The sequence below is a fragment of the Lonchura striata genome, chromosome 2, assembly GCF_046129695.1.
Source record: "Lonchura striata isolate bLonStr1 chromosome 2, bLonStr1.mat, whole genome shotgun sequence".
Classification (NCBI taxonomy): Eukaryota; Metazoa; Chordata; class Aves; order Passeriformes; family Estrildidae; genus Lonchura; species Lonchura striata.
Window position 1 is genome coordinate 4337322 of NC_134604.1, and position 133684 is coordinate 4471005.

The 133684-nt window shown below is 52.1% G+C and overlaps 3 protein-coding genes across 4 annotated transcripts; 2 read left to right on the forward strand and 1 right to left on the reverse strand.

The window, feature by feature from the left end:
* Positions 1-780: 780 nt before the first annotated feature.
* Positions 781-72607, reverse strand: CLPB (ClpB family mitochondrial disaggregase). The gene is made up of 16 exons (XM_021535353.3): positions 71956-72607; positions 71042-71093; positions 57272-57358; positions 45224-45327; positions 40945-41073; positions 29490-29587; positions 23537-23651; positions 16691-16768; positions 13970-14025; positions 10713-10757; positions 8617-8778; positions 6793-6949; positions 3372-3445; positions 2769-2888; positions 2234-2338; positions 781-1458 (listed from the first exon to the last, which is right to left on the reverse strand). Exons 1-16 carry the CDS (start codon positions 72605-72607, stop codon positions 1207-1209), a joined length of 2286 nt encoding a protein of 761 aa, XP_021391028.3. The 3' UTR covers positions 781-1206.
* Positions 72608-76255: 3648 nt separating this feature from the next.
* STARD10 (StAR related lipid transfer domain containing 10) lies at positions 76256-83358 on the forward strand. Of its 2 annotated transcripts, none has more exons than XM_021532464.3 (6): positions 76256-76603; positions 80385-80527; positions 80744-80847; positions 81028-81145; positions 81879-81931; positions 82006-83358. In XM_021532464.3, exons 1-6 carry the CDS (start codon positions 76347-76349, stop codon positions 82231-82233), a joined length of 903 nt encoding a protein of 300 aa, XP_021388139.1. In that variant the 5' UTR covers positions 76256-76346; the 3' UTR covers positions 82234-83358. The 2 variants fall into 2 exon arrangements, with proteins under 2 accessions (XP_021388139.1, XP_021388141.1); XM_021532466.3 differs by having other exon boundaries at positions 76256-76529; positions 80380-80527.
* A 7185-nt stretch (positions 83359-90543) lies between these two features.
* Positions 90544-120875, forward strand: ARAP1 (ArfGAP with RhoGAP domain, ankyrin repeat and PH domain 1). The gene is made up of 34 exons (XM_077790940.1): positions 90544-90659; positions 92424-93169; positions 99378-99523; positions 101013-101080; positions 101945-102048; positions 102950-103120; positions 104715-104784; positions 105063-105183; positions 105299-105504; positions 105878-105984; positions 106067-106266; positions 106352-106437; positions 107520-107702; positions 108672-108846; positions 110245-110379; positions 110601-110736; positions 111226-111328; positions 111416-111611; positions 111938-111983; positions 112191-112354; positions 112653-112865; positions 113771-113876; positions 114100-114247; positions 114459-114542; positions 114701-114769; positions 114928-115045; positions 115894-116007; positions 116399-116541; positions 118296-118378; positions 118836-118886; positions 119271-119334; positions 119511-119666; positions 120550-120587; positions 120769-120875. Exons 2-33 carry the CDS (start codon positions 92502-92504, stop codon positions 120565-120567), a joined length of 4452 nt encoding a protein of 1483 aa, XP_077647066.1. The 5' UTR covers positions 90544-90659; positions 92424-92501; the 3' UTR covers positions 120568-120587; positions 120769-120875.
* The last annotated feature ends 12809 nt before the right edge of the window (positions 120876-133684 follow it).

Here is a 133684-nt window from a genome sequence, read left to right on the forward strand (position 1 = left end):
ATGATCCCAGGCACTCTTCCTGGTGGTGGAAGCAACCACCTCAAGGGGTTGTGGAGGGCCCATGTGGCCCTGGCTCCTGCCTGTGGGGCTATGATCCACAGGGTTGGCACAGCTTGGCATGGTGGGATGTGGCAGGACGGTACATCCTCCAAGGATGGGATCCTGCACCAGCCCCTGGCATTAAGCCAGGAAAAAAGCTACTGGGATAAGAAGGCAGTTCAAGGAATCCCTCACCAACCCTTCTTGTATCCCTGGAAGACAGGAACCAGCACCAGAACCAAACCCTCCTGGGGACATCAGGGTAGGGGTAACAGTGGGATGGGGAGCCTATCTGCATCCCAGGGGATAGTGACTTGGGGCTTATTAATCCTGGGAGGGTTTGATTTCCATATGTATTTAATGTTCTGATCTTCAAAACCCCATCTGGGGTGGCCCCAGTAGTGACCATGTCTCCTATTCCACCATGAGCAGCTCCCTGAAGGAGCCCCCATGGAGGGGGCACAGCCTCTGTATCCCCATGGGGACAACATGGACAGCTCAGTTTTATTTGAGATATTAAATATTTCCTGGAAGAAGGTCATGAGAAAAAGATTCAGCAAGGAGTTTGCACCAGGATGTGGCCTGGCAGGGCTGGGCAGAGGTGACAGCGGGTCCCAGCTCCCAGTGGTGTTCCCCACTCTTGGTGACATTCCTGCCTCTTGGTGATGAGCAGGAGACCCAGGAGTGCCCTGGGGTGAGAGTGGTGGTTTCAACAGCTGCTCCTTCTGGGGACACAAAGGGTTGCACGCACGTAGCATGTTTATTGCCATAAATAGGGACAATACAGAGCAAGTGCCTGATGGCTTTTATACTCTCAGTTCCCATTCCTCACCTTGCCAGCCCAGCTGACCAAGCAAGCCCACTCCCATGGGTATGACAATTTCATCCTGGTCCACAATTTACCTTCCCCTTCCTTAAAAAACTCCAACACCCTGTGAAACCCCAGGACCATCCACTGCCCCCTCCCTGAATGGCACCAGGGCACCTTGTCACCCACAGCTGCACCCCTAGAGCCCTGCATGCCCATCCCAGGGCAGCTCCTGCCTGTACCAGTGTCCGTGCCTGTGTCCGTGCCCGGCGGTGGCAGGGCTGTGGCTCTGCCCTCGCTGACACTGCTCGCTCCAGCTCTTGGGGTGATTTATTGTCCCTGTGAGCGCCCAGTGCTGCCTACAAGAAGTAAGTGATGTTTTTGGGGTTCAGCGGTGCTTGGATCTCCAGTTTTCGGGCCTTGCGGTCCTTCTCTACAATCTCCAGCCGCAGGGTTGGCACCTTGGACTTTTCTGTGCTGGAGGAAGATCCCTCTGTGGCTTTCAGCAGCTGCCTGTCAGAGTCCTCCACAATGATCCTGAGGGTGCAGCCTTGTGGCAGCAGGTCCTGCTCGTAGGCAGCTGCCAGCTGGTTCACCACACGCCGCTCCACCTGAGGGACAGACCAGATCCTGTCAGGAAAACCCTGTGGAAAGTCTCCCATGGAGATGGCCAGCTCCTCCCCACCCTCTGATAGTGCAAAATCATGCAACCTTTTCTTCATCCCACTTATTCTCTGTCTCTGGAGTGTGGGTGTGCCACTTGCTCCACAAGACCACAGACATCTCCCCAGAGATGAGGACAGTCAGATCCACACAGTCATCACATCACAGAAGGGTTTGGGTTGAAAAGGACTTTTTAAAGTTCTTTAACATTTCATACCCCACGGCCATGGGCAAGGACACCTTCCACTGGACCAGGTTGCTCCAAGCCATGTCCAACCTGGCCTTGAACACTTCAGAGATAGGGCTGCCACAGCTTCTCTGGGCAATCTGTATCAGAGCCTCACCACCCTCACAGGGAAGAACTTCTTCCCAATATCCCATCTAACCCTGCCCTCTCACAGTGTGAAACCATTCTCCTTTCATTTATTACTCCAAGCCCTTATCTGAAGTCCCTCTCAAGCAGTCTTGGAGCCCTCATAGGCACTGTAAGGGTCTCCACAGGCTCCACAGAGCCTTCTCTTGTTCAGGATGAACATCCCTAGCTCTCCCAGCCTGTCTTCAGAGCAGAGGGGCTACAGCCCTCAGAGCATCTCCATGACATCCTCTGGATTTGCTCCAGTGACTCCATCTCTCTTTTGATGCCTTTCCAATTCTGGCTCTCTCTGGACAGTGGGGCTGGAGGTGACAACATGAACTTCACCCCAACTTCCCTCTTGTCTTCACCTCGTGTTTGATGGAGCGGGCACCATAGTGAAGGTTGTAGCCATCAGCCAGCACGTCCATGACCTCCCTGTCCCACTGCAGTGTGATGTTGTGCCTTGCCTTGGCCTGCCAAAGGGGACGGGAGGAAAAGGAAGAATTATGGATGTTCTCCAGCAAGCCTGGCACCCTTCTCCTTGAGCAGCGAGGATGCTGCACTGGGGTGCTGAGAAGGGCTGAATTCCACCAGTCCAGTTCTTCCACAACAAAGGAACCCCAAAATTTCATTTAGCCTTCAGAGAGTTCAGATGTGCAAAGACCAATTAGACAAGTGACATCTATGAAGGCAGCCTGGGGCTCATCCCTGCTGCAGTATAAGAGGAATCATCTCTGCTGCTCCCAGAGGTCCCAACTCTCCCCAGCACCCCAAGTTCAACAGCTTGTATGATGATGGTAAAGATACACAGTGATGTGTATCTTTACCCCAGGGCAGATGCTCCAGAAGCGATTTCTTCCAGAGTTATTTGAAGTCTTCTCTAAAGCCACTGAGTTTTTTTACCTTTTTGGCCCAAAAATTGAGCTCCTTGTTGACCAGCTGGATGAGCTCCGAGTGGCAAAAAGGGAGAAAATAGACAATTTCATTGATCCTCCCCAAGAATTCATCCCGTCTGAAGTGAGCCTGCAAGAACAAGGGAGGAGGTCAGCAGGGAGAGGAATGGTGACCCTGCTGGGAACAGCAGTAGTTGAGAGTGGCATTGCAGAAGGAGCTCCCCAGGGACCACCCCACCTCCCACAGCTCCCAACAGCCATCCAACCCCATGCCATGGAGCTGGATAGCATCCTGAGGTGCTTCAGAAACATCTTAAAGAAACTGAAGGTCATGGGGATATCACTGCAGTCAGGTTTTCCTGCCCTTGGGACAGCAGAGAACCCCCAAATCACACTGCAGCACTTCCTGCCCTGTGTGCCCTTCTCACCATGCACTGTAGCTCCACTCCAAGAGTAAAGAAGCTGTGATTTATTTCTTCTGGGATCTGACCTCTCCAACATTTTTAGTGGGGTTATATCCCTTCTCTCATAGCTGGTAGAGAAACACAGGGAAGGAATCTGGGACCAAAGCTCAGGACATCTGAAACCTGAGCCATGAAAACACCATCCATACCTTCAAGATGGGGCGAATAACCTTCTCCTTGAACTGCTTGGAAATGGTGATCTTGTCAGTCATCTGGACATCCTCTGGAAGAGAGGTGGATGGGGGATGTCAGTAGGGACAGTGGGACAGCGGCTTCATCTCCATCTGGATGAGCCGGAGGTGAGGGCAAGGAAAGGTCTGGGGGGTACTGCAGGATGGACCTGAGATCTCCACATGTGCCAGCAGTTTGCTTTGGCAGCGTGGTGTCCCTGCACTTGGCACTGTGAACAGCAGTTCTGGGTCCTGTGGTGTTCCAGGGGAACATCCTATGCTGATGTGGCTCCCTTGAATGGCCTAAGAGCCCTGACTCTACCTCTGCTCCCTGCTCTGTGCCCACAGGAGTTGCTCCCAGAGGTTTTGGGAGGCTGAAGTGCCCAGATGGGCTCCAGAGCAGCTGATGACCTGACACACAGAGCACACAGCCTCTCTGGGGCTGTGAGCATTGAAAGAGCCTACAGTCTCTCCAGCAACCACCAAACTCATGTTCGGGGTGCCTGCAGCACTGCTCAGGCTGCAGTCTACTTCCCTCCGCTGACTGCAGATGGAGCCAGGGTCTGGCTGCTCTTAAATCCTGGCTCCCAGCCACTCTGGATGCTCGGCTGCAGCATCACCCTCTTCCTCCCAGTGTCGTCTTCCTCTTTGTCTTCATTATCCCAGTTCTTCCCACAGCTTCCCTCATTCTGCACTCATTTGTCTCTATGTGCTGTTTGACACCAGGGTGCCACAGGGAGATAGATGCCTGTGCTCTGGATTGGATCCTGGCAGGCAGGGTGGGGCAGGGACACAGACCCATGCTGGGTGCTGGGACCCTGTCTCAGCTTTGCAGCCTTGATGAAGATTGCTGCCCCTCACCAGCAGTGGCAGAAGGGGTTCTCAGACTCCACTGGATAGGTAGTTTAGGTTGGAAAAGCCCTCTGAGACCATTAAGTCCAAGCATTACCCCAGCACTGCCAAACCCACAACTAAACCATGTTCCCAAGTTCCACATCTACGTATCTTTTCAGTCCCTCCAGGGATGGGAACTCCACCACTGCTTAGCTGCTTAGGGCAGCCTGTACCATGGCTGGACAACACTTTCGGGAAGTAAATTTTCCCAGTATCTAACCTAAACCTCTCCAGGCATAAATTGAGACTGTTTCCTCTTGTCCTGTCACTTGTTACCTGGAAGGATTCACTACATTCTCCATTGACTGAGTTAAGGCTTAGACACTGTTGCATTTCTAGACTTGGGAGGAGACTAAGGAAGACAGCTTCCCTGAAAACTATAATTTGGTAAGTAAGAAAGAATGGGGAACAGGCTGTCTGTAGCTGAGCAGGATCTTTTTTTTTTTTTTTTAAACAAAAGGTTTTAATAAAAGTCAAAAAAAACCCTCTTTACAGAGAAAAACCGAGTCAAGGCAAGAAGTTCTTACTCCTGCTAAAACACTTCACAAAAGCAACGACTTCTTTTGTTCTCTTCTTTTTCTAGTGATTTGCTTAAGTGAGACTTTTTGGTTTCTGTCCAAATAGCTATCCTTAAGTTTAAAGTGAAGTCGCTAAAGTCCTATGAAGTGTCTTTTAACCAAATTGAGGAGAGAAACTTCTAAGTTTTTTTCCTTTTTAAGGAGACAAAAGGTAACTTATTTGCTCCACCAGCAAGATGCACATTCCTACATCCTCCGTTCAGCAGTTGTAGGGAGGAGGAGGATCCCCCTAATGCCCAAAGTGGTGTGGGGTGCTCTGGAATCACCTGATCCAGTTCCAACCCCTCTCTCTCGGGCAAGGATGCCAATAAGTCCCAGTGTTTTGGCAGAGGAGAGCTGGAAAGGTAGAGGAACCAGCACTACTACCAGCATTCTCACTTCCCACATGTAATATCTGCTGCTGCCACTGGTAGATGCAGAGCCCGTTGGGGAATCTGCTCCTTCCCTTTATCTTCCCATTTATTTGCCTGCCAGGCACTTTAGAGACTTCCTGCCATGGCATGTCCACACCGAGAGCTTAGAGAACGGGCAGGAGCTCCTTGAAACCCAAATGAGGGCAGCTGCTGCACCCAAATGCCCTCCCCAGCTCCTCCCCTGCTGCAGTTGTACTGTCCCAGAAATTAAAATTCAATGCTCTCCTCATTGAGCAGGGAAACATTTGGCATTTTCAAATGTTATTCTGGAAAGTTCAGCTGACGATGTGTTTTGTCCTTTACCCAGCCTGATTGAAGTTTAAAGGTTCTGAATTAAGCCAGTGTTGACAGCCACTTCTCCAAAGTAAGAGACCAGGAGAAAGAAGCTGGAAAATAGATTTGATGCCAAAATCCAAGGTTTTTTCTTGTTCCTGTCGAGCTGATGCAGGAATATGGTGTATCTGAGAGGGCACAGGCTGCTGGAGACCTTGAGAAAGATGTGGCATCCAGACAATTAAGATCATAAAAGGATCTTAAAAACCCCAAAGTAAGTTTTTTAAAACTGATGGGAAAAGAAGGGATGCAGTCATGTCCATGACTTCCTGGTTATCCACAGGCACAGCAGCACCTGATGGAAACAGGCTTTTCCTCTGCTCAGTGTGACAAACACTGCCTAAAAGGGACAGTCCCTGGTGCTAGCATCACCATTCATCTGTATATCCTCAGAGTTGCCAGCAAAGGCACTGGACGTTGTGCATCAAGTTGCTAATTTTCAGTCTCAGAGACTGCCCTTGCTCTCCTCATTCCCCTTTTATTACCTAATTCACATTTTGGGAAATTTTTCTCCAGGAGCCTGATATCTGAGGCCAGGACTCCCATTCCATGGGGAAGTAAAATTCACTAAGCTCAGCCTTCTGAGAAGGACTGAGAGGAAACAAAACTTTTCCTCTTTCATATGAGCAGCTGAATCAGCCAGGGTCTTTTGCAGGAAGCATTTGGAAGTGTTCCAAAAGAAAGAAAAGGGTGAATTGATGAAAGAGAATAATGGAATCCCGTAAGAGTTTGGGTTGAGAGGGACCTTAAAGACTACCCAGTTTCAATCCATCTGCTCTGAAATCCTCATTATTTGACATTGTATCCTTCAGAGGAAGACTCCATCTTTAAGACTCTGTCCAATCGCTCAGGCTTTCTCATCCTGTGCTCACTTCCCTGGAAGTGTTTCAGGCGAGGTTGGATGGGGCTTGGAGCAACCAGCCTTAGTGGAAGGTGTCTCAGACCATGGCAAGGGGTTGGAATGGGATGGTCTTTAAAGTCCCCACCAACGCAAACCCTTCTGGGATTTCATGGCTTCCTGGCAGAGGAGCATTCCCAAGTCATGTGGACCAGCTGGAACCAGTGGAGAGGGGACTGAAGGGTCTGGGTGTACCCCCTGCCAAGGGATGGCTGAGCTGGTGTCAAAGTTGTATTAGGAAGAAAGGAGGTTCTTTAGGGATTTGAAGATTGAACCTCCATTACCTAAGTTTTCTGCGATCCTTTTCTTGCTCATTTCCATGGCCTCTTGCCGGAGCTGCAGTGCATGCTGTGCAATCTCCTCACTGGCCACGTTGGAGGTCATGATGAAGATGGCATCCTTGCAGTCAATGGTCTTACCCTTTCCATCTGTCAGCCTGCCCTGCAACAACAGCAAGATGAAACCAGTCATGTCAGCAGGTGCTGGAGAACATAGCCAAAACACCAAGAAAAAACCATGGGTCCTCTTTTTCCCCAGAGTGAATTTAATTTTAAAGGGATACCCAAGGATTGAGGTTGAAGGAAGCAAGGATGAGGTTGGAGAAGTACTTGTCTCTCCATGAATGGCAGGAACTTCTTCTGCACATGGTCCCAGCCTGCCTCATCCAGGAGAGAATTGACAGAAGCACTGGCAGATGCCTTGCCAGGAGGAGGGTTGGGCCAGTCCATGTCCTTGCTCAGCCTGGAGAGAAGGAGGCACTTCTCGCTCTCCACAGCTCCCTGACAGGAAATTAGCTCTGCAATGGGGATCTCGGTCTCCTCCCAGGTAACAAGGGACAGGAGAAGAACAAACGGCCTTAAGTAGCAGCAGGGAAGGTATAGGTTGGATATCAGGAAATATTTCTTCCCTGAAAAGTGTTGTCCAGCCTTGGCACAGTCTAGCCAGGGCAGTGCTGGAGACCTCATCCCTGGAGTGATTTAAAAGCCGTGTGGATGTGGCATTTAGGTTTAGTGGTGGGTTTGGCAGTGCTAAGGGAAGGGTTAGACTTGATGGTCTCAGAGGGCTTTTCCGACCTCAATGATTCCATGACTGTGTGGCTGCTCATATGTAACTCCCCAGCCTTTGACCCTCTATCTACCTCCCTGTGGTGGTTTTAGGTCTGACACAAGCCCCAGGCTCAGGTCAGCACTAATGCTAATGCTATCCCTAACCCTGCCTGTGGCTGAGGTTTGGGCTGGGCAGAGCCCACAAATGACCACGTTATGGCTGTAACAGAGTGACCTGAGTAGCAAAGCTCCTCACTTCTGTGGGACTGATCACCTTGCAAACCAGGGCTGCCCAGCACCACCACTGCTGAAGTGACAGCACCCTCAGCCCCACAAACCAATGCACGAACCTTTCCAAAGCACCAGTGCTCTTGATTAATAATATAAAAAAGAGAGGGAAATAAGAAAAAAAGCAGCATCTCCCCAGGCTGTTTCTTTCCTCAATCCATCTCCAACAGCAGAGATCCAGCACAATGACACAAATCCTTGTTGGGTGCTTGAGATTAACATTTGGGTTATTGCCCTGTCAAGTGCCTGGTACAGGAATTGATTTCACATTGAACTGCTACTGTGATGATCTATGCAAGAAAAATGGTGTTATTAATCCTTAAAACAAAAAAAAAAACCCTTCAAAACCTTCCAGCATGCTGCCCTGAAATTTGGTAGCCTCTGAGGACAGACTGGGACCTTCAAAATGAACCAGACAGCTGGAGAGTGACTTTGGACAAGGGCCTGGAGTGACAGGACAGGGGAATGGCTTCACACTGCAAGAGGGCAGGGTTAGATGGGATATTAGGATTAAATTCTTCCCTGTGAGGGTGGCAAGGCCCTGGCACAGGTTGCCCAGAGAAGCCATGGCCACCCCATCCCTGGAAGTGTTCAAGACCAGGTTGGACATAGCTTAGAGTAACCTGGTCTAGTGGAAGGTGTCCCTGCCCATGGCAGGAGGGGTGGACTAGATGTGCTTCCAACCCAAACTCTTCCATCTGTCATCCCTCTCACCCCTCATTGTCACCTTCTGCATGTCCCTTGTGCTGATTCTAACCTCCAATGTGGATTTACCTCATCAAACAGCTGCAGCATGATGGTGAGCACATCAGGGTGGGCTTTGTCCACCTCGTCAAAGAGTACCACAGCATTTGGGCACTGCCTCAGCTTTTTGGTGAGCTGTCCACCCTCCTCATGGCCCACATAGCCGGGTGGGGAGCCGATGAATTTCGCCACCTGGTAGGAAGGAACAGGAAAGTTGAAGGCTGATCCATGGACAATGGGAATGAAGCCCTTCTGGTAGCTCGTCAGGTCGCTACCACTCTTTGCTGCTGACAACAGAAATTCTATATTCTTTGTGACACCTATCCCATGCCAGGTATCTCAAAATCATCTTAATAAGCATAAATTAAGCAAAATAAAGATTAAACAATTCCCTGCCCAGAGCTCAAAACAGTAGAATCCAAGGAGCAGGTATGGCCAGGTGGGAAGGCATCAGCCCTGCTTTGCTATGCAGGGTCTGAGCAACCTGTCCGAGATGTCCAAGACCTATTTTCATCCCTTTTAGCCTTTTAAAGGCAAGAATTCAAAGGTTATATGTGGCACAGAGTTCTGGTGCAGAATCAAACCCACAAGTAGCATTTGTGGGAAGACCCATAAGTAAAATACTTCTTCTATGTCATCACTTCTTAACACGGTGTTTTTTCTAAATGTTTAGAAATTTAGAAGTTTATGTAGAGTAGTATTTCTGACAACAGGAAAGTTTTGGCAAAATGACAATTTTTGACACATAGCTTGGTGCATCTTCTATCTACCCATGTCTGAGTGTCATCCAAAGTCACAGCCTGTTATCACAGAATTGTGGAATGGTTTGGGTTGGAAGGGGTCATGTAGTGCCAGCCCTTCTGCCATACACAGGGACACATTCCACTCCACCAGGTTGCTTCAAAGCCCCATTCAATCTGGCCTCGAACACTTCCAAGGATGGGGTAGTCAAAGCTTAACTGGGCAACCTGTCCCAGTGTTTTACCACTCTCATTGCTAGGACCTTGCTACTTTTTGGGGAGACAGAGCCCTCTAAATGGTTTTAGGACCCCCTCAGGTCCAGGGGTGACTTTGGCAAGGATTGCAGAAAACTCGGCACCTTGGACCTCCTGTGGCACCAGAACTGGGCAGAAGTTGTGATGGGCGGGGTGGACTTGGCACCATTGTCCTGCGTTCTGCTGGATTCTCTCCCTTTCCTACATGGAAAGTAGGCTGAGGCCAAGATCTCACACTGGATTCAGCAGTGTTTTGGGGATAAAGGGTTTGGGGTAAGCTGTGCCTGCCTGGGCAATGTTAGGTGATGAACAGCATGTGGCCATGGGTTTCAAGATGATCCTCTGGGTTCCACCATCTCTTCTCTCTCCCCAAGGGCTGACCCCACCCCAAGGGAATTCACAGCACTGGACACATATTGTTGAAGTTTTCCTTGCTCCTTTGTCTCTTCTTAATTTGCCTCAATGTCTTGGTTCCAGCCAAGACAGAGTTAATTTTTTGAGGGGCAAGGCTTGGACCTGGAGGATATTCTATCTTACCTCATGTCATTACCAGGAGCAGAGGGAAAGGAGTCTTCTGGGGAAAATAAGTTCCTTCTGGTCAAATCAGAGCAGCAGAAGGATGTGGAATAATGTGAAGTAGCTGGTTCTGAACTGGAGGGCGTGGCTGGGGGAGCATGGCTCTGGCTGGCTTGGGTCAGTGAGCATTTTGCATGGGAATCTCTCTCTCTCTCTCTCTCTCTCTCTCTCTCTTTTACATACATCTGGTTTTAATACTGTTGCTTGTTTTCTTGTGTAATTTCTGTTTCCAGTAAATTGTTGTTGTCTCAACCCATGGCCTTTTGAGCCTCCAGTTCTCCTCTCCAGTCCGCTGCTGTGGGGAGGGACAAGGGAACGCAGGGAGTAAGTGTCTCCTGGTTTGGAGTGTCTCAATGGGAGCACTAAATTGGGGAGCACCATGCCTAAACCACAACCACTCAATTAAGGCTGCTTTCTGGCAATTTACTTGCAATTTAATGAACAACTTGGAGCAAAACTTCTGTTGTTCTGCTGTGTTCCCACCTCGACACACCAAAATGCCCATTTTTTCTAGATTAAATTTGAAGCTGCTCCCTTCAGAGCCCATTTACTGACCTCATGCCTCTCCTGGAACTCCGACATGTCCAGTCTGATGAAACCCTGCAAGAGACTTAGGATGAGATTTGATCAATCTGCTCGCTGCCAGAGCTGGAACAGTACTGACAGGGCTGAAATTTTCTAAATAAAATAGATATTTTTGTGGTTCAGCTTTTTAGAAATCGATCACAAGAAGAATACAACACCCCACCACAAAAATCCAGCAAAAATCATAAAGCTGAGGTGAACTGGGCTTGTGGGTGATCACCTAAAACAGAGAGTAGTGTTAGAGAATTTAAAGCTTCCATCCAAGTATCCATTTGCAACTGAAAAGCTGATGATTCACTGCAGGTACTGAATATTGTGATCATGGAGCTGTAATCCACATCCTAGATGGGAAAGGAAAAGAAGGGAAGGAGAAGGAAGGGGAGGGAGTAGGAATATTTTAATTGGAAAGGACCTACAGTGATCCTTTCATCCAGCTGACCAAGAAGCCAAGCCTCGACTTCCCAGCATCATCCTGGACATAGTGAACCAGACATAACCACTGTCCATGATGGAGAAGGAGACATGTCTGGGAATACATCTCATCTGGACATGTGTACATGGCACACTCATGGACACCATCACACAGGGATCCCAAAATTAGAGAACAGAATCACTGAACCATTTGGGCTGGGAAAGCCCTCTGAGACAACAGAACCAAACTGTTCCCTCAGCACTGCCAAGCCCACCACCAACCCACGTCCCCAAGTACCACATCCACACATCCACATGTTAAATCTTTCCAGGAATGGGGACTCCACCACTGCCCTGGTCAGCCTTCTCCAGAGCTGAACAGAAAAAAATTTCCCCAGTATCCAACCTAAACCTCCCTTGTTGCAACTCGAGGCAGTTTCCTCTAGTCCTGTCGTTTGTTACCTGGGAAAATAATAGAATCAGAGAATGGTTTGGGTTGGAATGGACCTTTAGGACAATCCCATTCCAACCCCCCTGCCATGGATAGGGACACCTTCCACTATACCAAGTGGCTCCAAGCCTCATTGAACCTGGTTTTGAACACTTTCAGGGATGTGACAGCCACAGGTTCTCTGGGCAAAATATTCCCATGCAAAAATTTCCCTGAAAATACTAAGATATCTACAAACTTCCCAGGGCAGAGCAAGATGGAAAAAATTGACTCTGTCTTGCAAATGAAAGGGGGGCAGTTTCAGGTTTTCCTTTTCTAATCTGTCAGTTCCTGTGAATTGCTGCCCCTCATCTGAGTCTGTGGGGGTATGACCCCCTCTCATCCCTCATTAGGGGACTAATGGCTGAGCTGGTTCATTCCTAATACATCCCAGATTCCTGATGCCATCAAATTAACACAACACTCAGTGTTTAACTGATTTCCTCATTGGATGTCTGGCCATGGAGCGGTTCCACGTGAGGGACTGGGGATGGAGATGTTTGAGATCCAGAATTTATGCCTTCTGGAAGTCATTTATAGAGGTTTGAGGAAAAGAAACCAGAACAGCTGTTTTTATAGTGTCAGTTCCAGTTTGGTCTTCTTTCTATAAGAGTTGCTGCATTGTGTGTCCATTCACTGCTGGAGGATGTGGGGAAGAGGGATTAATCTATGCACAGCTCTACTTGTCTTTCCTTCTTTTCCCTGTCTCCATGTGGGAGAGAGTTAACACCTCTTACAGGTAGGCAGGGGCCTAAACATGAAACATGGAAGAGAATGTAATGTAACAGAATGGAATGGAATGTAACAGAATTGAATGGAATGTAATAGAATGGAATAGAAAGAATGGGAGATTGTGATTGAATGGAATGGTATGGAATGGAACAGAATAGATTAGAATGGAAGATGGGTATGGAATGGAAGAGATTTGAGATTTGACTGGAATAAAATAGAATATTGGAATGGAATAAAACAGAACAAAGTAGAATACATTGCAATTGAATGGATTGAAATAATTGTAATGGAATAGAATTGACAGAATGGAATAGAATACATTGGAATAGACTGGAAAGAAACTAAATAGAAAGAACTGAACAGATTAGAAACAAATGGAATGGAATGGAATGGAATGGAATGGAATGGAATGGAATGGAATGGAATGGAATGGAATGGAACAGGATGGGACGAGATGGGACAGGAGAGAATAGAATAGAATAGAATAGAATAGAATAGAATAGAATAGAATAGAATAGAACAGAAACCCCAGACACCAGTGAAGTGTTCTCCTGCAAAACCACCACCTCCATGAAATAATTCCAATCCATCTTCTCTAAAATCTAACCACTGGCTAACAAATGAAACAATTCAAATTGCTTCTAGATACCAAACACTTCAGCACTTAAAATTTTGAGCAGGAAATCAATGTTGCATTGCTACAGTCTATACTGGCAGGACATGACAAGTGGTAGAGCTGGGGACATGGAAAACAGATTTCTGGAATTTTCTCCTTCTAAAAATTTACAGTGATATTAGTAATGCAGTCAAAAAAACATGTTTACAACATGGGGCCTCAAAATTAGAGCAAAATTCAACAGGAAGCACAAATGTTACATCCATTAAAATTTTTTCAAATTCAAATATTCTGGTAACATAGACAGAAACATAGACAGTGTCCTGGGCTGATCCCACAGTGTGGGCAGCAGGGTGAAGTGGGGATTTTGCCCCTCTGCTCTGCTCAGGTGAGGCCCCACCTGCAGAGCTGCCTCCACTCTGGGGTCCAACATCAAAGGGATGTGAGTCCAGAGGAGACCATGGAGATGCTCCAAGAGCTGGAGCCCCTCTGCTCTGGAGATAGGCTGGTAGAGCTGGGGGTGCTCAGTCTGGAGAAGAGATAGCTCCCAGATGACCTTAGAGATCTTTCCAGGGCCTAAAGGGTCTGCAAGAGAAGGGCATGGACTGACAGGACAAGGGGCAACAGCTTTCTACTGTCAGGGTATGTCTGAAGAAATTCTTCCCTGCTAGGGTGGTGAGGCCCTGGCACAGACTGCCCAGAGAAGCTGTGGCTGCCCCATGCCTGGAAGTGTTCAAGGCTGATTTGGATGTGGCTTGGAGCAACCTGGTCTAGTGGAAGGTACCCCTACATTTGACAGGATGGGTGGAACTGGATGAGCTTAAAAGGCCCTCCCAACCCAGACCTGTCTGTGACTCCATGACCTTCACAGGTCCCTCTCAGTGCAGAAGAAGCCCTTTCTCAGGGCAGCACAGAAGCCCCTGATGACCCTCCCTGCACCCTTTTTACTGCCAGCACAAAGCTGGGATGAGCCATTACCTTTTTGATGTCCTTATGGATGTACTTGGCCGTTTGCTTGGCCAGCTCTGTTTTACCTGTTTCAGAGAGGGAAAGAAAAAACTTGCATTAAACCAGGTCTGTCCATCTTCTGTCTGCTCATCAGCTCTGCTAACACCAGGACTGGAACTTCCTGGAACCAATATATGTATTTTCCCTGGGAAATGGGTATTGCTGTTTTATCTCCAGGATCACATTCACTGGGGTTACCAGTCTGGGCAGGGTGAACAGATGCATTAGAATAGAGGCATATCTGAATTGGCTCCATCAGCTTTAACTGGCTCTCACATGATGGGAACAAAGCTCTTTATTTTTTCCACAAAAAGATGTTGATGGATCAGAGTTTTGCTATATTGGATAGATCAGTTTTTTGCTATATTTACCTTCAATATTCCAAGATCTTGGTGCAATGCCTTGTAATCTCCAAATAAAGAATTTCAAGGAAATGGGGTATTTTTATTTGCTTTATATAAGATGACAGTCAAAAAATTCTGGGATTAGGAACAATCAGTAATGGAGCAAATCCACCTTGGAAGGCATTTATAGAAGCCCAAGGCACTTATTGAGGGTGAACACACCAGCTCATGCCAGGCCATATCCTGTTCTCCTGGCCTATCCATCTGGGGAAAAACCTCATTGAAGAGGCAGTTTTATTGAAGTGTGGATGCCAGAAAACTTCTCTTCCCTGCTGCTACCCTCCAGCATGACACTGCTGGCTTTGTCAGGTTGATCAGGGGAAGGATTGGGCCAATTTTGGCTCCAGGGGTGACCAGCAAAACTGAGGTGAAGCCAGTCACCCCTCTGGAAGATGGATGTTCTGGGAGTTCACACTTGTCCCTTGCACACCTGTAAGCAGTACACTGCACATGGATCCCTGCATTTACTTGCACAGTGAAAAAATAAATGAACAGGAATAGAAAGAACTATTCTGAAGGAAAAAAACACGTTTTAAAAAGGAAATTAGGTTAAAAATACATTCTTACTGGAATATTGTACATCTGCCGACAACTGTATTACAGGAACAATAGATCTGGTGGGTCAGATCAGCAAATCAACAAAAAATGGGCTACAAACATGGGAATTAATGGGGTGTGCTCTGCTCCATCTGTTAAATCTCTGCCAAAATGTTGCATTTGACTTCAGTTTGAGCTTTGCTGACTTCGGATGATGCTGGATCAGAGCTCCTGATTTGTAAGGATGCAAGAAACTGTGCTTCCTATAAAAAAGGAAGAGAGAAAAAAGAGAAAAGAGAAAAGAGAAAAGAGAGAAAAGAGAGAAAAAAGAGAAGAGAAAGAAGAGAAGAGAAGAGAAGAGAAGAGAAGAGAAGAGAAGAGAAGAGAAGAGAAGAGAAGAGAAGAGAAGAGAAGAGAAGAGAGAAGAGTGAAAAGGAAAAAGGAAAAAGGAAAAAGGAAAAAGGGAAAGGGAAAGGGAAAGGGAAAGGGAAAGGGAAAGGGAAAGGGAAGGAAAGGGAAGGAAGGAAGGGAAGGAAGGGAAAGGAAAAGGAAAGGAAAGGAAAGGAAAGGAAAGGAAAGGAAAGGAAAGGAAAGGAAAGGAAAGGAAAGGAAAGGAAAGGAAAGGAAAGGAAAGGAAAGGAAAGGAAAGGAAAGGAAAGGAAAGGAAAGGAAAGGAAAGGAAAGGAAAGGAAAGGAAAGGAAAGGAAAGGAAAGGAAAGGAAAGGAAAGGAAAGGAAAGGAAAGGAAAGGAAAGGAAAGGAAAGGAAAGGAAAGGAAAGAGAAAGGAAAGGAAAGAAAAGAAAAGAAAAAGAAAAGAAAAGAAAAGAAAAGAAAAGAAAAGAAAAGAAAAGAAAAGAAAAGAAAAGAAAAGAAAGAAAAGAAAAGAAAAGAAAAGAAAAGAAAAGAAAAGAAAAGAAAAGAAAAGAAAAGAAAAGAAAAGGAGAGAGAAAAGACCCCATGGAAGTCCATGGGAGTAGAAGAGCCAGCAATTTACATCTCTGAGGTCTTTAGATATACTCTAGCAGGGCAATGAAGTATCAAAAATATTTTACCCTGGTTTTATACAGCTTTATAGCAACTTATTTAGAGTTAATGGTTGTTCTACAGCAGGAGCATAGTCACACCTGTACCCCTTTAACCCCTGCAGCACTGGAGCATCAGCACCTTGTTGAGCCCTCTGGGAGGCAGTGGAGGTAGGAAAAGCCCTGAGGTTGCTCCAAATGTCACAGATCAGTTACTTTGAAGCTGTTTTGTTGGGGTTTTTTTTCCACAACTAAAAGTCATTTGGACCATTTCATGAACTGATCAGCTGTCATGTGGCATTTGATTGGGCTGGAGGACAAATCTTATTGGTGTCAATAAAATCCTGTCATTCCAAAGCAATCTGTGCCCATAGGAGCAAACGAGCAGAGATTCAGTTTGCAGGCAGCAAATTTCTACTATTATCCCACCATTCCCACTGGAATAGAGGGGTTTTCACCAGAAAGTTGTTAAAGAAATACTTTTACTCTGAAAACTGCCCCTTTTTGAGACTTGGAGGGGGGTTGTCCTCTGGGATAAGTCAGCACGAGGCTGGATGTGGCTGTGTGTGCTGGTGTCCAGCTGTGGTCACCCTGCTGGATGATGAGTGACCCACTGAAAGATGACAGTGTGTTTAACTGGTATTTTATTCAGACCCTGCAGCCCTGCAACAGCTTCCACCCCCTCTCCTCAGGGCTCTCCATCCCCCTCAGCACAACCCAAATGTTACCTATTCCAGATGATCCCAAGAAAAGAAACACCAGCGGGTGCTCCTCATCATACCAGCCATTTTCCTTCCTCCGAATAGCTGCATTTGAAGACAATGAAAACAAAAAAGAGGGGGGAGGCATATAAATCAATGCCACAAAGCAAGTGTAATTATCACTAAGTATACACTATGTTTTACTGCTCTCTACCCACTCCCAGTCCTCCCTGCCATTAGTGCTCTCTAATTTGATTAGCTAGCCAAGGCCCCAGAGACACCTAATAAGGTTAGCATGGATTTGGAAAGCTGCCCAGAGCAGATTTCGGATAAAGTTTTCCAGGATGCGCACTCAGCGTTGCCAGGGAGATGGCGGAGGGGGGGACAAGGATGGATGGATGGACAGAGGGATGGAGAGGCACTCTGCCTCACCAGCTCCCAAGTGCAACCTTTCTGTGAGGAAAAAACATCAGTTTTGAAGAGGTTTATAGGTTATTTCTGGCATGGAATGGGAAGAAAGAGGTGGCTGAAGGTCACAAAAGCTCTGAATTGGTGCAAGAATTAGGAAAAGTGTGGTGATTATCTCAGTGCCTCTCTGGACAGCGGCATCTAAGTGCATCCTGGGTGAGATACCAGTGGAAAATTTTACAAAAGGCAAGAGCCCTGATTCCCTCCCAAACACCCAGTCTGACCAGCACAGCCCTTTCTCAGGAGAGACATGGATCTGCTGTACAGAGTGGGTGATAGCTCCTACCCCCATGGGTGCCCACGGTTCCCCAAGGTACTCTTCAGCCCCCCAGAGCAGCCTCAGGCTCTGTGAGCGTGCTCACCAAACCAGTAACATCATTGCACTGGGCTTATTTGAAGGTATTGTTTTTGAGGCCAAAAGATCAAATCACATCCTCCGCTGGCTGGATCTGGTCTCTGGAACACAGAAGTAGTTTCCCTAGATCAGACCAACTTCTAGTTCAATGTGAGAGATTAACTGACATCCCAGCCTTTCTGCTTTATCCACAGTATTTCAATCCAGCCTGTAAATCTTGTAAGATGTTTTGTAAAAGAGAACATGCACTGCACAGTCTCAGGACCCCTCAGACTCAGCAAGGTCTCATGACTGGCACATGGCACACCCAGATGCAGCCGAACCCAAAATGTGGCACATTAGGAAGCAGTGCATGAAAATGGCATGATGCCCAAAAATTGTAACTGACAATGAATTTGAAGGTAGCAGAGGAAAACAGCGTCACTGGAGGTGGGATGAGCAGAAGGAAAACGCTGGGAGAGCTGTGGCTTAAAGCCCTTGGAATGCTGCTGCACACAGGCATGGCGAAGCTCGGCCTCTGCTGCCTTTCAGTGGTGTCCACAGCAAAAACAGGAATAAAGCCAAGAAAGAATAAACCCACTTCTCTTTGCAGCTGTCACCCTCAAAACACAACTCCCTCATCTTCTTCTGGCCACTATCCTCAGTCTCAGTCTCTGTCCTTGTCCCTCAGTCCTGTGTCTTAAATGAGGCACTGGCTGACTCTGTGAGGGGTTGTGGGTTTGTTTTCTTCCCTGAGCTGGCAGAAGAGTAAGAGAGTGGTGTTTAAGACTGCAGAATTCTTAAATTCAATCTCAAAGTCAGTGCATAAAACCCTTTTCTTGATGGGGTATGGTAAATAGAAGTCACCTAAGAAAAGGCATCCTAGGCATGGCATGCCAAGAGTTCTTCCTCCACAGGAGTACAAACTGACATGGGAAATAAACAGTGCTGTTTTGCACGTAAAAAGATTTGCATATTAAAATATTTAAACAATATTTCCATTTTGCAAATAGTAAGAAATAGAAATGTCACAGCCTACAGCCTGACATGGAAATGCTGCCTCTGCCAGCAGGGACACACTGGGAAACTGTTAAACAGCAGCAGCTCAAGTTTATAGATGCATGGAAGGGTCTCATGGGAATTTGGAGCTGCAAGACCTGCATGAAACTGAGCTCCTCAGAGTCCATGCTTGTATTCCAGGAGACCCAGATAGCATGGGAGCCAGCAGATCTGGTGAGGATTAGGAAAACAAGAGCAAAGCATCACTACAAGAACAAATCAATGAGCTGAGGTTAATGACGAGGGGTGTGAGGAGTGACCTGACCACAGTCATTAAGTATCTCCCCAAGAAGGCACTGAACTTGCTCAGCTACAGAGAAAATTAAGGTGCTCCAGGGGCTGGAGTGAGAGGATCAAACTACAAATAAAGCAGAACAGTTTTAATAATGAAGGTGATTAACCACTGCAGCCACTTAGGAAGAGTGTGGGACTGAATTCCTAATCCCTGAAAAGTCTGCAGGGAAAGCCAGAAGGCTTCCCAAAAGGCACTGGTAACTCAGGATAAAGATGAAGGTGTGCATTGCTGTCCAAACATAAAAAAAGTTCCCCAATTTAACCTTAAATCCAAGGCATGTAGAATCATGCAATTGTAGAAGAGTGTGGGTTAGAAAGGACCTTCAAGACCATCAGTTCCAACCCCCTCAGCAATGGGACGGAGTGCTGGGATTGTGCATTTAGTGGGAGCTGAACCCCAGTGCCACAAGAACTTGCCATTCTGTGCCCGGACACAGGCAGATCCATTACCTGTCCCCCTGGCCATGCTAATGAGTCCTGATTCCTGCCAAGGCTTAATTAGCTTGGGCACAAGGCCAGATGCAGCACTGGCTGGTGCCTGGCTCCATCTCACCCTGCTTGGGCATATCAGCACGACAGACCAGCTTGGCTGCAGCCAGCAATCTGGTTCTGTTCAAAATCCTGGGCAAAGACTGGTGGGAATCCCATCCTGTCCTTCAGCTGCTTCCTGGCCAGGTCATCCCTGGAAATAGCCACAACAGGAGATGGTGAGGAGAAAATGCTCTGCCACTGACAGGGAAGCACAGAGAAGGGTCTGTGCTACATCCCTCCCTGTGTCCTTCCCAGTGCTGCACATGTTCCTTCTCAACCCTTTACAGCAGTGAACAGGAGGTCAACACCTGGGGTGGGAAATTTCATAAAAACTGATGGGGAGTAACACGGCCGCCAATAATTCCTGCAGCTATCTCAGCTAAGATAATAATGGTAATAAAAGTAATAAACTTCTGCTTTGGGGCATGGAGTGACCACTCACAGGGTCAAGCATGTTCAGGGTCCAAAGACAGTGGGGTTAAGTGCTGCCTTCTTCCCCTCCCCTCTGCAGCAGGATGCCAGAGTTTATGGATAAACACTCAAAGCAACTCCAGGGATATAAAGCACCCCTTAAAAAACTATCATAAATTTAGAGGTTAGATTCAGCATGTGATCTCTGTCAGAAGATGCTGAGCATTCATATTTAGGAAGAAATTCTGCCCTATGAAGCTAGTGAGGCACTGGCACAGGTTGACAAGAGAAGTTGTGGCTGGAAGGCCAGGCTGGAACTGGGCTTAGAGCAACCTGGTCTAGTGGAAGGTGTCCCTGTCCATGTCAAGGGGTTGGAATGAGATGGGCTTTAAGGTCTTTTCTAAACCAAACCGTTCTATGGTCACTAGTCAGCAGGTTAATCAGATCAACAGAGTGATAAGGTGTAAATGCTTTTCTACAAGCAGCTTGAAAATGATGAGCTATTCCAGCACATAGCACACTTGAGGTTTGGAAAAACTTAAAAAATCTGGATGTCCCTAGGGAAGGGACACCACTCACTAGGTTCTGCCACTGGGGCTGGAGCAGGCTCTCTCTGACTGTCCAGTGCAGTGTTCAGCTTCAGCAGTAGGAACAAAAGCCCCATCCCAGGGCAGTGAAGTGTTCAGCTTCAGCAGCAGGAACAGAAGACCCATCCTGGGCCAAAGCAGAATATCAGTGCCAGATCCAAGGACAAAAATCTCAGCTAGGAAAGCCACAGAAGCACTTTTCTCCATGAAGTCTGCGCTACCAAAGCAGCTGCTGGCCATGCTGATTGCTCTTCATTGTCACCCAAGCATGAAATACATGCCCTGCCTCTGGGAAAGCTGCCCCCTTGCTTCCTCCTGGCATAAATAAATAAATAAATACCAGGAGGGAGGTCACACTGCTGTGCTGAAATCTCATTATGACATTCAGCCACAGTGTCCAAAACAAGAGCATGATGATGATGACGCTGGGGCCTTCTTCTGCGGAGCTGTTCCTGGCATTGCTGCCGTGCTCTCGCTTTATTTCGTCCATCTGTAACGGTGTGACTGCAGCCCTGTGTCTCCAAGAGGCCCTTCAGCCCGCTATTGAACTGATAAATTCACTGTATTACTTTACACAAATCAATACCCCAGCAGTTATCAGCACTTGATGTGACTGAAATTGGTTTCAGCCAATTTGTGAGTGTAATAAATGTCCATTTATCAAATCAATTCATTCTGTGGGGCTCCTCGGCCTGTCTGTGTTTGGGGTACCACAGGGTGAAGGCTCTGGGGCCAAACCCGTTGTGGGATCATTGCTTCCATCCAGGTACTGCATTGATGCTCCAGGGTCTGCAGCATTCCCAAGGAAGATCTATCCCAGCTCTGCTGCTTGTGGTTCTGGGTTATGGAACCCCAAATTAGACCAAAGCTGTGTCCTTGCAAAGTTTCACCTGATTTGCAGGCAGCAACACACATCAAAAAACAGCCCTCATAAAGGATCCTATATTGTCCAAAATAATCCCAGTTTCCTTTGGACCAGAGCAGGATCATAGTCCTCTTCATCCATTTCCCTACAGTTTTGAAACACTGACTGATTTTCAACATCATAGCTGCTCAAAATTAGGAATTATATCATTAAAACATAGATTTTTTTTTTTTTTGCACTACCCTTTCTTCAAAATCCCTGAAAAATAAACACTTTTTCTTCCTTGCTCCTTATTCAGCTTTGGAAGAGCAGGAACAGATTGCTTCAACCTTCAAGGTTTATTCTCCCTGACAAGGAGAAGCAGTAGGTTGAACCACACTACTTCTAAGTGAGTACTGACTGGAAAACATGGTATATCCACATAAAAAAGGTATTCTTTACCTGGCATAATATTTAGGATATTAGACCAAAAAAACAAATACACAAATATATATTTGGGGAAAATGCCTCCTTTAGCTTATAACCTCAGAGAGGAGATGTTGCTGATCCCTTCTGCCTCCTCATCTTCCAGTGAAAAGGCAAAGCAGCCCTAATCATATCCAGAGCTCAACCATTTATGGAAGTGCCTGGAAACACTACCCTAAGCCTTTTAGCTACTCATTTGTATGTACCAGTTAGAGAATCCCAGCAGTTCCTGAGATGGCAGCAATGACCTGCCTGTTTCTGATGGCAGGAGATAGAATATATAATGTGGATTTTGTTAAGATGAACTGAACATCTACACCCATCGAGAGGGGTGGCCAAGCTGCCTCCCACCATCACCCAGTCAGGCACTGGTAGAAACCTTGTATGCTGGGAGATGCCCAGTTACCATCCGTTAACCATCATCCACCTTCTCCCAGTCCTGTCCTGCTCCACATATCAGAAAATAGTGCTGCAAGGCTTGGATATATCCTGTGTAGGCAATGGGGAAGGATTTTCCCTCTGTGGCAGTGATGCCATGTGCTGTCAGGGCTGTGGCTGCAGTGAGCTCCCTACCAGCATTCCCAGTGCATCCCCTTGCAGGGGGTTGCTGGGATAACAGATGGACTCGATGATCTTAGAGGGTTTTCCTAAATTATTCCGTAATTCTGTGACTCCATTCTATCCCCATCACTCCAGATCTTGTGCTTCTAACCCCAGATCACACGTTCCCTTTGTATTCCTGGTTAAGCCCCTCTGGAGACTGTTTGGATCATGCACCAAGTGACGGATTAAATCCAATTATTCAATTAAGGCACCAGTTATAAATTAAACATATCAGCCAGGTTTAGTGGATCTGAAGATGTGGAGTGTGGCAGGTCTGCTCACCGGCAAATGGCAGTGGTGAGGGCAGAGTGGAGGGATGCAGGGTCCACAAAGCAGCAGGAAAACCAGCTGGGCACAAAATAAATAGCAAAGACACAGAGGAAGTGCTTGAGAGAGAAAGTCCTGTCTTAAAATTCATCCTTCTGGACAGAAAACGAAAAGAAAATGAAAAGAAAAACTGGACAAAAGGGAAGGGGGGGAGGAGGGGACAGAGAGTCTCCCACTACCTTTTGGTCCAATATCCTGAGGCTGTAGGGGTATCAAGCACATTCCCTATAATTCAATAAGAAAAACCTCCATAAAGGCAAGGACGTTAATGCGCAGAAACGCCACCTGTGTCAGGAACAGGCACTGCCCATTAATCACAGCTCCCCAATTAGCTGGGCTGCTGCCCCCAGGCACAGCCGCTCTCTGAGCACACAGGGTGGCTGTTGTTTTTGCAGGAGTGTAGATTCCTTCCCAGCTCCTTCCCGGCTCCTTCTCAGCTCCCAGCCCACACTGGGCTCCTCTTTGTTAACTAAAGGCAATGGGTTTGTGTTTCTGACAGCATGTTCCTTGTGATTCTGCCCTGGCCTCAACAGCTCTTATTTTGCTGTCCCATTTTCAGGCATTAACTGGGATGCACAGATGGGTCAGGAACTATTGACAGGATCCGGGGGCTTTGGACTGGCAAATCAAACCCAGCCCAGATTGCTGGAGCCTTGATTACATGGAATCACAGAATAATTTGTGTTGGGGGGAAGCTTCAAGCTCATCTCATTCCAACCCTCTGCCATGGCCAGGGACACCTTCCACTAGACCATGTTGCTCCAAGTTCCATCCAACCTGGCTTTAAACACTTCCATGGATGGGGTATCCACTGTGAACTCCCCAGCAACCTTGCAGACCTAATCGGAGGCAGCCTCAGATCAAAGCTTGAGGGAACAGCTTGATTTTCCTGTGGGAGGGCAGAGTTGGCAGCATGTGAAGGGTCCTACCTGCCCCCACTGTGGCTATGGCATTCTCCTGACCAATGATGTGCTCTTTCAGCCGCTGTTCCAGTGGGAATCTCCGCCGCTCCTCCACCTCCCTCCTGCGCAGCTCCTCCTGGAACTGTGGAAGGAAGAAAACACAGGGATCAGAGACTTTATGGAGCATTGGGTCAGTACATAATGTCACAGCCCTGTATGGGGATCTCTCTGACATGGAGCCAGAACATCCCCAGGGCAGATGCAGTTTGGTCTGGATGCACCAGCTCTAGCAAGAGGAAATTTCTGGATCTGTCATGGATGGAAGCTGGGGTGAGTGGGAATAGGGAGTCTGCTCTGCTGATGGGAAACCAGACACTGTGCTACCTCTATACTGGTGAAAAAGAGGAATGGCACTGCTCAACAGCTGTTAACCATTATGCGCTATCTATTTTGGGAAACAAAGCCATGACATTCTACCTAGATTTATCTTGCTACCCTCAACTGTTTCCTGTTCAAAGACTCCAAGCAGATCCTGCAGGGATGGTAGAGTATCACTGTGCCTTACATCCAAGAGATCTGGAGAGGGACTTTGGACAAGGGCATGGAGTGACAGAACAAGGGGGAATGGCTTCCCACTGAGGGTTAGATGGGATATTGGGAAGAAATTCTTCCCTGTGATGGTGGTGAGGCCCTGGCATAGATTGCCTAGAGTACCTGTGGCTGCCCCATCCCAGGCAGTGTCCAAGGCCAAGTTTGATAGGGCTTGGATCAATTTGGTCTAGTGGAAGACATCCCTGCCCACAGCAGAGTTGAAATTAGGTGAGCTATGAAGTCCTTTCCAACACAAAACCTGTGATTCTAAGATCTTTAGAAAGGCTGCTGAGCACTCTTCCTGCCACAAGCTGAACTTGGGCATTCCCAGCTGAGACCACTGCCTTGGGAAGATTCATCACCCAAAGCCAGATTCAGATGAAGACAGAACACAAAGAGCCCATGGGGTTTGCCAACTGAGTAACTGCACCCACAGAACAGTCCTTGTCATTGAACCCATCTCACTAAGGGGAAACACCCTCCAACAAAGCCAGAAGGCAGGTGCCAAAGCTGCAAGCCAGGCTGCTGACATCTCCTGGGCTAGCAGTGATTCTGACAGAAGTTAAAAAATAATAAATAGCAAACAGTCCAATTTTGACCAGTGCTATCAGTCTCATGTGTAACAGAGATGCCATCAGCTCTGATCCTCACACAGAGCAATAACTTCCCTGCAGATCCCAGTGGAGCAGCTCTGGGAGAGACATCCTGCCTGTGCTGATCCCCCCGGCACTGGGTATGATGACCTCATAAGATACTTCTGTGTCTGTAGGATCCTGACAAATCTCTTCTCTCTCCCTCCTCTCTGGCCTTTTGGAAGATGCAGGAATGTGATCAGTGATGTTAGGACACCCAATGATTCCCATGGGTTTATGGAGAGTGATAAGATGTGCAGGAAGAGAAGGAAGGGATACCCATCCTCTGCAGTGCCCTCTCCTCCCTCTTTGGGAAAGTGACATAATACAAGTCCTGTGTACAAATACCATTTTCTGCTCAGGATCTGTTCTGGAGAGCCCTGCACGCATGCCAGCTACTCAGTTGGCCAGAAGTGCTAACACAGCTCCTAACTGGGTCATGCAGCTGGCCTGGAGCATCCTGAGCATGCGCCTTAGCTTATGCTGTACAGGGGACACTGGGACAAGAATACCCACCGAGAAAAACATATTTTAGATCCATTGGTGATAGAACCTCCAAGAAAAAAAACCACTAAACCTGGAGTTTACATAAGACACAAACTTCCACTCCTCTCCCATCTGCTCCCCTCTCCATATACATCCAATTGTTCCCACCTCCTCGCTTTGTGGTGTGCAATGGTGTTGGTGGGGATCTTGTCCTCACCCTCTGGTAGCTGACCTTCCATTGTCCTGATGACTCTTGCCTGGCTCAGCATCAGCACTTAAGTGGAGCACAATGGTGCTACCTGCTTTGAGACCAATGCAGAGAGCACTGATCTGCTCTTATGTTGGAGGCAACCAGACTTCTGCACTCAACTGGGCATCAGAAATCTTAATTTTTAAAAAGAGAAGAACTCAGTCTGTGCTTTGGCAGGTCTGCCTGTCACTGGGGTGGGCATGGCAGTCATGGAGTCACAGAAGGGTGATCTTAAGAAACCTTATAGACCATCCCATTCTAACCCCTTTGCCAAGGGTAGGGATACCTTCCACTAGACCTCGTTGCTCCAAGCCCCATCCAACCTGGCCTTGAACACTTCCAGGCATGTGGCAGCCACACCTTCTCTGCACAATCTGTGTCAAGAGCCTCACCAGCTCACAGGGAAGAATTTCTTCCTAATATCCTATCTAACCTGCCCTCTGGCAGTGTGAAACCATTCCCTCTTGTCCTGTCCCCCCAGGCCCCGGTCCAAAGTCCCTCTCCAGCTCTCCTGCAGCCCCTTTAGGCCCTGGCAGGGGCTCTAAGGTCTCCCTGGAACCTTCTCTTCTCCAGGTTGAATACCCCCAGCTCTCTCAGCCTGTCTCCAGAGAAGAGGTACTCCAGCTCTCAGAGCATCTCTGTGGCCTCCTCTGGATTTTCTCCAGAAGCTCCATGTCCTTCTGATGCTGGGAGCCCCAGGGATGGAAAACAGCTCTATAGGTGGGGTCTCACCTGAGTGGAGCAGAGGGGCAAAATCCCCACCTCACCTGCTGCCCATGCTGTGGGATCAGCCCAGGACACATGGGGCTTCTGGACTGCCAGCACATGTTGTTTTAAGGAAGAAAAGTGGAAAATAAAATAACTGAACTCTTTAAGAGCAGGAGGGGTAGAATCATCTGCTAGGTAAATGCTCTCTTGAGCCCAGCGCCAATAAGGAAATCTGCCCTGAACAGTTTGAAACTTGCCTTGGTTTTTATGCTTAAGTAATAGTTGGAGGAGAGAAAGGAAATATATCTCTGGAGCTGTTCCTGAGGAAGATGATTGTACTTGTATATAAACCACCAGACTGCCAAGCCAGCCTGTGATGAATATTCAGCTGGGGGGAAACTGGTGCTCCCGGGGTTTCATCCTCCCCAGCAGCCACATTCCACCGAGAGTCTTTGAGAATTTATTGCTCATTTTAATCACTGCTAGAGAATGAATAGGCAGAACTATTATGGGATGGACATATCCCATAGATTTTATTTACATATCCTTGTGACAGAATAACAAGGAGTTTTCATATGTATTTTTAATTTATTTTGATTTCCTTTATTCTTTAAAAAAAAAAAACAAACCAGAACTCTGTGTGTGCTTTTCCTGAGCTTAGACAACACTTGCCTGGTGTTGAGGACCCTTGAGTTGGTTCCCAGTGTTAAACAGTCTGAATAAATTTAAATAAGTACTTGTGTATCTATGATTAAAAGGGAGGGAAATGCACTTGAAACTGGTGTTTTTCCTCTGTCACTGGTGGGACTGCAGCCCCTGGACTAAGCTTGGCTCTTGCAAGTTTGTCTTTGCCATTCAGTTCCTCTTTGCATCCTGTCAGGAGCATCTGGTGACCTCCCCTGTCTCCATCAGTGTCTGATGAAGGATTTTTAAGGAATATTTCAGCTAGGAAGAGCACACAGTTGCCCTTTCCCTTCTGGAAGCAGCAGTGTGAGACCTCCTGACCAGGAGTTGGTATCCACTTCATCCCAGTGAGTCACCTTTGATAGGCCTTTCCAAGAAAACAAGCCTCCAGCTGTGATTCACATGCTTCTTTTTCCATCTTGAACATTCTCAGGTTGCTCATTTATACATATTTCACGAGAAAAATGTCTCTTTTGGTTATTTAAAAGCTGGCTGTTGCTTAATCTGGGCACAACCTTCTACGTGGAGTTTGGAGCAGTGAAAGCTCATTTTAACGTTTCTTTAAACCCACAAGAATTACCTCAAGATTTGTTTGGCCCTTCCTGTGGAAGAACCCCTCTCCAGACCTCCACAAAGCTTAGCTCATGTCCCTGACATTGTCTGAGCTGATCAGTTTATGTCCTGTTTTTCTTTAGTATTTAGAATTCTTTTTCCTGTAGGTGAAAGACACTGTCACTCTTTGCAGGTTTTATTCCAAGGTTTGGTTCTGCTGGCACTGTGCTCATGAACATCTTCCCTTGGAGTGTTTTCTCCTAAATGCAGCCATTCTTGGGAGGGATGCTGGAGGGATGATGGATAATGAAGTTGATAAACATGGAGGTACTCCAAGGACTGGATCACCTCTGCTCTGGAAACAGGCTGAGAGCTAGAGGTGTACACCCAGAGAAGGGCAGGCTCCAGGGAGATTTTAGAGCCCCTGCCAGGGCCTAAAGGGCCCAAAGAGAGTTGGAAAGTGACTTTGAATAAGGTTATGGAGGGATAGGACAAGGGGAATGGCTCCGCCTGGAAGAAAAAGGACAGGATTAAATGGGATATTGTGAAGAAATTCTTCCCTGTGAGAATGGTGAGGCCATGACACAGGTTGCCTATAGAAGCTGTGGCTGCCCTATGCCTGGAAGTGTTCAAGGCCAGATTAGATGGGGCTTAGAGCAACCAAGTTTTGTGGAAGGTATTCCTGCCCATGGCAATGGAGTGGAATGAGATGTGGTTCCTTCCTTCATGATTTTATGAAAGCTTGCTTTCAGAGCTGCCAAAGTGACCGCATATTGCTACTGGCTACAAAAGCAGCCATCAGGACCACAGAGGACAGCCATGGCAGCATTTCCTTTGCCAGGAAGGAGTATGGAGAGCCCCAGAGGAAAGATCACTCTGTGACTACTAAGGACAGAGGTTTATTTAGCACTGGGGAACGTGTTTTTGAACTCCTGCCTGAGCGATGACTTTATGAGGTGAGCACAGACAGTGCAGCAGTTGACACCTGGCGGGTTTATTACATGGTAATACCTCCTAAGTGCAGTAATTGACACAGTTTTAATTACCTTCATCCTCCACTTGTGGTAAGTTCTTAGCCTCAGGTTTATAGCATGCAAGTTTAAATTCCAAACTTATAGAACAAACACTGAAGTACACAACATCAAAGGAACTTTGCAGCCAGGGACAAACCCGGTCCCCTTGTGCCTCAGCTCCTGCTCTTGTGGTCTGGTGAGGAGGGAATGCCCCTTATCTGGGAGTCCCCTTCTCTAGCTGATCTGTGCTGCTTGGAGAGATGATGCTCACAAATATCACAGAAGGGTTTGGGTTGGAAGTGAGCTTAAAGCTCACCCAGTTCCAATCCCTCCCATGGGCAGAGACACCTTCCACTAGACCAGGTTGTTCCAAACCCCATCCAATCTGGCCTTGAACACTTCCAGGGATGAGGCATCACTTGTCACTGTTGTGATGGCCTCTCCTACCCATTGACAATTCAATGAACAAGGCCTCTGCCCAGGAATTTTAAATCCCTGAGATCTAGCTGCAGATCCCTCATTGTCTAGTAGCCCACTGCTCCACAAATGTACTAATTCCTGGCATTTTTATTGGAACCATGATGGCAAATATGTTTCCTTTTCCTTCTTTAAAGCAAATGGGACACAGAGGCTGAAGGGATGAGAACCCACTACAGAAATGGGTGTCTTTTACCTTAAGATCAGTGCACATGAACACCTGGATCCCACCTGGTCCTGAGTGAGAAACAGTAACTTGGAAGAGGTGGGCACAGCCACAGATAAAATACTACAGAAGCGAGTATTTTTCCTTCTGCATCACATTTTTAGTTTTTACAGACTTCTTTTGGAAAAGGATGGAGCTGTAGGGGTGCTAAGCTGGCCTTCCATCACTTGCACCCTAAAATCATAGTCATAGAATGATTTCGGCTGGAAAAGAGCTTTCAAATCATCGAGTCCAGCTGCTCACCCAGCACTGCTGAGGCCACTACTAACCCATGTCCCCATGTGCCACATCTAGACAACATTTTTAAAATTGTTCTTGTAGTAGGAAAGGAAACCCGAACCGGCCAGAATCTCAGGCTCACCTTTGCCTCCGATGCTCTCAGAAGGTTCATGACCTCCCCTTCACGGGCGTAATCCAGGGGTGTGTGTCCCATTTCATTCTTCTGCAGGGGGTTGGCACCTGACAGCACAAGAAATGAATAAGACCAGGAGCTCAGAGTTCACTCTTGGGGCAGAAGGAGCAGGAAGCACATCCTCTCTGTGTCCCTTCCTAACCTTTGCTCTGGAGGGTGTCTGGATCAGAAAGAGAGAATGTACAACCAGCAGTTACAAGCATGGATCTCCAGGGAGGAAGAAAAGGGATTGTCACTGCTAACAGCTGGCTTGTCAGTGAAGAGCTGCTGAGGAGGGATGAGAGTACATGGTCACCAGAAGGAAATACAGTCTCGCAAAAGCACCCACTCTCAGTCCTGTGGCAGCCACATGGGACCATTACAGCTTCAACTGGATACTGCTGCCTGTGCCAGCTGGATACAGGTGCCTGTGCCAGCTGGAGCTGAAGCTGGAGATGAAGCTGAAGCTGGCTGTTGCCTGTGGACCAGCTGCTCCACTGGGCCTCTGGAGCACTTCTGTGGGAAAATCACACCCTTCCTTGCAGTATAATTAAAAAAACCCAAACCAACAAATCCCAAAGACTGAGCTGGACTGAGTTGGATGGGCATCCCACAGAAACACACACACATGGACAGAGCTTCCCTCCTAGATACACTGGATTGCAGAAGCACATTCCATGTCAAACTGGTCCAGTCACAGTAATGGGAAGCATATGGAGGGAAACTCGGTGATATCAGGAGACTGGGATAATGGGCACTAGCCAGAGGGGCAAACAAATCTCAGGATTCCTCTCTGACTCTCAGTATCTCAGGAGATGTCTCTAAGGCAGAGACTTGTCACTAACACTGGTGCACTCCATGACCCCACTGCAGCTCCTAACTGTAAGAGTTTATGAGAATGAACCTTCAAATTGGTCCCAAACTCCCCAAACTGGTGCTGAAACTGACCATCCCACCAGTTATCAAGCCTTGGAAAGCAGTCTGGTGGAGGAAGACCTCATAAGTGTACTCAGCAGTCTGGGATATCTTCTATCCCAAGCCTTCCACTGCAATTCTGTGCAATGTGCTCCTGCCTGAGCAGGGGAGTTGGTCCAGATGACTCCACTGGTGTCCCTGTCCCTTCCAGCCTGAATCATTCTGTGACCCTGCTGGAAACATGGGAGTGATACAAGTACCTTGGCAGAGGCAGACCAAGCTGCTTCTGTGCCTTGAGACAGCGCAAAGCACCAGAAGTGCTCAGAAACAGCAAGCAGCAATCAGAACAGATGAATGAAGCAAGGAGAGTCTGTGGGAGCGGAGCCGGAGAGATTAGCCATTCCTAGGCATTGACATCAAGGAACTATATTTGCTTACAGAATGAAAAATGTGCTCCATAAACATTCGACACGGACTAATTTCTATGGCAAGCCTTGTCTTCACAAATAAAAACCATGATCCAGACAGGTGAGATTACACACTGCCGGGGCTGGCTGCTCCATATATGTTAAAGAGACAGTGCTCCCATGATCCCCCCCCACCAAAAACCACCTGGGTCTGTGCAGTGACCAGTGGGGCACGTTCCTGACTTCTCCAAATGATGACATCCTTGAGGCTAGGCCTGCTCTCATTTCTGATGGACGGTTTGTTTGGCTTTGCCCTGGATCTATCAATAATGGCTCTCCAATATTGGTCTAATCCCCCTGTTAATGGCTTTGACGACTTGACTAATTGCTGCAATAATTGATAGAACCCGACTCCTATAACTGGTCGATTCGAACCTCGAGTACCGGCAGCAATAAAATATTATGCTGCCATAAATAACAGTATCACTTGGCTTGCTAATAGAAGGTAAAAGTGGCCACTGGTCTGTCGGCGCCCTGGCTGACCCCACTCCACATCCCCACCTCCTCTCCTGCCCTCTCCCACCCTGTGCCACAGGCTGCAGCAGTATCCAAGGGGACGTCAACCCTCCACGACTTAATAGAAGGCAATTTGTCACCTCCCACTCGCTGTCTGTAGCTGGAGATGGACACCTGGGCAGCACCTCAGGCTGTATGAGCCTGTGGCCTCCTCCCACCCTCCATGCTCATATTAGAAGGCCCCGGCTGATAATATTTGATAAATAGCATGGGGGTTCTCTCCCTGCACCCGCCCAGCTTTGTGGCGCTGCAGCAGCTGCAGAAGGTCACTCATTGGGGAAATATGTTTCTGTCAGTGGGATCGAAAAAAGTTTAGTGGAGTGACAGGCCTCAATTTTTCAAATTTTATTAACTCCATCCTCTTAACAATTTGTCTTGAATTCCTTCAGATTCTGGATAACTGTCAATAGAGCTGGCAACACAGCAGATACTGGTACTTAGGTCCCCCACTGCTGTCAGGATAGAGATGGGGATGGCAAGAGGAGGGAGAGATGGCAGGAGGAAAAGGAAAATGCCAAAGGGCACAGACAGAACCTGAAGGTACATCCCAGTGATGGTCCCTGTGTCTTCAGCAGCCCCAAGATCCTGCTGTTGTCACTACATCCTGTCAGGGCAGAAGATTAGCAGATCTGAGCCTGCTGCAGCCAGATCAAGGTTCACACTTCCAACAGACAGGACAGAGCACACTGCGGCATTGGAAGCTCATATGGACAACCAGAAAATGACATTGCTCTGAAGAGTGGACAGGTCACAGCTTGAGAAAGCCCTGAGTACTGGGACAAGGAAAGGACTCTTGAAGACCTTGTTTCACAGCCCAGCCAGATGGTGTGAAACCTCCTGCTCCTAGGCATACCCACAGGTAGCCTCTGGCTGAGCGTTTGGGTCCTGAGCTGTTCCCAGCAGTGGGTGTGGGGACAGAGAACTGGCATGAGACAGTCCCTGTCTGATGCCACTCAGAGATCCTGCCTGCAAATGAGCTGGGCAGCAGCAGTGGCCTGTGGTGACCTGTGTTACAGAAAGACAAGATGCCAAAATGTTCAATGTGTCCTATCTTCCTTCTTTGGTGTCAAGAAGGTACAATATAGTGGAGGTGCTCCCAAACCTTGTGAACCAGACTGAACACAAATCTTTACATACTTGGACAGACACAGCAGTCTCAGGACAAGGATGCATAAGCTGGAACAGAGGAAAAGGAGGACACTGGTCAAAGCAGCATGTAAACTAGACTGCAGGAAAGGACTGAGCCCCACTGGTAGACTGGTGAGGTCAGCTATTAAAGACTGGAAACAAAATGAAGGTAAGAAAGGCAATTGTACGAGCCAGTAACACAGGCTTAGTACAGAATGAAATGCCCTGACCAAACAGGTTAAATACAGCATAAAGGTGACTCCTCTGAGAGACTGAAGGCCACAGCAACACACAGAAAACTAGCCCAGGGACTGCAAGGGTAAAGAGCACAACACCAACAAATTGTTAAACTGGTGGAAACCAGAGAGTAAGAGTTCTGGCAGTCAGAAACCTTCCAAGACAAGATGCAAGCCTTAATTCAGTCTTGGACAAGCCAAAAGGCTTTCTCCAAACCTCAGCTCCTAAGTACCACACTGCAATGGGACACATAGTCATGCCAAACTTCCTCACCAGAAAATCCAGCAAAGAATTCATGGCCAAGGAGCTTTGTACCACAAGGGGAAAACATGGATCTTGCTAGAAAGAAAGCAGCAGCCCACCAGCAGGTAACTGTCAGAAACATGGATGTAAAGACTGAAGAAATCCATGCTATTTATTAAGAGTTAGGACCTTCTTCTAAAGGGAAAAACTACACCATCATCCTTCCAAACCCAGGGGAGATGAAAAAAATCCAATGAAGTGTTTGCTCTGGCAAATTAAATGTAAAAAACCCACACACACAAAAGGATTTAAAAGAAGCCCCCTCTTTAGGAATGAATGATAGGACCTCTGAGCCTTATTAGAAGCTGGAAGTCAGCCTGAGATGGTGAGTTTCCATAAGTGATAAAGATCAAGGCCAGGCTGGACAGCACTTGGAGCAACCTGATCTATTGAGAGATGTCCTGTCCAAGGTGAGGGTTTGTAAGAAGATGAGCCTGAAGGTCGTTTCCAATCCAAAACTGTTCTCTGATTCTACAGCAAATGGGAAAGTTGCAATAGAAGAAATAGGGAAAGAATGAATGAATGTCTTAAATGTGTGCACCTTTCACTCTTGCTTTATTGGAACCTGAGTGTAAGTTGGTCTATGCCTACTTGACAACTGCATGTGAAAACAATTCACCTGACTCCTGACTCTTGATTTTTAAGGTAAGAGAAACTACAAAACATACTCTTTCTGTATATCCATCACCCTTTCTCCATATACCCATGTGTGCAGAGCTCTTAAGATCATTCCAAACATTCTATCACTGTCAAGTTTGTCCCCAAAAACACTTCAAGACAGATCTATTTACTCCCCTGCCCTAAGGGAAAACTATTCCTAAGTGTTTCAACACTGACAGAAATGTGCTGGCACTTTGGACTCTTATTGCTCTCACCACGGTGGGATGCTGGATGCCTCAATGCTGGGATATGATTGGTTTCTAAATCCCAGTTTCATAGGATTTTAATTACTGGTCTGGCATGGTGGGGAGTGGAACTGGCTGCGGTCAGACAAAGGATCGATACGCCGGCCCAGAACATATTGAGCCTCGGCACTCGCAGATGCTATTGCACTATTTAATCATCTTTTGCAAAATTTACAGTGCAACAGAAGGAATCAATACAGAATTTAGCCCATTCCTTTGTAAATATGAGCATGGAGAGGGAGAGAGGATGTCAGGCACTCTGGCATGACAGCTGGCCTGGGCAGCAAACCTCCACAACAGACCACCCAGGACAGCTACCATGCCTGTGACTCACCAAAAAGGGTCCAGCCAACCTCTGGGACTTGCTTTCCTGGGGACAGCTGCATCCACAGTGGCTGCATTTGTATGCTCTGACCTGCTTGTAAGCTGAACCTTGTCCCAGCCACTCTAAAGGAAAAACGTGAGGAAGCCACACAGGCTGTGCAGAGCCTTACTCTGCACAGCGTGGTTTACAGAGCCTGTCATAGAATAGTTTCATGGAATTTTCTGGGTTGGAAAAGCCTTGCCAGACCACCAAGTCCAACCACTCCCTCAGCACTAACCCATGTCCCCAAGTGCCCACAAGGCTTTTAAATCCCTCCATGGATGAAGACTCCAACACTGACCTGGGCAGCCTGTACCAAGTCTGAAGAACCCTTTTGGGGAAGAAATCTTCCACATATCCAACACAACTCGAGGCAGTTTCCTCTAATCCTGTTGCTTGTTACCTGGGAGAAGAGCCTGACCTGCACCTAGCTTCACCCTCCTTTCAGGGAGTTGCAGAGAGGGAGGAGTTCAGCCCTGAGCTCTCTTTTACTGTGGTAACTGCTGACTGCAGCAAAACCTCAATGTTACTTTCTCTGGATGTGTTAAAACCAAAGCTATCTCCTCTCTGGCAGTGGCTGCTGGGGACCTGAGAGCCTACTCTCTAGGGACATCCTTTACTCTCCCTCTGGAAGAATGGACCCTTTTAATCTGGGATGCAACAGAAAACACTCCAAGACATATTATGCAGTAGTTAATAAGAAATTAATTGTGTTAGAAAAACCCAATTAATTAGAACCTGATTTTTCCAGAGAATACCATAAGCACTTTTTGCTTTCTGATGTCCAAAGCCCATCTCTTGCTGGCTACATAATCTGTTTACCCATCACTCACCCTACTCACAAGATCTGCAATTACACTGGACTGAAGAGGTGAGTGCACAACATTACGAACAAATGCACTGGGCTAAATTTACTAGCAAATCGAGTTCAGCAGACCAGGTTATTGCAGCTTCAGCTAAAATGTTTTCACAAATGTATGTTCATTTCTTCCTCTCTCTCTCTTTCACATCTAATTAGAGATGAGAGATTCCAAGATTGCTGAAGAGGACCTTTGGACAAGGGCAAGGAGTGACAGGACAAGGGGGAATGGCCTCCCATTGACAGAGGGCAGGGTTAGATTGGGTATTAGGAAGAATTTGTGCCATGTGAGGTTGGTGAGGCCCTGGCACAGGTTGCCCAGAGAAGCTGTGGCTGCCCCATTCCTGGAAATGTTCAAGGCGAGGTTGGATGGGGTTGGAGCAATCTAAATTAATGGAAGGTGTCCCTGCCCATGGCAGTGGGGTGGAATGAGAAGACCTTTAAGGTCCCTTACAACCTGAACCATTTTGTGATAACGTGATTCTCCCTACAGATGTACTGCAGGAGGCATTTCCAATGCTGTAACAGCCTGGTCAGCCTGCCTGCGGGCTCTAGGAGGAGCTGGGAGCAGAGGGGATGATTTCTGAAGATGGGAAATAGAAAGCAGGGCAGTCGGGGATGAGGAGAGCACTGAGGAGAATGGAGAACATATGGAGCCTGCTCAGGTTTGGCAGGAGGGCAGGTGTTGGTTTCTGCAGTGGGACAGAGAGAGGGGAGGTCCCATGAACTGGCATAGGTCAATCTCTGAAGGAAGGAACTGCTCTATTTTTAGGCAAGGGAAGGAAATACGAGTCCCTACCCACCTATGTGCAGCAGCAGAGTACCGCACTGTCACACAACTGTGTAGAAACAACACTTCCACATGTCAGCAGACAACAGTTCAGACAGCCCCTTGCTACATGGACACACACACACCCACCAAACACACCTTGAAAAAGCACTTGGAAATGAATTTTGAGATCCTCGAAAAATGGCAACTGAGCTGCTACACACGAGGGGAATTTTGCTCCTATGCTTCTTCCTGTGCCTAGTTTCTCAGGTGTATACATAAGCAAGTGCTCACAATATTCTGATTTTGCTCCAACCTAAGACAGTTCCAGCAGCATCTTCTTCTGTGCTCTCTCTAGTGTAACTTTAATTTACAGAAAGGTAACCACACCTATGACAAGTCTTCCCAGTCCAAGGCTGTGAAAAGGGAACAGTTTCTCATGATGGGAGAAGGGTCATTTACCTGCAGGGCAAATCCCTGAGCAGCAGCAGTGCTGTTCCTAGCTCTGAATCACACAATCACAAGATTGTTTGGGCTGAACAGACCTTAAGGCCCACCTCATTCCCCTGCCATGGGCAGGGACACCTTCCACAAAACCTGGCTGCTCCAAGACCTATCCAATCTGGCCTGGAACACTCCCAGGGATGGGGCAGCCACAGCTGTTCTGGCCAACCTGTGGCAGGGCCTAACCATCCCCAAGGGAAGAATTTCTTCCCAATATCCAATCTATTCCTGCCCTCTGACAGTGGGGAGCCCTCTGACAGTGCTCTGACTCCATGCACGTACTTATTCAGAGTCCTCTCCAGCTATCTTGGAGTTTTTTTAGGCAGCGGCAAGTGCTCTAAGGTCTTGCTGGAGCCTTCTGTTCTCCAAGGTGAACAACTCCAGCTCTCCCAGCCTGTCTCCAGAGCAGAGTGGCTCCAGCCCTTGAACAATCTCCATGACTCTGGACACATGAATCAGTACCTCCCTGCATTTCAGCAATAGATTATGGAGCAGAACCGTTTGTAGAAGGGAGGTTGATGTTGGCTATGCTCCATGGCAGGGTTACGCCATTGCCAGAAAGCTGCACCTTTAATACTGGCTATTTCAATTAAATACTGACATAATAAAATCTCCCTCTAAAACAAGTAAACTTCTGTCTCCAGCAAGCTAGTGACCTTGCCTGCCTTCCTCTGAGCCAAACACAAAAGTCCCTGGAATCAATTGTGCCTGCAGTAGCAACTGGTGCACTCTGTGGATGTGAGTGCTCACCCACCCCTTCCCCAAACACCAATATTTATGGTGTTGCCTCAGGTCAGGGGACTGTGAAATGTCACCAACAACTGCCCGAAAGGACAACAGAGCTGCCACTTCATCTCGCGGTCTGCTGGGCACACACATGCTGACCAAAGGGCTATAAGGTCCTGGAGGGGTCAAGCGAGTCACTGAATGGGCCACAAAAGGCTAGGGATGTGGGGTGAGGGGCAAGTGCAGGGGGCTTCCCTTAAAAAACAACAGGGGGGTTGGGAAGTGGTTGGAGCAGAGAGGGGCTGGACAGTTAATGGCTTTGGCCTGAGGGCAGAGCACCAGCAAGTTAGCACCAGAAGTTAGAGGGAGAGTAAATGGAGAGTTAGTAAAAAGCAGGTGTAGTGAGAGATGAAGGGGAGCCTGTTCCACGTCAGCAACCAGGAGCCACCCTGTGTGTGATGTCAATGGCAGCACAGGGGAATTACCCTCACAAAGGGCTGAACGGTGTTCGATCTTCACACGAAGACCCTTGGCCATGTATTCATCCCAGATCACACTGATGAGGAGGCAGGGATCCCTGCTTTGTTATCGCATGGAACCGGGAGGAGGGGAACGCCTTCAGTGAATGCCCCGAAGTCCTCCTACATAAGATGATCAAGAAATCCAATTCCAGCACCCAAAACTTGCTGGAAGAGCAGGGAGGGGTCTGCTGTCACCTCAGCAGCTCAGAGTCCACCTGACAGAAAGGTAAAGTTTATTGCACTTAGCAAATAATCCTCACAGATCTGTATCCTAAACCATGACTGCAAAGGGTAAGTGGGTATTGTGGACAGTGAACAGGGATTAATCTGAGGAACACTGTGAACTCAACCTTGGGAGGGTCTCCAATGGGAATTTCACACCATTGCCATCCCACTGGTGGGTTGCTCTCTCCAGGATCTGAGCACTGGGACATGCTCTACAAGACAAGGATTTCCGCTTGGAAATGAAGTCTGAGGCTCTTGAGCAGGATCCAGAAGGATTTCTGTGGGGCTGGACTAAGAACAAAACAGTGATGAGTGACCATCACATCTTCTGGCTAAGTTCTGAATTTTCACTTTGATTTCACACAATCCTTCCATTTGTACTCAAACAAACACAGTCCCACAGACTGTTAAATGCTTTTTTTTCTGAGTTCCAAGTGAGTTCTTTCAAGCTGAGACACTTTGCTACAAACAAAGAACTCTCTGTGGGCACCAGGCAGAGAAAGGGCCATTCACAGGGATGGCAGTGGCTCCATGACAGACACAGAAATATCTCTGGAACAAAAAGAAAAAAAGAACAGTTGCCTCTGTGCAGTGAGGCCTGGATTGGAAGAGTACTCAGAGATCTAAGCAGGGCACAACTGGAGAAATAAGGTGGACTTACTCCTTTACAATGATTTATTCAGGACAGAAAAATTCTTTAGTGCCAACTTCATTTATTTGCACCTATCTTTTATCTGTACTTAGGGTAACCAAGGAGCTGCCCTGGTACTTTCAATCAACTGATAATATGTGTCATGCAAGGAGGCTTTCCAAGGCAGAACTGAGAACCAGGTACTTTGTAGAAAATGCTATTCCAGGTGATTCTACCCCTCTCCCCAGGTGAGAAAGTGAGACCTCACCTGCAGTGCTGCCTCCAGCTCTGGGGTACAACAACAGAAGGATCTAAAAATGCTGGAGTCCAGAGGAGATCACAGAGGTGCTTTGAGGGCTGAGCCCCTCTGCTCCAGAGACAGGCTGGGAGAGCTGGGAGTGGTCAGTCCAAACCATTCTGTGATTCTATGATTCACACCATGACATATGTCACTCTCCAGCCTCCAGTACAGACTATCTGCACAGATCTGTTCCAAATACTGCTGAGACAAGGATTTTTCCAGCCCTTCCACCCCACTGCCACCCTCTGTAACACTCCAGAGGCCCTTGCACTCTCCTGCAATGCCCTTGTCTGTGCAACCCGCTGCTCAAGCAGGTAAAGCCTGCTCCACTCTGCTCCTCCTGTGGGCATCTCTGCCCACAACTGTGGGATCCCAGAAGTCTTGCTGGAAACCTTCTGACCATCAGTGCCCGTGGCCAAGTGACTGCTGAGCAGGTGCTGCTTGGGCCGGGCAACAGACATGCAGTAAGCCATATGCCCTGGGACTATACCAGGTTCTCTGTTCATGCAATGCCCACACATGCTGTGAACACGGAGGGGGGCTTCTATGTCAGAAAAATGGACCCCACTTGGTGGGGGGCAGTATTTTTATCTGAAGACTTCCCAGCCACCATGTTCAGGTGACCTTGGGGACATTGCAGGAGGAGAGCTGTTGAAATTTCTGGAGGAGAAAGAATGCTGGGGACAGAGGACATCACATCTGGAGGAAGGCAGAATTATGGACCAGCTTGGTGGTCTGATGCACTGTGCATGTGCAGGTACACACTAAGCAGATGCCAGCTCTGGAGAACAGCACAAGAGTCACAAATATCATCCCAGAGCGAACAGCAGGAGGGTACATATAGAAACTGTTGGCACCACATTCTTATTCTGCTGGTTAAAAGCATCTTCTCATTCTACTCCACTAGTGCTGATAAGCTTTTTCTCCATGAAGGCAGTTGAGCACTGAACAGGTTGCCCAGGTGAGTACACATGAGATGACAGTGAAGCAGGCTCCATGAGGAGAAGGGCCCTGTGATTTAACCAGGAGGACCAGTAACTGCATAAGCTAATTCTGACTAACTCTCACAAGAGCTGCATTGTCCCAGTGCCAACAGTACTCGAGTGTCCACCATTTCCTCTGGGTACCAGCATCTATCATCATCTAGCCTGTGCCTTGTCCACAGAGCAGATCTGTTCCTGGTATAGCAGGGACCCTTCCATTCCACAAAGGGACATCAGGGATATGACAGAAGGCCTGAGTAAATACTGCAGTTGGGAAATGAAAAAATACTAAGCAGAGACCAGTGGGGGCATGTGGGGCACCCAGTCCAGCTATGGAGCTCCCAGGGTGTGGAGTTGCTGGAGTGAGGTCAGAGGAGGTCACAGAAGCTCTCCAAGGGCTGAAGTCCCTCTGCTCTGGAGAGAGGCTGAGAGAGTGGGGGATGTTCAGCCTGGAAAAGGGGAGGCTCCAGGGAGACCTCAGAGCACCTACCACTGCCTAAAGAGGCTCCAAGGGAGCTGGAGAGTGCTCCAAGAGCCTGGAGTGACAGGACAAGGGGGAGTGGCTTCCCATTGACAGAGGGCAGGGTTAGGTGGGATATTGAGAAGGAATTGTTCCCTGTGGGGGTGGCAAGGCCCTGGCACAGGTTGCCCAGAGAAGCTGTGGTTGCCCCAGCCCTGGAAGTGTTCAAGACCAGGTTGGATGCAGCTTGGCACAACCAGGTCTAGTGAAAGGTGGCCCATGGCAGAGGGTTAGAACTGGATGATCTTTGAGGTTCCTTCCAACCCAAACCATTCCAAGATTCTATGATTCCCTGGCTGTTGAACTGCAGGAGGAAAGGGAAAACTTAATGACTAAGGTGAGAAGAACCACTGAAAGCACATAGAAAAAAAAACACTGGGAATGAATGGGAACACAGAAACAAAGAAGTAAAGGGAAGAAAGCAAACAGCAAATCACATTAAATTGTGACAGTGACAGAGTGTGGCCTCTGTCTGAACCTGACAGGTTTGTAGGATGGGCTAAGTCAGAAGTGCTCCTGACCCATGAGCTGGGTGGAACTACAAAACTCACCTGCATCCAGCAGCAGTTTGACTGTCAGGTAGTCATCAGCCAGAACTGCGTAGTGTAGAGCTGTGCAGCCCTTGAAGTTGGCTCGGATGTTGAGACGGTTGTTGAAGTCATCCTCCCGGGTGACAAGGACTGCAGGGGACAAAGAGTGAAAGCTCAGTTCACTGAGATAACTACAGAACTGCTCATCTGCATGTGCAGCAGTAGGACCCACCACCCCTCACCAGGCAAGAAGCTTCTTAAGGGCTTTGTGACCTTTTCTGCGACCACCAGGACCCCAGAGGGGATTTCTGGTGGCCATTGCCCCCACTCCACTGAGCAGCAGTAGAGATAAGGACAACATAGTTCCCATGTATCCCAGTGACTGCCTAGACAGTGCCCAAGCATGGGAAGAGGTGGGTGGAGAACACCTGAGCGAAGACCTCAGCCTTTTTCCAACCATTTATTGTAGGCTAACAGGATGGCTTGACTTGGAAGGGACCTTAAAGCTCATCTGGTTCTACCCCACTGCCATAGGCAGGGACACCTTCCACTAGACCAGGTTGCTCCAAGCCCTGTGCAGTCTGGTCTTGAACACTTCCAGACATGGGGCAGCCACAGCTTCTCTGGGCAACCTGTGCCAGGGCCTTGGCACCCTCACAGGGCATAATGTCTTCCCAATATCTAATCTAAATAACGATTTTAGCAAACAGAAGGGAAGCTGTGACACGAATTAATGCTGCCCCACTATGGCTTGATCTTCAAGAAAATTCCTGATTTTGGGGTCTCCAGCACATAAGTTCATGTGTCTCAGCAGGACATGGCTCTGAAGGAAGGGTCTGCAGCACCCCCGCTGTCCTGTAGCTGGTCTAAGGATCAGGCTTTAGAAAACCTGGATTTTAAACTCTTTGCTTTAGTCATCAGAAAAAAAAAAAAAAAAAAAAAGAAAAAAAAAAAAAAAGAGTGACTTTTTACAGGGGCAGATAATGACAGGACAAGTAGGAATGTCTTCAAACTGACAGTGGGCAGGGTAAGATTGAGTATTGGGAAGAAATTCTTCCCTGTGAGGGTGGTGAGACAATGGCTGGCACAGGTTGCCCAGAGGAAGCCCCACAAATAGCCTGTCCCACCATGGAGCATGAGTGATGGTGGAATTGGTGTATGCTGTCTCCATTCAAATGAACACCATCCACCTGGTGGGCCAAATTCTGCTCCTGGAGGTGTGTCCAGCTCCTTCGTGAAAGGGTGTGTCCCTAAAACTCATTAGACCCAGATCCAGTGGCAGGGAGAGCTTCCAAGTGCTCTGAGCACCTTGTATTGTGCCATGGCAAAGCAAGCAGAGCTGGAAAGCGGATGGGCTGCAGGGACTTCATGGTCCCTCCTAAGAGCCATCAAAAGATTTCTAGGAGATTCAAAAAGTTCAGAAGAGAGAAACACTGTGATGAATACCTGATGCTGTCCGAGCCCAGCATCTCCACTAATGAACCACAGTCCCTCCAGGAAGATCAATTAATGCCCTGGCTCCCTTCCTTCCCTGGGTCCTTTCTCCAAGCACACAGGGTGAGTATGTATATTTATTTGTCGTCATTTCCTACCCAGGGAGGAGCAGGATAATGAACTGCGTGCGTCAGGGAAGATGAATCTGAGATACTAGGGAGCAGCGCAGTAAAGAGATTAAAGTGTTATTATTGTTGGTTTTTTTCCCCCATGGTCCGTTGTGACAGCTCGGCCGTCATCTGTAAAAAATGTCTCTGAGAAAGATAATCATCGGAAACTCAATAAAGCGTCAGGGGAAGCCTCATCCACCATCCATCACTGGGTGCCTGGAAATTTTCAGCTCTCTGTCTCCCTTCCTGCCATCCATATAAATGTCTGTAATATATTTTGTGCAGTGGTTGTGGAGCACACCCTCTCGATTTGGATGTTTTTATGAAAAAATATTTATACACGAAATATGTAAATGTCTAAAAAAAAAGAAAAAACAAAGGCAGTTTCTCTCTCTCTTTTTAAAAACGCAACTGAATTTATTCTTTTTAATAAAACATGTCAAGCAAAGAATTAATGCAACTTCTCATAGAGTGGCCTTATCTTTTCTTCACCCCAAAATATATAACATTAGAGAGGGATGAATGCAGACAAAAACAATTAACTTTCTTGGTTGATACACTTTATCTTAAATAAAGTCTATGTACATGCATTATGTATTGGCATTCTATTGCTCATTTTTTAATGTAGTTTCATACATTTTACATTCCCTGCTATAGGGATATGATCTATGCATACTCTCTCTCCCATCAAGAAGTAGGTCTGCTGCACGGGTGGGTCACAGTGAGGGATGAGAGCAGGGAGCTTTTAAAAATACAGAATAATGCCCTGTCAAAGCTGTTGTCTCACTGTTCCATCTTCTTAACTCAACCTGTGCTTTATGAAAGGTTCAAATATTACACCTTCATTAGGCTTCCACAGAGTTTTTCTCCTGTTAGCACTGAGTCAAAAGCACAGACAGGCCCATGGATAATGTCACTGTGCTCCAGCAGCACCCATGGTGTGGCTGCATGATGAGGGAAGTGACCCTGTGCTGAGGCCACATCTGGGGTCAGCTCTGGGTCCCTCACTCCAACGACATGGAGGCACTGGAGCATGTCCAGAGAAGGGCAATAGAGCTGTGGGAATTTGGTGAGGAGTGGCTGAGGGAGCTGAGGAGGCTCAGCCTGGAGAAAAGGAGGCTCAGGGGGGACCTTCTCTCTCTCCTCAACTCCCTGACAGGAGTAGAGCCAGGTGGGGGTCAGGCTCTTCTCTCAAGGAACAAGGGACAGGACAAGAGGAAATGTCCTCAAGCTGTGCCAGCGGAGGTTCAAGACGGATATTGGGAAGAATTTCTTCATGGGAAGGATTGTTAAGCCCTGGCACCATCTGCCCATCCCTGGGCTTTAAAAGTCATGTGGATGTGGCATTTGGAGACATGATTTAGTGGTGGCCTCAGCAGTGCTGGGAAAATGGTTTGACTCTATGGTCTGGAAGGGCTTTTCCAACCAAAATAATTCCATGATTCTATTCTATGACTCTATGACTCAGGCTCTGCAAACCATGCTGTGCAGACTGATGGTCTGGACAAAGTGTGTGACTTCCTCCCATTTTCTACCCAGAGCAGCTGGAACAAGGTTTAACTTTCAAACAAGTCAGAGAACACAAAAGCAGCCACTGTGGATGCAGCTGTACCTGAGAATCCAAGTCCCAGTGGCTGGCTGAGCTTTGGCAGGGCAAGGGGGATTTCTGGGAAACATCCCATGGTCTGCCAGCTCAGAGGTGAGGTTGTAGGCCAGCACAGTGCTTGGATAGAGAAAAGGCTTCAGGAATGGGGAAGGAAAGACAGGGACATTTTAGGGGGGTTGAGTCCTACTATCATTCCTGCCAGCATGAGGAACAGAAGAATCTCTGAACATGCAGCTGGCTGCTCCAAAGAATAGCTGGGCATGTAGAATCCAAACATATCCTGATAATCATAAAACCAAGAAAATTTTACCACCATTTATTGTCATAAAAAGTGGAAACCATCTGGGAAATTTAAATAGGTCTGAATAAACAAAACAGGTGTCTGAAAAACCTCGCCTAGTGGAAGGTATCCATGCCATTGTAGGGGATTGGACTGGATGGGCTTTAAAGGTCCCTTCCCACCCAAACCAGCTCATGATTTTATGATTCTGAGTCTGCATCCAACATCCCAGTGATGAGGATAATGAAGGGGTAAGCATGGAAATGGAGATATGCCAAGAATATCTATAATGAGATGACATGACTGCAGAAAATGACCTTGGTTTTCAAGGAAAGTCATTTATGGCTGAGAGCTGATACTGATGCTTGCCCAAACCCAACTGTAAGCACTGCAACCACTTGCATCATTCAGCTTTATTTCAATTGGCCAAGTTTGTCTTCATTTCACAGCTCCTGATAAGATCTGGATTAAAGCTGCTGGTGGAATACACTGCCCTGAACCCCTTCCCCTTCCCCACGATGTAGCTGCATGTAAGTCAATGGAATGACATTCATATCTATGACTTTGTATTTAGCTCCGGCTTTATAAAACCAGTTTATCTCTGGTAAATTGAAGGATTGCTTCTATATAATATCTACATAATGTTTTTTTCCTCTTCAGACACATATTCACCCAAGTACTATCAATTACTTTGCATTTAAATGGAAGAAGATGAAACAAGCTTTAAAAAAACCCCATGAGGTCAGATCAGGAAACAAAATTTTCGGACCTGAAAAGCAAATGTCGGTAGCTGCACACAAACCATCTTACCTTCCAAGGAATGGAGGCCTTTTTCTTTGGCAATTTCATACACACTGCTGAAATCATCCCCAAGGTTTGGATCTGCATTAGCTGTGAGCAGAGCCTTTACCACACTGTCACAAAACAGAAGGAAAGTAAGGCAGAAGTAGTAGGTGAGGAATTGAAGTCCTGCAGACACTGAGAAGTGCTCAAGAAAGCCCTCTTCAAATATTCCTGGGAATGTTAATATTCCTGGGAAGTTAACCCACAACTGTAACTGAACATTTTATCACATAGAGCTCCACCAGCATATAGTAAAATGAATGAGATGGGGGAGGCACTGGAGGAAGGGGTGACACTATAGAGATATGCAATCCTTCTGAGGAGACATGCACAGAACATGCTTCTGGCACAAGGCATATTCCTAGACACAGACCTTGGCTCCAATGCCACCTCCATCCCTGCAAAAAGGAAGATTATTGTAACAGTCTGCAGATTAAGGGAAGCAAAACTACATTGGTTTTGGGAGGCAATAGTATAGCACCTGCACCCCTGATACTAAAGGTGCCATCCTACTACAAGAAGTACAAACTTCCACAGCAAGCAGTTCAGAGGAGGCTCTGAAGATAATCAGAGCGCTGGAGCACCTCTGCTTTAGAAGACAGGCTGAGATGGTTGGGGATGTTCAGCCTGGAGAAGAGAAGGCTTTGGGGAGACCTTAGAGCCCCTTAGGACCTAAAGTGGCTCCAAAAGTCCTAGAGACTTTGGACAGGGGCCTGGAGTGACAGCACAACAGGATTGGCTTCCCACTGACAGAGCACAGACTGGATATCAGGAAGAAATTCTTGTCTGTGAGGATGGTGATGCTCTGGCACAAGTTGCCCAGAGATGTCACGGTTGTTCCATCACTGAGAGTGTTCCAGGCCAGACTGAGGCTTGGAGCAAACTGATCTAGTGGCAGGTGTCTCTGCCTATGGCAGAGGGTGGAATGACATGAGCTTTAAGACCCATTCAGCCCAAACAATCCTGTGATTCTATGACTTGAACTTTACAGCCCTTTTAGACACTGGAAGAGGCCCTAAGGTGTCCCTAAAGCCTTCCCTTCTCCAGGCTGAACAATCCCAGCTCTCCCAGTCTGCCTCCAGAGCAGAGGTGCTCCAGACCTTGAAGCATTTCCTTGGTGTATCCAAACAGTTTCACTCCACTTCACCTTGTCACTCCAGCAACTTCCCATACTTCTGAGGTTGGACCCCAGAGCCAGATGCAGCTCTGCAGGTGGGGCTTCACTGGAATGGAGCAGAGGGTCAGAAGCTTCTCCCTTGCCCTGCTGCCAGTGGCACTGGGGATCAGTCCAGGACTGGATTTTGAGCTGCCAGCAAATGTTGCACATTATGAACATGCTGCAGTGGGACACAGGATGCACTGCCCAGGCCATTTTGGTGTGGAAGTTCTCACTCTCTGCTTTTGAATCCAAACAGTCATCAGGCCAGAATTAAATTTCTCACTCCCTCAGAAAGCAGCTTGAAGCCAGGTAATTCTTAATTTTTTTTTCCAGCATGCAGGCTTCCCATGACAACTAGACAGTAACTCATTTGTTAGCATTCATCGCCAGTGACACGGCTCACAGGCTGAGAGCAATGTGCACCACAGCCTGACATGTACCTGCAGGCTGTGGCTTGTCAAGTCACATCTGGAATTTAACTTAAGCTCCTCTCCCATTTACCCAATAAATGCATTATCAGAATCAAAGGTGGTTATCTTATTATTAGAGCATGGTATAGTAGAGGCCAGCTCTTTACTAGCACTGGTGCATCCCTCACCATGTATAAAGTCACCTCTAGTGAGCACAGCACCAGGACTGGGGGCAGGATACAGAATCATGGAATTGTTTAAGTTGGAAAAGCCCTCTAAGACCATTGAGTCCAACTGTTTCCCCAACACTGTCAAGCTCACTGATACCTGGAAAATATAATAGATCTTTCCAACAATGTTAAAGTGAATATAAAAGCAAAGCTTTCAGGTACACAATGTGGTGAAAACTGCATGTGGTATAGTAATTCTACAGTTTTTATAAGGTTAGTTGATTAGTGTGCTTATCATATACTGTCCAATTAAAAGGTTAGTTGGTTAGGCAATAATTCCTGGTGTCTTGCTCCACTGGAAGCAGTCCAGAGGTTTCTTCTGCCCCACTTCTGTTATGTCTGGTCCAGATTCTTACTGGAAAAGAGAATGTCCTTGTAGCTGGTTCTCCTCTTGGAATAAGACTAAACGGTACTTAGGAATGTGTTTATAAGATTAGCTTAGTGCTCCTAAATGTAGGGAGGAAAGATAGGAAAAATAGTAGACGCTACAGCTATGCTTTAGCAATCTACAAAGCTACAAATGTATAAAATAGATAAAAAGCTAAAAATCTTAGGCATCATTCCCCCCTAAACTACATCCCCATGTCAAACATCCAAATGTTTTTAAACCCTTCAGGAATGGGAACTCCACCACGCCCCAGGACAGACTGTACCAGAGCTGGACAACCCTTTTGGGGAAGAAATTTTTCCAAAATCCAACCTAAACTTCCCTTGGTGCAACCTGAGGCTGTTTCCTCTTGTCCTGTCACTGGGAGAAGAGACTGACCCCAACCTGGCTCCACTCTCCTTTCAGGCAACCCTTGTGAGCATACAGAGCTCATTTACATCTGTAATCCATTTATATCCATATTTTGACAACGTCGTCTTTCTATAATATTTAGGTTGAGAGGTTCTTCAAACAGTAATTTCCAATTATGACCTTTCCCCTTTTCAGTCATCAGAAGCATGCTGCAATGCACAGGCTCTTGAATGGATCGAGTTGCACAGCCTTGATCATGTTAGATACCTGATGGCTTAGAACAGGCACTAAGGATGGAATGCTTTGGGTTAGATAGGGACCTTAAAGCTCATCTAATTTCAACCCCTTGCCATGGGCAGAGACACCTTTCACTAGACCTGGTTGCTCCAAGCTCCATCCAATTAAGCCTGGAACACTTCCAGGAGTGGGGCAGTCTTAGCTTCTCTGGACAACCTGTGCTGGGGCCTTACCACACTCACAAGGATTAATTTCTTCCCAATATCCCATCTAACCCTGCTCTCTGTCAATGGGAAGCTACTCCCCGTCGTCCTGTCACTCCAGGCCCCTGTCCAAAGTCCCTCTCCAGGTCTCTTGGAGTCTCTTTAGACACTGGCAGGGGGTCTGAGTTCTCCCTGGAGCCTTCTCTTCTGAACAGCCCCACCTCTCTCAGCCTCTCTCTAGCCCCTGGAGCACCTCCATGGCCTCCTGTGTACTTGCTCCAACAGGTTGACATCTTTCTTGGCGGTGAATCACCTTACCTACTTTCAGACATCAGCAGTGGAAGCCATAAAGCCCAGAGCAGCCTCTCATCACAGATGTGCTCTCTACCACACAAATCTCTTCAATGAGCCTGAGTTTTCTCTCAGTTCACTAAGTAGTTTGGATTTTGTTTGAAGGGTCAGTGTGCGACCCACAATCTTCAGTACAGTTCCAAGGAGACAACTTCACTCTGTCATCCTCAGGCCCTTATGGCAGTGCATCCCCTGCCCTGCCCCCAGGCCACACTATGATCTGGAAGAGACAATGTGATGCCAGGGAAAAGACACTGATCCAAATATCTGCTCCATGTCTACACTATCTTGCCAGACTGCTCCTTAAGGCTGTATCAGTGAGGACATCCCATGTAGGAGTGACACAACAAGCCTAAAGATCCTTCTGGACTACCTTAGGACCATTGATAAGGGGCACAGGGCACAAAATGTATCCTGAAATCCCTACAGCAGCTCTAGAAAGGGCTGCTCAGCATGCCTAGCTCCACTCTCACCTCTGCTTCAGAACCTGGGCCTTTACCACTGCCCTCTATGCAGCAAAATTCAAAGCAAGGAAGTGGTCTGGCTGCAAGAAAAGCCCTGTGAGGCCAAGTGTGTGGCCTTGGACATCCAGAATAGATGTAGCCACAGGCCACCCACCCAGGGTCTCCCACCTCTGGTCATTAGGTAGGACAGACCTACCCTTAGCCTCTGTCTGGCACTGTGTCATCTGTCAAAGACTGGAACAGAGGGAGATGCACAACATCCAGTCTTTCTAGTTGGAAAAGGACAAGCACAGGTCACTGATCTGTATGAAGTTCTTCTGGAAATCCAGTGCTGGATTCCTCTAGAAACATCCTGCATCTCCAGTACTTGGTGCTACTGTGGTCAACCCAGTCATCAAGTGAACTGCATCAAAGACCTTGAAGAGGAGGTCCCCATGAAAGCAGGAGGTGCAGGATGGAAGATGGCAGGGCAGGTTATGTCCTGTTATTTTATGGGACCTGTATTGACAATTTCCATGCTACTAGAGATGGACATCTACCTACTGAACAGAAAACATCACAGAACCATGGAATCATGGCTTTTAAATCTGTCCAGGGATGGGGACTTCACCACTGCCCTGGGCAGCCACTGCCCTGGCAGTGACAGGACTGGTGACTCCTTCAGGCAAGAAATTATGTGCTTCAATTATGCCTTTGATGATCTTGCCCTAGTAGCTGGCTTATTGTGATTCTTGCAATCAGGTTTCCAGCATCCCCACCAGGCAGCTAAACTTCACGGATCACTCAAGTGATCAAGGTTCTGATATGGTCAAACCACCCTTCTTGGACCCCATTCTCATGGCTACTACCACCAAAGAGACCATTCTACTTCAATTTTAGCTCACAGGCTATGATATACCTTCAGGTCACTGTATCTGGCTCATTTTTAGGGAAATGATCCCAAGTCTCAGTGTGGGATCTTAATCCACAACATTGTAACCCATAGGTGAGCTACAGGTACTGAGCGAGTCATATGGTAAAGCAGGATTTGTCATTTTCTTGATAACTCCATCCATCTGCCTTCATGCCCTCAGTGACTACACTGAAATAAGTGTTCTTCCCAGGCACTCCATCAGATACTACCTCCATGTGCTCTCGGATTCTGAGGAAGCCCTGTCCTTTCTATCCACTGCCTACATGTTCAGCATTCTTCTCTGGGAAGTGACCATCTGTGAAAAGTTAAGTAGAGGACCACAACTGCTAGATGTAAAGTGGTCTGAGAGTGGTGTAGTAGGTGATGGTGGCAGAACTGCTCAGCTCTCCTGTGAATTACCCTCTGCACCATATTCCCTGTTGTAAGAAGCATTTCCATAGCTCTTATGATTGCTGGGAGGCTCAAGTTTAATAATAAACACTGGTATCATCACTTCCTGGCAAAATCTGCTATGCCAAAATACTGACACTAGTCTAATAACAACACATCACACATCCAGCCTTCTTTTCCAATCATCTTTCAATCACATCTCCTGCTTTTGGGATGTGCCAATGCCTCCAGGACACTTGTCCATCAGCTAGACTCCTGGAATCACAGCTATCAATTGCACCTATCCAATTCACACATAATGGGACATTCAAGCAAACTACCCTGTAGGAAAGGTAACAGTGCCATGAAAACACAAAGGAACTGTACTCAGCGATGCAAAGCATGTGCATGTTCCTGGAAAAAAGGAAGGGACTTGCAAAATTAGGTGATGAAAGAGGCTCCAAGGGAGCTGGAGAGAGACTTTGGACAAGGACCTGGAGTGACAGGACAAGAGGGAATGACTTCAAAGTAACAGAGGGCAGGGTTAGATGGGATATTCTTCCATTCCTATGAAGAAATTCTTCCCTGCAAGGGTAGCAAGGCCCTGACACAGGCTGACTACAAAAGCTGTGACTGCCCCATCCCTAGAAGTGTTCAAGGCCTGGCTGGATGGACCTTGAAGCAACCAGGTCTAGCAGAAGGTGTCCCTGCCAAGGCAGGGAAATTGGAATGAGATGAGCTTTAAGGCCCTTCCAAACCCAAGCCACCCACAATGAGTGAGTTTAAAATGAGGGATTCTCTGGCCCATACACTTTTTGTGTTCTTCCTCTTGCTATGAGGCACTGGGGCAGAACAACACCCTACACCAGATCCTAGCAGGAGTGGGATGCTACTGTCCAGCTTGGCTGCTTCAGCTTCCCTTCATAACTCACCTATGCTCAACAGCCTCAACAAGCTGAGTTTTAATTTGCTGATCAAGTTTTGATTGGATTAGAGGCAGAGCCTATTCATCAGCATGAATATAAATCTAAATTGACCCTGGTGATGACTCAGAGGGCAATGCTGAGCTAGAGCTGGCTGGGCAGTTCAATCGATTGGGGAAAGTGCTTTCTGCTTGTAATGGCTGGACTAACATATTGTTCAATAAATAAATACATATATACAATACAGGGGGTGGAGAAATCAATGGCGAGATGGTGGGAGGTGCCTGGGGCTGCGTCAAGAGAGATGTTATGCCTGGACCATCGCCGGCAGCTGGGGTTGGTGAACCAAGAAGCCTGGTGATCCCCATGACCACGTGTTATCTGCACAATGCAAGTGCCTGGCCGGGTTTTGATATGCGGCTGCCCTGAGCTCTGGCAGGAGCCACATGTCCTGCCTGGACACAAAGAAGATCCTTGCCTGGTTATATCTTAACTGTGTAACACTCAGCACAGCAGGAGGGCTGGGAGGAACTGTTGCTCAGATAAAGCTAAATGTGAATGTGTGCCTTGCCAGGACCAGTTTACATCTACCTATGGCACAAAAAGCCAGGCAGCTGCAGCAATACCTTGCGCTGTGGTGTGCTATTATTAACCCAGATGAAAATGACTGATTCCTCATAAAGGGATAAAAAGGGACTATGGGATCCAAAAAAAGGGAAAAAAAATCTTGAAGGGTGGTAATTGTTATATTCTTCAGTTTTCTTTAAGAGTGTGACATGGGTGAATCATCTTTCAGAGGCATGGTGAAGGCACAGAAGCCCTGCTCCCTGACTGGAGCAGTAAGAAAATGTGAAGAGAAGCCATTTCTGTGGCTTGGAGAGGTGCAGGAACCTGCTAAACTGACAGCATCACATTGTGCTTGAATTGCAAGATATCAGATAGTGTTCATCCCGGAAAACAGGGATGCTCATGCCCGGGGTTTGAGATGGGGGCACTGCCAAGGCAGACGTGTGAGTAACAGCTGCAGGAACAGCCAAGTGGTCACTATCCATCAAAAACACCCAAAGAGCAAGTGGTTGAAAGTCAATGTCCCAGTTTCTAGGATATCAGGCCCTCCAAAAGTTTTGTCATCACAGCTGAAACCCATACCCAACTCCTCAGCTCTCTGACAGGTGACACATTGGGGGGCCCTATCTTCTTCCAAAGGTACTCGGATATTTCTCTAGCTCCACTGCAGACAGGTCTGAATGACTTGCCTAAAGTGAAAGGAGTGAAAAAACCCCCATGGAACAGATGTATGTACCTAATATAGATAACAAGACTGCACTGGTTCATCATGTCACTGCCTGTAGACAGGGAACAGCTCCAAGTCAGTCACCCTTCACCAATCGCAGAACAAACCCACTAGAATATCACAATGCATAAGGAATTGTCATTACCAATATAAAACAGCCACACAGCATCTTCAATGCACATGTGGATGGGGCACAGCTCCCAGCAATGTACACTGAGGCAAGGAACTTCCTGACCCCTCTCTCTAAGGAGGGTTGCAGGAAGGTAAGGAATGGGACGAGGTCACACTGGGCCACAGTCTGCTGGTTCTGGTTCCATAGGAAAACCTTTGACCCACAGCTCCTTTGATCTGCACAGAAAGGCAGAGAAGGAAGAGGAGAGCCAAAGCTCAGGAAGGAGTCACTTGACATTGGTCATTCCCAGAAGAAAGGTGTTGAGAAGCAAAGGTGAAGAAATGCAAAGAGATCCAGACCTGAAGAGGAAGGCAGAAGAAGAAAGGGTGTGGAGGAAGTAAAACTTGCTAAAAGAAAATTAAGATGAGTAGATGATGTGGGGAGGAGTCAAGAGGAATTTGGAGGCTAAAGCCCTCAATGAAACAGGAAGACAAAGATCAACATGTCCTGACATGCGCTGTCAGAAACCCATGCCCTGGGCAGATCCCACAGCATGGACAGCAAAGGAGGGGATAATTCTGACCCTCTGCTCCTCTCAGGTGAGACCCCACATGCAGTGCTGCCTTCATCTCTGGGCCACTCAAAATCAGAAGGATGTGAAACTGCTGTAGTGAGTCCAAAGGGGGACAAAATGATGCTCTGAGGGCTGGAGCACTTCTGTTCAATTAAAACCTGGGCATTGCTGCTGCTGCTACTGTGAAAGCTTTTATGGAGCCTTGCACAGGCTTGAACTGCACTTGAACTGGATTCTGAGAAGGAAATCCCTGTGAGTGCACTGAGGTGCTCCTCCCCACTACCTGAGCCATGCAGGAAACTTTGGAAGCACTAAAATCACAGAACCACAGAACTATTTAGGTTGGAAAACCCCTCTGAGATCATTGAGTCCAACTTCCTCCAGCACTACCAAGGCCACCACTAAACTTTGTCCCCAAGTACCACTTCCATATGACTTTTAAATCCCTCCAGGGATGGTGACCCCACCACTGCAGTGGGCAGTCTCTTCCAGGGCTTGACAATATTTTCAAGCTTCGAATTTCCCCTAATAGTCAACCTCAAGCTCCCATGGCACATTTTGAGGCTGTTTCCTTCTTTCTCTGTCCCTTGTTACATGGAAGAAGAGAGTGACCTCCATCTGACTCCACCCACCTGTCAGGGAGTTTTACAGAGCGAGAAGGTCACTCCTGAGCCTCTCTTTCTCCAGGCTGAGGCCCCCAGCTCCTTCAGCCACTCTTTATCAGAGGTATGCTCATGCTTCAGCCCCCTTCTTCAGAATTGCTGCCCAGGGGTTGTGCCAATACTGTTGAATGGTAGCAGAAGCAGGTTTCAGTGTTTTTTAGAACTACTCAAACTTATCCCACTGGGACTCAGACTTTCCATGCTGCTCTGTGCCTTAGTTTCCCCTACCACACAAGTAGTTCTCTGCCTCAGAGGATGCTAAGATGACTTGATATTTCACTGTCACTTTATTTTTGTGGAAATGATAAAAACCGGAATAGCTGATAACCAGATATAGAAAAGGTCACTAGTCTACAGAATACAGACATACAGCTAAAGTCCTACCTGCTTTGGGGTTTCATTTATGATAGCTTTATTGCTTATATTAACTAATACACAAACACCACAGAGCTCTGAGTATGCATTTAATTAAAACTTAAATACTAAAAATATGACACTGCTATGGTAATTCCTGCAGCAATGGGAATTACAGCATAAAACCTTCTTTTGCTGCTGTAAACATGGTCACAGCTGATGTATCTTTAGCCCACGACCCAGTTACAACATGTATCATCATGGAGCCAAAGAATTTGGATTTGACTCTGTCTCATGTTAAAAAGCAACCCTAAATAATTGTCTCCACTAGATCCACTATTTTATCTCCCCACCCAGGCAGACACCAGTCTCCTCCTGGAGACCTCTCCATGGGAATATAGCAGAATGCTTCTTAATGCCTCCCCACATTTTGGATACAAGACATCTCTAAGAAGAAGAAGATGATAATTGTTTTGCTGTAAAAAGAAAAGACGGACCCCAAACTTGCCTTCCAGCACACTGGATTTCATCTTGTAGCTGATGGCAACTGACAGAAATCATTAAAGCAGTGCCTCTGGAATTAAATTAAACAGATGGACTGGGGCTGTCTAATTGGAAGAGTGAGGGCTGTGGAAATTGGGAAACATGACAAAGCTAAAGGACAGGTCACTGAAACCTCCAGCGCACAGTGGAGACTGAAAACATTGGTCTTCTCTGAAAAACACCTTTAGAAAGGTGTTGAGGATAAAGGTTTCCTTTTTGTTAGATGAAAACAATCATCTCAGTTCCCAGCATCCCAGCCCTTCAAAACCATGCTGAGGAACCTGTGGAGGTATCAGCAGCCATAAAAAAGGAAGTGGTGAAAGAACCAGTAAGTTACACATTGGAATGACCTTGATCTTTTTGCAGTCAAATAGTATCTGTAGGTCCTGTTCAGCTGGCTGCACCTCAGCCATCTCTGAGCCAGGGACAGCCCAGCTCACATTCCCAGAGACTGCTGGCCTGAGAGGCGAAGGACCAAAAGTCATAACAACTTCAAATCCATCACATCAGGTGCATTGCACAGGCAATTAGACAAGGGAGATGGCTTCACACTGCCAGAGGACGGGGTTAGATACAGGGAAGCAATTCTACCTTGAGAGAGTGGTGAGGCTCAGGCACAGGTTGACCAGAGAAGCTATGGTAGCCCCATCCCTGAAAGCATTCAAGACCAGGCTGGACTGGGCTTGGAGCAACATGGTCTAGTGGAAGGTGCTCCTGCTCACAACAGAAGGGTGGAAGTGGATGATCTTCAAGGTCCCTTCCAACCTGTGATTCTGATTCTAAGATCAGTTGCTGTGGCTGGAGAAAGCAGATTTGGAGCATAATCTTTTACAGCAGGACCACACTCTACAAACAAAACCATCCTGCATCCTTGTGCCTCTGACTCCTCCCTTCCCCATTACACCCCAGCCACAACATCTAGTTTCAGTTACACAGTCCATCCTGTGGACTAGGTCCATTAGAAAACTATCTGTAAGGAATTTCAAGCTCTCTGTGGGTCATGTTCCAGCTCAATGCATTTCCCACTCTGCACTGTGGACATTACAAGTCTAGAAACAGGACCAAGGGCCAAAACCTTGTCTGGCACAATGACAGAACTGTTACATACGGAATAAGTCTGGCTTGCCTCCAGAAAGGATAGAATCAGAATCACAAAGGTGGGAAAAGACCTTTAAGTTCACCAACTCCAACAGTATCTAATTACTCTTCTGCTACCTGGAGAAAAGTTATACTGAGCTTCAGGTATTCAAGGTCTTCTTAATTTTCACTTTAAGTCAGTATTCATCTAAAATGTGGGAAAAATAAAAAGAATTTACCCAACACAGCCAAACCCTTTTTCTTTTGGCCAGGTACACAACAAAGACAGACATGGTGATGACTGTGCCCTTTCAGAAGGGACTAGTCTGGAGTCCACACACTTTTTACTGTCAAGATGTTTTCATTAGCATTTTGACTTGATTTTAGGCCTGATTTTAGGTAATTATTGTCCCATGAACAGCCTTTCTCCCTGTCTCCCCTTAGACTTTGCAACTCGGGAAGTCCTGTTCTGCTTCACCAGTCACTCGGAATGGTCAACAGTCGTCACACTCTGCTGCTGACCATTGTCCACTGGGAAAGGTGGGAGGCTCCCAAGTCCATCCCTTCATGGACAGGCAAATAACAGAGCCTGTTGCTGCTCGGACATCAAAGTTAAACAAACATTCACAAGCCCCCACCTCTGGGCCTGTTTTAAGGAGCTCTCTGAGGAGGTCACGACTTTCAGCTTGTCATAGCACACATCAAAGTTTGCACCACACACGAACTCAGCACATGGATTGGGATAGTGTCACCCGAGAGCGGATATTCAGCCTTTGTGCACTGCTTTAATCCTGTGTTTTCCCAAGTAATTAAGCTTTTTTGCTTATGAACTTGTGACTAAGTAAAGCATCCCTGAGAGGTTGTAACATCAAAGCTCATTCTCCCGTCTGTCCCACATTTTCCGAAATTGGATTTCTTTTTCTCCTTTTTTTCCCTTAAATAAAAAAAGCTAATTGAATTTAGTTGTAGACTGAATATATTTAGGAGTGTCTTTAAAAGGTTACAAGAAGCCAGAGTGATCATCATGGGAACTGTGGAGCAAGGGCACAGCATTCAGCCCCAGTGACAGCCTCACCACTGAAAAGGGATGGGACAGCTCTTACAGGAGCGACTTTGGCTGGTGGCGTACCCACCACAGTGACATCCCACAGGTATGGGCTCATCCATGGCCAAACCTGAGAGCTGCTGTGGATGGCACCATCAATTCAGCTGTCACATCTGTGGGACTGAGGAGCAGCCTGCCCTGATTTGTCACACCACATACTGGGCATAAGGAGAGTGACAAGCTCCCTTGGGTTAAGCTTCACAACACATTCCAAACTTTATGGAAATCCTCTACAGAGCTTAGTATGACTTTAGGAAAAGGTTGAAGTGAGTCACCACGATGTGAGATGCACATACCTGGAGTTCCTGCTGATGGCTGCCACCATGAGAGCCGTCCAGCCAAGCTTGTGCCTTGCGTTCACATCTGCGCCTTCTTCCAACAACCTGGAAAGAGGAGAGATATGGTCAGGAAATAGATATAAAGAGAGCACCTCAAGCATCCTGGAGCTAATGAGGGAAAGTGGAATGTTTTACTGTGCAGGCACCTGCTCCAGCACAGCCCAGAAGACCCGATACGAAGTTGATTCAATACAGTTCTCAAAGGTGACCCAACTTAAACAAACATACAGGTGATGGCAATCTCACTCCTTTCAAAGGGTGCAATGCCAACATCTTGCTTTCTGTATTGCTTGTTTGTTCAGTCTAATTTCTGAAGGACCAATCAGTACCTGACAAACCCAAATTCCAATGACATTTGAATCCTTTGGCTGCAAAGCACCCATTAGGCTTCAGAAGCAGCTCAGTGAACCTCCAAAGCCCATGCCACCTGCAGATACTTCGCAGTTTTCTTGTACAGCATAAGAACAAATAGGACAACACCCAAAAATACTAGGAACCAAACTATCCTCATGTCTCCAAAATTTTCTTAGCTTTTGCAAGATAATGGCAAGTGACAGGTTTTTGCAGCAGGTACTTTTGCTCAACCTAAAACATGTGCTGAGCCCAGACAGTATGAAATGATAGTTCTCTCGGCACACCACAAGGAAGAAAGGAAGTTTAGAATTGAGGCACAAATTTTACAGTGCTCAAGTTAAATGAGATAAACTCTAAACCCTGCATGTTCAAGTCATAGAATCACAGAATGGTTTGTGCTAGAAGGGACCTTGAAGACCATCTTGTTCCATCACTTCTTAGAAGGTGTCCATAGGCATGGACACCTTCTACTATACCAGGTTGCTCCAAGACCTGTCCAGCCTGGCCTTGGACATTTCCAGGGAGGGGCCTGCCACAGCTCCTCTGGGCAACCTGTGCCAGGGCTTCACCACCCTCTCAAGGAAGAACTTCTTCACCATATCTAATCTGGTTCTCCCCTCTGTGAGTTTGAAGCCCATGTCCTGCCACTTTCTGCCTGTGTAAAAGATCCCTTTACACAACCAAATCCATGATTACGAACCCATTTTTCTTGCAGGAGCAATGTGCTGCCTGTACCAAGACAGGGAAGCAATGGGTCAGGCTTTAGAAAGCAGAATGGACAATACAGGAGTCAGCAGTTCTCTCCCCTTGGTTTATCCTTCTCCCTTTTCACAAATTAAGGCTTTTCCATCTTCCTTTCTGGTGAGGCTGTCCTGCACAGTGCATCCTCCACAGAGGTATAACAGGGAAGAGCTGTCATTAAACTCCCTGCTGGGAGAGACACAAGTGAACACAGCAGCCGTGTTCCACCTGTGCAAGCACCACTTGAAGTCTTAAAATTCTGCCTAAGGAAGTGGTTGGGTGTGACTGCTTGCATGCACTGAACAAGTCATATCACTTCTTTAAGGACACAGAGAGGTACACATCCAAACTCAGTAATTCCAAATTCTTCACTCTTGGTCTGCTTTAGTGGCAGTGTTCTCACTGGTTAAGAGTGCTGGGACAGAATGAGTGAAAAGGAGGCAAATGAACCATATTTATCTTCCTACAGTTGGGAAAAAAACCCCAGGAAAGCAGGAATGCTGGTCCAGGGAACACTCACAGATATACCCAGGGTGTCCTGCCAACATTCCTCTACCTCACTGGAAACTTTCACAGTAGCTCCACTAGGAACTTACCCAAGGAACAAATACACTTGTATACTGGGACACCTGGTGTGTTCAACCTTAATAAGAGAAGGCTCCAGGGGGAACTTAGACCCTCTGCCAGTGCCTAAAGGGGCTCCAAAAGACCTGGAGAGGACTTTGGACAAAGGCCTGAAGTGACAGGACAAGAGGGAATGGCTTCCCATTGACAGAGGGCAGGGTTAGATGGGATATCAGGAAGAAATTCTTGGATGTGAGGGTGATGAGGCTCTGGCACAGGTTGCCCAAAGAAGCTGTGGCTGTCTTATCCCTGGGAGTGTCCAATACCAGGCTGGACAGGGCTTCTGGCACCCTGGTCTAGTGGAAGATGTCCCTGCCCGTGACAGAAGAGTTGGAACTAGATACTCTTGAAGCTTCCTCCCACCTAAACCCTTCAGTGATATGATATATGGTATGATAATCCTAAAGTTATTTCCAAACAGCAATGTGTGAACTTTGGCTGATATCTTGAACACAGCTGAACGCAGTTCACCCCACTGACTAGACAAACCAGCCAGATAAACATCATCTGAATAAAAAGCCTGCATTCCTCTCCAGTTGAACTTATTTGACAGAGACTAGGGATTGAGAGCCAACAGCAGATGGCTTCAGCCAAGCTCTACACAGAAGCATGTTGGTGAACTCTTCTGACTTGAGTAGTGTTATGATACACATAACGGGTTTGGGTGGACAATTTGACCACCCTTTTTTGACAGAATGAGTGGCCAGCACTAGTGCTGTGGTTCTGGATGCTCTGAACTGTTCATTATGCACTTGGACAGAAACCTAATAGCTGAAATACTAGAATCATAACTGGCAGTCTTAATTTGTAGCTCCCAACTGTGATTCAGGAGGCTGTGACCACTGTAAATGATCATAACACCAACAGAAGCTTTATGCTCTCTTTACCAGGGTTACAAGTTAAAGTTCAATGGTAATGAACTATCTGTCAGGTCAACAACAGGACCTTGATCCGAAGAAATCTGATACTTGAAGAACAAATTTTCACACAGAATCCACTCAGACACAATTTTTATTTCCTTTTTCTATGTGGTTTAATACCTGAAGAACCACCCAGCAGGGTGATGGAGAGCAGGGATGGTTCACCTACAGCCTTATGGGGGTTTGGAGCTACAGAGCCCTGCATTATGGCTAACACTGGTCAAGCTGCAGCTCCTGCATTATCCAGTAGCCCAGTAAACTCATCTGGAGAGTTGCACAAGAGCAGCCTTGGCCCCCCACAGGGTAAGGCATAGAATTATGGAGTCATTTAGGTTGGAAAAGTCCCTCTGAGACCATTGAGTCCAACCATTTCCAATACTGTCAAGCTCACCACTAACCCACGTCCCCAAGTGCTGCATCCACACATCTATTAAATCCCTCCAGGGATGGGGATTCCACCACTGCCCTGGGCAGCCTGTGCCAGGGCTGGACAACACTTTCTATGATGAATTTGTGAAATATCTTTATGCTTTCTCCTTCTGCCAGCACCACATCCCTGCAAGTGAATGCCAAGAGTGTGCTGCCAGTTCTGCTGCCTGAAGAGCACTCAGAATGCTGAAAGGAGAAATATCCCTGTGCAGCCACAAAGCTTTCTGTCCTGGTGAGGCCCAGACACACAGGGGATAGCAGATTGCTATCTGCACAGATCAGCTCCCTTTGCAGCTCCGCTTACAGAGGTGTTTGCACTCACAACAGAGATAAGGTAGCCTGACTCAGACCTGTGGCCACTGCTGGTCACACCATCACCTGCTCCAGCTGGAAGGACACTGCCTGCAGCAGAAATCCACACCACAGCTCCATCTGTGCCACCATGTGTGCTGTGTCCTCTGTGCAGGCACAGGGAGTTGTTCCCTCAGTTGGAAAACTGCTCGCTCGCTGCCACTGCAGGAACAAACTCCACATCCAGCTCTCCCAGACCCTAAGGAGCCATTCCCACCACACCAGGACTCAGGATGCTGGTCAGGATGCTGCAATGGCAGATCTTACTGTCTCCCCCTGACTCACCCTAACTGCTTCCAAAAATCCTTTCCCAGACATTGTGATGCCCCATCCCCTTCCACTTGTCTCTTAAAGTGGTGTGGACCAACATGTCCGAGTTATTTCTGAATTTCATTGTATTTACTTGGCCATTTGAAAGTCATTTGAAAGCAGTAACATTCATATCACCCTCTTTCTACAGCGTGCCACTGTGACAGCCTAATAGCCACAGAAAATATAGGAAATAAAGGCATCGTGATGACAAGGGAGAGGGATCCTGAAAAAAGAACCCATAAGGGGCAAGGTAACCCCAACACCAAAACTGCAGGTAAGAAGGCATCAGCTATGCCAGGATTGAGGCACACAACCCCTTCAGGCTGGGAATTTTGCCTGGCAATAAAAGCCTTGAAGCCCAACACCAACCACTGATTAACATCCTGAGTAGAGTTTAATTGATGCAATTTTGCAAAGTATCGGGCCCATTTGCACTTGACTATGGAATTTGCATTATTCTACATTAAAGGGGCAGAGAGACTGTCCTGGTCACCTTCTGCCAGCCACTGGGTTGCTCTTCTGCAAAGAGTCAGTCTTAATTTCACCTGTCATGAGTTTTAACATTTCATGAGAGGGTCTGGACTAGAAATGACCTTGAAGATCATCCAGTTCCAACCCCACTGTCACAGCCAGGGACATCTTCCCCTAGTCCAGTTTGGTCCAAGCCCCAACCAACCTGTTCTTGAACACTTCCAGGGATGGGGTAGCCATGTGAATGGATATTTCTTCCCAATATACAATCTAACCCTGCATTATGTCAGTGTGAAGTCAACCCCTTCTCCTGTTACGTTTGTTTTCTCATAAATGGGACCTGCAGTGTAACTCTTCAGTATCTCCCTTTGAGATAAAGGACAGGAGATCAGCCCTTATTTAAAATAAAAAGATGATGTTTTAAATTAAAAGATGAGAGATTTACATTAGATATTGGGAAGAAGTTCTTCCCCGTGAAGTTGGTGAGGCCCTGGCATAGGTAGCCCAGGAAAGCTGTGGCTGCCCCATCCCTGGAAGTGCCCACGGCCAGGTCAAACAGGGCTTTGAGCAACCTTTTCTAGTGGGAGGTGTCCTTGTCCATGGCAAAGGGGTTGGGACTAGATGATCCTTAAGGTCCCTTCCAACCAAAGCTATTTGATCATCCTGTGATTTTAGAAGTCTCAAAGCACTTTGGAGCCACTGAAAAATACCTATGAGTACTGAAAGGCTTTTTTCTCTACAGACACACTGGAAAGATATACTGAATAATGAATTATCTTCATTCTTTAAAAAACAATAATGAAAAAGATCCTAGTCCGGCAGTCAAACCTGTTTAATCGTTGTGCATCCAACAGGAAGGATGCTGGAGTCTCTCCTGTGGGATTAGGTTACAGGCTTGGAGCAAAGGTATTAGGATCAGTCAAGTAGTTTCCCATTCAGGAATCTAGATCATCATAAGCATCTGGAATGCCACATCACTGAGCCCAGTGAGGGAATTACTTGTATCATATCATCTACCATAATATGCACTGACATTTCATTTAGGAGCTGGATTGCTTTTTTTTTTTTTTTTTTTGTTAAATCATTGCAAGATGCTCAGCAACTTAACAGATTTTCAGACAACTGAACTTTATGTTCAGGGTCTTCAGGCCCACCATTTATTTTTTCTCCGCCTGATTTAATGATATGACAATCGATAAAGCCAAGACCACTGCTCAGATCCCAGACAGCCAAATGTATTTACCAGCAGGAGTATTTTATTTTAATTAAATAAAATCCTCTGATCAATGTTTAGGATGTTTATCCACATTTTAACCAAGTAAGATCCAAGACACTCCCCTCCTAAGGAGTTTCTCACATGGATACAGCTCTATTAGCGCCATTCCCAGTGTTTTTAAATGACAAACTGTCCTTTGACTGCAGTGGTGCCACCAAGATGTCCCTCCCCTGCCAGGAGTTGGACTAGACGACCTTTAAATGTCTCTTCCAACATAAACTCTTCTGGGATTCTGTGATTCAAGACCCAGTCAGGAGAAGAACCACAAGCCAGAGCTGGTGCTGTTTCTGACTGGGGAAGTAGTCATATTTAAGGGATTTCAATAAAACTTTTTTTTTTTTGGTAATGGTTTTAGGGCAGAAAGCTGACAGACGGCAGGGTTAGATTGAATACTAGGGAGAATTTTTTCCCTATGAGGGTGGTAAGGCCCTGGCCCAGGGAAGCCATGTCTGCCTCATCCCTGTAAGTGTTCAAGGACAAGCTGGATGGGACTTGAAGCAACCTGGTCTAGTGGAAGGTGTCGCTGTCCATGGCAGAGGGTTGGAACTGGGTGAGCTTGAAGGTTTTCCAACCCAAACCACTCTGTGATTCCCTGATTCTATGAACATCACTGTCTGCTCTGGAATTTGCTGCAGGAATCTGGGCAGAGCAGCACCTACTGCTTTGTGCATATGCCCTATTTTACCTCAAGACAGCAGCTCCCAAGGCGTTAGCACTTTGATCCCTGCAGAAGAGATAAAGAGCCCACATCGGCAGCAATGAGCCTTCTCCCCCCACTGCCCCCGGACAGATGTGCCTTCTATTCACCCCGTCACTGGGGTTCTGGGTGACTGACTCGGTGACACTGCTGAGCCCAGAGGGCATGTTTGAGTTTGTGCTCAGTGCCGGGAGCATGCCCAGCACTCCATCCTGACAGGTGGAGGAAGAGGAAGCTGGAAACTTGAACTTTTGCAACAACAATAGCTTCTGTTTCTGTCAGCCTCTTAGACATTTCCCCCAGCCCTGTCCCAATATGTCACTGTTTAACTGCAGAGTGTGGGACACCCTCAGATGTGCTCACCCTCTTGGGAACTGCCCTCTGCTTTGCAGAAGAAGGGGGGAAGGAAAACATCCCAACTGAACAATATCTTGGAACATGAAAGCACAATTCCTGCTAGATTTTCCTGCCAGGGAAACGATCTGCTTGGACAGGAGGACACAGAGAGCTGCTTGAAACTCTTTGATGTGGCTGCTGTATTTTTGTAGAGTGCTCACTGCTGTCTCTCACCCCTGACCATCTTTGCGGGGCCAGTAACACACCATGATGCTCCATGAAAACATATAGACCAGCACATTGTGGGGAAAGGGAGGGGGAAGGGAAGGGAAGGGAAGGGAAGGGAAGGGAAGGGAAGGGAAGGGAAGGGAAGGGAAGGGAAGGGAAGGGAAGGGAAGGGAAGGGAAGGGAAGGGAAGGGAGAACAGCATTTCTCAGCAGCTCTCAAGGCAGGAAAGCTGCTCCCAGCACATGGAGGATCCTGGAAGAATCCTGGTAACCCTAGCCCTGACAGCACAAACAGGCTATGATGAGAGGCCAGTGGCCAAGGAAAAACTCCTGGAAATAAATTTTCAAAATCAAAGGGAAGCTCTTATAAATACAAGTTTCAGGAGGTAAAGCAAACTCCAAGAGGAGAGCAAGTCTGGGGGCACAGAGGGTGGGCAAAACCACCATGGGTGAAGAACATGGAGTGGGAAAAGTCAAAAAGGTACAACCCAAGCATGAAAAGGCTAATACAGACATGTGAGTAGCTGTAGCAGCCCCATGCTTGCAAGTGTTCAAAACCAGGTTGGACAGGGCTTGGAGCCACTTGCATTAGTGGAGGATGTCCCTGTCCAGGGCAGGGGAGTGGAACTGGATGAGCTTCAAAGTCTCTTCCAACCCAAATCCTTCTGTGATTTGACAGTTGGCATCACTAGGTTTGGAAGAGAATGTGAAACCTTACATGAAGTAGCCCAAATTCAGTCACCCCAATGCAACAGTCGAGCTGTGTGCCAGAAAAATACCCTACCAGCCTGGCAGCCCGCTCTGACAGAGGCCAGCAGTGTAAGTGGGAAATGAGTCATCATTATTTGCAGAGGAATTTGAGCATAATACACTAACTTCTGACAATCCATTTCTACTGGAGGTGCCATGCGTTACCTGCTCGACTGACTCTGCGCAGGTCTGAACTCAAGTGTCGGACTCCCTCACATCCACCAACATTCACAATTTATAAGCTGCATAAGCAAGCACTCAACATGTTTTTGACCTGCTACCTGACACCTTCCAAGGTGTCCCTTTACTCCTGAGCTGTGAGGAAAATGGAATAATTGCTCCCCTGGTTGTACAGGCCACGTCCATGCTGATGGACAGCTTCTCCTCCAAACCCAGAGCTGCTCAGGAGGCTTTCCTGCACTCAGCCCTGCTGACAAACATAAACTAACTCGAATTAACCCTGTGATGGTTCCCAGGCATATTCCAGACATACAGAAGCTTCCACGCACCCAGGTGTGTTGGTGTCTGCTTCCAGATAGAGGGATCAGGGATTTATGGGCTTTAAAGCTGTTTTGGAAAAAAGCATGAGATTTCCTGTCGCCCTTGGTTGGCTTGGTGCGGACTGCAGAGACACTGCTCCGTGACTCAGTGTCCAAACCCAAACAAATCCTTGGAGGCCGAAATACACCAAGAAGCAGATCAAAAAGGGCAGTTTCCAGCTATCTAGAACAGGAAAGCACAGCACACATAAGTCTCCCCCAATACTTCATTGCCAACATGAAGAAATCTGGGCTATTGTATCTGCTCTGAATTCCCACAGCCACAGGTCAATTCAAACTCAATAACCAGTAACAAAACTTTCACTGAAACACAGTCCTGGAAAGTTTGGTCATTTAGGAGAAAATATTAAAGGGAACATCTACATGATAAACATCTTTTTATCCTAAAAACCCTAGGTGTTTGTAACTCAGATACACACAGACAAATGCAGACTCAACATCATATAAACACGAAGCAATGGAAATAAATATAATTATAAATCATCTCCCAATCTTGTCTCCAACCTGCTCTCACTATTACTGCTGAAGATGTGTCACAGCTGTTCAGGACTCAGATAAGGCGGCCAGAAGCCAACGATATGACTCTTCTGCCCACCCTACAAAGCATTCAGACATCCCTTGAGCCTCAGTCATGACACTCACAACTATTCTGTGAGAGAAGATTCTTCAACAGGTACAACATGGGATATTGGTTCCCATAAAAGCCCACCTCCTCCACACAGTGATCTGATGTTCCAGGTAAGCAAAGCCTGACACACTGCAGAGGGATTTTTTACCCAGTCTCTGAATTCAAATGCAGTTCTGAATTCTTGTAATGAATACTTGAGCCAGGAAGCAAACAAAAGACTGGGGGACTGTACCCCCAGTCCACCCCACAAACTGGAAAGAATTGAAAGAGTTAGAGCCAGGAGAGACCTTAAAGCTCATCTTGTTCCTACTCCCTCCAATGGGCAGGAACACCTTCCACTAGACCAGCTGCTCCAAGCCCTGTCCAACCTGGACTTGAACACTTCCAGGGACAGGGATGGGGGAAATTTTGCTCAGTGAGCTGTGCTGCTTACAAACCATAGAGAAGAGACAAATACAATCTGGAGGAGGCAGAACTGTGTGAATCAGAATCAAGATGAATGGTGCTGCTTGAAAATTGAGAGATCACCGTTTGGGGCAATCAAGCCTGACTTAGCTGTTTCTGCATCTCCTCCACGTCAAAATCAGCTTGGAGAGAGCAGACTCAGCTGAAGCAACTGACATGGAGCCTCCTGCCCTACTGCCACATCTGTCTGGATCCCTGTGAGAGCAGGAGAGCACCTGGTCAGCTCCAGATCTCATTACCACACAGATTTGAGTAGCAGCCTGCTGTTAGGAATGAGGATGATAACAGCCATCTGACACATGCTCTGTGTCTCCATGAGTCACAGCTGCACAAGGCTGAGGAAAACACTGCTCCATCATGGTTATCTGGTGAGAAAACTGCTGAAGGCCTGTGCTTTTGGGGTGGCTTACTAAGAAACAAAGTTGGAACACAAAGAATCAATATTAATACTGAATATCAACACAAGTGGGAATGAAGTGGGCATTTTTTATGCCTTTGCTTCTTGCTTTCCCTTCAGATGCACAGAACAACTGAGGCTGAAGGAAATTAAACTATCTACATCAATTGGGTATTACATTTTGTGCTAGCTAACAGCATGAAGGGCTTGGAGGGAAGAGCTAGTTTGCCACATGCTCCAAAGGGGATACTCTCAGAAGTTAGCACATTCTTTCAGCTCAGTGAAGAATTCAGCCTGGTTCCCTGCATTCAACAAGTGGTCAGAGATGAGAAATCTTGGCTGGAAGCTCAGAGGAGCCAGAGATGGCAGAGGAAAGCCTACAGCAGAGGAGCTGGATTCAGCCTGTGGATATGCATTCTTCCCGCAGCAATACAAACATGTATTCCAGTGAAGTCTGTCTGCTATGCCTGAAAGGCCTGTTCCTTTTCAGAGTTAAAAATCACTGCTTGGAATAATCACAGAATCATTGAAGGGCTGGGAGAAACCTTAAAGTTCCACTAGTTCTAACCTCCTCTGCCATGGGAAGGGACACCTTCCACTTGACCTGGTTGCTCCAAGACCCGTCCAACCTGGCCTTGATCACTTCCAGGGATGGGGCAGCCAGTTTCTCTGGCCAGCCTGTGCCAGGGACTCCCAGACCTCATGGGGAAGAATTTTTTCCCCATATCTCATCTAACTTTGCCCTCCATCAGTTTGAAGCCATCCCCCCTTGCCCTGTCACTCCATGCCCTTGGAGTCACTCTTCAGCTGTCATGGAGCCCCTTTAGGCACTGGCAGGGCTTCAAGGTCTCTCAGGAGCCTTCTCTTATTCAGGTGAACACCCCAGCTCTCCCTGCCTGTCTCCAGAACAGAGGGGCACCAATCCTTGGAGCACCTCCATGGCTTCCTCTGGGCTCACTCCACATGATGAGGGCCCCAGAGGTAGAATCAGTACCTTAGGTGGGATCTCATTATCTTCTTGGTACCTCCCACTCTCTCTCACACAGCCATTTTCTAAACTTTAGACTAAGATTTTATTTCCTGGTAACTGTATTCTGGTGTTTTCATGTGCAGAGGGCCATGACCAGCTCTCAGCTGAAGGCACTTGGGAAAGGTCAGCACCCCACTTCAAACAAGATGGAAGCTGTACAAGAAATAGCAGCACAGCCTCCCCTCTCCTGACACCCCAGGGGACAGTGCAGGCAGGGGACAGCAGTGTGGCAGGAGGACAGGTAATGTTCCATGGATGGTTGCCCAGTTGGATTGTCACACTCCCGCCCCATCAAAGCTCAATTTGGACTTTACCCCTTGCAGGTGGAGAGAGCATTGAAGGCAAGACTGTCTGTGTCTCCTCTGTCAGCTCTGCAGTAGGGCTGGTAATCTCAGGCTGTGGAAGCTTGTTGTAAAGAGATTCATGGAATCAGAGTGGTTGAGGTGGGAAGCAACTTCTGGAGATCACCTTGTCCTACCTTCTCCTTAAGCAGATTCACCCAGAGCAGGCTGCAAAGGATTGTGTCCAAGCTGGGTTTGAATATCCCCGAGGAAGAAGATTCCAGTGGTCTGTCACACTCACAGTACAAAGTTCTTTCTCATATTGAGACAGAACTTCCTGTGCACCAGTTTTTCCTGATGCCTCTTGTCCCATTGCTGGGACCTATTGAGCAGAACCTGACAACCTCCCTGCAGGCACTGACAGACAAAGATGTGTTCCCCCCTCGAGTAGTCAATTCTTGAGGCTGAACAGCCCCATCTCCCTCAGCCTTTCCTTGTAAGAGGGATGCCCAGTCTCTTCATCATGTTTGAGGCTGAAACTGCCTGCAACAGGGCGAGTCAGTAGTTTTCACGATTTAAGCTTTTTGCACAAGCAAAAAACATGTGCCAAGCAGAGTTAGGCACAAAGCTTCAAACAGTGAGAGGGATGCCAGCCCCACAGGGAACAAGATGGGAAGGAAGGCCCTGGAGAGTCTTTGCAGAGGGATCTGGACAGGCTGGCTCGATGGGTTGAGGCCACTGTATGAGGTTCAATAAGGTCAAGTGCTGGGTCCTGCACCTGGGTCACCACAACCCTGTGCAGATATCTAAGCTGAGAGCAGAGTAGCTGAAAAGTGCACAGCAGGAAAGGCCCTGGGGGTGCTGACTGACAGCAGCTGAACATAAGCCAGGTCTGCTCAAGTGGGCAAAAATGCAAATGGTACCCTGAATCATATCAGCTACAGTGTGGCCAGCAAGCCTAAGGCAGATCCTTGTTCCCTTGCACTGGACATGGATTAGGTACTTCAAATCCTGTGTGCAGTGCTAGGCTCCTCATGACCAGAAAGACTTTGAGGTGCTAGAGTAGGTCCAGAGAAGGACAGTGAAGCTGCTGAAGGGTCTGGACCAAAGGGGCTGATGAGGAGTGGCTCAGGGAGCTGGGGGGACAGCCTGGAGAAAAAGAGGCTTGGGCGAACCTTCTCATTCTGTACAACTCTCTCTGAAAGGAGGGTGTAGCCAGGTGGGGGTCAGGCTATTCTCACAGGTAAAAAATGACTTTATGAGAAGAAACAGCCTCAAATTGTGTGGGTGTCATCGAGCCCTGGTGCAGGCTGCTCAGGGCAGTGGTGGAGCCACTGTCCCTGGAAGGATTTAACAGACATGTAGATGTGGCACTTGGAGACACAGTTTAGTGGTGAGTTTGGCAGTGCTGGGGGAATGGTTGGACTCAATGATCTCAGAGGGCTTTTCCAAACCAAATGATTCTGTGACAGAGCTGACAGAGCATGGAAACAAAGGGAGAAGCTGCAGATGTGCAGCCCAGCAGGATGGTGCACAGCCACCAGCCCTATCCTGACTAGCTGGAACACAGAGCATCCCTCTTGCTGATCTGCATGACCAGGCTCACAAATCACTCAGACATCCCTAAACAGCAGCTTCCTGCAATTACAAGCAGCAGAACACATGTGCCAATTAGCTGCACACCAATATCCTCTTTGGCCCTTGATCTAGGCCAGATCTCAGCCCTGGGGTGCAGCAGAGCCAGGTGCTTCATCCAAGATCCTGGAAACTGGAACATCCCCTGGCTGCAGGCCAACAGGGCTCTCCCCTCCCTCTGCTCTTCTTCACCCATCCTTCTCTTCCCTTTGCTTCTACACAGAGGTGGCAGTTCCTACCTCCCCAGGTGCTTGTGCTGGGTGGGGCATCTCAGCCAGAGGCAGAAACACATGTGTGGTGTACACAGGAGAGCAGCAATGTCTCTTCCCATCCTACACAAGCTGCCAGGCTGCCAAAATGTCTGAATTCTATACTGACTGGGGCGCAGCACTTGACCTGGGAGACCTCTGGCATTATGAGACAGACCGGGTAGGTGTGCCAGGATCTGTTCAAGAAGCAGCTCCAAGGTTCTCATACTTCTCTTCCCACTTTATGGGAGACTTGCTTTCAGTCCCAGAGCTTGTCCCCAGCACTGGGTGGAGCAATTGGTCAGTTACATGGCACCGCTGCTCACAAACCATCCTGGGAACCTCTGAGTCCCTCTCTGGAGGTTTGGCTGCAGAAGAACATGTCTCCTGGGGAGTAGTCACATGCTGAGCCTGAGAAACTGGCCCTTTGTTACCACCTTAGGGAATGTAATGCTGCCAGGTGCACCTTAAAGGTGCCATGGCACCACCCCAACGAGGTGGGCACAGCCAACTGTGACAAAAAGCCTGCTGCCATGGGATAGGAGCTCTGGAGATGCTCCACTCCCTAACAGCTATAACTTTGGTCATGCAACCACTCACTTCCCTGACTTCCTTGGCTGGGTGGAGCTCTGTCCTCTGCTCCTTGGGGGCCAAAGGCCCCTGGAGAACTCCTGGCTCAGGCTGAGGAACCCACAAGGGCTGTTTGTTCAGAGACAGACCCCAAGAGATGAGCCTCTGCGGCGGGCTGCTCACAGATTCACATCTGCATGGTATGGCCTCACACTGTCCTCTCTCAGCACAAGGATCTGTGATCCACCTTCTGCTCAACTAAGGGTGCTCCTCATTCCTCCCCACCCACTCTGGATCTGAGAGGGTGAGGGGAGCACCACATGGGGGCTGGGAGCAGCCAGCCCCTTCCTTCCCCATGTGCTGACAGGGTTTTCCTGCCCTCCCAGCCCTTGGCACACTGCTCTCACGTCTCAGAAGCCTGCTCACCTGTTGACTTCTGAAACGTTGTTAATCCTTGCAGCTTCCAGAAGAGCATCCTCTGAAATGCAGAAAGAAGGGAGGAGGGAGTTAGCATGGAGAACACACATGGACATCCTAACCTGGAATGTGCAGGGGCTGCTGCTGCTCACAGCTCTCACTGCCCACCCCAGTGATCAAGAGCCTATTCCTGTGAACAGGTTACCTAAAATCTGCTCCATGTCTTGGTGGCTGACTCCAGTCCCCATCACACACCCTGGGTGCTGCAGGATGCAGCAGGCATCCCAAGGCAGTGGACACTGTCACCCCAAGGTGTCAGCCTCAGCTAGAGGTTTCTAGACACCACAGAAGTGTTCCTACCACAGAGTCAGAATGACACCCCCTGGCTACAGAAGGGAAGAGCAGTACCCAGCTCTGGGAGATGGGATAAGCAACGGGTTGGGTTGGGAGGGACCTAAAAGCTTATCTCATTCCACCTCTCTGCCATGAGAAGGGACTCTTTCTACCAGACCACATTGCTCCCAGCCTCGTCCATGAACACTTCCAAGGCACAGGGCAGCCACAGTTTCTCTGGGGAGCCTGTGTCGGGCCGTCACCAAACCTACCAGGCAAGAATTTCTTCCCAGTATTCCATGTAAGCCTGCCCTCAGGGTTAGAAGAAGCCACTCAGTGGGAAACCATTGCCTCTTATCCTGTTTCTGCAGACCCATGTCCAAAGTCTCTCTCTAGCTCTCCTGAAGCGCTTTATGCACTAAAGCGTTAAGGACAACTCCTTCCTTGGACAGCTTCCCAGGTTACAGCCAGCAGGCACGTTCCATCCCCAAGGAGGGACCCCGCATCCATCCCCTCCCAAAGGGCACAAGACTGTCTGTCCTGCATCCCACGCCTCCCGCCCTGGGGCCGGCCCCAGCAGCGATAGTCACCCTTGGACAGGCGGTCCCGCAGGTAGCAGTAAGCCAGCGCAGCGATGAGGGCAGGCAGCCCTGCTCCCGGGGAGCAGCTCCCAGCTCCACTCTGACGCCTGCCGGGGTCTCCCGCATGACAGCAGCACTGCTCTGCACCTGAGGGCCGTGCCGTCGGCTCTCTGAGGGATGCCATAAGGCTGGACGATGTCGCTGGCACAAGGCAGCCAGTGCTGGCCAGGCCGGTGGCAAGCGGCCGGGGGGGCTGCAGTGGGGCCAGGCGTGGAGCAGGCATGCCTGGCCTGTCGGCTGTGGAGGTGCCCGTTAGGCCTGGCCCGTTAACCAGGGGAGAGCCCCCCGGGGCCGGCCCCATCGCTGGAGCGGGGTCCCCGGGGAGCGGCCCCGCCGCCAGGGCCTCCCCGCCCGGGCCCCTCGGGCGCTCCCTGCCGGCGGCGGGCCGCCATGACAGCCTCGCGCGCGGCGCCGGCGCGAGCCCGCCGCGCCCCCCGGCGGCCAACACCAGGAGCAGCCGCGGCCGGGCGGCCCCGGCCCCCTCAGCCACGGCCGCCGCCGCAGTCCCGTGGGTCGCACGTGACGGCGACCACCGTGGCGGCGCTCGGAGGAGCCGCGCCAGCCCCTGTGGCAGCGGGCAGAACGCCAGAGACGCCAGCATGATCCCCTCGCTCCTCCCGCTGCGCCGCCCGCACCTTACCCCCCCCCGCGTCGCTGAAGCCGGTAGACCAAGATGGCGGCTGCCGGAGCTTGATGGAGGTGCGCGCAAGGCATATCGGGAGATATAGTCCCCACCGCGCCCCGCGGCGCGCTTTTCCGCCGCGGCGGACTACAACCCCCAGAAGGCGCCGCGGCGCGGCTTTCCCGGGACATGCCGGGAAACCGGCGTCGGCTGCGGGACATGCAGGGAAGCGGCTGGCGGGCTCCGGCAGGGGGCGCTGCACCGACGGCGGGGCGGGGCGCGCGCGCGTGTCGCGCTGAGGGGTCGCGCGCGCACGCGCGCACGGACGGACGCGCGCGTGCACGCGCACCGAGCGCCGCGCCCACACCCCGCACACCACACACACATCAAACACACCAAAAACACACATCAAACACATCAAACACATCAAACACACCCCACACACACCACACACACCCCACACACACCAAACACACCCCTAACACACCACACACCCCAAACACACACACCAAACACACACCAAACACCGAACACACACACCAAACACACCAAAAACACCAAACACACATCAAACACACACCAAACACACCACACACACCACACACACCCCAAACACACACACCAAACACCAAACACACACACCAAACACACCCCCCACATATCAAACACACCACACACACACACCAAACACACCAAACACACATCAAACACACCCCACACACACACCAAACACACACCAAACACACATCAAACACCCCAAACACACCCCACACACATCAAACACACCACACACACCAAACACACATCAAATACACCCCAAACACACACACCCCAAACACACACACATCAAACACACCCCTAATACCAAACACACCAAACACACCACACACACCAAACACACACATCAAACACACCTAACACACATCAAACACACCCCAAACACCACACTCACCCCACACACACATCAAACACCACACACACCCCCCGCACACACCAAACACCACACACACCAAACACTGCACACACGCTGCACAGACCCCGCACACATGGACACCTCTGCACTCACACATGCATGGACACACATGAGCACACACATGTACTCACGCGCACACACCTTTATTTATGCACAGGGGTGCACACAAACGCATGCATTCCCGCACACGGGTACTTCTACATGTATGTACACGTGCACACAGGAACTTATGCACGCCTGTACACACGCACGCTCTCCTGTGCACACATCTCCCGTGCAGCTGTGCACACACCTGTGCAGCACCTGTACCCGCAGGCAGGGCTGCACATGTGGTTGGAGGAATCCTGGGCATCTGCTGCAGGCTGGCCTCTGAGTAGATGCCTCTGTGGGCACGTGCACGAGCATGTGTGTGTGTGTGAGTGCAGGTGTGCATGCATGCTGTCCCCCAAAGCTGCCCATAGCCCTTTCCCACCCCAGATTTGCCACCAGCGATTCTCATTCCACCCATTTCCTCCTGTTTCACCCCAATTCCCTCCGTTCCCCCCCATTATCCCAGCAGCTGTTTGCCCAGTTTGCCATCCCACCATTACTCCAGCACTTCCACAGGGTCCCACAAACTCCTGGATTAAACAGAGCTGCTAAGAAGATGCATTTTAGGGATTTGATTAAAAAGAAAATTAAGAAGACTTGGTTTTATTGCCTGAATGACTGATTTCTGGATTTAGCTCTGCACAGTGCTGGCAGATGTGGGATGGTGGAGCAGGAATAAGGATTGGGACCTGGGGAGCTGGGAAAGAATCAGAAATGTGGGGGAAGGTGTCAGAAATGGGCATTTCTGCACCCAGGCTGGGGCCAGCAGGACTGGGAGTTGTTACAGAAAGCCCAGTGCTCCCAGTTCCCCAGTCCACTTCCCCCAGCTCCATCAGCTCAGTGCTCCCACTTCCCCAGCCCAGCTCGCCCAGCTTCATCAGCTCAGTGCTCCCAGTTTCCCAATTCCATTAGCTCAATGCTTGTAGCTCCCCAGCCTCATTCTTCCAGCTTGAGATCAGTGCAGTGCTCCCAGTTCCCCAGCCCAGCTTCCTCAGACTGACTGCTTGCACTCCTTGCTCAGTCCAGTTCTTCCAGCTCTAACAGCCCAGTTCCTCCAGATACCCAGCCCAGTCTGTCCAGCTCCGCAGCTCCTCCCACCAGTGTCTACAGCTCAGCTCAACAGCTTCTCCAGTCCAGCTCCCCCATTTCCCTCTGCTGCAACAGCCCAGCTCCCTCAGTTCCCCAGCACAGCTTCCCCAGCTCCCCAGCCCAGATACCCCATTCCCCCAGCCTGTCCTCCCTAGCCCATGACTCCCATGCCATCTGTGTTCCAGATTAGGAATGGCATGTGGTGCCACATGGCTGGACTGGCTGGGAATGTGGATGCTCCTTCTTCCAGCACCAGGAGTGCTGGGGGCTGGAAAGGGCTGTAGTGTGATGGCTTTCATCTGGACACAGGGTGGGAACAGCCCAGGCTTTCACAGCAGAGCTGCCAGAAAGGGCGGGGAGAGAAGGATGAGGGTGAGGGTCCCCCTGCACCAGCCACAGCATCCTATCCCACCGCGGATGTCCACTTCCAGTGGGATAGGATGCCAGAGATTCCCTTGGCTCCTTTTCCCAGGTGAGGATGCTGTGAGCAGTGGTGTGGCATGGTGAGCCCTGTGATGCCAGGCCCCTGTCTCCTCACAGGTGCTGAGCATGGGGACATCCCTGTGCTCTCCTATCCCTCCTGCTATTGTACCCCTAGAAGGGTCTCATCCTAGATAAGGAACTTGGTCCCACATCCCTGCTGCTGAGACAGGTACATGCTCTGTCATCACTTACACAGTTATTCATGGGAGCTGGAAGAGGGTTCCTTGGTGCTCCCAAACGGAAAGAGAGAAATCCTGAGTCGGCAGCATTTTCAGAGCTGGATAGGAGCCAGAGCCTGAGCTTTTCCAAAAATAACATCCTAGTCAGCACTGCCAATGGCAGCATGCCCACCTGCTCCTGGCCACAGTACCATGGGGATGCCATGGCAAGGCCCAGCACTGGCACTAAGGATGGATAATGCTTATGTGCTGCACGGGTACAGGGCATGGGCCCACAGCTGACAGGGTCACATCAGGGTGACCTGCAGCCTTGAGAGAGGCCGTGGGTCTCTGTCCTACACTTGTGTCCCCTCCTACCCCAACTGGAATAATGGAACCATTTGGGTTGGTAAAGCTCGCTGGGACCATTGAGTCCAACCACTCCCCCTGTACTGCCACGGCCACTACTAACCCATGTCCTCACGTGTTTCTTTAAACCCCTCCGGAGACGGGGACTCCACCAGTGCCGGGGCTGGACAATCCTTTCGGTGAAGAAATTTTCCCAGTATGCAACCAAAACAGTGCAGGTGTCCCTGCAAGTGGCTCAACTCTCCAGCTGCTCCTGGCATCCCTCCAGCCTGGACTGCTTCCCTCTCCCATGGACTGCCCTTCCACCCAGTGCTGCCGGCTCCCGCCTGGTCTTCCCGGTTTCTCCTCCCCGCCACCGAGATCCCCCCAATTCCTCCGCCCTGGTCCCCCCAGCCCATCCCCAGGTCTCCCCCCGCTCCGCCCCGCGGTGCTCCCCGCCCCGGTCCCGCCCCGGTCCCGCCCCCCGGTCCCATCGCGCCCCGCGCCCCGCAATGCCGCCCTAGGGGCCGGCGGCTCCCGCGGCACCGGCACGGCGGGGCGGGGGCGTTCCGGGGCCATGTCGGGTCACGACGGCGGCATGTCGAGTCGCGACAGCGTGCAGATCCCCGACGACCGGGACTTCGGGGCGTTCCGGGCGCAGTGCGAGTCGGAGCGCGGCTGGAGCCTCACCTACAGCAAGGGCGGGGTGGGGGTCTGGGTGCAGCTGCTGGAGCCCGAGCGCGCCCTCCACAAGATCAAGGTGAGACCTCCCGCCCGGCACACCCTGCTACGCGGTGAGACGTCCCCATCCATCCCGGGCACCCCCAATCCACGGTGAGACCCCGCCCCGGCATCCCCCTGGGACTGGGGTACCCAGCGGCAAGGATGGGGCGCGGGGACGGGTGGAAGCAGGAGGGACCCTGCACCAGGGCGATGCTGCGCCTTGGGCTTGGGGGGAGGGAGTGAGGACCCCACAGTGAGTGGGAGCTCGGGGTTTAACCACCACCCAGGGGTGAGTGGGAATCTCAGGGAATAGCGGGGTCCCTCAGGTGATGCAGCACCTTGGGGCGAGTGGGGACTTGGCCAGCAGGGACCGCAGGACATGTGGGGTTAACTGGCACACCAGGACAAATGGGCAGTCTGGGGACCCCAGGACAAACACAATTCCAGGGCCAAGCCAGGCAACCCTGAGGGCTGTGTAGGGGGGACTAGGGGCTCAGCCAGGGACAAACAGGAACCCCTAGGGCATGTGGGGCCATGGGTCCTCCCCACTTCACCCATTGGGAATGCACCTCCCATGCTTGCTGCACACCAGGAGTAGGCTTGGGGACTTTTTGGAGCCTGCAGCCACTGGCCTGCTATCATTGGGGCTGTCCCCCTTGCCCAGAGCTCCCTATGTCCCCACTGCATTTCCCTGTGGGTCCCTTCTCTCTTGGTGCCAGTGTGCTGGCACAGGCAGGTGCACGCTTATCCTGGCTCTTCCCTCTTGCAAAGTGGGGACACCGGGATTCCAAGAGACAACTTGAGACAGGAGCAGTGTACAGATGGGGTTACACTGGAGTCTCTGGCTGGTGTCCCTGTCCCTGCTGGCACCTCCATGATGCTCTCCTGGTATAGTGGGTGGCATCACCCTTGCCCTGGTGTTGAGCCCAGGTGGTGGTGGTGGCAGCAGTGACAATGCGGCCTGCTCACACACTGCTCTGCAGCAGGCGAGCAGTTGGCACCAGCACTGCTGGGGAAACCTATCCCTGGGGCACTGGCAGTGGCTGTGCCCGGCTCCTGCCGTGGAACCACCGGGTTGCTTCCACTGTAGCATGCTGGAGGAGTTTGGGCTGCCGTGAGCCAGGAACAGATCCCCGTTGTGCCCTGGTGGCAGCAGTGTACTCTGGGAGGGGGGATGGTGGGCTCTGGGGTGTAGGGAGTCACTGGTGCCACTTGCAGCCTACCCCATCCCCACAGAGGTGGGGACCCATGGTGGGTGGGATGTGGAATGTCCATCACTGTGGCATCCGGGCATGGCTCTGTGTGACAGTGCATCCTGACCCACCCCCCCCCTTTCCAAGCTCCTCGTGTCCCCTAGCCCTGCTGTTTGCTCTTGGGGGTTGCATCCCAAAACATTCCCTGGACTGAGGTGGCGCCTGGGTACGTCCCCTCCCTGTCCCACAATCCCAGTGTGCCACGTTGGCATGGCAGGGACCCAGCCCACTCCAGGATGTCCTGGGACAGCTGCTCCCGTGGCACCTGGAGCTGTCTTTTGCCTGCGGGGGTCCCTGAGCCAGGTTTCCACGCCCCCCTGGACAAAGCCTGATTGGAAAGGTCCAGCTGGGTGTTCATATGTTGATTCCACGTGTGTGCCACTGGGTATTGGAGACCCTGTGGGGTAACAGTCCTTGTCCCCACCTCGTGGCCCCCAGCAGCACCCAGGTCCACCATCCCACCTAGGATGAAATGCTCCTGCTGGGAGCATTCCATTGAAAGGATGGACACATGTGGCATTGCTGACGTGGCACAGCAAGGGGCCCAGGGGTTTGCCCCTTATGCTGGGGGGTCTCTTTGTGGGTGCTGGGGATTCTATGCTGTTTCCAAGAGCTGGTTTCCCCCTGAATTCATCCTGGATTCCTCCTGGATTCCTCCTGGATTCCTTGCCTAATTAAGTGGAACCTGAAGGTCTCGCCCTGCTTTGAGGCTGCCGCCCCCTCCTCCCCGCCCCCCTCCATTAGGGATGCAGCTCCCGTCTAACCTGTTTTCTGGAGTCTGGGAACAAGCTGGTGCCATGGCTGATTTCTCAGTGGGACATTTGGGGGCCTTGGGACTGGCTATCGGTTGGGGGAATCCAGCCAGGACACCCCATCCTACCCGGTGGGGCAGTGAGTTGGTACCTGGGCATCTGAGATCTCCCAGGGATGATGGTTTTCCCTCTAAATGGGCTTTTCCCAGAGGAAATGGGCTTTTCCCCTTGGTGGCTGCAGCCCTCACCACTCCCCCAGGCAGGAGTGGTGGCTCTCCCCTTTGGATCTGCTCCTGTCCCACAGTCTGGCACCCATTTCATGTTCCCTCGGGCACAGTATAACCCCAGCCCTGGGGACTTCATCTCTTTCTCCTCCACCTCCTCTTCCTCCTCCTCCTCCTCACCCCATTAGTCAATATTGACTCAGGGTTGGGTGTGCATTTCCAGGCACTTCCCAGGTGGCACCATCCCCTCTCCTGCTGCGACCCCCCCTTGGCACTCCCCCAGGATGTGAGTCACCTGCAGGACAGGTCCTGCACTACTGGCTTGACCAGCCTTGCTGCTCTGGGAATAATCCACCTGAGCATGGTGCTGGGCTGGCCTGGGTGCAGGTGGGAGCAGGGATTCTTCAAGAAAATCATCCAAGAAGGCTCTTCCCAAAACTGCCCTGCAGCGGTGGGTGTTCCCAGACAAGTTTTCAGGTTAGTGGAGGAGCTGGAGATGGACTCTGTGGAACAGGGATGGGTCTCTGAGATTGAGGATAAGCACTGTGAGGTTGAGGGCAGACTCCATGGGGCAGGGATGGATCTGTGGGGTTGAGGATCAGCACTCTGGGGGTGGTGCTGGGCTCTGTGGGGCAAAGATGGGATTGAGGATGAGTGCTGTGGGGGAACAGGTTCAATGGCTGTGTTGCACCAAGGGGCATGTGAGGCTGTGCCCCATTGCTGGGTGCTTTTGTGCTCCTTCCCAGGGCTGGGAGGGTCTCTAGTACCATGTGCTGGGGTGACAGGGCCAGTCCTAAATCCTGAACTGCAGGGTCTGGGGTCCAGAGGAGCTGATGCCATCCCTGGGGATGAACAGGAGCCAGTGGCATTCCCAGGGACAGGCTGCTGCCTGGTCTCCCTGCCCCACGCTTGGCTCCTTGACCTTGGCAGATGGCATCCCTGCTACAGGGGTAGCTGCCCTCACCTTCTTTGTTCTCCTTGTGTTTTTGCCTTCCCTGGATTTGGCTGTCGTAGTTACGGAGCAGCTCCCCACTCTGCACCCCTCTAATGCCTTCTGTGTGTTCCATGTTGCCCCAAGGCACCAGGCACAGCCCTGCATGCTGGCTCCTCTTGGCTCCCCTGTGCAGGGATGCTACTTTGCAGGGAGCACATCCACGGTGATGGGGGGACAGGTGGGAAGCAGGGTCCCCTAACCAAGGATTCAGCTCCACACTGCCTTGAGGCCCTGGATGCCTGTGCTATGGGTAGCAAACTGAGCTGCTCTTTGGGATCCAGGCCTTCTTGGAGGAGGATGCATTGATTGTTCTTTTATAAACATCTGAGAGGAGACAGCTCCACCCCACTTGCTGGGGCTTCCCACAGCTGCCTTCCCACTTGGGGGTCCCCATGGCTTCCTTCTCTCCCAGGGGTCCTCACAGCCACTCTCACACTTTGGGATCCCCACTGCCCCCCTCCTGCCTGACATCCTCAGTGCTGTCTTCTTATGAGTTCCACAGCCACCTTCCCACCTGGGGGTCCCAATGGTCATCCTCCCACCACGAGGTCCCTGCTGCCATCCTATTGGGGATCCCCACAGCTGACCTCCTGTGCAGGGTCCCCAAGGGCACTCTCCCACGCTGGGGGCCCCTGGCAGGTCTCTCATGCCCCCTGCCTTGCAGTGCAGGATGGAGTGCAGGGACGTGCCGGCGGAGACGCTGTACGATGTGCTCCACGACATCGAGTACCGCAAGAAGTGGGACACCAACGTCATCGAGACCTTTGACATCGGGAGGCTGACGGCCAACTCCGATGTGGGCTACTACGCCTGTGAGGAGGGGCCGGGGGGATCTGGGCGGTCCTGGGGGAGGGCTGAATCCCAGGGCTGCTACCACTCCGCCCCTGGGTTTGGCGTCTGGGGGATCTATGGTGTCTGGCTCTGAAGGGAGGAGCCTGTATACCAGTTTGGGGGGATTTGGAGAAGGGGACCCCATTCTTGAAGGTGGGTGTCTCACTCTGGAACATCCCACCCGGTGCTGTCCCTAGGGAGGTGTCCCAAGCCCCTGAAGAACCGGGACGTGGTCACACTCCGCTCCTGGCTGCCCATGGGCTCTGACTACATCATCATGAACTACTCTGTCAAGCATCCTGTGAGTTTAGTGGGGCACCAGGGGTCCTGTGGTGCTGGGCTGGGGCTGGGGCTCACTCAGAGCTTGGGGAGATAGGCTGGAGAGTTGAGGGGGTCATGACAGCCCTGCTTGTGGCTGGTACCTGCTGTACCCCACCTGCCCTGCCACTGACTCGCGTTCCCTCCTTGTTCCCCACCACAGAAGTACCCCCCCCGCAAGGACATGGTGCGGGCTGTCTCCATTCAGACAGGCTACCTGATCGAGGGGACAGGAGCCAAGAGCTGCACCATCACCTACCTGGCACAGGTGGACCCCAAAGGTGAGAGAGGGACCCCCCAGCTCTGTGCCCTGGGGCTCAGCACCCTCAAGTCCTTCCCTCATGTCAGTGTGTGCTTGGGGGGCCCAGTGGGGTCCTTGTGGAACTCAGGGGGGCTTAGTGGGGGTCTCATGGGTTCTCAGTGTAGGCTCACTGGGAGTTCAGGGTGGCCTCTGGGCTTAATGGGGGCTTTGGGCTCAGTGAGGACTCAAGAGTAGCTTGTGGTCTCAGGGTGGGCTAGGGGAAGGCTGAATAGGCACTCACTTGGACTTAATGAGAGCTCAGGTTGAGCTGGAGGTGGCTCAGTGGGGATTCTTTTTGGGCTCTGGGATTTCAGGGCAGGGTCAGTAGGGCTTCAAGAAGTCTCAGGTTGAGCTCAGGGGGACTCGGGATGGGTTCAGGAGGACCTGTGGATATGCTCAAGGTTGGGCTTGGAAGAGCTCATCAGCAGGAGCATCTTGGGATGTAGCCAGAGCCAGACCTGGAGCATGGAGCAATGTCAGGAGGAAACAGATGTGTTCTCTTGAAATCTTTCATTTTTGGGGCTTGAAGAGGGACCCAAAATGCTCAAGTCACTATTTTTGACCTCTGCAAGAGCAGAGAGCAGTATGGATTGAACCCTGTTCCCTCTCTCTAGCCACATGTGCCCACTGAGAGTGCTCTGGGTGTCCTGGCTTTTAGGCACCTGGGGGGATGCTGGGGGTCCCACTCCCAGCCACCCCTCCCTTCTCTCCAGGTTCTTTACCGAAGTGGGTGGTGAACAAATCCTCCCAGTTCCTGGCCCCCAAGGTGAGTTTGCAGCACGGGGGTGGGGCTGGTGTGGGGGTAAGGGGTCTCTGTGCCCATCTCACTCTTCCTCCCAGGCGATGAAGAAGATGTACAAGGCATGCCTCAAGTACCCTGAGTGGAAGCAGAAGCATGACCCTCACTTCAAGCCCTGGCTGTTCCCGGAGCAGAGCCGACTCCCAGCCCTGGCACTCTCTGAGCTCTCCCTCCAGCATGCGGATTCCCTGGAAAACATTGATGAGAGCTCCCTGGCTGAGAGCAAGGAGGACCGTGGCGAGGGCAGTGATGAGGACAGCCTGACCTGATTCCCCTGGGAGCTCCTCTCCTTGTTCCCCTGGCTGGGACAGCCTGACACGACACACCCCCCGGGGGCTCCTCTCCCTATCCCCCCACTTCCAACATGGTTTGTGTCTCTATCTCACACACCTGTACACATGCACCCCCACTTTGGGTTCAGGGGGACCCTCCCATTGTTGTACCCCTGTCTGGGGACAGCAGGGACATAGTGGGTCCCCCAGGGTGAGAAGTTTGGGGTTGTCTGGTCACTCAGCCCTTGTGGGACACCAGTGTTTTCCCTATAGGTGGCAAACCCAAAGTGACCTTCAGCTTTTGCGGGGGCAGAGGAAAAGGGGGGGCCCTGTGTCTGCTCCTCAGCCCTGGAGACCCTTCCACTGAGCTCCCCCTCTGCCCCCCATCCTTGCTCCCCATCTCTGTTATGGTCCAACAGAACTGCCTTCATCCCATGGGATCCCCACCCCCAGCAGGGGGTGCTTGGGCACCTGCCTGCACCTCTGGGCATACAGAGGGATTTTTGGGGGGCTTCTGGCACCTCCTGGCATGCTGGGAAGGAGGGCCTTTGGGGATTTTTGGCATCTCCAAGCATGTAGAGGGGAAGCTTCTAGGCTCCTGGCACCTCCAGCATGTTGGAGGGAATGCTGGGGTCTTACCTTCAGGCATGTGGGATTTGTTGAGGGGCTCATGGTACCTCCAGATGTGCTGTGGTGGATGTTTTGGGGGCTCCTGGGATCTCCATTCATGTTGGGGGGGTCTTACGGGCTCTCAGCATCTTCAGGTTTGTTTGGGGGAGGCTTTGGGATAAGCTCACACCTCCAGGTGTGCCCAGTGTCTCTGGGGGCTCCCAGCATCTTCAGGCACGTTGAGAGGACTTGGGGAGGCTCCTGGCACCTCCAGGTGTTCTGTGGGTCTCTGAAGGCTCCTGTCCCCTCCCCTGCCTTTCTAGGATGGGGACCCTTTCCAAGCTGGGTGCCTGAACCCTTCCTCCACTGGAATTTGAGGCCTTGACTGGGGGTTTGGGAGCTGGTTTTTGGCCGTGCTCCTGCCCCCTTCTTTTCTGGGGGTGCACAGGGACATGGGAGATTTTGTACCTTGTACCAGAGCTGATTATTTAGGAATAAAATAATTAAATCTGGCATGGGAGGGACTCAACCTCTGTCCCACCTTGGTCTTTTGAGAGCCATCCCTGTCTCCATAGTGCACTCAGGCAGGGGGTCCCTGCTCATGGTGGGTGCTGGTGGGACCCTCAGGGGTTGTGGGACTGTCATCTCCAGGGGTGCTCTGGGTGGTGGTGATGCCACCAGAGGGTGACAGAGAAACCCCTAAAATGAATTTGCAGTGGGCACTAACTAATTAGGCATGAGGCTACATACATGGCCCTGTAGTTGTTTTTCCCACAGCCCCAGCCAAGCCAGTATCACCAGTACATTTTCCCCAAAACCTCTGGGAGAGGAGACTGAATTTTTGGGCACTCTGGGGGGATACATCCTGGCTTCTCTAGGAGGAGAATACTGGGGAACAGAGCTGACACTCCCAGGGGTTGTGGTCCTTTTGTGGAGCCCTGGGACTCTTGTCTCCTCCTGGGGTGCACCCAGGGGCAAGGCTGCTTGTGCACCCCACTTCTCCTACTGCTGTGGCACCCCAAAACCTCAGCAGGCCCCAGCCTTTCTCTGTGCCCTAGCAGGGTCTTGGTGGGTGGCATTGTCCAGCATGTGCCATTCTCTGTGCCTGTATCTCTGTCACCTGTGGGACCGGGGTGGGCACTAGGGACTTGCTTCCCATGTCTCCTCTTAATTTCCACCCCCCCACACCCTCCACCCCCTCCCACCCTCCTACACTGATCCCAACTAAAAATAGAACTCAATTAAAAAGGAACTTGGCCACCACCTGCCTGGCAGGTTGGAAATGGAGCTGAACTGGATACGGGACACCCTGCAGCGGCTCTGGAGCCAGGGGGACACGGAGCAGGGCAGGTGACGGGGTAAAGCCCCTTGTGGGGAGGGTTTAGGTTTTTCAGCTCTGGGGAGGTACAGCTGGAGACCCAGAGTTGAAGCTCCAGAGAGAGAAGATGGCTCCAAAGGCAAGTGGAATATGCTCTGGCACATGCCTGCTGCTGGAGGGGTTGAGAAGAATTGGGGTGCAGGTACGATACATGGAGGGGGGTAGTAATCTAAGGGCTGTGCTGGGGACGTTCTCAGGTACTGACATGGGTCATCCCTGAAATGTGCTGGGAAGGACTACAAGGCTTCAGCTCTTCAGGGATCGGGCTTGGGCATTGCTGCTGACCCTTGGGGTCTCAGACAGCACTTTGTTTTGTGACACCCCCAAAGTGGGTAAGGCCATGGCACCCTCATCCTCTGCCAAAGGCTCTCTGGGAGGGTATTCCCCCCCACCCCCAGATTGATATGAGCATCCAGGATAGGACAGCAGGGGCATGTGATGATTCTGGGGAGCAGAATGGGATAACGTGGGGGATGTGATGGCTCTGGGGAGCGGGGTAAGGAGCGGAGGGATGTGGGAGTGGGAATTCCAGGAGTAGGGGGGATGCAAGCAGCAAAGAAGCTTTTTTAGGATATTTCACGCTGGTCCCCTGGCTGAGCCCCACTGAGCACCATACCCTGACTGTGGGGCTGAGCCGTGGCCCCTCCTGCCCTGGCCTCGCGTGGGCGAGGGGCCGAGCAGGGGGAGCCTTCCCACCCCCGGAGCAGGCAGCCAGCGTGTCCCGGTCCCTGAGCGCCGGCATGAAAGGACCATTGTCCCAGGCTGGGCAGCCGTGAGGGCTGGCCATGGGCACCCCACATCCCCTCTGCGTCCCCAAGCCCTCCCACTCTCCTTCTGACCCCCCACTAAGACCTTGGGAATTGCGTGGGGAGGCAAGAACCCCCGTCCCACGCAACCAATTTATTTTTTTTTTTTTTTTTGGGGGGTGGGGGGGGAGTCCTGGCAGTCTTCCCCTTGAATCCCGTTTCCATGAGGCAGCCAAAGCTCCGTGCCGGGAACAAGCCCGGGCCTGGCGAGGGGGGCGCTGAGTGCCCCCGCCCCGGGAAGCGCTCCGGCATCCTCCGGGAGCCGCCGCCGCCGCAGACAGAGGTACCGGGTGCTCCGGGGGGCTGGAGGGGCACCCCAGCTCGGGGAACGGGGCCACTCTGCCTCCCCAGCGCGGCTAGTCTCTCCTGGGGGAGGTCGTGTTTCTTTCCACGTGTTTCTGTGGGTCCCTGGGCACACAGTGGTGTGAGGGGGCACTGAGGATACTGGGATTCGCTGGGTGGGGGGGATGGATTATGGATTGTTCTGCTGCCACAGTGGTGTGCTCCCCCCACCCCGATTGGAGTACTCATGCCGCAGATGAACCCCGGTATACCCCAGCTCTGCCCCGGTACTCCCGAGCTAGTACGCCCCAGCTCGCTCTCAGCACACCTTAGCTCGACTGCAATACGCTCCAGTTCACCCCACTGCAATCCCAGTATATCCCAGCTCAAGCCTGGCTCAATTCCAGTACACTCCAGCTTCTTCCCAGTAGACCCCAGTTCACTCCCGGCAGGCTCCAGTTTACCTCCAGCACACTGGAGTTCAATCCCAGCTCAATCCCAGCACACTCCAGTTGAACCCTGGTACTCCCCGGGTGCCCCCCAGCTGCCCCAAACAGACCCCAACTCATTCCCAGCGCACCCCACTGAATCTCAGTGTACCCCAGTTTACCTCGGCGCACCCCAGCTCAAACCCAGTTCATCCCAGTTCAATCCCAGTATTCCCCAGCATATTCCAATTCACCCCAACACTTCCCAGCTCAATACCAGCACATTTCAGCTTAACCCCAGTTTAATCCCAGCCTTCCCAGTTTACTTCCAGTATATCACAGCTCCCCTAAGCAGAGCCCAGCTCAACCCTGGTATGACCTAGCTCAGTCCCAGTCTCCAGGGAGCCCTGGAGCTGCTGATAGCCCTCAATCCTGTGCCACTGCAGGGGTCCTATTGCCTGGCTGGGGTGAGTGACATGCTGGGGGATACTGCATGGTTGTGCTGCTGATGCCAGGGGTGAAGCTGGGTAAAGGGACCCTGAGGGCCCAGCTGGCAGATTTGTTTTCTGCTGGGGATCTGGCACGTCCCTGTTTGTGGCCAAAAAATAGCGTCAGCTGCGGCCGTGCCAGGCCCCCTGCCAGCAGTGCCTGTGTCACACTAACCACCACCAACAGCACCCAGATGCCAGGTGATGCTGGTAGTGGGCTTCCCTTGCTGTCTCCTTCCTCACTGCTTCCCAGGGCTGTGCAGCTGGAACTGGGATGGTCGTTGCTTTGTCCTCCGGTAATGGCAAGCTGGTTCCATGGGACACCTTCACACTGCTGGGGCTATTGGGTTGGTGTTTGGGGTGCCCATGGGCTGCAGCTGCACGGGGGGGTTCCTAAGTCTAGCACCATTGCAGGGAAAGCAATTTTAATTTGTGGGTTCAGCCCCAAAAGCCAATTTTTTGTCACAAGAGCTGAGTGCTAGGGGTTGGTGGCTATTCTGGGGTGCTGGGAGAAAGGTAGTAAGGAAAACTCCTCCAAGAGCTTATGGTGGTTTTCTGGGGGTGCTCCAGCAGCTACTGGGGATGCTTTATTATGGACCACAGCCAGGGCGTCAGGGATAGGGATATTTAGAGCAATACTGAGGATGTGTTTTCTGCCAGAACTTAGCCTCAGAGCAAGGTGAGCCCTTGAGATTTTGCAGGTATCTTGTGGGAAGCAGGGAGTTATGCTCCCCCATGCAGAGAATGATGCAGCTCCTGTGGCAGGACTCTGTGGCCGTGGGGGGTTTGATGCTTGAGGATGCTTTGCAGATGATTCCCTCAAATCTGCAGGTGAGGGAGAGCCTGGCTGTGTAGAAAGTCTTTAGCAAAGTGGGGGTGGGTGCACATGGTTGGTGGTCCCTGTACTTCTGTCCCTGATGCAGCATCCCCTGGCTTGGCTTATCTGCAGGGCTGTGGTGGCCAGGGGGATCTACGGGGTGGCCCTGCTATGATGTGACCCTGCTGTTGGGGACAGGGCCTGTGCATGGGCTGGAGTTGCACCCCAGTGAGCATGAAGAGGAGGTGGGAGGGCAGCAGGGCTGGAAAAGGGTACACCCCATCCACAGCTGGAGGGGTCACCCCTTCCTCATGACGCTCTCACTTCCCACTTACGAGAAAGTGAAACAGGGCCCTGCATGGTTTTAGTGCTGGATGTTGGGTGATGGGGCTGATTTCTCACGGGGGAAAGAGGTGCCATTCTTCCCAGGGGACCCATCAGGGACTCATCCTCTGCAGCCAGGCTGTTGGCACAGTGCCCCCCCTGCTCCTCACCCCCCAGCATCACCAGACCCTGGGACACTGGGCCTCCTCTGGGGTGGCTGTGCACGTGGGGTTTGGCTTCCTGACCTAGTTTGCTGGCAGCTTCCATAAAGTGTGTCAGGAGCTGAGAGCATTCCAGTGGAACTCAGTGGGTAGCGACAGCATTGCCAGATGTATTTACCCCTTTTCTGTCTGGATTTCCCCATTTCTGGTTGGATTGACCACTTTTTTTGACTGGATTGGTTCATTTCTGGCTGTATTTGCCCCTTTTCTGTCTAGATTTGTGAGGCAGGCAGCAACACTCTGGAAGGGAATGCTGTTTGCTGATAAAACTCATCTGTTTGTTGGTGCCACAGCCTGGGACATGTTTTACCTTCCCCATGGGGGAAGGGGAATGCAGATGGTACCTTGGGGAAATGATGAACTCTCAGTTTTCCTGCCCCCTTGTCCCTAACTTCTCACCCACCTCACCACTGCCCACCTCCCACCTCTGTGCACACCCTCCATCTGCACACAGAGCTGGATTGGGGCAGTTCTCATGTAGGAACACACCCTGGTGTGTCTGTGAGCCCTCAGGCCCCCAAGCAGGGGGCTGGGCACCCTCTGGCTTCTTCACATGAACCACCTGGAAATGGCAACTCATGGCAGAGGGAGGAGGCTCCAGAGAAGCAATTCCACCTCTGGATTGTGATTCCGCAAGCTTGAACTTGATCCCTGAACCGCACCTGAGGGGTTTGAATATCATTTGCAATTTATTTGGCTGAGAAGATCTTGAAAATGAAAAAGCTTCACCCTCCCAGGAAAGACCTTGGGTGCTGCTGAGCAGATGGGCACCCACTGAGGTGGAGCATGGAAGGTTTGGGTGGGAAGGGGTCTGTGGAGTTCTGGGTGCTGTCCTGGAACCTTTTGTTTGCTTTGGGGTGATCACTGCTTGCTGAGGATCCTGTTTGGGCAGTTTTGGGGTGAGGATGTAGTGCTTCCAATTCCCAGCTGGATGGAGAATCTGTGGTAGCCCAAGGAGGTCTGTTGGAGACATCACACTGACCCTCTGGATCCAGCAGGGACACTGGTGACATTGGCCTCATTCTGGCTGGCCGTGTCGCCTTGTCTGAAGATGTCTCCTTAATTTAGGCAGGAAAGGGTAAAAATTGCTGTGATGTGAAACTGGTTGCTCAATGCTGCTGGAGCTTGGTGGCTGAAGAACCCCGTGTTCCCACAGGTCCTTCCACACTCGGCTTTGTCCCCTGTGCCCACAGGAATCCTGGTGGGTAACAGCTTACTGCCCTCTCTGGGAATCCACAGAGGTCCTGGGCTGGTGGGACATGGCAGCCACCTGCCTGCTTGTCCTCTTCTGTCCAGTGACCAGAGCTCGGCTTGTCCTGCTGCCCCGCTGCGCCCTGTCCTTGGTACCTGGTTCCTGCAGCAGGACTGCTGAGCTCTCGCTTCCCAGAGCTCGCCCTGCCTGGCTCTTCCTTCCTCTCCTGCTGAAAGCCCTGCCCCGTCCTCCTGTCACCCAAGGCTCTCACACCGCCTCCGGACCCGGCCTCCCCGTCCCTCATGGTGGCTGTGGTCAGCGCTCAACCACGCTGAGGCCTCCCGGTTCTGGCGGGGCCTGGGGTGGCGATTGCACCACATCCTCGCTCCGAGCTCTGCTCGGCTCTCCGGAAAGTTCCCCTTGCTGAGGTGGCGTTTGAGGAAGTGCTGGGGCAGGCAGAGACCCCTTGGCAAACCTGCGCTGCGCCAGCTGAACCACGGCAGCCTGAGGCTGGCCACCTCCTTCTGCTGAGCCGAGGGACCGTGTGCTGGTAATTGGCTTTCCTTGATTAATGAGCCCACAGACCTGGGGAAGGGGAACGTGGGGTGCAGGCAGGGTTTGCCTACATTGGAGGAGGAATTGCAATGGGAACGAGATCAATCGAGTGGGTGCCAGACACCCAGCAGTGCTCCTGGGCTGGATTTTCCTGGCTCGTGGCCGCTATTCTGGGTGCCATCGAAGGGACACGCAGGGGAGAGCTGTGGGATGGCCACCACTTTATTACCATATATTTATATGCTTGGGTGCCGAGTGCAGCTCTGTCAGTGACACACTGATGACCCTGGTCACATTACTCGATCCCTGGCATGTCGTTAGGGGTAACATTGATTACCCAGGGGAAGCTGGAGCCTCTGAAAGGAGAATGCTTGCCTGTCACTTCCAGTCAGAGCCCTTCATTTCCATGGCATACACAGCTCCTTAATTAAACAAGCCCAGCCCTCATTAGTCCCCTACCTGAGGGCTGGGAATCCCATGGCCCTGAGAGAGTGGTGGGATGCAGTGGGAGAAGGGTGGGCACACTTGTGCATCATGGGGGGCTCCTCCCTGAGTTAGGATGCTCAGCTCTGCTGGGGAATGAGGCACATTCCAAATACTCTGTTGAGTTGAGGGCATCTGAGGTGGGCTGGGGTAGCTGCAGGAGCCCCCAGGAAAGCAGCTAACACCCAAATTTGGGTATAGAGTGGCTTGCTGAGCCTCTTGGTCCAGATAAAGGGGACCAGCACCAAGCACCCCCAGATCCTTCATCCCCAGCACTGGGAGAGTCAGGGCTGTGTGGGTTTGGGATGGGGCTGGGGGGTGCAGTCCTCATGTATTTTGGCATCCTGATTTATCCCCCCTGAGCACCAGCCACGGTGCCAGAGTGCTGGCAGCCCTTGCCACTCCCTCCTCACACCATTTGTCCAGCTTTAAGTCTCTTACAAAACAGCCCCTGTGGTGTTGCCTAATCCCAGGGAGGAATGCAGTGGGTCAGCACTGGGAGGATTTGTGTTTGGCAGGGGCCACAGCCAGGGTTACCCCCCAGTTCCCAGCAGCTAGCTGGGTTACAGCGTCTCCCTGTCTTGGTTTTACTTCTGGAATATCCTCATCTTGTTTAGCACAGAGGTTAAATGATTAATGACAGAAGGAGGGAACCTAGAAAAGGCCTGATGAATGATTTACTTGCTGAGGGCAAAGGGCTCGACAGCAACGGGGACCTGCCAGCCTGGCACACCGGGGACCCCACACTTCCCTCGTTGGAGTTTTGTCCTCATCCCTGTCCCCGGTCAGCAGCAAGGAGGGCCCTCAGCCAGCCCAGATAATGCTGGGGCAGTGCCAGTGGTGAGTGCTGGTGCAGCTGTCCCTTCTTGATAGGTCTGTCCCACCGCTGCAGCGATGACCTGGCACAGCACCAGGGATGTTGGCACTGGTGTCAGTGGGTGACAGTGGTGGTGACTCCTGGCTCTAGCCAGGACAGGGGGAGATTTGTGGGAGCCCCATACTGGTGTCACTGTATTTCCCCCTGCTCCTCCAGAGGCAGTGCCCAGTTGGGGTTGAGCCTGCCTGTGCTGGTGTTCACTGGGATGTGGTGGCAGCAACGTCACCCGGCACCATTACTTATCCATTTGCAGTAATAGATGAGGGTTTTCTAGGTGTGGAGGTGGGAGAGAGATAATTTTATTCCGATTCAGGGATTTTTGGGGTGCTGGTTGGGATTGCTGGGACCAGCGGGAAGGTCCTGGGTGCTGCTGATTTGTCTGGTGCTGCCAGCAAGGAGCCACAGGGGTCAGCCAGCTCTGTGTCCCTCTTGCTTCTTCCTTGGAGAAGGAAGCAAAGGCTTCAGGCTCCAAGCACTTGGTCCTTGGAGCCTGAAGCAAAGCCAAACTGTACCAGGAAGTGCCAGGGAAGTGGCACTGTGGCCACATCCCAGCAGCAGCACTGAGATGCTGCTGTCTCGAGGTGCAGTGGGAACCCCGTGATGCCTCGGGCTCGGCAGTGTCCAGTCAGTGCCGGGTTGAGGACGAGCCTTGCTCGGCTGTGCACTTTGCACCGAAACCGCAAGTGCTGCTGAGGGACCTGCCTGAGTCACAGCAAATGTGACTCTGACGGCAGATCAGACCGGCCTATTTACAGCTCCAGGAAATCCTCTGGCTCCTTCTTTAGCAGGTCTAGAAAAACCTCCAGCAAACACAAAATAAGGTGGTGCTGGGCTCGCTAGCAGTGCTGTATGTGCCGGCGTGATGGGATCTGCCTCCTGCCTGGAGCCTGCCGAGACCGTGATGCTGGTGGGTGGGAAGGGCAGGGAATCCCATCTGCTGCTTGTTGGGATAACAGGGATTTGCCCTGCCAACAGCTATGGTGTGGGATGGATGTTCTGCTGCAGGAGCTGAGACACCAAGTGAGCCCCATGTCCCAAGCTCTGCATGCCACAAGGCGCTCTGCTAGGTGTGTGCACCAGGGGTGCTGCACAGGTGCTCTGCCAGCACTGCAGGGTGTGGTGCCATGCTAGAGCAATGCCAGGGACAGACAGGGCTCTGGAGCTGGGAGTAATGCCATGGTGGGCATATGGTCTGTGAGGAGGGGTTTGATGTGGTTTGGGTTGGGGGCTCCAGCGACAGCACCCTGCCACTGGCTGTGACAGGGACAGCCCAGGAGAGGGGACAGCCTTCTGGATCCAACTGTCCATGCAACTCCATTCTGGCTTGCTGCTGTAAACCAGGGGAGCTGCATCCTGGAGGGTGACTGCCCTGAGGTGCAGCCAACAGCTGCCTTGCCCTAGAATCGGGCATATTAGGACATATTCCCTGATTATTCACAATGTGGATAATCCCCTACTACTGCTCTGTCCCACAGCCCAAATGTCACCCCCTGGGCCCAAGCTGGGGCCTCATAGTGCCTTCACTTCTAAAGGGATTGCCTCTATGTTTCAATGCCTAAACTGGGACCCTCTAGTATTTCCACACCAGTTCAGGACTGGGTGATCCAGGGGACACAGCATGGTCGGAGGCCATAGTAAAACCAGGTTGCTTCACTGGTTTTGGGACCCTAGGCTTCACCTGGTGTGTGTTTTGGGACTGATCCTGATCCTGTTGTCTCCATTCCCAGGTCCTGATGTCATCCTGAGCCTCGCTGGCAACAGAAGATGCACTGAGCGGTGCAGGTTTTTGTGGCCAGCCCCCTGCCATGGAGGAGGAGGGATCTCTGCCAGTGGCTGCCTGGCTGTCTGCCCTCCACCTCGACCAGTATGTGGAAAGCTTCCAGCAAAGTGAGCTGTGGTCAGTGTGGGACTGCCGGGCTCTGACAGATGAGGGGCTCACCCGCCTTGGGGTGCTGCTGCCCGGCCACCGCCGCCGCATCCTGCTGGGCTTGCAGAAAGCCTTCGCTGAGGCCCCGCTCCCCGCTGGGGCTCAGCAGCCCCCTGCCACCAAACCTGTCCCCATGAAACGCCACATCTTCCGCCCGAGCGCTGCGGCAGGGCCCGAGCAGCCGGAGCCCCGGGGCCTGCCAGGGCCAGGTGGGACCCCACTGCTGGAGCCAGAGAGGGGGGCAAGCTTCACCCAGCTGCCCCCACCCATCCCACCCAGGGTGGGCTGCCGGCCCCCCCTCAAATTCTCACTGTCTCTACTGGGGGACAGCCCCGAGCCCCACCCTGCGTCCTGCAGCCATCTCCCAGTCCTGGAGGACCCCTCTCCGCCAGCCCTTGGGGAGAAGCCCCTTGCTGACAGCAGGGCGAGACCCCCATTGCCACCACTGCCAGCCAAGCGACACCAACTGGAAACCAAGTGCCAGAACCTGAAGGGCCCTCCACTGCCTGACCGTCCCCCTGTGCTGCCGCCCAGGGCACAGAGGAGGTAAGGGGGGAGGCAGGGGCATGGGCTTGGGGATGCCCCAAGGCAGCAGGGTCTGTGTGGGGGGCTACTGTGATGTGGGTGGGACCCTCAGGGTCATGACACGGGTTGCCTGGGGTACCTATGCCCACCCCAGACCTTAGCACATCTCCTGAGGGTACCCCCAGCACCAGCATGTCCCGTGGGGGTACTAACCCTTCCCCCAGCCCCAGCATCACCCCGGGGAGTATCCCTGCCCCAGGCCACAGCACATTTCTCCAGGGTACCAGCACCAGGGCAGGGGATGCTGAAATATTTATTTTGGCTTAGCTGGATGTATCCACCCTGATCATCCCAGTCACCTAGGTCACTCCAGCCTGGCATGGGCTGGGGTGCAATCCCCACAACAGTGTAGAGCCCTGCCTTCCCCCCACCTGCAATGTGGGCAGTGCTGAAGCCTGAGGAACTCTTGACACCAGTGGGTGCAAACAGTGAACCACTGCGCACAGGGAACATGGAACAAAGCTACTGCCAGCTGCAGTGGCCAGATGACATGGGAGCAGGCTGGAATTTCAGGACAGCAGTGCTTGCAGCCAGCCCTTCGATGTCCCAGTCACCCACTGCACTCCCAAATCCTGCAGAGCACAAGCAGATGTGGAATGAGGACTGGGAGTGCAGTTTGGAGGGGGTAGACAAGCTCCTGGGTGCCAGCACCCTCCCGGGGTCAGGTAAGGGAATGTCACCAAGCTTGTGTGCCCCCTCCACCTTGGGAGTCCTTCCCCACAACCTCCCCAGGACCCACAGACTCTAAGGGATATGTTCCTGGAGCTGGGGTGTCTAGCTGGTCCCCTGAGGGGGGTCCTGGGAGTGAGGCTGGGTTTGTCCTGACTGATGGTGCTGGATGGGACCATCCAGCTGGATGGATGGTGCTGGATGTGTGCAGTCAGGGTGAGAATGGGAGGGCTGGTGGCTGGGTTCCCCCTCCAGCTTCCCATCCCTGTGTCCCAATGGCTTTTTGTGGTAGGGTGGGTGGAAGTGATCCCTCTGCCCATGCTCTGACCCTAATCTGCAGAAAGTGGGCTGGAATGCTGAGCTGGGGAGGGGGCTCAGGCAGCTGCTGTGGGGTGCTGGCATGCCATGGGGTGGGCAGCAGCTGTCCCTGGTGCTCCTTGGGCTCTGGATCAACAGTGTCCATCCTGGCACCCCTGTTGGGAACTGTTCCCATCACTGCATTTCTGCACCAAGATAGTCACCCAAATCCTCCTGGAGCCACTCTCCATCCTGCCCTGGCCAGAAAGCTGCCCGGGCACCATAAGGCCTATAGCTGCCACTTTGGTGCAAGCTGTGCTGGTTTGGTGCTGGACGTGCCATCAGTTTGGTACTTGCCATGCTGGTTTGGTGCCAGCTGTGCTGTGGGTTTAGTGCCGTCTGTGCTGGGTGTTTGGTGCCAGCTGTGCCTGGGTTTAGTGCTGTCCATGCTGCGTGTTTGGTGCCAGCTGTGCCTGGGTTTAGTGCTGTCCGTGCTGGGTGTTTAGTGCCAGCTGTGCCAGTGTTTAGTGCCGTCCATGCTGGGTGTTTGGTGCCAGCTGTGCCAGCGTTTAGTGCCATCTGTGCTGCGTGTTTGGTGCCAGCTGTGCCGTGGGTTTAGTGCCGTCCGTGCTGGGTGTTTTGTGCCAGCTGTGCCAGCGTTCTGGCAGTGGCCATGCCGTGGTTCTCAGGGCCATGGTGAGGATTTGCTATGCAGGACATGCCGCTGCTCCGGCCAGCTCAGGAAGTTTTGCAGTTCGGGCAGTGCAGGAAGTGCCGGGGCGAGAAGCTCCGCTCCCTGCCGGCCTCCCCCCGTCCCTCCCCGCGGTGCCGCTCGCTCCCACCGCGGTTCCTCTCACTGCCCAGGTAGGGGGGCACGGCTGTACCGTGCCAGGAGCAGCCGGCGGGGCCCGGGGCGGAGGGATTTTTGGGGATGGGATCGAACGCTGCCGACGCTACCGGATGCGCCTTTCGCCCTGCCGGCTCCAGCGGGTGTTTCCTGCCCCGTTTGCTCACGGGCACTGTCGGTGCCCCGGGGACGGGCACGGTGCCCCGGGGACGGGCACGGTGCCCCGGGGACGGGCACTGTCGGTGCCCCGGGGACGGGCGCGGTGCCCCGGGGACGGGCACTGTCGGTGCCCCGGGGACGGGCGCTGCCCATCCTGGCTGTGCCACTCGGGGCTGGGATTCCCCGCTGGAGCTGCCCCGCGGGAGCTGGGGGTGCATAAGGGAGCTGCATGCAGGACCATGAGACTCAGGATGGGGTGGCTGAACAGCACCCCTGGACACATGGGTACTCCAGTGACGTGGGGGACTCTGGGGTCACCGTGGCAGAGCCACTTGGTGTGCTATTATGCACTCATAACATATAAATTACATGTGTTGTGCTTGTATGGGTGTATGTCTGTAGAGATGTATGTATGTATATTTCTGTAGTGAATATATACAGGAGTATATTTGTGCATCCAAATTTATGCATTATGGATATATTGGGGAGTTCAGAACTAACCAGCTGAACCCCAAAACTCTTGATTTTAAAAGTCACTTTAATTGTATGACCAGGAATATATTGGCTATAGGTGGGTTCTTGTTTTGAGAACATTTTAAAAATAAGGAGCTATCGTTTCCTAAGAAATTCTTCCCTCTGAGGGTGGTGAGGCCCTGGCATAGGCTGCCCTGAGAAGTTGTGGCTTCCCTATCCCTGGAGGTGTTCAAAGCTGGGGTGGGTGGAGCTTGGAGTAATCTGGGGTTGTAGGTGTCCCTGCCTATGGCATGAGATAAGCTTTGAAGTCTTTTCCCAACCAAACCATTCCATAATTCTATGACTTTGGCCAGTGCTGGTGCTTGGCCATGCCTGTGGGTGGAGGAGGTGCTGTGGTGAGGACAGTGAGGCACCCTGTGGTGGGTGCTGGGACCCGGCTCTACGTGTGGGGCAGCATCTGCTGGGAGCTTGGGAAGCTGTCCACACTGGATCTCCCTGCAGTGATGGGTGACTGGCCAAAGTGCCCTGTGCTGGGTCCGAGGGAGCTCCACAGCCCTAGGGTGCTGCTGTTGGCCCCAAACCCATCTCCTGCCCCCTGGGGGGACCTGACCTGGGCACCTGCAGCCAGTGAACATGAAAGGCCTGGGGATAATGCTGGGCTTCTCAGGGACCAACAACAGTGGGGGATGCTTGCCCGTGTTGGGGCTGATGGTTGCTCATGTCTGGGTGATCCTTGCTCGTGCTGAGCTGATGCCCACATCAGGGTAATGTTTGCCCAGGTCTGGATGGTACTTGCCCACGTCAGGGTGATGCTCACTGCATCCAGGCTGGGACCAGGGCTCTGACAGCAGCTGTGAGGCAGCTGCATTGGCCTGGTCCTGTGTCTGGGTGGGAATGAGAGCCCACCATCAACCCCTTGTGGAGGTGGAAGTGCCCACAGGGGAGGGAGCTCTGAGCATGAGGGCTGAGGAAGAGCTGGAGCAGCCCTGCATGTGCAAACAGCCTGGGAGCAGAGCAAGTGACCTGGGCATTTCTGAGGTGACGCCACCCAACCATCTCCCCTCACTTCCGGCTGTGCTGCTGTGGTCCCTGGCTTCCTCCTAGCTGCTTGCAGAGCCACACTGTGGTTTCCTCCAGGCCGTGTTCACCTCCGAGTTCTCACCATCCCCCCAAACCCTGGGCTACCCCGACCATTTCTGTGCCAGGAGGTGACAGGATCACCCCAGCCCTGCTGCGTGTGGGATGTCTGAGATGCTACCTCCCACGGGTTGATGGCAGCAACTGTGTTCAACACTGGGAGCTCTCTCACCAGTTCTGGATTTGAAGCCACCCTCCCAATGCCAGCAGCGGGGCTGTGAGCCCCAGTTTTGGCCACTGATGGCTCAGATCTGGACACCCCACAGAGGATCCCATGAGCATGTCTGCATCCTGACTGTGGGATGAGGCTGTCAGTGAGGGGGGGCACCCCCTCTCCATGTCCAGGAGATGGTCTAGGGTTAGAGCAGACCACTGAGCAGCTGGTGAGGTGAGGGGGTTGTAGAAAGTGATGTCCAAGGATGTGATGACAGAAGACTCATTTTCAGAGGGCTGGGTGAACAGGGCAGGGGGGGTGGCCTGGGCAGAGGTTTGGCTTTGGGGTGGTGGCTGTGGGAGAGCAGCCCTCTCTGCCCCCTTAGAAGAGAGGCTTAGATAAAGGATAGCATTTAAGGTGCTGCTCTGATAAGGGGTGGCACATAAGGCACTGGTTTGCCACTTCTCTAATGGCAGAGGTGGCATCAGCCAGACCCTGCCTGGAGCAGGACTGGCATCCTTTGGGCATGGCTGCATGGGGGTCCAGGAAGTGCAGGGCACCCACGCTACTCCATGGAGCCATGGGGGGGACATGAAGCCCAGGGATGCTACAGCAGCAGATGATGACAGGTGGAGCAGGCAGACAGAGGGTGTTTTGGGAAACTGGGGTATTATTTGTGCCTGAGCTCTGCGGGTGCCCATCCTGCTAGTCCCTGGGTTGGTGGGGCTAGAGGCTGGACAGGACTGGGGCTGAGCCAGAAACCCTCCTGAGAAGTCCTCATCCAGGAAATTGGGGTTGTCCTGGCCTGAGGCTTGTCATCTCACTGCTGGCCTTGGGGCTTGTGTTGCAGCCCCTCAAACCACACCCCAGGGGACAAACACCATCCTGGGTGGCTGCACAGGTGCAGACCCCAGCCAGGCTCTTGCTGGAGGCTCTGTGGCTTGTGCACTGTCACCTCCATGTCTCTGGGTCTCTGCACAGCTGGGTGCTCCAGCAGCTCCTGCCTGGTGGTGTTGGGAGCAGTGCTGTTCCACTGCCCACACTCCCCTGCCCATGCTCCCCTCCTTCCCTGCCAGCATTCCCTAATGTATGGATGGTTGTGGCTGGTTCCCATGGAAATAGCTGCTGAGAAATGAGGTCAGGCTGACCCAGGGTGAGCCAGCACTCCCGTCCTTGCCTTGCCTGCTTCCTGCTCCAGTCAGGGAGAAGTTTCTTCTCCAGCTCACCCCAAGCTAAGGGAAAGCTGTTGAGCACAAGCCATGTGCTGGGAGGCACATCCCAGAAACCATGGCGTGCTGAGGGCATCCTTGGCCATGGAATCGTGGGATCACAGAATGGTTTGGATTGGATGGGACCTTAAAGCCCTTGCCAAGGGCAGGGACATTTCCCACTAGACCAGGTTGCTCCAAGCCCTGTCCCACCTGGACTTGAACATTTGCAGGCATGGGGCAGTCACAGCATCTCTGGGCAACCTGTGCCAGGGCCTCACCACCCCCAGTGGGAAGAACTTCTTCCCAATATCCAGAACCAGCTGTTCCTTTTTATGGCTGCAGTGGGAGGTAGCTGGGCAAGGATGGGGATGGTGCTAGCATGCAGGTCCCATGGGTCTCACCAGCCTGGGGCTTGGGGTAGAAATTCTGCCCACTGCCTCTGCCCTCTCCCTGGATTCAGGGATGCTTCAAAGGTACTTTGTATTTTTATACCCTGGAGAAACTTCTTAATTTCCTGCCCTTGAAAACACCATTACCCCAGAGGTTTCTACTGATTGCCTGTCACCTTTCAGTCTCAGGAAGGCAGGAAGCAAGGAACAGGAGGTAGGAGTAGCTGAGCCCAGCTGCTTGGGCTCTGTGGAGAGGAAGTCTCATGGTCCCTCTCCCCACTGGTCAAGGTTTTGGGGCTGGGAGCATTGGTCACCGAGCTGGGAGAAGCTCCATTTCCAGGATTTCTTGCTGCCATAGCAGCCACCCTAGATCTCCAGTGTCCACTCCACCATAAGGAAGCTGGTGGCACAGAGCATCCCTAGGACCCCCATCCTGCTCAAGGAACCCTGTGGCCACTTGCAAACGAGCTAAGGAAGCAACTCTGCCATTGTTTAGACTGGAGGAAAGAAAACAACCTCCTCTGGGATGTCGCTTCAAGGCTGTGGGTGGCTTAGGTTTCCCAGAGTCAGATAAGGATCCTGAGCTGTGAAGGACACACAGGGGAGTGAGGTTGGATGCCAGGAAAACATTTCCAGGCTAGAAAAGTAGTCGTATAACCCAAACACAGGAAAGGCATTACCGTGGGGTTGTAGGAATTGGTTTGTGGGTCTGGTTCTGCTGGGGTTTGGTCCCTTTTGGGGGTCCTCTGTGACCCCACCCCTGCAGGTGTATCAGGGTTGGGAAGTGAGGCAGGGGCTGGCATAAGGCAGTGCTTGCTCCTCTCTCCCACAGCATCCCTGCCAAAGAGGAGGTCCCCATCACTGAAAGAGCACCTGGTGTCACCGTGTCCTCCCTGCTTCCCCTGCCTCGCACCCAGGTGCCACCAACCCCACCAGCGCTGCCCTCCAAGGCCACCCTTCCCTTCGTGCCAGAGTTTGGTGAGTACAAGGGGGGCCTCTCCAGTCTTCCCAGCACAAGCCTTGGGATATCTGGCTGCCAATCCATCAGCATCCATCCCATGGGTGCTGTGCCTTCCTTCTTGTCAGTTTGTTCCTCTGCCCCTGCTGTGGTCCCTTTCTTCTGTATCCCCTTTCTTGGCTTCTGAGCTGGGGGGGTCAGGGGTGCAAGACCTGGGCTGGGGGATTTAGGGTGTGTGAGGTGTGAGCTGGGGGCTTCAGGGAAGGGGTGTAAGACCTGGGTTGGGAGTTTCAGGGGATGTGAGATGTGAACTGGGAGTTTGGGTGCAGCCTCTCCTAGGGCAGAGCAAAGCTTTCACTCACTCACAGAGGAAAAGTGAACCTATCAGGAGGCTGAAATGCAGATATCCCTGGTTCTGGGGTCCCAGGACTGTGCCTTTGCATCCCCCAGCCTCATCCTCAGGGTGTCCCTGGGGCTCAGCCAACTGCAGGGAGCAATGCTGAGCTGGGGATCCCCATGGAGAGGTGAAGGTTTGGTCTCAGGGTGCGGCCCTGGTTGGACTATACTTCAGCTGGAATAGCTCTGCTGGAAGGAGGAGAAAGGGATGAGCTGTGTGGGGTGCTGGGTGCTTCTCAAAGCCAGCAGCACTGGTTTAGCTGGGAGCTGGGGTGTGTTTCAGAAGCTGGGAGAAGCTGTGGACAGGTTATCAGGACAGAGCTTATCTGTTGGGGGGTGCAGGGAGGAAAGCTGCTCCCACCCTGATGGGTTTGGGATGCAGAGTTTTCAGGGGGTTTCTGTGGTGCCAAGGTGAGCATTTACCTGCACCTCTCAACCCCCTGCAGCCTGACAGCATCTTTGCCTGCTGCCAGGGCCCAAACACCATCATCTGGGTTGGGGTTTTGGGAGGAATCTGGTCCAGATTCTCAGTGGGATTTGGGACTGGGTGTCTGCCAGGGCCAGGCTGTCTGGGGCCACTTATTCCCTGTGGGGTTCCAATCCTGACCAGGATTCCTGCTGATGTGGGTGCTGGGTGAGGAGGAACCATCTCTTGTTCCCATCATCATCTGGGATCTCATTTCCACGGTGCACAAGCTCGGGAGCTGATAAGGAATAGGAGAGGAGGGAGGGGAATCTACCCTGGAAAACAAGCTGTGGAAAAAGCCCCTGGGAGCCCCCAGCAGCAGGAGCTCCCAGGCAGAAACACGAGAGCCTGCATGGAGCCATAGTTCTGGGGCTGCTGTCACCAAGTCCCCTTCTGGTGAGGCCAGGAGTGTTGTGACACTGCTGGGAGGTGCCACTAGTGGGACTTTGCCCTTTCCCAGCTCTTCCCCAAACTCCTTGATAAAACCCTTGTTGTCACAAGAATGGGATGGTTATTTGCCAAGGGCAAGCACGGGGAAGCCAGCCATGCCTGCATCATCGTCCCCACAGGCGCCAGGGTAGCAGAGGGAACTGGGACCCCTTGCTCCACCCCAGCTGATTCCCAGCATCTTCCCTCTCCTTTGTCAGATGACTCAGACTACGAGGACTCGGCGTGGGAGTCGGAAATAGCCAGACCAACGGGAGAGATGGCCAAGGTTGGTCCCACCGTGGGGCTGGAGGTGGGCAGGAGCTTGCAGGGTGGCTGGCCCTAAGGACAGGTACCAGCCTTGGGATGCTCCAGAGATACTGGTTAGGGCTGGAGGAGCATGTTGGCAGTGGCTAGAGAGGGGTTCTGCCTCACTGAGCACCCACTGGGTCTCCCGTAGGTTCCTAGGGAGTACCCCCTGGGTCTCCCATTGGGGTTGAAACTCCAGAGATGGAACTTGGTTCTTCAATGTCCTTGGGAAGTATCTGTCAGGTCTTTCAGTGGTGCTGGGACTTGAGGGTCCCTGGGGAGCACCCACCAGGTCTCACCAAGTGTCCCCAGAAGCACCCACTGGGTCCTCTGGGGTCTCTGGGGAGCACCCACAGCTGTGCAGCACCCCACCACACTCACATGCCCGGGGTGTGTGCTAGTAGACATCTCCAGCACTGCATCTTGAATGTAACCCCTGGATTGAGAATTTCTATCTGCCTCCCTCGCTCTCTGGGGTGGGAACAGATGGATTTGAGGAGTCCCAGAAGTTGCAGAGCTCCCTGAACACTTGAAGCCCCCATCTGGCTTGGCTTGGGAACACCAGGCCAAGGAGGCAATGTGAGATTTCTCATGAAGCTCAGATATTTTTAGCTGCTATAAATAACAATCCTGGTGTTCAGCTCCTCCCTTGGCTACACTTTCCTCTCTCTGTGAGCCTCAGCATGCCTCTTCCTGGGCACCTTGACACCGTGGGCACCCGTTGAGCTGGGGATGGGCTGGTGACATGGCATAGTGTCCCTTCCCCTTCCATCCACCCTGCGCCCTCGTGGTGCAGCGGCAGCACCAAAGAGACCCCAGGTGTCACCAGTGTGTGTCTCTGCAGGAGGATGCTGAGCCTGGGATGGGGCGACCACGGTCCGTGCGTTTCAACAGCCTCTTCAGTGAAGATGAGTTTGGTGAGGACCAGCCCAGTGCATCCCCTGCCAGGTATGAGCGTGGCTGCCGTGCTGCATGCAGGGCACATGTGCATGTGATGCTGGCGACGTGCTGTGTGTGTGTACAGGCAAGGGGTATGTGTGCATGTACCAACCAGGGGGTGTTTTTGTTTCTGTGGGGGGTGTGAGCACGGGCAGAGAGCTCTTGTGCATGGCAGGGCAGGTGAGTGCACAGCTCAGGGCTTCTTGTGGATGCACAGTGTGCACACGCGTGGACACGTGCAGCACCTGTGTGTGGGAGCACGTGTGAGTGTGTGTGAGCAGAGAGCAGCTCTGCATATCACTGCGTTGGGGCTGCAGTCTTGGGGGTGCCCCTGTCCCCCCTCCCAGAGCTGGGACTCAGGCCTGGGCTGTCGCTGGGATGGGGGGATGACGTTTCCCCCCTTGCACAGCCCCCTAAATATCCTAGGCTAGCTCAGAGGTAAGCAGGCTGTGAGGGGAGGAATATCAGGAGATGGCAAAGATTTCCAAAAGAGGCTCTTACCCCAATATATGTTGGTTCAGCTCTCTTTATTCTGTGCTGTTCATGTGGAGAGTGGGGCAAAAGAGGACGAACAGGAAATGTCAGGGGTCTATATAGACTTTGGACAGGGTGGGCTTCCCTGGCTCTCTGCCAGCCCCGTTGGGGCAGGAAGGAGGGGTTCAGGGTTATCTGATCAGAGTCACAGGGTCCCAGGGAAGGGGAAACAGAGTGCCCATGAGCTCACTGTAACAGGGGGACATGCCAGGACCCCACCGAGGGGACTGTCCCCAGTGTCCCTGCTTGCATACAGCTGGCCTGCATTGCCTGCGCCTCAGGGAAGGTCACAGGGAGGCTGAAGCATGCCGGGGAGCCTCAGCCCCTCCCGAGACCTGCCAGCTCTTAACCCCCTCCCTCGGCTCCTCATCCCCAGTGGTGGCAGCAGTTGGAGTGACAGGGACCCCAGCCTGCACCCGCCTGCGCCCGACGCCTTTGCTGGCAGCAGCCCCGGCACGCTGAGTGACAGCATGGAGGGCACCAGTGCCACCAGCCTGCTGTCACCCACCATCAAAGCAGGGTGGCTGGACAAGAACCCGCCACAGGGGTGAGTGATGATCTGGGGGTCCCTGTGTGACATAGAAGGTTACTTGTCCCCTCCTTTTCTCATCTGTCATTCCTGCTCATGGGGGTGTACTTTTGCTTTGGTGAAAATCCATTTCTTGGGGCTCCTTCTGTTCCCTTCTAACCTGTGATTTAGGCTAGAAACACCCATTTTTTTGTGAAAGAACCTTTCTCAGAGCAGATGCCACCAGTTGTTGTACTGACTTTGCTGAGAAAGGGAGGCTGGAACTCGATCTTCCTCTCAGACCCTGCATCACTGGGAAAAGAGCTGCTTTTCCTCTGGGGGAGCCCTGGAATAGCAGTGACCACAAGAGAAGCTGTCAGGGAGGAGGTGGAGTGTCTGGGCTGAGCTGTGCATTTGGCATTGCTGGCTTTGCTGCAGGAGGAGGTGGTGATAGCCCCTATCCCATGGGATAGTAGCCCCAAATCCTAGACTCATGGTGGGTAGTCAGAGTGGTACAACAGTAAAAGAGGGGAAGTGCTGGGCTTGTGTCTGTGTGCTCCAGGGCGCGTGAGGAGCCAGTGATCCCCTAGAGAGTCCAGTGAACCCAGTGAGCACAACCAGCACAGTGTGCACAGGGAGCCCACTCAAAGAGCCCCTGCACTAGCTGGGAGGCAACAATCAAACAGGAGTGTGAGGGATACTTGGGAGCTTCTTAATCTGGGCTCTAATTAAGCCCCAAGGCAGCAGTTGCACTGAGGAGGAGGAAAATTAGCTGTTTGCAGCAGAGCAGCCGTGCTGCTGGGGAAGTGAGAGCAGCTGGAAGGTCCCTGGGAAACTGCTCCAGCAAACCTTTCCTGAGTAAACAAACCCTTAAGCAACCGTGTCCCTGCTGCCACACTAGCCCCCAACCCCACCAGCAGGAGGGACCTGGGTGTTCAGTGCTGGTAGGGGGCTGCACTGCAGGGCTTCTTGGAGGTGTGCTGGAAAGGGCTTGGCTCCTCCTGCAGCCCTATGCTAAAGGTATGGGCAGAAGAGTCTTCTGCCTTTTCCAGTGGCTGGTTTGCACTCCCAGCTGGGGAGGGCAAAGGGGTCTCTGGTGGGGTCTTCCAGCCCCCAGAGGATCCTGCCTCATCTGTATGCCCATCCTGATAGAGATGCACAGCTTCTTCCTCTGCTCTGGTGCTACTGACCTCTCCTGGAATGTGTCTCCTGGCTTGAATCCAGCTTGGCTTTTAGGGGCAGCCCTTGTTCTGAGCTCCGTGTTTGAATTGGTGCTGGAGGAAAGCATGAAGTCCCCATTGCTATCCCCAGCAGCAACATGAGGGCACAGGGAGAGGGCACAGGATCAAGGGCTGGGGACTTCAAGGGCTGGCTGGGACTGGCCTCTTATCCCTGTGCAGGATGGAGGACTGGGGATAGAGCACTAGATTAAGGGTTGGGGACACAGGGCAGAATGGAGGGCTGGGGACATGGCACGTGATGGAAGGGTGGGGACATCGAGGGCTGGGGACACAGGGCAGGATCAATGATGAGGTGGCCCCAGGCTTTTGGCAACTGGGGCGTGAATACACAAGCAGAAGCATCCTGAGTTCAAGGGCATCCTCTCCAATGAGTCCCTCCGGTCCCCTCCCAGGTCCTACATCTACCAGAAGCGCTGGGTGAAGCTTGACACTGACTACCTCCGCTATTTTGACAGTGAAAAGGTGGGTGGAGAAGATGGATCTGGGGGTTTGGGATGAGAAGGTGGCAGAGGAGCTTCCCCAGCAGGGCCACCTCCCTCTGGGCGTCCCAACTCGGAGACGTGGCTGTACCAAGGGCCAGTATCCCAGGGAGCAGCCACGGCTGGGTGCTGGGGATGAGATGTAGGAGGCTCAGAGCCTCCTGGGCATTGGAGCTGGAGCACTGGGAACCTGGGGCACTAACTGCCCCATTTCCCTGAGGCCACAGACATGAGCAGCGTGTCTCCCCCTCCCTGACCCAGGATACCTACTCCAAGCGGCTCATTCCCGTCTCCTCCATCTCCCGCGTCTCCAGTGTTGGGGACCAGAAATTTGAGGTTGTCACCAACAACCGCAACTTCGTGTTCCGGGCTGAGAATGATGGTGAGTGACAGGGGTCCCTGTTCCCCAGCTCCTCTCCCTTCCCAGCCCAAGGGATGAGTCCCATTGGCTCCTGGGCTCAGGCTGTTCCTGACCTGCCTTGCCTTTGGCCCCGCAGCAGACCGCAATGAGTGGATATGGACCCTGCAGCAGATTGCAGAGGAGCAGAAGAGCAAAGCTGCAGCGAGGACATCGATGTCCTTAGCCTCTGACAGTGCCACTGAGCTAGCTGATAAGAGTGGCTTCCTGGAGCTGCGGGGCTTTAAGCACAAGCTCTTTGTGGTGGTGGCTGGGGACAAAGTATTCCTTTACAAGAATGCGGAGGTGGGTTGCTGGGGGGGCTGTGTGGCACTATGGGGGACCCTGATGCCGTTTCAAGGGGGGACCCCTTCCCTTTGCACTCCCAGCCTGAGCAGAGCAGGAGTGAGCCAGGGCACTCAGGCCTGCCACCACCCCTCAAATGGGGACAGCACAGAAGCCACAGGCTGCTGCCCCGTGAGCCCTCCCTCTCTGCTGGCTCTGAGCCTTGGGATCTCCCAGGAGCATGACACCCACTGTAGCTGCTTTCACAGTCTGTGGTGCCCCAGGTATACCCAGGATGACAGCTGGGCAGTGAAGGGACAGTTACCCCAGCTCCCAGGCACTTGGATCCCATCATCCATCCCCCCCTCATCCCTTGCCCACCCTCCCCCACCAGGACTATCGGCTGGGGATTGGCATCACCTACATTGAGATGAATGTGGGGAACGTCAAGGAGGTGGATCGCCGAGGCTTTGACCTCACCACACCATACAGGATCTTCAGGTGAGCCCAGGGTGGGGAGGGGGTGCTGAGGGTGCTGCCCACCCTGAGCCATGGTATAGCTCACCCCCATCCCTCCTGGCAGCTTCTCTGCTGACTCCGAGCAGGAGAAGGAGGAATGGGTGGAGGCCATGCAGCAGTCCATCACTGAGGCACTCTCCAACTCGGAGGTGGCCGAGAGGATCTGGGCGGTGGAGTCCAACCGCTTCTGTGCCGACTGCGGCTCCCCCAAACCTGACTGGGCCTCCATCAACCTCTGTGTTGTCATCTGCAAGAGATGTGCAGGTACCCATAACCAGAGGGGGACTAATGGGGATCCCGGCCCCTTCCCACCCCAAAATGGGTCCCTTACGGCTCATCTTGCTGGCAGGGGAACACCGGGGATTGGGCCCTGGCATCACCAAAGTCCGGAGCTTGAAGATGGACAGGAAGGTGTGGACTGAGGAGCTGATTGAGGTAGTGGCACAGACCAGTCCCAAAATGTCCTTTTGGGGGTGACACCCTGTTCCTTCTGCATTATGGAGCTGCTCGCTGTGGGCTGCTGGTCCTTTGGGGGGACACCGTGGTGTGGCTTGGCTGGGGAGAGGATGCCCAGCAGCCTTTTATCCTGTCCCTGTGCACCCCTGGCAGCCAGTTCAGCATGGTAAGGACAAGCGGCTTGATGTGCCACAGCCGGACGGTGTCTCCGTGCGTGGGTGCGTGGCCGTGGGGCTGGAGCAGGGCCGAGGGCAGAGCAATTCCCGGAGCGGTCCGGCCGCCGGAGCGGAGGAATGTGTCGGCGCAGGCAGGGCCGGGGATGGGTGGGCGGCGGCAGCTGGGATTCGTTTCAAGACCGAGCCTGGCAGCCATTTCCCGCCGGCAGGGCTCGGCTGGCTCCGTTCTTCCCATCCATCCTGCTCGGATCCTGCATTCCTGCTAGGCGTCCCACCCGCGCAGCCCCCGCCTCCAGCCCTGCCTGCTCCCCGAGCTCCCCACCGCTTCCAGCTGCTGCCTGCGGCTGCTGCCTTCCCCCTCCCCTCTCTGGAACCCTGCCTGAAACCACCCCAGCATCCCCAGGGCCCCCATCGCACCGCCCCTTCTCGGCTCTCGGATGCACCCATTCCATCCCTAACAACTACGGGGTGCTGGCAGTGTCCCGCGGGTATTGAGGTGATGTGGGTCTTCCTGATAAATCTCGTAATGGCATTGCTCAGCTGTGGGTAGCGGGATGGCGAGGAGCCACCAAAAGCACTTTGAATCTGTCCCCATGGCTACCGAGCACCACCCCACCTCCCACAGCTGCGTTCTGCTTTCCAGATGTGGTTTTCTGGGGCAGGAAGGGGAGCTGGCGGCTGTGGGGGCTGTCAGATGCTGCATGCCTGCAGTGGGTGGGTGGGTGCACCTGCACCCTGCCCACTCCCATCCCCACTCCCCTACACCACCCATGCTCTTGCTGCATCTCACTTTTCTTCTGGGGCAGCCCCCTGCCCCCAGCAAAGCCCCCCCACATGCCCCAGCAGTATGGTCACGTTGGCATCTCCTTGTCACTGTTTTCACAGCTCTTCCAGCAGTTTGGCAACGTAATGGCCAACCAGTTTTGGGCTGCAAATGTGCCTCCCAGTGAGGCCATCAGCCCCACCAGCGGCAGCCAGGAGAGGAGGCGCTTCCTCATCGCCAAATACCGAGAGGGAAAGTACCGCCACTACCACCCACTCTTCGGCAACCAGGAGGAGCTTGACAGGGTCAGTGGCCTGCAGGGATGGGCACCTGCGTGGGGGTTCTGCCTGGGTGCAAAGTGGTGCTGAGCTGGGGTCCTGAGGCTCATTTGGGAATGAAATCTGTGTCTAAGCAGACCGCCCACCATCCCTCCCTGCCTGTATCTCCCCAGCCCCCATTACACACCCTGTATCCTCACTGTGCACCCCAAACCAAAGTCTGGGGTCTCCAGGAAGGATAACCAGCTGTGGGGACAGGGTAACATCTCTGCTGTGGGGTGTAACCAGCTTCATGTCCAGGCTGGGGAGCCTTGTCCGAGATGGGCTCTCCCTACCACAGCCAGGCAGCCCTAGGGTTTATGTCTCCTTGGCTTGGAAATTGTTTTGGGTTCAAGCTCTGGTCTGGATGGGGCTTACGTGAGCTGGTGCTGGACGTACACCCCAGTTGAGGCAGCTTGGCAGCTTGTACCAATTAGAAGTACCTGGCCAGCACTCCTAATCACCACCCATGGCACCCATTCCCGGTGCTGGCTGTTTGCAGGGTGCCAGACTAGAATGGTCACACAAGGAATATCCCACAGGGAATGCCATCCTGTCACTCTGGCTGCTCGCCTCCTCCTCTGCCATGGCTTTGCCCCTGCCGTGGCTTCTGCAGTGTTTTTACAAGCGGTGGGAGTACATGGGGGGCCCAGTCAGCCAAGGGAATTCGCATGTGGGCTTGTTTGTTTTCCTACTCTGGCTTGGCCGGCCCGCCCCGCTGCCGTATGACTTCACCCCGGCTCCTTAAGGGAGGGATTCACTGCCGGCTCCAAACTTTTTCTCCCAGTTTGAGCCTCCTTTGTTCTGACCAGGCGGCTGGGAGGCGGCCGGGGGTCCGGCAGCTTGCTGGCTCCAGGTCACTGGCCCCGGCTCTTTTTGCTTGGGTTTCCTCCTCCTCCTCCTCGTCCTCCTCCTCCTCGGTGAGAGCCATCAGCTTCACCACTGCTTCTGCTGCAGGCTCTGTGTGCGGCCGTCACCACCAGTGACCTGGCAGAGACGCAGGCTCTGCTCTTCTGTGGGGCATCAGTGACCTGTGACACCGGGGACCCCCAGTGCCCAACGCCCCTGGCCCTGGCTGAGAGGAGTGGGCAGCGGCTGCAGATGGAGTTCCTGCTCCACAACAAAACCTCAGGTAAGGGCTGATCTCCTTGAAGCTCCACCCTGAGCTCACACCCACTGGCAACATTCCCGGAGTTGCTCCTGGGGTGTTCTGGGGGACACAGGTATATTTTGAGCTGGTCCCAGCTCTGTGTCCTGCCAGCAGCTCCCTGGCAGGAGGCTCTCCATCTGCTGGCACTGTCGAGGGTCTGTGTACCCCACAAGAGGGAAGAGAGGCTCTGGGGAACCCCTGCAGCCCTGGGGGCTCAATCCCAGCTGGGAACACAGGTCTGAAGCCCAGCTGGGGATGCAGGCGAGTGTTGCAGGTACTGGAAGGGATAGGAGAGAGTATTCCCACACCATCCTGGCATGCTGTGGGCATTCCAAGCAGCTTCAAGGGACATTCCTCTGTCAGATGGGCAGGCCCCACCTCCAACATGTCCCTGAGGGAGGAGGGCTGACCCCCTAATGACCAGTCCCATTCTGCTGGATGTGCACCCTGGCCCCTGAACTTGGCTCCAGGAGGGCTGATGGCTCCCATGGGATCTGCACCCTAATATAGGTGTTGGGCAAGTGGGCAGGAACGCTTGGGCAGGTGGAACAGAGGTGTGGGGGGCTGGCCAGTACCTGCCAGAGCTGTCACCTCCCTCCTTGCCTTGGCAGCCAAGTCTGTCTTGCGGAAGTTGGAATTTGCCCAGGTCAGGGGCTGGCCCAGCTTTTCCTGACGTGTCAGCACTAAAGGCATCTGGGAGAGCTGTGAGGCCTCCCAGGCCACCCCAGTGAGCCAGAGAAATCCAAAGCTTGGGCTCATATTGCTGGGATTGCTGGGGTGGGTGAGCCCAGCACTGTGTGAAGCAGGGCTGGACTGGGAGAGCAGGGAGAGCCTCATCCTGGATTCCCCACTTCTAGAGCTCCAGGTACCCTACACCCAGACCTGGGTGTGATTTAGGGGTGTACCTGCATCTTATCTCTTCTTCATCCCGGAGGAAGTGGGGGTTGCATCTTGCTGGCAAGGTAGGGAAATCGAGGCAGGAGACATGACTGTGATCAGATGAGAAGGGAGTGACAGAGCCCTGGGCTGTTATTTCAGCTGCAGGACTGTGATGCTCTGCCCTGCACCTCCTGCAGAGCAGCAGGGTCCTGGAACAGCCTGGGAGGGACTCAGTGGTGGGGGAGCCTGCACCCCACCTCCCCACATCCAGTCCCAGCTCAATGCTTAGGGAGGGGCTTTGAGGAGGACTCAGGATGTGGAGTGACCCCCAGGCAGCCCTGGATACCAGCACTGTTCCTTGCACCCCAGCTGTGCTGTGGTGGGAGCTTGGGGTGCAGCCTGTGAGATGCTTCTTGTGCTGGGATGGGGGAAACCCAGCTGCCTTGTGGGGCTGGGGGAGGAGGCCAGCTCCCCATGACAGTCTGATCTCCCTGCTTGCAGAGCCGCCACGCCTGGAGGTGATGTGCAGTGAGGAGAAGCCCTACTCTGTACACCTGCCCTCTATTACCCACAATGGCTTCCTCTACAAGACCCCCTCCATGGTCAAGCCCATCAGTGAGCGGAAGGGCCCAGAAGGTATATTTGTGAGACAGGGAAAAGGGAGCTGGGAGATTGATAGCAATTTGCTCTCTCAGCCTTTGAAAAGGTGGTGGGGAAGTGCAGCATTACTTGGTAACTTGGTTTGATGGGTGGTCACATCAGATGGGCGCTGCTGGAGTGCTCAGGCTGGTTTGGAGGGTGCCATGGGGTGGGCCAGAGCTCAGGGAGGCTGCTCAGTGCTGTCCTGTGCTGTACAGAGTTCAGCCGGCGGTGGTGCACCCTGCAGGATGGGGTGCTCAGCTACTATGAGAACGACCGTAACACTGTGCCCAACGGTGAGATCAGGGTGGAAGAAATTGTCTGCCTGGTGAACAACCCACTCCATGCCCATGGGTAAGGCTGCACTCCCCTGAAGCACCCCAACAGCCCCTCCATTCCTGCAGGGCCTGGCACAGCTGCAGTGGCCCCCAGGAGGGGTGGCACGAGGGGACTGCAGTCCCCAACCCCACCAATGGCTCCTGATCGGATGGCTTTGCAAGGATTCTGTGTAAATAGTTTGCAGCCCCTTTGGAGCATCTTTCCAATACTTTTGTAACACCTTTGTGACCTCTTTGTAATCCCTCTGGAACCCCGATCCAACTCCTTTGAAACCATTTTGTGGCCCCTGTGCAGTCCCTATGTCTCCTGTTCGAACAGTCTGGCAGCACAGAGATGCTGGAGTGCCTGGGGCCATGGGGAGGGATCCCACATTAGATCAGCCATTGTCAGAGCCATCAGCAGCCATGCAGCAGGATGCTCCCACCCCTGGAACACCCCTATCGCCCACCGAGCTCTATCTCACCCCTGTGGGTACCCAGGCTCCCCTTTTCCTCCCTCCTGAAGGATTGAGAGCACGTTTGAGGTGTACACCGAGGCAGATCGACTCTACCTCTTCGGGCTGGAGAGCCCTGACTCTGCTCGAGAATGGCTCAAGTCTATTGCCAAGGTGGGATGCAGGGGCCTGGGGCAGCCCTGGGTGCTGGTTGCAATTGGATGCAGCGGTGCTGATGGATTCCTCTCCTCCCTGGCTCAGTCCTTTGTCCACCCCTGTGCCGAGGAGCTGCTGGCACTAGACTTTGAGCGGCTTGGGCGACTGCATTACAAAGGGGGTCTCACCCTGGAGCGTGCCCAGGAGGGCTGGTTTGCCCTGGTCGGCTCCACGCTCCATATCTGCTCTGAGGATGGTCGTCAGCAGGAGCCTCTCCAGCTGCGCAAACTGCAGGAGCTCTGTGAGTACCTCTGTCCTGCTGGCAGCACCCCCTGGCCGGGGTGGGAGGATGTGTCCCCCAAATCCTGCTCCAGGGTACACCTAGCTTTTGGTGGGAGTCTGGTAGATATCACTCCTGTGGAGCTCAGGTATCCCTTGAAAGAGGGAATGCGGCTGCTCTTTTTCTTCTCCATCCTCTTCCCCCTCTCCATCCTCTTCCCTATCTCTGCTTGTCCCATCTGGACTGGAGCTGGACCTGTTGGCAGAGGCTCCCACAGCACGTGGGTCTAGGGGAGCTGTGGCACCCTATGTTCCCGTAGGTGATGGGCTCCCTGCCTTCCTTTCCAGCCATCCAGGGGGACCATGAGGTTCTGGTGTTGGTGGAGAGGCGGAGGTAAGAAGGTGGGGGAGAAGGCCCCCCCCTCCCCAGCCAAATACCCCTCCTAGTTCTGGAGTGTCTTTACCCTCCCTGCCATGACTATAGACCCCTAAAATTGAGTTGGGATCGCCTGCAGGACCCCAGGACGAGCCTTCCTGGGGGTTGCAGACACGCAGTGGGGTCTGGGGGAAACACGAGAACTGAGCCTAGGCATGCTGGCAGGACGCTGTACATCCAAGGGGAGCGGAAGCTGGATTTCCTGGGCTGGGTCCATGCCATCCAGAAGGCTGCGAGCAGCTCGGGAGACACCTTGTCGGAGCAGCAGCTGACGGACTCGGATGTCCCACTGCTGGTGGACCGCTGCATTGACTACATCACTCAGTGTGGTATGGGCCAAGTCCTGGGATGCTGGCAGGGACCAGAGCGTGGCCTTCAGGTCAATCCACTGGTGTGGTGGGGCAGCTGAGAGTCCCGTATGCTTGTGATACATGGTCCCCTCCCTCCCTGAACATCTGCTTCAACGCAGATGTGGGAGGGCTCCATCTCTGGCAGGGCTTTGTTTCCAGTCACAGGAACACCTGTGGGATGGGATACTGTGTGGCACCTGGCAGTGTTTGATGGGGAGCTGGTGGGCCAGGTCTGTCTCCTGCAGAGGGGCTCTCATTCCCACTGGCTCCATCACAGGGCTGACGTCTGAGGGAATCTACCGCAAGAGCGGGCAGAACTCCAAGACCACCAGCCTTCTAGAGGTGCTGCAGCGGGATGCACGCTGCGTCTGCCTGAAAGAGGGCGAGCACCAGGTGGATGATGTTGCCAACACCCTCAAACGCTTCTTCCGTGACCTTGGGGATGGGCTCTTCACTCGGCGGTGGGCCCCGGACTGGCTGTGGGCAACGGGTGAGCCCTGGGGGCTGCTTGGGGGTTGCAGGAGGAGGGGCTTGGGCTACCTGGTTCTGTGCAGCCAATTTGTCCCCTTCATGGGTTGGAGAAACATGTCTGGGCTCAACATGTTCCCCTGTGCTGGGGTCTCAAGTGGTGGGTGGGGAGTGGAGTGTGTTCGTGCTGCCCCTGTACAAACTCATGCTCTGGAAAGGGTGGGGCTGACCAGGGGAGACATCCAGGACCCCCTTGCTCACTAAACACTTGGGATAGATGCCCCTAGTAGACAGACACAAGCTATGGCCCCATGGGGCTGGGATGCTCTGGCTTCAAAGAGCTGAGATGCTCCAGCTTTGTTATGCTCCAGCTGGGATGCTCTGGCCCCATGATGCTGGGATGCTCCGGCCCCATTGTGCTGAGATACTCTGTTCCCATGAATCTGGAGTGATCTAGCCCTGCAGAGCTGGGATGCTGTGGCTCCATGGAGCTGGGGTGCCCTGGCCTCACAGGTCTGGGAGGATTCAGCCACATAAAGCAGGTGTGCTATCACCCCGTGGACCTGGGATTCTCCAAGCCTGGGATGCTCTGGCACCTTGGAACTGGCAGGTTCCAGCCCCATGGAGCTGAAATGCTCCTTCCTCATTCAGCTAGGGTGCTCCACCCCCATGGAACTGGGACAGTCTGGCCACATGGAACTGGAGTGCTCCAGCCCCATGATGCTGGGTTACTCTGGTCCCCTGATTCAGGGATGCTTCAGCTTTGGCATGCTCTGGCTCTGCAGACCTGGGATGTTCTCTGGCCTCATGGATTTAGGATGCTCCATCCCCGCGTTGGAACGGGAGAGGGGAAGTGGAGCATGTAGAGGGGATGTGTGGCCCTGAATCTTAATGTGCTCCTCCATGTTCATTCTCTCCTTCTGGCAGCGCTGGAGGACGAGGAGGCAAAGGTTGGCGAGTACCGGCAGCTCTTGGCTGCCCTCCCTCCAGTGAACCGGGCCACACTGAAGGCGCTCATCAATCACCTCTTCCGGTATGGCATTGACCCCTTGGGCATGAACCTCTCCACTGTGGGGTCCTTGTTGGCTCTGGGGTGTGGGAGAGCCCTTTTCCTTTTGCTCATGTTCCTAGCAAGGAAAGGAGATGAGTTTGGGGTCAAGCTGTGCCTGATGCCAAGCATCATGTCCTGCATGGGGGTTGAAGGGAGGGGTCCAGGGAGGGCTCTGGGGCAGGAATCTTGACAGAGTTTCCCACAGGGTCCAGTGCTTCTCTGCGGAGAATCAGATGAACACGCACAACCTGGCCATTGTCTTCGGGCCCACACTCTTCCAGACGGATGGGAAGGACTACAAGGCAGGACGTGTGGTGGAGGACCTCATCAGTCACTATGTGGAGATCTTTAACGTAGGTTCACCCCTGGGTCCCAGTGTGAGGACATTCATAGGGAACGGAGAGGTGGAAGGAAGAGAAGTCAGGTCTGCTCTGTCTTAGATGTCTGTAGACATCTTGCTTTGGAGAGAAGGGGAGAGAGGACTATGTATTTTCAAACCTTGGAAACCAGAAGCCTGGAGCCAGAATGGTCTGGTCGGCCCTGATGGCTTCTCTTCTCTGGTAGGTCAATGACCAAGAGATGAAGAAGCAGCAGGATGAAATCACAGCTATCATGAAGATGCGGGAGGCATCATCCAGTGGAACACAGGTGGGTCCTGGACATGGGGACATTTTCTCCTGGGGCCCTCAGTGTCTACTGTGGCATCTCTTGGACATGCCGTGGGCAAGGGATGTCCACACTGGTGGTGGGGATTTCACCCACACTTGGGAAGCTGCAGATTGAAGCACTTTACTGTTGCCCTCCAGCAAGCTGGGGACTTCATCTGTACTGTCTACCTGGAGGAGAAGAAGACAGAGACAGAGCAGCATGTCAAGGTGAGTAGTTGGGCAGAGGGTGAAGAGCGGACAGGGGTCCCCTTGTATGCCCAAGCCTCTGTGGTGGCATGGGGACTCACACTGGGCTGTACATCTGTGGAGTGAGGATGAAAGGGGCCCGGACACTGACTGATGGACACTTGCCCCCTCCCTCTCAGATCCCAGCCACGATGACGGCTGAGGAGCTCACCTTTGAGATCCTGGACCGGCGGAAAATTGTCATGAAGGAGAAGGACTACTGGAGCTGCTTCGAAGTGAATGAGAAGGAAGAGGCAGGTTGGTGCAGGAGCATGAGGGTGGTGATGAGGAGTAGAGAGATGGAGATGGAGGTGGGGATGATGTTAGAGGTGGAGATGGGGATGAAGTTAGAGATGGAAATGAAATGGGGATGAGGATAGAAAAGATGATGGACATGGTGATGCAGATGGAGTAAGGATTGGCATGGGGATAGAGATGCAGATGGAGATGGGAATGGATGTAGGGATGGGTATGAAAAATCTCCCCTTGTGATTGCACCATGGAGCAATCTGGAATGGGCTCCAGGTGCTCAGAGGAGGACAGTTGCATACCTTATCCAGCTTACACATGGCCAGGTACTGCAGATGGGCTGAACTTTGGGCCAGGGCATCTGTCTGTATCCTTAGGAGTTCAAGTGTCTTTGAAGCTTTGATGGGGAGAGGTGTCCAGGTTCTCTGGCCACCAAAATGAGCAGCCATGTTGGCCATAGGCAGCAGCAAGGGAGAGATCAACAGAAACAGGATGAGAGCCTGTTCCTACCTTCTGGTGCCTTAAGCTCCTGCTGCCAGTGGGTAGAGGTCAGTCTTTTCTAGGTAGCAAGGGACAAGACAAGAGGAAATGGCCTCAACTTATGCCAGGGGAGGTTTAGGCTGGATATGTGAGAAAATGCCTTCAACTAAAGAGCTGTCAGCCAGCCCTGGCACAGGCTGCCCCGGGCAATGGTGGAATGTCCCTGGAGAAATAGCCAAGACCTGTAGCGGTGGCACCTGGGGACATAGTTTAGTGACACGACCATGTCGGACCCTCAGGACACAAGTGTGACGCTCTCTGGATGGGAGCTGGCCCTGGGTGCACTTTCTGAGACCTGCCTGTCCCCTGACTTACAGAGCGGCCCTTGCATTACTCGGAGAAAGTTCTGCCCATCCTGCACTGCCTGGGGACAGAGAGTTACCTGGTGGTGAAGAAGCAGATGTCCATGGAGAACATGCTCATCTACCTTGGTGAGAGGCAGGGACCATAGTCTGGGCAGGGAGAGAAGGAAGGGGATGGGATGGGGTGAGCATTGAACACTGATGGGGATGCAGAGTGGAGGGGAGGGGATGGAGAAGGGGTTGGGAATGGGAAAGAGGGTGGTATGGGATCCAGGTAGGCACCAGCTCAGTTAGCATGTGGCTTGGAGTTCCCTGATATTGTGTCATGGCCAAATGCTGTGCCCATAGCAACAGGGAAGCTGGTCCTGCCTGCCCTGCCTGGTCTGGGAGTTGAGGGGCAATGCCAGGACTCTGCAGCAGCTGGAGAGCTGCTGTTACAGGGGGTGAGGGTCTGGCTGTGCCCTTCTTGGGGGGCCTGATGGCCCTGGGGGGCCAGAGCCACTCAGGCATGTGCCTCCAGCTAGCAGAGTGGGTGACTGCAAGCATGGCCTGATGAAATTCCGGGAGGAGAGGAACCTACTGGGGCTTGGGCTGAGCACTGGCTTCCATGATCGCTACTTTATCCTCAACCACTCCTGGCTGCGCCTCTACAAAGAAGTGCGGGTGAGCCCTTCCTCCTTCTCCTTCTCCTTCTCCTTCTCCTTCTCCTTCTCCTTCTCCTTCTTCTCCTTCTCCTTCTCCTTCTCCTTCTCCTTCTCCTTCTCCTTCTCCTTCTCCTTCTCCTTCTCCTTCTCCTTCTCCTTCTCCTTCTCCTTCTCCTTCTCCTTCTCCTTCTCCTTCTCCTTCTCCTTCTCCTTCTCCTTCTCCTTCTCCTTCTCCTTCTCCTTCTCCTTCTCCTTCTCCTTCTCCTTCTCCTTCTCCTTCTCCTTCTCCTTCTCCTTCTCCTTCTCCTTCTCCTTCTCCTTCTCCTTCTCCTTCTCCTTCTCCTTCTCCTTCTCCTTCTCCTTCTCCTTCTCCTTCTCCTTCTCCTTCTCCTTCTCCTTCTCCTTCTCCTTCTCCTTCTCCTTCTCCTTCTCCTTCTCCTTCTCCTTCTCCTTCTCCTTCTCCTCCTTCCCCTTCCCCTGCCTTTCCTTCCCTGGCCTTTCCCCACCCTGCCCTGGCCCACTGTGACTCTGTTGGGATTCCCTGAGGACACGGGACCCGTGTGTGCTGACATTGCTCAGGCAGTGCAGGCAGCAGTGGGGTTGCCATGGCACAGGCAGTGCAGGCAGCCGTGAGCAGTGCCAGAGCTGGCCCCTGAAGTGCTGTCACCCAGACTGGAGCAGATCCCAGAGCTCCTGGTCAGTGCCAGGGCTGAGGGGAGGACATGCTGGCATACTGGCTGTGCAGTGACAGCCACTCCATGCCCAGTTCCTGTTTGCCCTGATGTGACACTGCACACTGGCACATAACCACTCCATCCCTGTGCCCTGCCCGTGGGCACAGGGGGGTGCAGGAGGGGTCCCCCACCTCTGTGTTAACCCTTCTCCTCTGTTGAACAGAGCCTGAGGCAGCGGAGCCCCCCCTTGGAGAGCGTGAGTAGGGAGGGGAATGGGGGCTTAGCTGGGGTGCAGGGGCTCCCATGCCCTCTGCCCTTACAAGTGTGCCCAGGGTTGACCTCAGATCCAATCCAGGGTCAGTCTCAAATCCAATCCTGCAGCACACATGTGCCAATCACTGCAACTGTCCCTGGTGCTACCAGCTCTCCCCATTTGGTCCCTCTGGCTTGTGGCTCCTGCTGTCCTTCACTCCAGGCAGCCAGAGCTGGATCTGGGGAAGGGAGCAGAGAGGATAGGGATGGGCTGAGCTGTTTCCCCATCCCGCAGGCATTGGATCGGGCTCTTGTAAGTCAATACTGCTTGCATGTGAACGTGGATGGAGGGTCCCCAGTGTGGCACCTGTTTCTGGGTCATGGCAAGGCACAGCCAGCACTGGAAGGGTCCTCATGCTGTGCCACCATGGCAGTGGGAAGTTTAGGAATGTGCTCTGGGCAGAGTGGCTCTGGGTCCACCACTGCCATGGCTGTGGCCATGATGCTGAGGAGGGGTACGAGGTGGGATCCCATGGGGAATGTCTAGTGCCAGGCTCTGGAGACCCTGTCACGATGTGCAAATGCTGGTCCCAGCTCAGAAGGCAACTGGCACTGTCTAGGGGGGACAGGCCACCTATGTCCCTTTCCTGCAGCCTGTGGCCCTTGCCATGGGTGACATACACATGCTCTACTCTATGCTGGGCTTCACCCTCCTCCCTGTCACCACATCACTGCAGCCTTTCCTCCCTGCTGGGGGGCAGACCCCATCCCAGCAACGGTGGGGACAGTGGTGAGTGGGGATAGGTCTGGCAGCCACCAACCCAGTGTCGGTTCCCTGTTCCCCCAGAGTCACAAGCCAGAGAAGGAGTGGCCTGTCCGAAACCTGAAGGTCTATCTGGGTGTTAAAAAGAAGCTTCGACCGCCGACGTGGTGAGCAGCAAAGGATGAGGACTGGAGTGGAGCTGGGGACAGGGAAAAGGACAGGGACAGTTTTGACTGCTAGACCCATCCACTGCTGGCCAGGCCTCCTGCCACCAGGTGTCAGAGCAGCCCTGTAGCACGCTTCTGCAGCCCGAGTGAACCACAGGGATTGGGCTGTCCCCAGCCCTGTCCCCAGCCCTGTCCCCAGCCCTGTCCCCAGCCCTGTATTTGGCGCTGTCCCTGCCCTGTCTTTCTCCCGAGCCCTGTTCCTGGCACTGTCCCCGGGGGTGTTTGTGGGGCTGAGGGGATTTGCAGAACTGGGGGAGGGTTTGTGGGGCAGTTGCAGGGACGGGGGGTTTGCAGGGATGGGCGGTGGCAGGGATGAGAGGGGGTTTGCTGAGGTACTTGGCCAGCAGAGGGACAGCTTCGTGGGCTGTTGGGATTCATGCTTTCTCCTCTCTTCCAGCTGGGGTTTTACAGTATTCTACGAAAACGAGAAGCACGAGAAGCAGCAATGGTGAGGGAAGGTGACATGGGATACTAAACTTCTCTCTGGGACAGACAGACATATGGCAGTTCTCTGGAGCCTTTGCCATGGCAGGGGGAGATGGGGAATCGTAGACATCATTAAACTATTTGGATGGGAAATGACCTTGAAAATCATCCAGTTGCACCCTCCTGACATTGGCAGGGGCATTGTATGTGTGGAGACAGCCTGGCTGAGCACTCATGGCCCCACGCAGGTCCCCCTGAGGCCTGTGGCTGTCCCCTTCAGTCCCCTGGGGTCTCATGCAGAGCAGCAGCTGAGGTCTCTGGAGCAGGCAGGTGTCCCTGGAGTGGGCAGAGGGGACACTCCACTTGCTTCCACCACCTCCTCTGGCTGCTGACACTGTTCCCACAGGTACCTGTGCTGTGACACCCAGGCCGATCTGCGGGAGTGGTTTGCCACCTTCCTTCAGGTGCAGGTAGATCACTCCCTGTAAAAGTGGGGCACCCCCGTGGGGGACAGTCCCAGAGGGATGCTTGGCCAGCAGAAACCCTTTGGGGCATCCAGGCATCCCTAAACACCAGCACCAGGGCAAAAGAGAGGTCCTGGGGTGGCTGAGTCTCCGGTCTCCATCACTGTCCCCTCTGTCTGCAGAACGGGGGTGCCCTGTGGCCCTCGGAGCGTCCCAAGATGCGGGTGGCACGGCCGCAGCAGGATGCCAGGTTGGGTAACATCTCCCTCATCCCGCTGCGGGGCAATGAGAGCGAGATGCGGAACAGTGTGGCTGCTTTTGCTACTGACCCCCTAACTGTGAGTCATCTGGGGGCACTGGATGGCAGGGCTGCATCCCCCCTGCATCACATGATGGGTGGGTCCTGGGCTCCAAACTCGGGTGGGAGATATCATGGCTCCCATTACTTACGTACTGCATCATCTCCAGTGATGGATCTGAGGGAGCTAGATGATCCTCTGGGGGCTGGTGGAGTCTTCTGCATCCAGGGGGTCCCAAATCATGTGATGCAAAAAGAAGGGATGCTGCCATGCTCCTGATTTTTCCTCTAACAGGGTTGGGTTTTCTGTCCTGGTCACAGATCACCTCCCCATCCAGCTGTCTTGTCTGTCTGCAACAGCTGTCCTGCCTGGGGGCTGTCACCCATCAAGTGTCCCTCACCACAGGGCTGGTGGTGGGACAGAGATGATCCCACCGCCTCCCACCACCAATCACTTGGGCCCTCATTGCTCTTATAAACCAGGGGACAGGCCTGTGCCAGGGGAATCCCCTCCAGCATCAATTGGGCATCACCCAGTGAGTGCTCAGGGATGCCCCAAGTGCATAGAGCAGCATCTTTGCTGCCCTGGAATGCCTGCACAGGCTCAGGTTTATGACACAGGGCAGTGGGGAAGCCTCCAGGGGCTTTGCTGTGGGCTGTGCTTCACAGTGTGCTTGTGGTGGTGTGGTCTGGTACAGGGGACCAGCACACCAGGGCTCCCAGGGGACAGTGGGTGAGTGTCCCCCGCCACGGGGCCAGCGTGGGAAGAGGTTCTGGGACTGCAGTGACCCTGGGGCGACTATGGTTTCTCTTGCTGGGCATTTTCCCTGTGTCCCCCTGGGTGCCATGCTGCCAGTGATGCGCAGACACGGAGGAGGAGGAGGCTGAGGATGAAAGGTGATCTGTCTGCCCTTTGTCCCCAGCTTCTGCGGAACGTCTGAGCTGGAAAACTGACATGCCAGTGAGTTTCCCCCCTGCTTGCACACCCTGTCCTGATCTGATGACAGTGGGAGCCAATGGCTCTGTCTGTCCTGTTGCCATTCGGACTTGAGGACATGGCACATGTCCGCTGAGGTGAAAAGGGGTTGGAAGTGCCTGCTCTGTCCCATTTGCTGACACTTTGCTCTCCACTTGTGCCACAGGTTCATCTCCGAGTGGGGCAGCCCTCGGGGTCTTGTGCCAGCCCCACACTCCGGCACCTGCCAGGGTCCTGTTGCCTCCAGAGCCTCCACTGGGCCCTCTCACCTTCCACTGTGGGGACCACAGGCAGCCAGGAGGGGAGATGGCAGCGAGGCCACCTCCCCACCCCTGCAGAGCTGGGCTTGGGAGCCATTGCCAGACAGCCCACAGGATGTCAGCCCTGACTCTGTGCCCCAGCTGCCTTTGGCCACCGCTTCTTTTCCCAGCTCCTGGAGGAGAAGCAGAGCCTAGCTGGGAGCTGCAGTTGAGGGCATTTACGTTTCCTCTTCCATCCCCTATTTTTAAGTCTTCCTCCTCTAAAATGATAAGGCAGGTGGGAGCTGCCCTTCCTGTGGGGTGCCACACTAGCCCTTCTCATGGGATGCACGCCTGGCCCCAGGCACTGCCATCGTCATACTCCCATCACTCCTGGGGGAGGGTCCCCTCTATGCTGGGTAGGCCAGGATGACAAGAGCCTCAGTACTCACCCAGCACTGGGTAGGGGGTGCCCTGGTCTCTGTCCTCCATCCATCAGGGTGGAGATGGCAGGAGCAGCCTCTGTGTCCCACTGCCACCTCTTGACGATATTAAAGGTCTTAAGAAATGAAGCGGGAGTGTTCAGGTCTCTGCCAGCAACAAAGGGCAGGGGTCACCAAGAGCTGGCAACCTGGAAGTGCAGAGGGATGGTCCTGGATGCACCTTCTGGGTGGTTGCCAGAGAATGGGTGCCATGGAGAAGGCAGTGAGCTGCCCTTCTGGGGACAGCAGTGGCACCCCAGTCCAACAATCCTCTGATGTGATTGCTGAGCCTTGCCAGTGCAGCCAGAATTCTGTGCCAGTGCCAGAGTTGGTGTCTGTGCTGGACTGCCACTGTAGGTCACCAGGAGTGGGTGGGAGCTACCAAGAAACTCGTGTGCAGGTGTGCTTCAGGGCCTTGGCCCTTGCAGTGTGACGCACAATGGGCATTTCAAAGCCAGAGGTTGAGAGCTGTCTCTTTGGATCATGGCAGCCATAGGAACTCCTCCCGACAGCCCATGGCTGATCGTGTGTGCTGCTTCAGCCTGCCAGTGTTTGTGACCTTGGAACTTGTCATAGAAACCTTTTGAGCTTCATCTCACAGCCATGGTGGTGGGGAGCATCACTGGAGCTCAGCCTGAGTGGCAGAAGGTAGCTGGAACTCTGCTTTTCCTGGTTTCCAGGGATGTGGGGATACCAGTCCCCACAGATGTTGGGGTGCAGGGCTGATGGGAGGCAGGGATGCTGGTCCCCAGGGATGGAGGGATGCAGGGAGCTGGGTGTAAGTGCAGGGCTGGGAGCATGGCTGCCTGCTGAGTTGTCTGTGGCAGCCCTGAGTGGGGGTGTCCCGCCGCCCCCTCCTCACGCTGAGCCACCACAGGGGCTGTGGGTGAGTCACCCGTGGGAGCAGGAGGGCTGTCAGTCACCTGCAGGCACTGCCGGCGTGCAGGAGGGTGGCAGCGGTGCTGGCAGTGTCACCTGCAGTGCTGCAAGGGGTGGAGGGGCCGCTAAGAGGGAGACAGAGGGAAGGCACCCGTGTCCCCACCTCCCCCCGAAAACAGCACGCCGCAAGCCTCAGTTATACCAGTGTGTACTCAGGCCCCTCATTGTTGTGGCAGAGTGAGGACCCGGGTGTTGGGAAGAGCAGGAGAGCCTTCATCACTCCTGGGTTAATGGCCTCTCTCTCATTCTGCTGTGCCAGGTTGCCCCATGGGGCTTCCCATCCATCCATCCATCCATCCCTCCCTCCCTTCTTCCATCCTTTTCTCCCTACCTCCTTCCACACCTCTATCTCTCCCCTGCACCACCAGCATTCCCTCAATCCCTCAATCCGCTCCCTCCTTCAGCAGCCTCACTGCCCATGCAACTTGTCCCTCTTACCCTCATTCCCACTCTTTCACCACTAGGACATCCAACCCCTTCACCTTGCCCTGCTCCAGGAGCTGAACAAACTCTTTGCTGCTCCCAACCAGCCAAGCCTCCAGCCAAGCTTGGGTCTGCACCCTCAATGGACCACGGACAGAGTGTGGGGGCAGCAGGGGCTTGCTGGGGACCCTTCTGGATCCCATGAACATGAGATTTGGGGTTCCCTTCATCTCTAACAACACTTTTTTGGGGAAGGGATCAATAGGGAGCTGCTGGTGGCCCGCTTGAGGGAAACTGGGAGTGGGCAGGAGGTATTATGCAGTGGTGGATCCCATAAGCATGAGGTTTGGGGTTCTCCTCACCTTCATGCTGTTTTCTGGAGGAAGAGATGGGCAGCCCATCTGAAGGCAGCCAGCACGCAGTGATGATAAACGGGGACCTCCTGCCCTGATGTCCTCGAGCGCGGCGAAGGCAGGAGGGGCCAGGACGCTGCAGCAGCGCTGCTGCGCTGAGCTGGCGCAGCGTTGGCCTGTGGAGAGATGGATCCATCCAGAAGCCCGTCACCGCAGAGCGGGATGGATCAGGCCTCTCTCCAGCTCCCGCTATTCATAGAGCTGCGGAGGCGAGCGCCATGTGACACCGCACGTCGGCAAAGTGATTAATTGCAGAGACATTTACAAACAACTTAATAAACTGACATCGGTGGGGGTTGGGCATGTGAGGGTGTCTTCTGGCTTCTCCATAAGCACAGCTGGGACTCAGCTGGGACCTGGCTGAGACCCACAGCTTCTTCCTGGAGTGCCGGAGCCCTCGGCACTGTCCCTGTCCTTGCCCGTGGTCTGGTGGTGGTGGTAGCACCAGTGACCTTGTGTGCCACACACAAAGATTAGCTGAATGCCAGGCTTGAGTCATGGTCGTGGTGCCACCAAGGACGATGCTGCCATTCCTGAGGTGCTGCCTGCCCTGCGTGCTGCCATTCCTGTGTGTTGTGTCTTGTGGTGGGGACACCCCACATTCGCCTTCCTCATCTCAGGTGTCCTGAGGAGGAGCCAGGTGGTGACTGGACAGCCCAGCATGATGCCACAATCACCCCGTGGCACCAGTACAGATTGTCTCCAGGGGTTCTCCCCTGCATCCCACATCCACAGCAGCTGTGTCCCACTGAATGGCTTCTACCCCTGCACTCCCCCTCCCTCCTCAATAATGAACTCAGCAGATTATCAGGTCCTGGGTTATTAGAGAGCAGCCACACTCCAACAGACGTTAAACTAGTCATTATTTCATCAACAGCTCCATTAAACTGTCACTGGCTTTTTCCAGCCTTTCCCCCCCATAATTTTTCCCTTTTCCTTGCCTCCTGCCTTTTCTCCATCTATGCTTTTTTTATCAGAGCATGTGGCTGCCAGCACATTCAGGATGCTCCCAAGGGGCTCACCTCATCCCTCAGCTATCAAGTTTACCCACCCAGAAAATGGGATCAGGCTAGGGAAGGACTTGAAGAAATCTACCACTCCCCAAACTGACAGAGGAACCCCCCTCCCCTGCTCCATTCCACTTTCAGCTGGCCCAGCGATGGAAATGGTCTCTGGGTGTTGGGGAAGGGAGAGAAGAGCCCATGAGAGGGTTTTAAAAGCAGAAGGTGACGGGGCAGAGGAAAGGCCCAGCTGCTGAAGCTTTTTATCCTTCACAGAGCTCTCCTCCCTCCCCCTGCTCTGTCCACTCCCAACTTCCTCCCTGGCCACCTTCTACTCGCCAGTAGCTTAATAAGAAAAATGAAGGAAATGTAAATAGCTAGATAAATGTTGGACTGGTATGGGGGGAGGAAAGGCTGCAGAGGTGGGTTGTGCCTAGGAGGGTCCCATGGGATGGGGGATCTGCCTCTCCCAACTCCAGTGGAGTGCTGGCAGTGCCAGGGACTCAGTGCCACATTGCTGGTGAAAGATTTTGGGAGCTCGATGTCTTGAGAGAATGGAGAAGGTGTTTAGGAAGGGATGTTTGCCCTTGGCTTTGCATGGCCAGAGCTGGTCAAGGAGACATGACTAAAGCAAGATGGTGATGGGTGGCAGAGATGAGAGCCAGACTGGGATTTTCCCTGTCAGGGGGAACTTCCCAGTGGGCACAGGGACCAGTGATCACAACCAGCTGGCAACCTTCCTCCCAGCAGAGGCCAGTGGTGCCATTGGAGCATGTGGGGCTGGCACCTGAACAAGGACAGTCTTGTTGATGGCTGTTTATCCATCACTGTCACAGCATTGGCTCTGATGAGGATCTGGGTTTGTCTTTCTCCATTAAGTAGATGTTAATTTGCATTTATTTAAAAATAACAGAGCTTTCAATCTCTTTATTAACATCGGTGCAGCAATGCTTCTGGGTTGTCAGCCCAGAGATATTCCTGATGTGTTCCTGTCCAGGGCTGGGCACAGAGCCCAGCTAGGATCCATCCCCTGGAGCCAGGATCCCCAGGGGAATGTGTGCAACGTGGGACAGGCAAATACATATAATTGCTGAGTGTTCAGCATCCTCACTGCTGCGTGTCCCCTGGGTGACAACCCTGCTCCCCTCTATGCTCCAAGACCTCTAGGGGTGGGGAGAAACAGGGATGAGTTTTTCAGGGATGTTGGGGGGACTCAGTGTCCCTGTGGACCGTAGAAGGGTCACAGAAGGGACCTGAAGCATTCCTGGAGCCTTCCTGGGGCATCCTTCCCCAGGTGGAGGCTCAGAGCTGCTCCCTGAGCTACAGACAACACCCCAGCAGGTTCTGCAGGTTAAGGCAGGGAAATCCCCATGGAATCAATCTTTTGGAGCCCCATGGCTAATGACCACAGTGCTCCAAGCAGTGACATGGATGTGCCACATGTCCTGCAGGCTGGGCACCCATCCCCTACCCAGCCCTGCACCCGGATGCAGCAGACATGGGTGCGGCTGCAGAGGAGTGGGCACAGCTCTGCACTCATGCGTGTCATGCACTCATGCATGACACCTGTCTGGTTCACCAGGACTCCAAAATCTCACATTGCCCTTGTTCCACCTGGTGGGAGATTCCCAAGGAGCCTTTTGGGCTGTGACTCCAGATGTGTGTATGAGCATGCCATGTGCTTTTACTGACATGGCGAGCCTGGATCTGCAATTCTATGCATGACCATTCATCCAAACATATGCATATATGCTCAGGTGCACATGTGTATTTATCCCACGTATATATCCCACATAAATATGTACCCAGGTGAGCAGCAACTCCATGGACATGTGGCCCTGAATGATGTCACCCCACTTCAACTTTCCAGTGGGCTGCCACTGAAATCACAATGAGCTTTGGCTTATTGAAGACAAGGGAGATGGCAAACCTCTGTCTTGAGTGTTTGTGGAGACCAGGTCTTGAATCAAAGGAAAAAAATAATAAAGAAAAAGTAACAACAACAACAAAAAAAACCCCAAAACCAAAACAAATGACAAAATAAAGAAAAATAGTAGAATAAATGGAAACAATAAAATAAGCAAAGGTAAACCTATAAAAATCCCTGAGACTTTATATATTAAAAAAAAAATACAGGGGAAAAAAAATCTCTTTGAGGAGAATCACTTCAAATTGGCTATTTATCCGTGCAGCATCCCGCTGGGAGGTTTCCATGGCTACCTGGCAGCCAGCAGCCGGGGCGGCAGCGTGCCAGCCCCGTGTGCCTCCCAGCGTGTCCCCGCGGTCCCCTGGCCACCAACCCTTGTGCTGCGCTGGTGGCGATGCTGCTGCGGGCGTGCAGCGAGCACCATCGCCCCAGCCCCGCCACCAGGTGCGGCTTTTGGGGGTCCCTTGCTGCTGTCCCCCGTCCCTCCCCGGCCCCCCGGGACCCCTCTGGCTGGCTGTCCCCTCTGGGACCGGGGTTTGCCGTGGTCCTGCTGCTCTGGGCTCAGCAGGCAGGGCTGGGTTGGCACGCAAGGATTCGGGATAAAGAGATGAAGAGAGGTCAGTGGTATGCTGTCCAGAGAGATTGTATTGCCTGAACGGTTGTGGGGACCAAAGAGCCTGGGATACTGCCCAGATACAGTTTTATACAGCAAAATTAAGAGATAAGGTCTAAACAATAGAGACAGTGTCCAGCCCGGGCACTTCAGAACCACCCCAGGGGTCAGGTCCAATGGAACTGCTCAGGGGTGGGGAGAAGGGGGTTCACAGAGAAATGCTGAAGTGAAACTTTCCCGAAGCAATGGGGCATACAGAAATGTATCTTTTCCTCAGTTTCCCATTCCCAAGGCCTTTCTAAAAGCCTTCCTCCACACTACCATGCCAGCATGATAGCAACAACCAGGTGCTGCCCGAGAAGGCCAGACCTGAGGATTGGCACCCACCTGGTGGGATGCTCCAGGGACCAGAGGCTGGCACTGGAGGCATGGTGGGAACAATCCTTGCAGAACCACCGGTGCAGGCTGGGAGCAGAGCTGAACCCCCATCTGGGAGGGAGGGAGGGATGCCTCAAGGCATTTCTGCTCCCCAGAAGAGCACTGAGTTCCCCCTTTATGCTTGGAACCTCATCACTGCTTCTCCCCACCCCAAGAAGCCCTGGAGCATGGTGGGGAGTGAGGCTGTCATCCAGAGGACACAAAGTCACCACCTGGAGGAGCTGAGCTCTCTCCTTCCTGCTCACCAGCCATGGTTTGAGGCAGGTGGCTGGGAAACCTTTGGGAAGAGTCTTTTGAAGCCTCGTGCTGTCCCTTGGGGATGATGCTGCTGGATTTGGAAGGCTAATGTGCAGGAGCTAGAGAGTTCCCATGATGGTGAGTGCTCGCATGGATCCCTTCCATGACCCTGAAGGACCATCTCCAAGGCAGCCTCTCTCCATGGGTCCCCCACTTCCCCTTCTGGGTGCACCCCTGGGCCATGACAAGGAGACTCTGATTGGCCATGACCCCTACTGAAGGTGCAGGGAAACTTCTCATCTGCCCCAGCACTGCTGGAAGGGAGAACACTGGGACACCTCAGGAACAAGGAGCTCAATCCTGCTCTTCCTGTGTCACCCAGGCTGCCTGGTTCCTGTCCTGTCCCCTGTCTCCCACCTCATCTGCCACCCACCCTGGGGGCATGGCAGTGTTGGGTGCAAAGGAAAAGCCCCTCCGCTTCTTCTGTCATCTCCAAAGCAGGGATGGACTCCTGCCTCTAGGTGACTGGAGGGGGGAAGAGGAGATTTGGGACTTCTGGGCTCAGTCTGCACCCCAGTGCCACCCTGGGACTGGATGCCTTGGTGCCCCCATGCCCTCTTCCACAGGCAGCAATGTGAGGGCTGGGAAGGGTTCAGGGGAGGCAACAAGGATCTCCAAAACCTTGAGCATATTTGGAATGAGGAATCAGTGGAGGGGGTCAGGTCTGGGTCCATGGTATGGGGAAGGACTACAGGGATGGTGTTTGGGCTGTGGTACCTGGTAGAGCCCTGGGAGCATCCTTATGACTCCTGTCAGTTCTCAGGAGCAGGGTCTGATCCTGCCACCCTGCTTAAATCCTTGTTTCCCACTGCCTGTGTGCTGAGTGTCCCGCCTGGCACCTGGAGAATGGCACCACAGGGATATTTTCCCATACTTTGGGCTCAGGGACACATCATACTATGTGAGGACAGAAAAATGTGAGGTGCAACGAAAAGAGAGATTGGAAAGTGGGGGCAGAGTGTCCCCTCATGCCCCTGAGTGTCCATGAGCACCTCATTCTCCTGGCTCAGCACTGGGGAAGGTCACCTGCATGATGTCCTGAGTGCGACAGAGCCAGCGGGTCCCTGTCCCTTCCTGCACCCCGCTGGCAGATGTGACCAGGCAGGAGACACTGGCAGAGGCTGGGGGACAGCTTCAGTGGCAAGTGCTGGACAGGGCTGCAGGAGCTGGCACCAGCCACTCTCCTGCTGCCCTGTCGATCCCAGGGACCTGCAGGCTGAGGGAGCTGTGGGGGGGCTGCTGAGAGCAGCTTATGATGGTGTGAAACAACCCTGGAGAAGACTCAGCTCTCTTCCTCTTCCTCCTCCCTTTTCCCTTCCCTTTTCCCTTCCCTTTTCCCTTCCCCTTCCTCTTTTATTTCCTCTTCCTCTTTCCTTTTCCCTTCCCCCTCTCCCTGTCACCTTCTTTCCCCTTCTTTGCCCCTTTTCCCCCTTCTTTCTCCCCCTTTCCACTTTTTCCTTCCCCTTTCCCTTCTTTTCCCTTCATCATCCTTCCTTTTCCTCTTCTTTCCCTTTTCCTCTCCAAATCCCATTTCCAAAGCCAAAGAAAGCCCTTGCCTCCTCAGGCTAGGAGTAGCTCCTTCCTGTGACGTTCAGAAGCTCCATCCCAGCTCCAGCACCTTCCTAGCCAGTAGCACCAAACCTGGGTGGCTCCAGCATGGCCTGGGCTGGCCCTGGTGACAGCATTGTCCCACTATGGGATGTATTGGATATGTTGCACCCCAGCAGGCCCCAAACAGCTCCCTGGAACACCCACCCCCACCCCAAAATCCATGTGAGGTGTTTCTCCCTGTTCTGCCCCAGTCACAGGTGAGCTGTTGGACCTGTGGACACAGGCAATAATTTTCTGGTTCACTGTGAATTTATCCCTTTTTTTTTATTTATTTATTTATTTATTTATTTTTGTTTCATTGAGAACATCTTGTACCAACGTTGCAATAAAAACAAGGCTTGAGGTTCCTCTGTGTGTTTTTTCCTGTTCTTTATCTGTTCCCAGGATAAATGTCAATGGAAATAGAAAAGCTTTTCTCTGTTTTGCTATTTTCTTCCCTCCCTGAAAGACTCTTCAGGTTTATGAGGGAAAATGGTGGAAAAAATCAGAAAGGGAAGAAAAATCCCCAAAACTTGCTGAAATGGAACCTCGTCATGGATATGTCTTTGTACGTGGCAGGACCAGGAGGAATTAAACAGCGACGTAGATGTGGCACTTGTGGATGAATTTTAGTGGTGGGCTGTGAGACCCCCGGGTTTGGTCTGGGGTCCCATGTGGTGGTGAAATTTCTCCTCCAACCCGTGCTTCCAAAGAAAAACTCCACAGCCTCTTGCTGTTCGGTCTCAAGGCAGTTTATTGCAAGTTATCTAAAAGATTTTCTTCTGGGGCTGCTGTGGTTTGCTCAGAGCTCAGGCAGAGGCACACACACACCCTGACATCCTCTCTGACCCCGACTGCTTCTTCTCTCCCCGCCCAGGGCTGCTGCTGTCTTTTATATGGTACATTACGTGTTACATGGTTACAGTTTTCCCCAATTCCTATTACCTATATTAAATGGTGCTTTTCTATCTTTTATATGGTACATTACGTGTTACATGTTTACAGTTTTCCCCAACACCTACCACCTATATTACAAGGTGTTTTTCTACTCTAAACCAATCTGTGAGTGCCAACATCACCAAGAACATGGAGGCAAGGAAGAAGAAGGAGGAAGAACAGGATCAGCCCATTTTCCTCCATCTTAGAACTTCTGACCCCCATGGACAAAGTAAAAACCCCCCTGTACAGGTGCTAAAACCCCCCTGTACAATACTAAAAAAAATTCCCCTCTGTTTTGTAACTACTTTTACTATACTATCTAACCCTTTGTGACTGCTTGTTCCACCTTCAAAGTTGGTAACTCATTCCATGGCTCAAACTCAAAATCACAGCTGTTTCCAGCTGCCTGCCAGGGTCTAAAATGCTTCTGACCAAGGCCTGGAACCTCTAAGAATGTCTGAGAGACATTTTGAGTTCAAACAGTGGGCTTGGTGGTGGCGTAGAACTGTTGGACTTGGTGGTCTTTGAGGGCTTTTCAAACCTTAATGATTCTGTGATCCCATGATTCAAAGCAGGAAAGTGTCCCATGGCTCAGAGCATCCCAGGAAGCTTGACTGGGTCTCTCCAGAGGAAGACTTGTGCCTCTCTTGCATGCACAGCGAGAGAGCTCACAGCTCTGCGTGTGATGCAGAGCCCATTTGTAGGGAAAGTATTCAAGGAGGAAATTGCTTTGTATCAGCAAATACATCTCCATTAGCGCTGGAATTGGTATCCTGCACAATACGTGCTCGAGGACAAAGCCTGCCTATTCAGAGAATTCAATCCTGTTGCTGAGGAGTATCAGCAGCAAGCAAAGCAAGGCTCGTTTCGTATTCACGCCGCAGATACCGGCATGAGGCCATGGAGATGGAACGCTGCCTACGGAACGCTGGCATCACTTTGCTTTCCCAGCAGTAAATAAAGACACACAGCCCCTGCTGGTGCCCAGTGCAGGATCCCCAGCAGCTCCAGCAAAGAGAAAAGAGAGATTTGTAGGAGACATTGTGTCAGGACTTCGGACTGTTGCCATGTCTCCCAGGATCCTCTCCCTCCGGCCAGGAGGTGAGGCTAAGTGCCCCTCTCAGGTGCACCTGGAGGAAGTTTCTTAGTGGATCTCACTGGCCATCACTGGGGCTTTACTCCTATGAGATTGATCAATGTTTTGATCAGCTTTGTAGCAGGACATTGGACCAGGCATGTCCGTGCTCTATAGCAATGCCCACCCAGCAATGTCCACCCAGCAATGCCCACCCCGAAATGCCTCATTTGCTTCCAAGCAAGAATTAGCAGGCATTTTTATATATATATATATAAAACCCACCACCAAAATCAACCTCAAACTGAGCATTTTTAATTAAACACACCAAAACATTCCAGGAGGGTTTTTCCTATTCTTAGCTTCTGTGACACTCTTGGGACTTCACACACTGTGCTGCCACTTGCAGAAGGACTCTTAAGCTTCTTGGATATGGGGTGGAGTTTTCTCTTGAGTAGAAAATAGTACAGATAGATGTGGAGGCAAGAAAAACATGTCTCTTAAATACCAGGAATGACATTTGGAGAGGGGAATAAGAAGGGAGAGACTAGGCCATCGCACTGGCCACTTGGAAGGAGTCCCAGGGGATTTGGAGCATTGGGATGGTGGGGATGTGGCACTTGGGTCCAAAGTGAAGTGGAGCACTTGTCAGTGGTGGGGGAATGGTTGGACTTGATGGTCTCAAAGGGCTTATCCTACACAAATTCCATGATTCCATGGTAATATGCAGACATGATGGTCCTTGCCTGGCATCTGGAGATGGATGGTTCCTTCTGGTGGTCTTGGCACCCAAATCTGCTCCGATCTTCTCAGCTGCTTCTGTCTGGGGACCACTGCAAGACAAAAAAAACCTCTTGGGGAATAAGAGAGGCTGGGATAAACAAGCATGGGAACCAGCTTTTCAGGAAAGGAGGGGACTCCTTGTAGATTGCAAGATGATGGGGGTTGGCAGGGTGTGGGATGGCCCATCCATGGCAGCCACCATACTCTCACCATCCATCACTGCCACTGCAGAGTGTTGGGACCAACTTGGCCACCAGCCACGTTGGTGGAAGAAGATGAATGAGTGCTGGAATGGCTCCGAGTCCTCAGGGCATCCCATGGTGCCCCACAGCGGGTTCCCCCCACAAAGGAGTGCAGGATATGAGCTCAGCCAGATGATGAAAACCTAAGTCATTATGTCTGAGACTCAGGGTGGAAATAGGGGTTAGATTAAAGTGATGGTCCTTAAAATAATCTCAAATTAGTCCTGACTCTACTCTCAGCTCTTAGGGAAAAATTTGGGCAAGTAATTGCAGGTCTGGGCCTCAGTTTCCCCTTGCGGATAACAAAGTCAGAGGATCTTGTGTAACTGATACAATCCACTGCCTATATCTGTAGACCATGGGGATATTAATCCTGGTGAATTTGACAGGAACTGATGTGATTTGAGTGCTAATCCCTTAATATCTATGGCTGCTCTAACGTCCCAGCTGGTGGATTCACAATGGAGTAGGGAAGCAGCAGCCCATCCACAAAGACTTTAAAGCACATTCCTCCCTTCCCCCCACAAGTAAATGACTCTGGAGAGATGAAGGTCTGCAAGGCTAGTGAAGAACAACCTAAATAGGCTCTTTTCGGTGCAAAATCTCAATACACTAAGCCAAATTCCCAGTTTGAGAGTGTGAGTTGGGCCTGTGGTGCAGCACACAGCATAGGGAGAGAGTGCAGAGGATGCAAGTACCTGCAGAGGGATGCAATGGATCCTGCAGACCCCAGACACACTCCTGGATTCACCTGTGTGAGAACAAAGGTCCATGGCTCCGTGTTGCCAGTGGCCCTGAGATGCTGAGGGCGAGGGAAAGAGCAGAGCAAAGACACACATCTTTGGTAGTGCCACAGGCAGTGGGGTTCAGGGTACCACTGGCATGTTTATGGCAACACCAAGCTCTGTGGTGTCATCACCATGCTGTAGGGAAGGGATGGAATTGAGGGGGACCGGGACAGGCTGAAGAAGGGGTACTGTGCCAGCCTCATGAAATTCAACAAGGTTAAGTGCAAGGCCTTGCACATGGGTTGGAGTATTCCCAAGCACAAACACAGAATGGGTGGAGAATGGATTGAGAGCAGCCCTGGGGAGAAACACTTGACAGATGAAAAGATCAGGATGCCCTGGCCATGTTCACTGACAGCCCAGATATCCCCTGTGTCCTGAGATGGTCCCCAGGAGTGTGGGCATCAGGTAAGGAAGGGATTCTTCTGTTCTGTTCTGTTCTGTTCTGCTCTGCTCTGGTAAGAGCTCTCCTGCAGTGCTGCTTCCAGCTCTGGGGCCCCAGCATCAGAAGGACATGAAGCTGATGGAGTGAGTCCAGAGGATGCTGTGGAGATGCTCTGAGGACTGAAAAACATCTGCTGTGGGCATCCCTCCTATGGCTGAGAGAGTTGGCAGTTCTAAGCCTGAAGAAAAGGCTCTGAGGAAATATTAGAGCCCCTTCCACTGCCTAAAGGAGCTCCAAGAGGGCTGAAGAGGGACATTGGACAATGGTCTGGCATGACAGAACAATGGGGAATGCCTTTAGTCTGACAGACAGCAGGGACAGATAGGATACTGGGAAAAAATTCTTGGCTGTGAGGTGGTGAGACCCTGGCACAGGCTGCCCAGAAAAGCAGTGTCTGCCCTATCCCTGGAAGCATGCAAAGCCAGACTGGATGGGGCTTGCAGAAACC

Coding starts and splice junctions, on each gene's coding strand:
- STARD10 (XM_021532464.3), top strand. CDS start 76,347: ATGTCGGGTCACGACGGCGGCATGTCGAGTCGCGACAGCGTGCAGATC. Junction 76,604..80,384: donor CCGGGCACCCCCAATCCACG/GTGAGACCCCGC, acceptor CTTGCAGTGCAG/GATGGAGTGCAGGGACGTGC. Junction 81,146..81,878: donor GGCACAGGTGGACCCCAAAG/GTGAGAGAGGGA, acceptor CCTTCTCTCCAG/GTTCTTTACCGAAGTGGGTG.
- ARAP1 (XM_077790940.1), top strand. CDS start 92,502: ATGGAGGAGGAGGGATCTCTGCCAGTGGCTGCCTGGCTGTCTGCCCTC. Junction 113,877..114,099: donor CTCATCAATCACCTCTTCCG/GTATGGCATTGA, acceptor AGTTTCCCACAG/GGTCCAGTGCTTCTCTGCGG. Junction 116,008..116,398: donor GAACATGCTCATCTACCTTG/GTGAGAGGCAGG, acceptor ATGTGCCTCCAG/CTAGCAGAGTGGGTGACTGC.
- CLPB (XM_021535353.3), bottom strand. CDS start 72,607: ATGCTGGCGTCTCTGGCGTTCTGCCCGCTGCCACAGGGGCTGGCGCGG. Junction 71,094..71,955: donor GCGGGACCGCCTGTCCAAGG/GTGACTATCGCT, acceptor TCTGCATTTCAG/AGGATGCTCTTCTGGAAGCT. Junction 2,889..3,371: donor TTATTCGCCCCATCTTGAAG/GTATGGATGGTG, acceptor TTGTTCTTGCAG/GCTCACTTCAGACGGGATGA.